The sequence below is a fragment of the Typopeltis vanoorti genome, chromosome 13, assembly GCF_054136105.1.
Source record: "Typopeltis vanoorti isolate ZY-2024b chromosome 13, IOZ_Tvanoo_1.0, whole genome shotgun sequence".
Classification (NCBI taxonomy): domain Eukaryota; kingdom Metazoa; phylum Arthropoda; class Arachnida; order Uropygi; family Thelyphonidae; genus Typopeltis; species Typopeltis vanoorti.
In genome coordinates this window covers 30,798,447-30,935,072 of record NC_143561.1, presented here as the reverse complement: position 1 = coordinate 30,935,072, position 136,626 = coordinate 30,798,447, and the positions used below count along the sequence as shown (strand labels likewise).

The following is a 136,626-nucleotide window of genomic DNA, read 5'->3' as shown; positions in this document are numbered from 1 at the left end:
TATTTTCCTGAGGATATTTACAATGCAAACAAAACAGGACTATTTTCGTGAAATGCCCGAGCATACTTATTTGTTTAAAAATGAAAGTATTAAAGGATTTAAATCTTCAAAAGAGCAATTGACAGTTCTTTGTTCTGCTAATATGAAAGGTGAGAAATGAGAGCTCCTAGTGATTGGAAAAAGTAAAAATCCTTGGTGTTTTAAAGATGTCAAAAGTTTGCCTGTTGACTACTGTTCTAGTGCAAATGCTTGGATGACTAATGACATTTTTAACAATTGGTTAAAAATGAAAGTATTAAAGGATTTAAATCTTTAAAAGAGAATTGACAGTTCTTTGTTCAGCTAATATGAAAGGTGAGAAACGAGAGCTCCTAGTGATTGGAAAAAGTAAAAATCCTCGGTGTTTTAACGGTGTCAAAAGTTTGCCTGTTGACTACTGTTCTGGTACAAATGCTTGGATGACTAATGACATTTTTAACAATTGGTTTAGTTAAGTAAGATCTTAAATTAAAGCAAAAAATTGTTTTGTTAGTAGACAACTGCACTACACACACAATTTATCGTTAAAGAACATCAAAGTAATTTTCTTGCCTTCGAACACCACATCATTAATTCAACCATGTGATCAAGGCTTTTAAAATTTATTTAGCTTTTAAAACTTATTATTGCAGGGAAATTTGTGCAAAAATTATAGCTGAACTTGATTATATACAAAACCAATCTGATGCAAGTGCAATTGCAAAAGAGATTTTCCCTTCGTGATGCATTGCATTTTGGTAGCAATGTCATGGAAGCAAGTCTTTGAGAAAACTATTGAAAACTGCTTCCAAAAAGGTGGATTTTTAAGACAAACTCTGAAACTTCTTCTGAAAGCTATAACGAATATTTCGCCGCGGTGCGCAGCATAGAGCAACAAACTTCAAAAGGCATTATGAGTATGAGCAATTTATTCATCACTACTATATTCAAAGACAGGACAGACAACATTAAGTAAGTTTTCAAAATAAATTATGTTCATAACAATAAATTGAAATAAATGCAATTTTTTATATTCTTTGCTTCATGTTATCAGCTGGTTATTGTTATCGAAAAGCAATTATCCCCAAGTGTATCACAATAATCGGCGTCTACTGTATTTGCATTCTGTTATTAACTTTGAAAATTTCCTAAATGAATGATAGCTTTTCAAATGCCACTGGATATATACACACTTGTGACACATACGTAGTTAAAATCGTATTTGAGAATTGTACATATCTAAAAGCTGTAACACATTTTCATTCAGCAAAGGAAATTAGGAGGCTTCTTTTAAGATTAATTATTTAGAAAGGATGGTAGCCATTCACTACCTTTCAGCATTTTTAGGGTTTCTATGCATTTTACAGTTGAATTTCCTGAGTTGCTAGATTAAAAACCAGAGTTTCTTCCAGACATGCTTGGGTAAAAAAAAAAAAAGGGGTCCTTTAGTCAGTGACTGAAATCAGATTATGGCCCAACTTTATGGAAGTTATCATGAGGCTACATAGGTCCTTTATATTAATCCCTTTAGACTTAAAAATTTATTATATTCACATTAATTTTCCTCATAGCCTATTAATACCATGTGAGGGGGGGGGGAATTAGGATTTTTTTAAAATCCTTAGAGAACACTATATGAAAGAACTGTTCTATAGATTGAGTGTAAGCAGATGCTCAGTAGAACAATGTCCATAAAATTATATTAGAAACAAAGACATGGGAAAGAATAAACTTGAAAGTTGGGGATTATGTAATAAATTAATTAAACAAGTCTTCTGGAGAGTATTGAGACATTTTAGGGTACTTTTTTTTTTTTTTTTTTTTTTTTTTTTTTTGGTACACCATTCAAAATATGAAAACAGTATTCTAAAGACTGATAGCTCTCTAGGTGGACAGATGTGTTTTTGAGTGGAAAAGGATGGCAAGTTTTTGGAAGACAAAAACACCAGGAAAGTCTAGCAAAGTATTCCAGGAAACTGCTAGACCATTTATGTTTTTTCTCTTCACCCAAAAAAGAGAAATCTGAACTTGTCTGGAGATATAGATAGTATTATTAAAGTAAGAGGGAGGTAAAGAGAGATTTCTTGTCAGAAATAAGATAGGACTGTATTTTAACATAGTCCACACAGTTAGCTGAGTGGCTATGTGCTTTGCAGCCATATGCCTGGTTCGATTCCCAGGATATTGCAGGACTTTGCTGACACGGGTTGCTTCCTAAGCTCCTCGTGTTTCATAAATTAAAAGTTTCATAAATTAAAGACATATAGTTTTTAAATTACAAAAAATAAATATAGCTAATATTTTATTACAGGCAATATCAGATATATACAAAGATAATGAAATAAAAATAAATGAAAAAAAGTCTAAAAACAATAAAGGTGTAAAACAAGGATGGTCTCTGTTTCTGACACTTTTTAATATCTATATTTATGAAATGCTAATACAGTGAAACACTTTAAATAAACCAGGTTTATAAATTTCCAGGAATAATAAACTAAATACATTATTTATTTGATTTATCAGGTAATATCAATAGAGCCTCCGTAGTTCAGTCGTTATAGATGAAGCCCTTTGGTTGGAAAGACCTGCTGGGTTAGAGTCCTGTCAGTGGTGTGAGGAATCTTTATTTGGTCTCTTTCAATGAAATGCGAGTTAGCCAGTCTCATACAGAAGTAAGATTTTACCCCCCCCCCCCCCCAGAACAGGCAAACCAGTCCATGAACACACCAGCAGGCATAGGGCCAACCTTATCCATGGGATGGTTGCAGTTACAAGAATAAGAAACCTCAACACCATAAAAGGTAGAAGAGGAGGATTAAGAAAGGAAAAGAATAATATCAATGCAGACAATTTACAAAGAGCAACACATAATTTAAACATTATAATAGAATAATTTGGAATTGAATCTATAAATAAAACAACAATGGCATTTTGCAAATAAACTCGAGTTAGAAATAAGATAGTTAATTATGACAAAATTAAAAACTTCAAAATGTTTACAGATTATAGGCCTGATAAATAGAATGCTGAATTCAAATAGTGTACAAAAAGGAACATGCTTAACAATATACAATGTAGCAGTACCTACATTATATGGCAGCAAAATCGGGAGAAATAAACAGGTGAAATGAGATTCATGAGAAGTGCAAAATATGTATTATTAGACTGAAAAAAAAAAAAAAAAGCAATGTAGATGTTTTAAAATAACTAAAAATCAACAGAAAAAAAAATAAACAAATATAAATAAAATCGGATAGAACATGTAAACTGAATGGTCAACACCAGTGTCCTAAACAATTAATATAAAAATATAAACCAACTGGGAAGAGAAGGCCTGTAGTACACCTTAAAAGAAGATATTAGTTTAAAAATGAGACAAACAGATAGGGTCTATATACATGTTTATCATTATGACGACTTCTTGCTTCCTTGGTCTTTTCTCTAGGTCTCTTTCTATCAACTAATACTTATTTTGCTAACCTTTCTTCTTTCATTCTGTTTAAGTGACCATCTTAGATTAGCCTGTGTACACATTCTTCTTGAATGCTAACATCAAGTTCCTTCATAATATTTTTGTTTTCACTCCCATAATTTTTCTCAAAATTCATGTATGTGGTTCTGTAGTCTTTTTCTATTCATCTCTCAGATCCATAACATGAAACTAGTTTGAATGCTCTCTTGTATACTGCAGTTTACTGTATTGGCTAATTTGTGTTATTCCATAGAAATTTATTCAACTGTCTCTCCACCATTACCAACTTTCCTTATTCTGTTATAGATTTTCATATTTAATTTGCTCACTAAAAATTGAGCCTGAATAGCCAAAATATTTTACATGTCCTATACGTTTCCAATGAGAATGCAGATAATGTTTCATGTTCCTGCCCATTTTTAGTTTTGTGTTTACACTGCTGATTTTTCATACCAAATATGTTACAGCAGTTATTCAGCTTAATTAAAGAGTCCCAAAGATTTTACTCAATTTATTTGGGAGATTAACATCTGAGTAAAGTGCTAAGTTGAATATTTCCAATTTTGTTATGTCACTTTCCTTCACAATGTGGTCACATATAGATAAGGCTGAACAAATACTCACCGATGGCAGGTAGATTTGCCAGCTGTCGAGTAGCTACAGAATGGACAAAACAGAATATTTTTTATTTAATAAAAAATAATCGTTTTAACTTTAAAAAGCATGGATGCAACACCACTGATCAGTTCATGGAAACTCACTGACTTACTGAGAGAGATTACAACAAACGTAATTTCATCATTTTTCAAGTCCTGCATGTAGATAATAAAGTGGAGATGGCATGCACTCTTGTGTTACATCTAATTTTACATCAAGCTATCTTCCTGTACTTCTTTCAATTCTTATTGCTGACTTAAATATATATTGCTCTGCATAATGTTGCATTTATCCCATAGAAGGTGTGATACCTTATCATATGCCTTTTCCAGATCTACAAAAATAAATATAGATTCTTGTTATATTCCAATGATTTCTCAACTATGTTTTAAGATCATATTTTCACTTTTAACATATGACTGAATCCAAATTGTTCTTCCACAATTTTTCTTAGCCTCTTCTCAAGGATGCTTGCATAAATCTTAGCATGGAAATTCAACATGTAGTCTTGTGGCAGCATTTCTGCTGCCACAAGACTATATAAACACATTCATATATAAAATGAACCATGAATCATAGAATTTGTGTTGGGTGCCATAGCTTTTGGGATTGATAAATACTGATAGACTACTGTAAATGTTAAGTATAGTTTCTGGAAAAATTCCCATGTTACTCCTCTTAAACACTATTAATATAATTACAGCTATTATAGCCTGTTTTTGTTTAGGAGTGTCACTTATTTTAATACATTGGTATTAAAATAAGTGACATTAAAATAAATATTAAAATAAGTGGTATTAAAATAAGCTTTTTTGAGTAATGCTAACATTACTCAAAAAAGGGGTATATATATATATTTTTAGGGCATTATGGGTGAGTATAAAAGGCAATTATGGCAGAATAAAAGAGGTGGAAAAATTTTGTACATACCTTTTGGTTCTATGATGCCTTCCAATCCAAGATCCTGCTGAAGGTTGTTTATAAACGGGGGGGAGAAGGAACATGGGGGTGTGTTTTGAAGTGGGAAATAAGTTTGGAAACCCGGGTTACTATTAATATATAAATATATATATATATATAATTTTGTTTAGGGCTGCATTTTTTTTGGGGGGGGGGGTATATATACCCCTTTTTTGAGTAATGTTAGCCAATGTATTAAAATAAGGGACACTCCTAAACAAAAACAGGCTATAATAGCCGAATTATATTAATACTGTAAATGTGATATGAAAGATTTTAGCTCAAACTACTTTTTCTCTATTCACTGGAAATAATCAGCACAGCTATTGTGATCTGCAATTTTGCAAACTATTTCTGTAAGTATTTTTTATAACCACAGAAAGGGAACAAAATCTACAAGAACAAACACTTATCGATTTGTGAGCAGAAGACAACATAGAAATGTACTGTTGCAATGTATTTCTATGTTGGGTGCCCCTGTAAATGTGTGGAAAGAAAAAGTCCTGCAGAAATTTATATAAAATAGGAAAAATAGTTCCAGCAGTAAATTTTTCCCCCTCCATAAATGTCATGTCTGGAAATACAAAATGCTGCTTTTATCACCTAATTGGTTCCTGGAAAGCTATCATAAAAATGAACCTTAATGTATCACACACTCAGTATCACCAAACTGAGATTTCATTCCTGGAAGAAGTTTGTACTATAAAATACCATAGTGGCTGCAAAACTAAAATACAACACTTTAAATAAATGTTATTGATTATGCAAAAGTGGAGATATTAAAAATGTTACAAGATTGACTATTTCAGAGCTTCTTAAAATAACAAAGAAAAAGTTAGTTTCTTCTGAACTCTTCAAAATTTGCATCTTCACTTGCCAAATTTCTTACACTGGGGCCAATTTTTTCAAAAGTCTTTATATAAACCCTATGGATAGGATCAAGTTCTTTATGTTGTATTTTGTATTCTCAAATTCACTTTTCCTCTTTCCCAACATTTCTAAGGCCATAAATATGCACTGGACTGTAAACAGTTGTAAATGAAAGTAATAAATTCCACTCCAATGCAGGCTGTAGTCTAATTTTCCTCTGAATGACAACTCATAGTATGTATGCAGTCAGGTGCAAACTTTGTTTGCTTACACTTCGATAAAGGATTAAACTAAATTTATTATAGTCTAACCAAGTGCAAAATAAACTTCCAACATCTTTCTCTAAATCCAGAGTAATTTAATAAGGTGGTGCACCGGTTGGCAACTCGTATAGGTAAATATGACCTCTCCATTGCTTCTGCCTTAGTATCACCACTCTGGGTCTGCCTCCCACTGACGAGACCTCAATAAAGGTCGAAACCCGGTCTGGGTAGTGGCCCTTCCCTTAATGCATAGCAGTACACATATCTGCAAGGAGATGTGCTTTGCATTATGGGAGATACTGAGACAAGGAGTGATGAGAGTTTGGTCCACCTTTGCTACGAGCTGCACCACCTTACCTCAGTCCTGAAGATATTTTCAGGAGCAAACTTTATTTGCTTACACTTGGATAAAGGATTAAACTAAATTTATTATAATGTATGCAGTAATATGTGACATAAAAATTAGTTACTGGATAAAAATGAAACCAAGTTGATTCAGTCATTAAAAAGAATTTACTAGTAATCTACTGTTTATCTGACCACATGAGGAAGGCGATTTGCCATTCTTTTAATTGAACAACAATTACATAGTTCTGTAACCAGAAGTCAGTTGACATACAAGGGGGGTCAGTTAATTGAAGTCATTGTTTTGAAGCTCGGATAAACAGTAAATTACTGTAGTTAAAAAAAGTTTTATTTTTAGTTGCATGCTCAGCCAATCAGCAACCTCCCACAGAAGATACACATCCCAATCACCTCAACTTCTGTGGCCTGACTTTCATAGTCATAATAGAATTTGTACTGGTCATACAAGGAAGCTCTATTATGTGTATGTATATATGGTTCTTACCATTAAAAATAGTGGGAAGTTTGCATACTAGCAAACTTCCCACTGCTAGGAACTCTCTTCTTTGCAAGAACAAAGAAAAAAAACTTTTTTTTTTTTCATTTTATTTTAAATGCATCTTTGTAGAATAATGACAACAGTAATTATATAAAGAAATATACTTTGTTTTTATAGTTACATGCCCCCCTCTTCTACAAAAATGCTTACAACTTGTCAGTTTGCAGTTTGGCTACAGAGGATCTATGATATAGACAATTTGGTATTACATAATTAAGTGCATGGAATACAAAATGTCTCACAGAAATTTTCTGTAGTTATTTTTAATCATAACAGCTGTTGGAACCGGTTATTGATATGACTAAGAAGTTGTTAGCATTGTTGTATGTTATAGATATTAATTACTACTCAGCTCAAAAACAGGAAAAAATTCTCTGTATTGATAAAATACTACATGCTGGCAAATAATTGTTAGCTGTTATTATTCAGAGGTTTTTGTCTAACAGAAACCTTTTTTTTTTTTCACATTTACTATAGCATTTATAAAAAAGAAAGAAAGAAAAAGAGTTTATCATGAAATGATTTTTATTTTCTTTGCACCTGATCACAAGTGTAGTAGTCAACATAAAATGTACAAAAATCATGCAATAGCAAAAAACTTTCTAAACATTCCAAAGCAATAATATCTATGTTAATGCCAACTACATAAAGTTCTTTCATTTATAATTCAGTTTTTATGACATACAAACATACAAAGCACCTGCTATTTAAATAGCACACATGAAAACAGATGAACTAGCAAGATGCTCATTCACTTGGTTTGTAGTACAATTTTACCACTCACTTGAAAAATATTTTGACTGTACAAAACATTGAGTATAAAATTTGTACATTTTAATAAAAGCAAGCAAAGAAATAATTTTAACAATCTTTCATTTCATATACATAATAAAATAACATCTGATCTAATTTTAAGCACCTCTTTAAATTGAACATATCACTATATGTGACATTAGCTTTATTAATGCTAAAGGAAAATAACCTAGTGTACACATTGTATGCAATCTCTGTCTGGAAAAAAGCGAGTTATTTTTGTATGAAATATATAAAAGGATACAAAATTAACATTTTGATCTTTAATAAATTAACACCAATCTCCAGATAACTGTTAGAGATTTATTTTTTGAAACACTGAATACATATATAGGGATGTACAGTTGACTCTATAACGTGTGAGAACCAAAGGAATAGTGTTAAAGTGGATGGTCTACTACAGTGAATTTAATTTATAATGAGATGGGTGCTAGGAGGCTTTGATTAGTAGTTTGTTATAATGAATTTGCTACAGTAAGAGTCAAATGTCCCAGGACTTTCTACTTCAATATGTAATTAAGAAATAATTAAATGAGGACATTTTTCTTTTTCCCCACAATTTAAAATCTTGATAGATTCAAACTGTATTAATATTTTAGTTGGTTATGCTACTGCTTTTTAAAAAAGCTCTTATACTTTGCTATTTGTGCCCAAAAGTGTGAAAATGTTTGGTGAACAATAAAATGATAATTTTAAAAGTATCAAAACAAAGGCTGTGCACTCCAGTTGAAATACAGATTACCTACCATCCATTATTTCCATAAATGACACCAAGTTAACTGTAATCAATATCTCAATCTGCCATCACAGGCTACAATTTCCAGTTATAATTTAGATCAAGAAAGAATTAGCTCTTGGTACCAGATTTTTTTTTTCCCAGGAATAACTGGTAGTTTTTGAACAATGTACTAATTAATATGATAATATTGATATCTTAGGAATATAAAAACATATCATTAATTCCATAAACAACTAACTTGCTGCTCTGTTCAGTCTTGTGAATGAACTGCGATGGCTTGTAGCCAGCAATGGAAATTTGACAAAGAGCAAGTGTGTTAGTTTGGCATCATACATATTATTGCTAAATAGGACTATTCTGAATAGATAATAATAGATGCTTGGATTTTGTGTGTGGGTCTTATATAAACAAGTACAACTGAATGTTAGCGCTGCCAATGGATATCTGTTATAATCACAGCATGGACCATATGGATGTCGGGCAGAGATTATGGAGATTTGTGCATCTTTTCACAAAGAATTATAGCTGGTAAAATAAATGAAAATAAAAAAAAAATACAAGCAGAGACTGAAAAATTAACTAAAGTGCACTTACATGATAAGTCAATATGTGATAGCCAATTCCATAACAAACAATAATAACAAAATTTCAAAATTTCCTATATCACCACACAGGGCAAACTACCTTAATGGAGCTTGTAACAGATTTTCAGATTATGTGGGGTCTAACAAAATGAAGTTTTAGACCCATTTTCCATAATGCATGAGATATAAATTAAGGATAGCATTATATGAGTTAAAGCAACAGTTTCAAAACCAGAGGATCTCGTTTAAATGAATGATAGTTTAATAGTTTTATTAACCTATTAAATAATAAACTTTTTTATTTATTTTTATTTTTTAACATATTTAAAATCAGCAATCTTTGTAAAATTGATTTCAGCAATATCAAGAACAGAGTGCACTTTTATCTAATTATGGCAATGCTTCTTTTCAGGGGAGTCCACTAAAGCCAAAAGCAGCAGCAGTTAACATGTGTGTGTACTAAATAAAATTTTAACACAATGATAAATTACAGTAACTTGAAATAAACTAGTCAATTACTAAAGTAATTAATATTTAACAATTGGTATATCCAGTACATCTTTGGAGTAACTATTTGAAAATAAGAGAAATTTATTCACTGATTAGGTGATAGTCTCTAAGCTGTGATAAGTACAAAGTGTGAGAACAATTAAGACATGGGTGACCCCCTTGAAGTTCTGGAAGAATTAGGCATTTAAACTAATTTTGTGTTTTTTTAAAGTTTTTTTTAATTTTAAGATCTCAATTCCACTCGAGAAAGGTTGTGAACTAAAAAGCCTACTCTAGTGAACAAATATAGAACCTTTTAATTCATATTTCCAGTAAGTGGGGTAGTAGTCTCACACCAAGCAAATTCCATTACAACCTAGATATTCAGAAATATCCATGGTTGGATTAGTATAAACAAATGACTGAAAGTCTACAGTTATATGGTGTCAATGTGGCATTATATCAAGCAATACTTAGTCTTTATTTGAGTTGTAAGTCAGCAGTTAGAATTGAAGGAAGTACAGGAAGATGGTTTAATGTTAAATCTGGTGTGAGACAAGGATGTACATTATCCCCTCTGTTATTCATTATCTATATGGATCACATTATGAAGGAAAGTGGTATTAAACATGATATCAAAATTGGAGATGTTAATGTCAGCTCTTTGCTTTAAACGGATGATGTATACTTCTAAATAAATCCGCTACAAGTCTGCAAGATTCTCTGACTAAATTGAATAGCTGTTGTAATAGATATGGTATGAAGGTCAGCAATAAAAAGACAAAGACAATGAAAATAGGCAGAATCATTGAAAATGTCAACTGTGTTGTGAATGGAGAACCTGTGGAACAAGTGAAACATTTCAGCTACTTAGGCACGATTTTTACTGAAGATGGTAAATTAAATATAGAAATAGACAACAGAATCAGCAAAGCTGGTATGGTGGGAAGTCAATTGAATAAATTCATATGGAATAAGAGAGAAATTAGTTGGAACTAATTTCTCTCTTATTACACTAAATTAGCTGTATACAAGACAGTGTTCAAACCAGTTTTAACTTATGGATCTGAGAGCTGGGTCAGAAGTAAAACACTTGACCAAAGACTAGAGACTGCAGATATGAGAGTCCTGAGAAAGATTATAGGCATGAACAGATGGCATCAATGGCAATATCATATTAAAAACGAGGATATTAGGAAAGAACTTGACATTGTCAACATCCAGGAATGCGTTAGCAGAGCTAATCTCAGGTGGTATGGTCACTTAAACAGAATGGGCGAAGAAAGATTAGCAAAACAAGTGTTCTCTGCAAAACGACGCAGATTGATACGGTACAAAGTGCCTTAGATGATAGAAATATAAGATCTGATAATGTTTGGAGTCTTGACAAGTAGCAGACTGATTTGGAGGAAAATTGTAGATAGGAAGTTAGTAATGATGTAATTTTTTTCATGTAGTACTATCATATCCTGTACACCTCTTGAGGGTACATGGCAGGAATTTGATGATGAAATGACTGAAAAGACAAAGCACAGTGTCAGTGGTTAGAACTGTAACAAAGATCATGAGGAAATGTGAATAATTAAGCTATTTCTGAGAATGAAAAGTAAAGGAAGAAAAAATTGATCCACAAGCAATTGGAGTAAATATCTTTCCCTATTCTTCCTTAATAGGGAAAGATATTTACTACATTTGAACTATTCATTTTTCATTTCAATCTTGGTGAAATAGCCAGTTTAGCCAAAATATCTGGCTATTTTTTTATCATCCTTTCTGCTATATAACAAAGGCAGTGGGCCCATTTTCTCTTTTCAGTTATCCCCCATCACATACACACACACACACACATCCTAACAAATCCTATACTTAACACCTAGTGCTAACTCTAGTAAACTGTCAGTGTCAGTCAATTAATGAGTTTCAGTTGCCTCTTGTTGCTTTTAAACCTAACAGTCACTCTGAAGATGTAATGGATACCAGTGTGAAATAGTAAATTATTTTATAATTAAACTAGTTCATTAATGCTGTTTCAATTATGACAGCCTTACAGGATTCTCTTAAAACCCAGTAATGTGTATACACTGTTGCGTTGAAAAGGGGGTGCATGTAACCCAGAAGGATGCTTATGAAGCTTAAATAATAAAAGGAAGTGATGGACAGTAACTGAAAAATAAAGAAAAAGAGAAAGCAGAGAGTGTAGGAGTTACACACAGCAATATGCATTTTGAGAACAAAGAAAGGATTTCACAGATTAGTTCTCAATCTAATAATCAGTTAAGATTACTATAGTATGTGTAATAAATGAAGAGTGTAAAAATGGTAGAATCAAGGTCCTTATATGCTCAACAGCAGCTAGTGTGGTAGAGAAACCTATCAAAGAAAAGAAGATATAACTAAATCTCCAGACTGAAACTGATGCCTGACATCTCAACTTCATCGTTTCTGATATGGACTGAGAAACACTGAAGAGGAATGCAAAAAGTGCTGATCATTTTCTTTGTAACATGAGGAAGAATATTATTAAGAAAAAGAAATGCAAAGGAAGAAAGTCACCATGGAAAAAGGACAGTTCTGCAATTCACGATTACAAATCTTTTCAAAAATAGTCAATGAATTAGGTTTCCAATAATCAATGACATCAACTCTTAAATATGATATATTTGAGAAATTACCAAATATTTACCACTGCTACTTAAAATGTCTTCTGGGTTAACAAAAATGGATACTCCACTAAATGGAATGCACAAAACTTTCAAGACTAAGAACAGCCTTGTTGACAACTAATAATTGAATAAAAAGTGTTTCACCATGTTAATCAATAAGCACATAAATGGCAATCTTCCCCTGCAGAGTATCAAAAAAGTTTATTAATTTCAGAACTGTACAATAAAAGAAAACTAAACTTGTCAACAGCTATTAATCAAAACCCTTTTGATTAATATTAATTCTCCCCCCCCTCCCAAAACAAACATAAATATAGAGAATAGAGAACTGCTTTTTATAAATGCAGACAGATCAGACTGTCCAAACTGAACATGAAGATTGTATTTTAATAAGGAATCCCGTCTGTGATAAAAGGAAATTAATCAGAACATTCCTGGTGAGCTGAGTTAACTGGTCTAAAAGAAACATTTTCTCAACTGGAAACCACCTTTCCCCACACCCCTTGCAAAGTATACAAGACAAGTTCACATGCTTTAAACAAATGTCTGTCTAAAAATTGAATAAATATTTTAGATATAACAGATAGTGCTGTTGCTGACAGCCAATAAGTAGGAAAATAACTTGCCAGATTAGCCTAAACAAGTGGAAAATGTCTTAAGAAAGAGGAAGTAAGTTTTCATAAAGATGCTCATAATGTATGAAGCAGTTTAAGAAATCAAAACCTTGAAGTGGACAGACGAGAGGTCAAGAGTATCCTGCTATTGAGTCACCTTTGCTGATAAAGAACACCAAAAAATAAGCCTTGATGTACCACTGCTATTCAAGAAACTACCCATTTAATGAAGCATCATTAACAAGGCATCTCCTCTCAATGCAACTGCTTTTTCAAGTGTTTAGAATTGCACCGAAAACAGGAGTAGTAATGGATTCTCCTTTTGTGACTTTCCACCATGCAAAAATTCAAAGTGGTAGTCTTAATACAATATCCTACAATTTGAAATATTGTTGTATGAGAGGTGTCTGGAATGTTCTGATAAAACCTAGAACAAAAATTATATTAATACGTTCGCTGCCACGCTCCTCAGGCATAGTTTGTTACCGCATGCCAAGCACTTTCCCTTCTTCAAGGTCACTATGAGTAATCAGTACAAGGTCAGTAATTGACATACAAGTATATTCGTAGTTGGCAGCGAACGTGTTAAAGCAACTGATATAACCACAAGAAAGAACATATCTTAAAACCCTTAACCCCCCCCCCCTCATGTTTCATCGAATTGTAATAATTTGTCCTTTTTCTTTTATGATATATAAAAAAAAAATACATTAAAAAAATTAATTTTTGTTCCAGATGTTTATCGGAACTTTCCAGATTCCCTTTGTATTTCAACTTAAGTTCAGATCTTGATGTTCCTTGACCCAGTTTCATAACACCTCTTAACTAGATGCTGCAAACAAAAAGAAATCCATTATTTATCCCAAAGAGGAAAAGATCTACAGAATCATTATTTTATTCTTCCAACCCTTAAATATTTGATCAAGGAATTTCAAAGTGATAAGGATAGAAACTCACTAATTTCATGAAGCTCAACATTCACCAAGGATCTCTTTCAGCTATTTATGATGGAAGAGAACAATTCAATGCCTTGCTTTTACATATTCATCAACCTGAAGAGAAATTTGGAGGACACAGATCTCAATCCCATAAAGGAAACATCTCTATGTAAATATATATTACCATTTCTCACAGAAAATGGAATTTTTCAAATTTCAGAGAAGATGGTATATCACAAAAAAATCCTTACTCAGAAAAAGAAAAACACGATCTATAAGCAAATGTATGCCAGGAAAATGCAGAAATGGCCTGCATTCGAATACCATTTGAAGCAGATTATAATAAGCTAGATTTCACAAAATTCAGCACGAAAATTACAAATCACCATGCAAGTAACCAAGTAACCAAAATTGCAAGTAAAGTAAATCACCAAATTACAAAATTCAAGCTGTATAAAGAACTTTGATGACAGTAATTTTTTTTTTTTAATTTTTCCTTGCATCCTATTAATCATGGTGTCTATTTTTATTAGACAGATCCACAGATTTTTTGCAATTTCAAAGGGTTTTAAAAATAATACCATTTTAATGCTCAATGTACTTTTAGATGTCTTATTTTCATTTTCAGACATTTTTTTTTTTTTTTTGAAGATGACCCCTTGTTTTAAGTGTTCTGAGTGCTCTTTTCTCCATTTTATACTTTACTCTGCTGGTCCTAGATTGAATCAATAAGTTTGATTTTTTTTTTTTTTTTTTTTTTGTGCGTTTCATTTATACGTGTAGTGGCACGTGTGTTCAAATTCACATTTATTGAAGCATTTTTTCTATGGACAAAATGGCCTCAAAGTTTGTACAAAAAATTAAAAACAGCTGACTTGAAATCCCTAAAATGTTATTTGGATGGGGGGATAAATAAAAATTTTTGAAATTTGTATTTCATATCACGAGTGGTGTACCATGTAACAGTAGAAGATGACAGAGTAAAAAAATCAATAAAGGATAAAAGTTTTTTGAAACAATTATGTACAGATGCATACATTGAACATAGGTGATATAAATTCTGGCAATATGTAAAAACTCTCAACATATAATTTGCTTACTTCCCACTGACCAGAAGGACCCAAAAAAATTATAGAAAAATGTACTAAATACAGACAGTCCTCACTTTGCATGGTTCCGATTTGTGCAAATTTCAGTTACCATGGTTTAATTAAATATCACAGTACCACAATAACACAGTTTGCATTTCAGTTACCATGGCATATTAACTGCATATTAACTTAATTGCATAAAGTACAAACTTTGCTGCTGGCTGTTCAGTCCACATACCACTAAATAACAGATGGGCATTATGATCAGTGACCAATCACATCATACATTATGCCCATCTGTTATTTAGTGGTCTGCTAGTGATTGGTCACGTATCTGTTATTCAGATACGTGACCAATATGCACAGGCAGTAAAGTGTGTCCTTGTCTCCCACTGATAAACCCACATTTCACAAAAATGAATAATCAAAAGAGAAAATCGGTCAACAAAGATGAAAGTGCAGCAAGAAATGAAAAATTACAAAACTGGAAGTGAAATTGGATGTGATTAAAAGATCTGAAAGTGGCAATAGCAAAGCAAACAAAGGACAAAGGCCTAGGCCTTCATGAAGCTACAGTATGAAAACCATATCGAAAAAGTACGATGAATATAAAAAAACAAGGTAAAATTGCTTAAACATCTTTTTAGTTTAAACTGCTCTAGGAACAAAAAGCTGCTTATGGTTGAAATGGTGTGTTTACTTCTACTTTGGACTGAAGATTTAATAAAAAATAAATAAATTTTAAAAATCCCAAACTTCATGTGCAAACTTTGTTTGCTTACACTTGAATAAAGGATTAAACCAAGTATAACCAAAGTGAAAAAATTTTGAACACTAATCAGTTTGGCTAACATTCAGGGCCAAAGTGTTGAAGTCAGTTGCAACACTGAAAGAAAATAGTAATTAATTACAATGAGACTGAAGAAGAACCTTTCACTGCCAGCAAAGGCTGGTGTCATCGTTTTAGAAGGCAGCATGAATTGATTAATGTCAAGCTATCTATAAAGATAGCTAGCACAGATAAGGATGCTGCTGCACCCAGATTCCAAGAATTAGGTGAGTCAGTTGGTTATGATGATAATCAAATATTTAATGTTGATGAGACAGGTCTTTTTTGGAAGGCAATCCCCATCAAGAACTTATATAACGAAAGATAGAGGATAGCAAAGTAGTTTTAAAAGAGTTAAAGATAAATTAATTCTTTTATTAGGAGGCAACACAGAGCACAACTTTAAATTAAAATCTATGCTTATCTATCAGTCTAAGAATCCCAGAGTATTAAAAATTCATCAAGTATCTACCAGTTATTTGGCATGCAAATAAATGGTCACTGGTTATAATAGCACTGTTTCGAGACTGGTTTCAATCATATTTTTATCCAGGAAGAGATACTGCAGACAAAACAATTTGAATTTTAAAGCACTATTACTGTTGGATAGTGCTCGTCTTGATTCTCTTGGGGACTTGAACAAAAATGCAGAAATTTGCTTTTTACCACCAAACACAACTTCATTAATCCAGCCAATGGATCAAAGAGTTATTTCAACTTTTAAAGTCTATTAGAGAGACTTTCGAACAGGCTATTAACGCTACAACAGGAGATCATACAAATTCTTTAGATGAACTTTGGAAGAAATATGACATAAAGCATGCAATTATAAACATTCAAGCATCATGGTAGAAAGTAACAGCAAGTAATATACATGCGGTATGGCACAAACTCTTACCACACTGTAAATAACTTTACAAGATTTGAATCGAACGTAAATAGAGTTACAGAAGGAATAGCTGACTGTGGGAATCTTGATACTGCTGCCATTCAAGATACTCTGGATATGCAACCGGAGGAACTCGGTGAAGGCAAACTTATCAACATAAATTAGGGAAGTGGTTACGACAAAAAAAATGAAGATGTCCCTGAGGATGTGACAATGGCAAAAAATGTCACCTTAAAGGAACTCTCGGAAATATTTCATGACACTGAAAGTGCAAAGGATAAAACATTGGAAGCCACTCTAAAGTTAGAAAGATGTATGTGTTCTCATCTTCACCAAGGAATAGAAAAGATACATGCTCCGTATCATAAGTTACGTGACAAAACAAAGAAGGCAAGCACTTTTCAAACAACTGTTGTTTTCACACCACTGTTAGTGTTCTAATTTATTTAGAACACTAATTTTAAATTAGGGTTCTAAATAAATATTAGTTTTACTTCTTTTTTTTTTCATTTCTCTATGCATTTATAACCAACAGTAAGAGAGTTTTTAATGTTTTAACAAAAAAAGTGTTTACAGGTCATAGTACAACTGTAATTTTTCCCAATTATTAATAAGATCACTTTGCATGGTTTTAGTGTTCAAAGTCCTTCTTATGGTGCAAAACAAGGACTGCATGTATGCTGAATATGTTACTAACGATATCACAGTAAATTGCAATTTTCCTCATCTTGAAAATGCTGTCTAGGCTGAAGGGATGAAAAACAACAGAATGAGAGCAATTTTGTTTTCATAGCCACCTATCAAAAATAAATCTCTCTCATTAAAATTTCAAATATTTATTTAGTGCCCCCCCCTGCAATTTTTTTTTTACAAGTCAGCTATTTTTAATTTTTTTATGGTTACATAGAACTTTTCAGTCTAGATGATTATGGACATACATATTCCACTACATGCACATATAAAACCTATAAAAAAAATGCAAACTTGTGGATTCAACCTATGACCTACCATAGGGTAAAAATACAAAATGGAGAAAAAACATTCCAAAACCTAATGAAACCAGCTGCCATCTGAGAAAAGTGAGTCTTTCTGAAAAGACAAGAAATCAAAAATTGGACACTCCAGAAATAAGCTGTGATTAATTTAAAATTCTCTGAAATTGTGAAAATTCTTTGGAGCAGTCGAATAAAAATGGCTGCCATAATTTAATAGGATGCCAGGATAAAATGTTAAAAATCTTCTTCTATCTAAAGAATAGGGCAACAAAATTAACTTGCTTTCATCAAAATCAAAAATTATGCAGCTTCAAACCACTGATGATTTCACTCGGAATATCCAAATAGGAAGAATAACAGAAAAGAGAAAGAGAAGAGAGAGGATATTGGAAGAGATGGAACAGATATGCTCAATGAGACAATTGCTAATACAAGACTATGATATGCAACTTCCACCCTTGCCAATTCTTAAGTGCTTTTCGGGTTGCGCTCAAGAGGTTGAGGATAAGTATCAGAAGCCCATTGCTATCAATCAAGAATCAATGAATGGATGGAGAGAACATGACAGAAAAACAGCTCAAAATTAAAGAAAAGGGGAGCGAAGACCCAGTGTCGAATTTGCAAGGGATAACTAAACCCTTGTTTTTAAGTTTCAATGCCAAGCTTTCCTCTTGCCTTGATATCCTAGAGAAGCAGGCTAAATTACTGAAACCGTGTGGAAACGAGGAAGTTAATATTGATGCGTCTACCACTTTGAGTAACAAGCCTGATTCACTAAGCCACAATTCCCACAGAATGCAAAACGTAGCAGTGGCAGAGGTGAAAGGAAGGCTACCCTCACTCATGCGGGGCCTAGTTCAAGAAATTCCGTGCGATATACTGTTAGATACTGGCGCTCACATATCAGTCATTCCCAACTCCCTGATAAATAAGTTTATTGATAATTTCTCTGATAACATCACCCTGGTTCAAAAACCCATGAAAATCACTGGAATCGCTAAGGTTGAGCTAATCACCACAAGAAAGATAACTGCTAATTGTTCCATACCTTGTTTTCCGGTGGAATTTTCGCATGAACTCATTATTCTTCCGGAAATCGCTGACACAAATGATCAGGTCATACTAGGACGTGATTTCCTGGAATAAATAAATTCATGTGCAATTTTGCCTCCAGAACCATTTCCCCGTGCGGTATAAGTTATCAACCGATATTCAACAACGGGAATGAGAAGGGAGAACGTAATATGATGGAATTGAAATCTTGAGCCCAGGGGACAGACTGAGTGAAAATAAAAGGAAGTTGTTGCACGAGGCCACCAGCTCAGTGGGGTCAGAGACCGACAGAATAGAAATCAAGGAATTCATTCAATCGATTTTCCAGAAGTATCCCCAAGCATTCACTGAAGATATTAGCTCCTTATCCAGTACAGACAAGGTAGAGCATTCCATCCAAATCACTGCAGAATCGCCCATATACATTAAGCAATATAAGACCCCCTTAAATATTTAGACAAACTTCAAACCCTCTTAAATGATTATGAAAAAGCAGGGATCATAGAAAAATCTAATTCTAGATGGAACAGCCCCTTTTTTATTAGTTGAAGGAGGCCTAGGATTTGTGTTAGATCTGCATGAGATTAATAAGGTCACCAGGCCCATTGACTTCCCTCTCTGCAACATAGAGGAGCTTCTGACAAGTCTAGAGGGAGCAAGGTACTTTTCAAAATTAGACCTGAATGCAGGCTATTTTCAGATCTTAGGAAAGAAGACAGACAGTTCTTTGCCTTCACCACTCGATGGCAGAAGTACCAGCTCTGTTGACTTCCTCAAGGGGCCAGAAACTCAGCCATGAGTTTTCAGTGTCTAATGAACACTGTTCTCTCGGACATGTTGGGGAAGGGAGTCATGTGCTTCCAAGATGACCTATTGGTCTACACTCCAGATCTAAGGTCTCATAAGGAATTAATAAATGGTGTGTTGGATAGACTGAACAAGTCACATCTATCATTAAAGTGCTCAAAGTGTAAGCTCTTCATGAGGAAAGTCGAATACCTAGGACATGTTGTGAGTGAGGCTGGGATAGTCCCCACTCAAGAAAACATCACTGCCATTCTAAAAGCAAAAATCCCCACCTCAGTGAGACAGGTTCGAAGGTATTTGGGAATGGTAAACTTCTACCGAAAGTTCACTCCCAATTGCTCTCGAATAATGGAGCCCATAGTCAAGCTAACCAAGAAAGGAACAAAATTCCTTTGGGGAGAGGAACAGCAACTAGACCACGAATCCCTCAATCTAGCATTAACCAGATCTCCTGTCCTCGCTTATCCCACTCTCGGGGAACCCTTCTATCATGCAATGGATGCCTCAAATGACACTATTGCTTCAGTGATAGAACAAAAAAAAAAAAAAGGGAAATTAGACCCATTGCATTCTTAAGTTGAAAACTCTCTGCATTGGAAAGAAATTATTCAGTTATTGAAAAGGAAACGTTAGCTATTGTGCATGCCTTGAGAAAACTCAGATATATGTTGCTGAGACAAACTTTTTTTGAGGTCCAACCATAAACCACTAACTTTCCTATCCTGAATGAAGGATAAAAACCAAAGCATAATTCGCTGGCCCTGGAATTGCAAGAATTCCGGGTGCTTGGAAAGCTTAATGTAGTTGCTGATTACCTATATGCCTTAGATGATGGAGCAGAGAACACCAATACAGAGGGAGAGATAATAAACTCGATAGTCAAGATTGATAGGGGGGAAGAAAACAGAAACAATCCCCCCACATCTACAGACTTGGAACAAATTTTTCATTATAGAAGCACAGAAACAAGATCCAACATGGGGGGAATATATCAACGGATCAAAGAAGGGGAGAAAATCTTAGAGGAACATTCCTTCCTGCACTCCCTATTCATGGACAGTGATGGCCTCCTTTAAGCAAAACAGGACGTTGGAAAGATAAAATAGTAGTTTCCTACAGTCATGATTCCGTGGATATTACATTCCTTTCATGATGCTGACCTGGCGGGCCATCAAGGTTTCTTAAGAACATGGGGCAGAATAAGAGACAGATATGTATGGAAGGGAATGAGGCGAGATGTCGAGAGTTATGCATCCTCATGCCAACTATGTCAAAGAAGGTCGAGTTATGGTGGAAAGGCCCCTCTCCAACCTTTCCCTATTCCCAGTCATCCATTTCAAGCTGTGGCCATGGACATCATAGGTCCACTCCCAACTAGCTCTAAGGGAAACATACTTCTTATAATTGACGTTTTCTAGGTTTCCCGAAGTCACAGCTATTAAGGACCAGACTACACAAACAGTGACAAACAAGTTATTTAAATTAATCATTTCAAGGTATGGAACCTCCAAACACTCCTCAAACTTCAGCTGTGAAGTTCAAGCCTTGATGTCATGCATCAATTGTGTAAATTGTTAAAAATGAAAAAGCTTTTCACTACTCCTTATCACCCCCAAGGAAATGGAATGTGTGAGAGGATGAACCGACCCCTGAAGCAAACTCTATCCAAACTTGCGAATGACCATTTATCAAACTGGGATAATTTCCTCTCACACACCCTCTTTGCCTGTAGGACAGCCCTACATGCTGCTATAAGGGAAGCCCCCGCAGTGGTTTTGTATGGTTTTGAGCCACTATTTCCCAGTGACTTCAAAGACTCACATGCAAGCTCTGGATTCCCAGACATCGACGACTGCCTTAACAATATGATTGCCAAGAACAAGATTGCACATGACCTAGTAGCAGAAGCCAGTCAAAACAGTTCACAAAAGGCTAGGGCATATGCAAATAAATTGAGAAACTACAAGGAGCTAAAACCTGGGCACTTAGTGCTCCTAAAACAACAGCCTAGTACAGTGGTTCTCAAAGGGTGTGCCCTAGAAGATTTCCGGGTGCGCCCTGTGGTATTCCAGAGAAATATGTGTCCAGATATAAAAATAAATATAGTTACTCTATTATACCTTTTCATTACGGATATACCGCTCTTTTTGTCAACACATCATTATTATGTTAATTAACAGCGGTTTTTCTTGCAAAGAGAACAAGAATATAGTTTATTCTTGTTGTGTATATTACTTATTTTAAAAGTGTTGGAAGTGGATGTTATGTGCATATTACTTAATTTCAGATAAATACACCCAAATAAAATGGATAGATTTCTCAAAAAGAAGCGTGATATTGAAGAATCAGATTCTGGAAATGAGCAAAAGTTAAGTGTAAGTAAGAAAGCAAAATCGCAGCCTACTCGCAAATATAATGAAAGTTATTTAAGCTTTGGTTTCACTTGGACTGGAAGTGAAGATCATCCTTTGCCGCTATGTTTAGTATGTGGATGTAAAATGGCAAATGAATCATTGCTTCCTAGTAAATTGAGTAAACATTTTAAAATTATACACTCTAATTTACAAGATAAATCTGTAAGTTTTTTCAAGAGATTGTCTGAACAGCAAACAAAAGTGGCAAATTCTTTTAAGTATAATGACTGTTTCTGATAAAGCTCAAATCACTTCTTATCAAGTCTCAGAACTGATAGCAAAAAATATGAAAGATCATACTTTAGGTGAGTCACTTATTTTGCCTACATGCAAAAAAATGGTCATGACAATGCTAGGAAATGAAGCAAAAATGAAAATAAGCAAGATTGCTCTGTCCAATGATACAGTTCACAGGCGTATTATAGAAATGTCTTCTGATATCGAGAAAAATGTATACAGTAATAAACTTCAGTATTCAAATTTTGCATTGCAAGTTGAGTCAACAGACATTACCAACAAGGCGTAACTCTTAGCATTCGTCTGTTTTATTAATGAAGATCAAATAGTAAATCAGTTTCTTTTTTGCAAAGAATAAGTGTGTCTACAAAAGGTGAGGACGTTTTTAACATTTTGAATCGCTATCTTGATAAATGGCAGTTAACATGGAAGTCGTGTGTAGGCATTTGTACAGATGGAGCCCCTTCCATGGTAGGCTGTGTTAAGGGCCTTACATCTTTTGTAAAAAAACAAAATGAGAATGTTATCGTAACTCACTGCTTTCTTCATAGGAAGGCCTTGATGGCAAAAACATTGGGAGAAAAATTAAGAGAAGTTTTAGATCAAGTTGTTCAGATGGTAAACTTTATTAAAACAAGACCTGTCAAATCGCGTTTATTCGAAAAGCTTTGTATCGATATGGATTCACAACTCAGATGGCTGCTTTTACACACCGAGGTGAGGTGGCTGTCAAAGGGGAAAGTACTTACCTGAGTACACGAGCTACGACAAGAACTTCTTGTGTTTTATGAAGAGATGAAACAATTACATTTTTGTAAACCGCCTTCGGTGCGAATTTTGGATTGCCAGGTTACAGTATTTGGCCGATATATTTCAGCAGCTCAATATTTTGAATACTAGCATGCAAGGGAAAGAAGAAAATATTCTCACATCCACTGACAAAATGAAAGCGTTTCAGAGAAAACTACAGATTTGGAAAAGAAAAGCTGTTGAAGGTAATTTGGAAATATTTCCATTGGTAAGTAACACTTGCATAAACGAAATACTTCCAATAATAGTTGAACAGTTAACAAGTTTAGAAGAAAATTGAGTTCTTATTTTCCATCACTTAACACTGAACAATACGATTGGATTAGAAACCCATTTATGGAAACTTCAAGTGATTTTGGTTTAACATTAACAGAAGAAGAAGAACTGGCAGCTATATCCACTGATCATGGATTGATGATTAAACATAAGTAATTGTCTCTTGAAGCCTTTTGAATTTCTATAAAAGAAGAATATGTGTCAATATCTAAAAAGCTTTGAACATTTTACTACAATTTTCAACATCATATTTATGTGAATTAGGATTTTCTACCCTCACCGCAATTAAGTGTAAAAAGAGAGGAACTCTTCAATGTATTAACGAGGAAATGAGAGTTTGCCTTTCAAATATATGCCCAAGCATTGAAGCAATCGCTAGGACACATCAGGCTCATGTTTCTCATAAACACAAGAATGAATAAACTTAAGGTATGTTTCATTTTATTTTATTTTTTTATCGCATTATTTTTTTTCTGTAATACCTGACTTAATTATTATAACATATTTCTCAGAAATTTGTATATAGTGCACGCACCTGCAATTATTTGTAGGATTTTAAATGTGCCCCAACTTTAAAAGTTTGAGAACCACTGGCCTAGTAACAAGAAAGGGGGAAGTTGGGAAAATGTGGAGAGGGACCCTATGAGATTATCGAAAGGACATCCCCAGTGAACTTCCGAATAAGGGCATCAACAGGACGTGAAAGGACACTAATTGTTCACTCTGACCGATTAAGATTATTCAAGAACAGGCCTGACCGATTGGTCTGCCTATGAGATTTGCTAGAGAGGGTATGGGGGAAAAAGAGGAATCACCGAAGAGTGAGTAATTTCAGAAGATACCAATGGAATGGAACTCCCAGTCACGAAACAACCAAGACGCAATTAGCGACCGAGAAGGAGATTTCTGCTCTGAAGAAACACTCCCATACTACAAATATAGGAAACAAACTGTCCCTGATAATAAGAGCAGTAGAGATCTGAATGAGAAAGTAGAGAAGGATAAATACACAAACCATGATGAGGAATTGGGTTTTGTTCAGATGAGATATAATCTGAGACCTCGAAAAAAAATAAGAAGTCTGGATACTCTACAGGAGTGACCTGTATGGAAAAATTTTTTTCAGTGGAAGAGTAAACCTTTGTTAAAATTTGTTGAAATATTCCTGTTTCATTCAGGATTTAACATAGTCTGCCATTCCCTGAGCCAAATTTGCTCATCAGACAAATAGTAAATTATTCACTTACTGATATATATTCCATAATTATAAAATAATTGTATGTTCTAATAGTTGTTAGTTATTTATCCTGTACGAATTCTTTGTGGAGTATATATATCCCATGTGAACTGTGCACGGAAACTCGGAACTTAGTCCGTTTATGTGGACCGTTGGACCAAGGACATAGCCAGTATAACAGAAATTAAGTGCTGTATGAAATTATGAAGTTATCTGCCAGCACACATTTTTGCACTAGTTACTATGTCGAGCTAACGGAGATCCACGAGGCAGATTTTGGTGCGAAGAAGGGAGGAGGAGACGTGCTGTTGAATAAGAGGAGAAACGAGGCACGAAGAATAGAACCGGGTTAAATAGACAAGGGAGCTCTCTGTTTTTCTCTTACTCTTTTGCAGGCTCTTGTTTGTATCCTGATTCTAATTCCCTCATCTTGTAATTGTGAAGGACGAGAGGCATGATAGGGATTGCCAAGGAATCCTGAAGGATAGTCATTTTAGAAGAAGCAGGCATGTATTCCCGAGCCAACAAGATCATTATGATGAATCTGGATCATATCAAACTAAAGTGACCTAAGAGAGAAAGCTATTGAGAAACAAGGAAGTGTTTTCCAGAACACGTGATAATAGGCAAAGTATATAAACCGTCCCGGTAAGGAAATCCTTTCTATGTCTTTTGTGGATGTAATTACAATAAAGAGGAAGTGTATTGCCTTAATGACAGTTCAAGTTTAAACGTGTGATATCTTGAAGCTTTTTCCAAGAGAACGTGATATAAGTTAGAAACTGACTTATTAAGAATTACTGTAATAAATTAATAGAACTTTTGAATTCCTTGGAGTGTATTTAGAGATATGTGCTTTGTATATACTGAATGGCTAAGCAGAGTCGACAATTGAAGTATATTGAATTGATAACCTTTGTCTAAAGATTGTGTGTAGAAACTCTAAGGGTAGAAATCTATATGTTAAGAATTTAACAGTGCTGAGTATACTCTACTGTGAAGTTGCTATTGTCTTAATAAGAACTTCTTTATTTCATGATCATTTTTGTCATGTTTAGATCTTCTTTGATTAATGTAAATTCATGAGTTAGTGTATTAAATGTTTTTATTTAATTTGAATCTTGTGCTTGCCTGAGTTCATTTCATTGCACTGCTCATTTTAACAGTTCGGATCTAAGCGGGAACTTTATTTAATGTGAAAGTAAGGAAGGATTAGAGAACCACGACTGCTATATAACTTAAAAGTAATTTCTCTAAGGAAAGTCCTGTCTTATTTAGATTACTGTAGCATTGTACTTGCTGATGACTGATTCCTTAACATTATTCTTACAACCATGGACACAGAGTGACGCAGTTAAATATAAATTTTCTTTGTGTTCGAAAGTGGAATCAATCAGAAGAAAGAACTAGGAAATTACTGACCTCATCGATAACCTCCTTATTGTTTTAGCTCTTGTACAGTATTACCCATATAGAGATTAGGCCTAGATTGTCTCGTGACTGAATAACAAAATTAAATTGAAAAACTGCATTCAGGCGAAACAGAACACACAATGAAGAAGAAAGACGTCAAAACAATAGGATGCCAGGACAAAATCTTAAAAATCTTCTTCTATCTAAAGAATAGGGCAACAAAATTAACTTGCTTTAATCAAAATCAAAAATTATGCAGCTTCAAACCACTGATGATTTCACTCGGAATATCCAAATAGGGAGAATAACAAGCCGCACATCATTCAGGGTGGAACAAAATGCTCAAGCAAAATAACAGTTCAAAATTCTTAAACAGGTCTATTCCAATGCTAATATCAATCTGTTTTTTTGTCAGCCAACTGCTCACAGAATATTTCTGGAATAATCTCAGAACTTCATTTTTATTTATTTAATTTTTGTCACACAGGATGTCTTTAGGTTAAGTTTTAATAACATTTGAGTTTTTTCAAATGAACAAGACATGTTTTAAGTTGAAATAGTGTAATGAATGTCATCACTCTACTTAAAAGTGATCAAATTCGTTTCCATCATTAAGCTGCCTAAAATGACAAAACAGAATTTCAATGGCACTTGAGTTTTTGCAAGTTAATAGTCGCAGAAACAAGCAAGGTATATTTCAATTAAGAGCACATTCACTCTTTCGTAACACACACACACGATACTGTATTGTAAGAAGCTTATGCAAGATTTTGTGTTTTTCTGAAGCTTTTTTTTCTTCTCCTCGCATATTTTTTTTTTTTAAAAAGGAAAACTTTACATAAAGAGATGAAATAAGATCAATCAATAATATTCCACATTGCCTATTCTATTCATAATAAACAATACTTTTTAATTTTTTTAAATATTTTAACACTTTTGATTGAATTCGTGTGTTCAGGTACAAGAATTTCTCATCTGAAAATTCATGTTTTCTAAGAAAACTCCTTAATGTCTGCAATATCACACTGTTATAACTGTATCCCCTCGCTTCCTATCACAAATATCAAAATTCAATTTGGGAAACCCATCCCTTTCATCATTTGAGAATACTTTATATCCTTAATTAAGGAAAATCAATTTAACCCTCCAAATGGCCATATTGATGAAATATACCAAATAATTTATGCTTTGTATTCATATGAGTTCAATTTGAGATATCCAAATGTTATTTCAATATCAATGGATACTTTGCTTCCATGTATTTAATGATGTGTAAACACATCATGGCCAAGTACAGTGATTAAATAACACAATTAAAACTAAATGGATATCCATTAATTATGTAAACGTGCAAGGGTCATTTCAAAAATTCTGAACACCACATACAAGGCCTGTGGGATGATGTGATAGTTTCAACCTTCATGCCAGTTTTTGCAAAATAGAGAAAAAAAAATCTGCTTTGTGTTGGATATCATGCAATGACCAGCGTATGTCATTCCATGACACATATTGATATGTGTGATCTTATGGGAAAAGCATGGACAGCAAGTGCACCTCCCCCCCCATATAGTCCTGGTATGGGTCCTTCAGAGTTTGATGAGATTTCTGCTGAAGTAACTCCAATTATCAAAATGATCAACAAAAAACGTTCCCTGACAGAAATACAAGATTTACCCAAATGTTGGGCAACAAGTAATAAGGCAGAATGTATATTATATTGAAGGCCTATTTGTTAACTACATGTTTGGTACAGCAAGGCCTTCAATATAATCTACACTGAAGAATTTCTGAAATGACCCTGGTATCTGTACCTCTATTTATATAAATATATATCGCTATATATAAAAATTATTAAATAATAATTGCTACAGATCACAAGATTAAAAGTATTTAAAGAAATCTAAATAATTACCAACACTTTCATATCAGCATTTAAAGATAATATTGCTGAGGTTCACTATAGTGAACCTGTGGAGACCACAGGTGTAATTTACTATAGTAAATTTCCTTTAGAATAGCCATGGGGATTTCGACAGTAGTAGTTTTTTTAGTAGTTTGTTACAGTGAGTGAGTTAGTCATAAAGGTGTTTGCTATAGTGAAAATGAACTGTATAGACAGTATCTATCAAACTAAGTTTAGTGACTGCTAAGAACAATATATTTCAAACTGATAATACCTTCATAATAGCCATTTTTATTCATCTCTCCTCATAATCCCCACTAAATATGTTTCAACATATACACGATACACATACTGAGAAATGTGCCAAAGGTCAAGCTTTACTGCCACTCTGTAATATAAAGATTTCAAAACGTTCAAAAGTGTTTTTTTTTTGTTTTTGTATAAAAATTATCAGGCTCCATTCGTTTTTATTAATTTTTCAAGACAGGAGAAAATCTCAGGAAATCTATATCCTCACATAAAACTCAAGGCCCTTACTTCATTTTAATTTCAAAAAACATAGTTCTGAAACTATTATAATTACCATATTAAAAACATAATCCAATTACACATGGATCCTAGTTACAGAAGTTATAAGATGTTCTTTTTATTTTGCAATTCTTACATGAATTTTCTCTTCCTACTATTACAACTACTACTGATGTATTTTTTAAATATGCTTTAATTTTGCTCTTCTATTACATATCAATTTACATATCAGAAATATATATCACTATAAAAAATGCAACATATATTCTTTAAGAAATTATACATAATTATGAAATAAAAGTTAAGCACAGTTACTGCCAATTCTTTGAACATTTTTGCAATGCATCAAATTGTCTACTTAATATACAAAACTATCAAAAAAAAAAAAAAAGGAAAGAAAGCATGGCTAGTTTGAATTGCCTATACAAGATGTGACAATTAAATTCCTGGAATGGCCTCGTACTATCACAGATGTGGCAAGTCAGGTAGAACACTGACTGTGTATGTTTGAACATGTCTATGCTACTGCTTTGATTCTTAATTTTATTTAGTTTTTATTCTTATTATTATTATTAGTGATTCTTAATTCTTAATTAGTAAATGAAATTTAGAACAGCACAATTAACATTAAGTTTTGTGCAAAGTTAGACAAAAGTGAAAATGAAACTCTAGACATGTTGAGTGGTTTATGTTGATGCCATGAAAAAAAAAAAAGTATAGTGTATGTGAGTGGCATAAGAGGTTTAAAGGAAGATGTGAGAGACGAAAAAAGAACTGGATGACCACAAACTCAATCTTTAGGACAAAGTTCATCTCAAATTCAATGCACAAGGTTAACCATTGAACCAAGGATATGTGAAGCTGTTCATAAGAAGAGACCTGAACTTTAGCTGACCAACTGAATCATTCATCATGATAATGCCTTTGCACACGATGCAATGTAATGTAAGCCATCTGCAAGTTTCCGGCTAAAAAATCAATCACAAAATTGGACCATATTCCATATTCACAAAACTTAGCCCCTTGCAACTTCTGGCTGTTCCAAAAACTGAAGAATACCTTGAAGGGAGGCAGATTTTCTAACATTTCAAGCATCATGTCATGACAGTAATAAAAAAGCATTCCAGAAATGTTTTGAACAATGGCAGCATCATGTAGCTAAGTGCATTGCTGTATACAAGGAAATTACTTCGAAGATAATAGTAGTCACTAGTCTACAGGTAAGCAAATATACTTTTTTACATGTGCATACCAGGAATTTGTCACACCTTGTATTTACCATTTACAATAATTAAGCTGACCACTCTTTTTTAAGTGTTCACTACCAGCCAGTGATTCACCAATTAAAAACGCTGTGATGATGATGATGCTTTTGAACTGAACAGATCTGATCTTATGAGAATTCTTTAAGAAAAAACATGAACAGGAATAATTTGTATACAGGTAAATAACTGAAGACCAATCACAGCTGCTACAGAGAACATCATGGAACAGAAACTTAACTGAGGCCAGGAAATTAGCTGCTAATTATATGGATTGCATAGGGATTACATACTGAAAATGTTTTCACATAAAAAACTGTGCTTCGTTAGTGTTATGAACATCAGAATTAGTGCTGCAAGTGAAAGTTTGAACTAGGGGTTTTTTTTTTTTTTGATGACTTCCTTTATCTTTTGCCAATTACTTTTTGAGATACAAGTTACTTCATATATATATAAAAAATACGGGATTTTTATTTTATCAATTTTTTTTTGTAAAAAAATTCAAATATCCTAAAATATCCAAGTAAAACAAAGCAATATAAAACTAAATATAAAGAAATTTAACTGTTTAAAAACATGTAAAAAACTCATCCAAATCTTACTGCAAAACATTTAACAATCAACTGTGTATATATTATATACACGTAAAAGATGGCTAACTTTATTTCTTACTACTGTCAAAATACTTCATCTAATGAACACTAAGGGATATAAACTTATTACCCTTGTATATTTCTTATCATGTGAAATGAACTCTTCAAAATATCGCACCTCTCAAAACTGTTAGTGACACAGCTTTTAGCATCCTAAAGCCTGTATTTCAAACATCAGGGCAGGTATACAGACACCAAGGAAGAAATTTTTCTGGATTGGAAAAAGAGCACAGTAGCCTACAGATCTGATGCAAAAACTGAGCAATACATGGAAAACACCAATGAGTACATTACTCTCATTTGCTCTTGACTGCTGAATAAGAATGTTCTTTGTAAGTGTAAAGAGAATGCAAGTCTTATTCATTGAAAGCATCCTTCTACAACTGCTATACACACATTGTTATCACTGTAAAGAAAAACTATATCATGAGTGCTGATCTGCTAAAGAATTATACATCGCCTATTCTTCTTCCACCATTCTCTCCGCCGTTGCTTATCTGCTGGGGGTGGCTGATTTCTAAAACAAAATAAATGAATTTTTTTTTAAAAAATTACAAACCTGCATTCATACATAATTTTTTAACATAGTATCTGACAAAGCTTTAACCACAGTACCGGATAGGTATAACATCCATAATTACATGGATGCAAAGTGCCCACTGAAGAGTCAATATAACCTTTGGATATTATAGAAAAATGATACGGATACAAAGCAGACATTTTTGATATATTTGATCTATTAAAACAAAGGATCTTTAAACTCAGAATCAGCATGCTACAACCACAATTTCTAACTTAAACTTCCTCAGAATATGCATTGTATATCATGAAGTTTATCCTGATGTGCAGGATACATTAGGATAAATTTCCACAAAGTAAATATTTTGTGAATAAAAATATAACTGTGTAGATAATACTTGGAGTTTATCATAATGAATCCAATGTATTATTCAGAATTATACAACTCAATAGTCTACATATTATGCACTCTGTTTTTTGAATTCAGTGTGTTACCAACCAACAATTTGGCTTCATGCCTGGTAGATCAACAACAGATGCTTTTGGGTTACAGCAGATGATGGAAAAGTTTCGAGAGAAACAACGGGAGCTACATCTGGCATTTATTGATCTGGAGAAAGCATACGATAGAGTGCAAAGGCAAGAATTCAGGAGGTGTCTGAGGAAGAAGAAGGTTCTGGAGAAATGTGTCAGGTTGGTGCGGGAGATGTACAGAAATGTGAAGACAAGTCTTCGGACCTGTCTAGAACAGACAGAAAGTTTTCAAGTAACAGTTGGCTTGCATCAAGGGTCAGCATTAAGTACGTTTCTGTTTAATATTGTGATGGAGGTGGTGAGAGAAGATGCGCCTTAGACAATGTTGTATGCAGATGACATCTTGCTGTGTGCAGATTCAAGAGAAGAAGCGGGACCTAAACTGGAAAGATGGAGAAAAGTACTGGAAGACAGAGGTATGACACTGAGCAGATGTAAGCCAGAGTATATGTGTTGCACAGTGCCGGCAGCCAGGAGACAGATCTGGAGTTGGAAAGAAGTGTCATCAGGAAGGTGAGGGACTTTAGATACTTAGATTCAACAGTGGAAAAAGATGGAGGAGCTGAGAAGGAAGTGGGATGAAGGATACAAGCCGGTTGGAGGAACTGGATGGAGATGGCTGGAGTGTTATGCGATAAGCAGGTGCCGATCAATCTGAAATGCAAAATCTATAGGACAGTAGTGAGGCCAGCTATGACGTATGCTATAGAAACTGTGGCCCTGAGGAAAAATAACATCAGCAGGATGGAAGTAGCAGAGATGAGAATGCTTAGGTGGATGTGCGGTGTAACCAGAAAGGATCGTCTGAGAAATGACTATGTGAGGGAAAAACAATGAAAGTTACGAACTTAGGAGCGAAGATACAGAAGGCAAGGTTGAGATGGTTTGGTCATGTGATGAGGAGGGAGGACAAATATGTGGGAAGAAGGGTCATGCAGATGGATGTGCAAGGAAGGAGGAAGCATGGGCAGCCAAAGAAGAGGACTTGAGGATGAAGACCTTGGATGTGGTGACAGCCCAAGACAGGAGGATGTGGAGGGGACTCATCATCAACAGTGACCCCACTTAAGTGGGAGAAGCTGCAGAAGAAGAAGAAATGTGTTACCAACCATAACAGCATATAAAGTGATTGTAAAACAACATATAAAATACTAGCACATAGATCACTGCAGAAAACTTTCAATAACAATCATTTACTGATGATTACTGGTACACTTAAGCTGAACTTACTGCTCACATGGAAACATAACACTACATGTTAAAGAGTCATGATAATTATATACTATAAATAGAGACTTATCAAACAAGTATACAACTTGTCAACTGTGGTACAAATTTCAATTTACAACAAAAGCTACTAATGGACTAGGCAAGTCAACCCTGCCTTCTTGAGGTGTAGTCCATTTTCATCAAAAGGGATCTAAGTACTAATGGCAACCATTCCCATTAATAGTGCCGAGTTGAAGGAAACATCAACTAAACCTATTAGGTGACAGATGACTTTCACTGCCCACTGAAACACTACCACCTTGCTTACTGGGGATCAAGTGGATGATACTATACAGGTCATCAGAGCCTCCTTCTGGACTGGGAAAGCATAGTATACAATGTGCTGGCAGTCAGCCTGCAGAAATTCTTTATTATCATAATATATGGAACTGAACCCAATAGCAACACATTTAGGAGACTCCCCAATAAGGTGACGAGAATCCCGCTGTCATCTCCACTGCCAGAATGTGCCTGGTAGGAGACTGTACTGGTATAGAGGGTACATGTTATAGTATGGTGACCAAATTCTCTCTCTCTCTCTCTCTCTCTCTCTATATATATATATATATATGGTCAGCATCTAAGAGTATCTCCCAAACTGCACGCTTCTCCCTGTTCTTTTTCTCATCATCCATAAAACATTTAACATGACAGTAAACTCTAAGAGGTATAGTGTTACTGTGGTTAAAAAAAAAAATCAATAAACCTTAAACAAAAAAATTTTTCCACATCCACTTCAACATCTGGGGCATAAATTTGTGGTTTTAAACCAAACAAAAAATTATTTCTATAACAACCACAGACCACCTCAACTGTTCTGCATTACACATGATTTCTTCCTTTTACAAAGGCAGCATACAGCTTTTGTGTATATTCCTTGTCAGAGGAGGCTGAATACTGAATCTCTTTCACAATTTATTTGACAGTATTAATTCAAAACAAAGAATAATCACAAAAATAATAATTATTTAACTTATTTGCTGATCTTCTGTGGTTATTACTGTATATCCAGTATCTTCAGATCACAAAAACAATTTGTCATCATCATCATCATCATCATCAAATTCCTGCCATGTACCCTCAAGGGGTGTACAGGATAGGACAGTACTACATAAAAAAATTACATCATTACTAACTTCCTATCTACAATTTTCCTCCAAATCAGTCTGTTACTTGTCAAGACTCCAACATTATCAGATCTTATATTTCTATCGTCTAAGGCACTTTGTACCGTATCAATCCACCTATATCTTGGTCTTCCTCTGGGTCGTTTTCCTGCCAACCAGGCAGAGAACACTTGTTTTGCTAATCTTTCCTCTCCCATTCTATTTAAGTGACCATACCATCTGAGATTAGCTCTGTTAACGCATTCCTGGATGCTGACAATGTCAAGTTCTTTCCTAATATCCTCATTTTTAATATGATATTGCCATTGATGCCATCTGTTCACGCCTCTAATCTTTCTCAGGACTCTCATATCTGCGGTCTCTAGTCTTTGGTCAAGTGTTTTACTTCTGACCCAGCTCTCAGATCCATAAGTTAAAATTGGTTTGAACACAGTCTTGTATACAGCTAATTTAGTGTTCCGACTAATTTCTTTCTTATTCCATATGAATTTATTCAATTGACTTCCCACGATACCAGCTTTGCTGATTCTGTTGTCTATTTCTATATTTAGTTTACCATCTTCAGTAAAAATTGTGCCTAAGTAGCTGAAATGTTTTACTTGTTCCACAGGTTCTCCATTCACAACACAGTTGACATTTTCAATGATTCTGCCTATTTTCATTGTCTTTGTCTTTTTATTGCTGACCTTCATACCATATCTATTACAACAGCTATTCAATTTAGTCAGAGAATCTTGCAGACTTGTAGCGGATTTATTTAGAAGTATAACATCATCCGCATAAAGCAAAGAGCTGACATTAACATCTCCAATTTTGATATCAGGTTTAATACCACATTCCTTCATAATGTGATCCATATAGATAATGAATAACAGAGGGGATAATGTACATCCTTGTCTCACACCAGATTTAACATTAAACCATCTTCCTGTACTTCCTTCAATTCTAACTGCTGACTCACAACTCAAATAAAGACTAAGTATTGCTTGATATAATGCCCCATTGACACCATATAACTGCAGCATATTGAATAGCTTCTCTCTTGGCACCTTGTCATATGCCTTTTCCAGATCGACAAAACTTAAATACAGATCTTTGTTATATTCCCATGCTTTCTCGACTATTTGTCGTAAATTGAAGAATTCATCCTGACAGCCTCTATTTGGCCTGAATCCAGCTTGTTTTTCACCAAGCTTTTCTTCCACAATTCTTCTCAACCGTTTCTCAAGTATACTTGCATAGATCTTGGCAGGAACACTCAGTAGGGAAATACCTCTGTAATTCTCACATTCAGTTTTATTTCCCTTTTTATATATGGGTACTATGAGAGCTCTACTCCAATCATCGGGAATTCGTCCCTCTGTCCAGGCTTTCTGAACTATGCAGTGCAGCCACTGTAAGACTCTTATACCACCATACTTCAGCATTTCTGGTCGAATATCATCTACTCCTGCTGCCTTTCCACATTTCAAACCTTTGATGGCTTTTTCTACTTCAAGTATGGATATGTATTCCAGACTGCATGCCTGGTCAGTGTTTTTTATCACTGTGCTGTCATCACTGCTTGTTTCATTTAGCAGTTTTTCAAAGTAATTACTCCATACTTCAAGGATATCTTTTTCTCCTGTTTTCATTTCACCTTTATCATCTCTAATTCCTTTTACAGCACTCTTTCCTCCATTCCTAAGCTTCTTCAACAACCTCCAGAATATTTTGCCACCTTCTTGATATTTATTTTCTATATTCTTGCCAAAGTCCTCCCATGACTTTTGTTTAGCTAGTTTTACACACTGTTTAGCTTTCTTACATTTGTCTCTGTATTCTGTAAGAGTAAAAGCTGACTTATTTGCCAGGAACTTTTGATATGCTTTCTTCTTTTCCTTCACTGCCTCTTTAACTTCCTGTGTCCACCAGGGAGTTCTGATTTTTTTATCTTTGCACACAACCTCACCACATGCCTCTCTGGCAGAATCAATCAATGTTTCCTTCAGAGTTTGCCACTGAATCTCCAAGGTTTGATTCCTGTTCTCAAACTCTTTCATTTTCTTTTCAATAATATTTCTGTATTTTAGTCTACAGTTTACATCTGAGAGCTGCTCAACTTTTATTCGCTTTAAAACTTTCTTACATGTTATTCTTTTCAATATGAAATTCAATTTTATCCTGCTCAAGACTAAATAGTGATCACTTCCAATTTCAAATCCTCTGTACACTCTGGTGTCCTGCACCAGGGAGAAAACATCACTATCAACAATAACATAGTCAATGAGACTTTTCTTATTCCTAGTAATAACATAGTCAATGAGACTTTTCTTATTCCTAGCCTCTTCTCTCCATGTGAATTTGTGCACATTTTTATGTTGGAACATGGTGTTAGTAATAACCAGTCCATGTCCTGAGCAGAAATCCAACAGATATTTGCCATTATTATTAGCTTTGCTCTTTTCTCCAAATTTTCCCAAAATATTTTTGTATGTCTCACAATCATTTCCTACTCTACTATTTAGATCCCCAACAAGGACCAACTTTTCCTTTTTCATTGTGTCAGTTGCTTTTTCTAAAGCCTCAAAAAATTCCTCCACTTCTACCTTAGTAGAACCTTCTGTGGGACCATAGGCACAAATAAGTCTCATTGTCCAGTTCCCCATTCTCATATTTGCCCACATTACTCTACTTGAGACTGACTGCCATTCAAGAAGCTTAGCCTCGTATTTTGTGTTGAATACTATGGCTAATCCTTTTCCTTGATTGTTATTGCCTGAATATAACATTTTGTATTTATTGCTCAGAAAGATCTCACCAGTTTTGGTCTTTTTTGTTTCAGTCACCCCTATTATGTCGATCTGGTACTTATCTAATTCCTCAGCTAGCTCCATTTCTTTTCCATTCAGGCTTCTTACGTTGATAGTACCGATCTTTAACTCTGGTGATGTTGAGTTGGGGTTTGTTTTCAGATTTGTTCCAGTAGCTGACTTTTCGCTGTTCGCCCTGGTTCCCTGGCGAAAACAACGGGGGCCTTGTTTAACCGGGCGACGCCCCAGCCGGCATGAAATTTTGTCATGTTGTACTCACAGTACACAAATAGCAACAATTTGGTTAACAGAGTTTAATAAAATTGTAACAGACCTAAAGTCCTAATTGGCATCATCTATCGTTGGATAAAGAGAAAGGAAGAAATAAGTATTAATTTGATCTTAAAATGACTGTCTCCTAGATATTTGGTAAATTGATACAGCCACACTTGGTGAGGTTTGGAGAATGTTTTAAGGCTGCTGATTCCAAAAACAATCTCTCTGACTTATGACTTCTGTGTAGTACTTTTGTCTTTTTCCATTTGATCCTGTATCAAAGGATATCCAAGGCATGGATGGTTTGTTAGCCCCGACTTGACATAATGATAGTGCTGAATGTATTATTTTATGTTCTCCAAGGTGGATGTCAGCAGTTCTTCCTGTCTATCCGTAGTAAGCCCGATCCCAAGTACAGGACACTTCATACACCCTTGGATGTAAAAAAGGAGAGAGTTTATCCTTAAGTGAATGGATGAGAGTTGCAAATTTGATATATGGTTTAAATATGGTGCAGAGCTGATATTTAATAAGTACTCTAGATATCTTTTCAGATGTGCCCTGAATGTATGGAATGGTAAATTTTGCTGTAGTCTTGAGTATGAGGCAATGAAGAGGATTTCCAGGATGCATTCAATATTTTGTCTATTCTCTGGGGATTATAGCCATTGGCTAAAAAAAAAGTGTGATGAAAGTCAGCAAGTTCAGTGGTAACAGCATTGTCATTGGAACAGATAGCTCTGGATATGTAAACTAGTTTTTTAACATACCATACTGCCGAGCTGGATGGTGTGATTGTATGTGCAAATATCTCCCTGTATATTCAGGTTTTCTACAAACAGAAAATGATAATGAACCATCAGGAAGGCATGTGACTAGTATATCTAAGAAGGGCAGACAGTCATTTGTCTGGACGAAGTGGCCAAATAGCAAACACAACATAACATAGACCGTTGGTTCCCAAATGTACCCCCAGGGGTATGTGCTGGGCCGTTCAGGGGTACACGAAAAATAATCAGTAATGGTGGAAAAACAAGTAAAGTAAACAAAATGCAAAATGTTAGTTATGGAACAATAAATGTTAAGTTTGAATCACCCTATTTTAAAAACAAGGGGTACAATTTATAGAAATGGGTTTAAAAGGGGTACACAAGTGGAAAAAGGTTGGGAACCACTGGCATATCATAGACCAGTGGTTTCAGAGTAGCTGTATTCATTGCTTGGTTTTCTTGGTTTATATGTAGAAATTTGCAAGGGGGGAGGGCATATCTGTCCCATCCAGTTGTTTGTGTGTATTCCCTTTCTATGCAAAATAACCAGCATGTACTGTAAATGTGAAAATTATTCAAATATATCTGAGGAGAAATATGACTTTAGCAAATCGGTTAAACAGTACACTGGTTAATAGTGAAATAATATTGAAACTAATCATTATCGAAATAACTGAAACCTGAACTTTTAAAATATGGTATTTGAACATACACTGCTTGGAAAGAAGTCAGTAAACACCATGGTCCATGGTGGGAGGAACAAATAGCCATGGCATTCACCTTAATAAGATGTAGGACCTCCTTTCACTGTGATGACTGCAGCATTCTTACAGGACATGCTTTCCACAGCCATATGATAGCAATTAAAAATTTGGACCATTCTTCCTGTAGGCATGTAATGAGATTCTAGACTGTTATGGGGGGGGGGGTCCATTGACCTCAAACCAATGCTCCAGTGCATCCCATAGATGTTCAAAAGATAGAGATCACAGCTCTGTGGAGTCCAGTCAAGTGTGTTGACAAACCACGCAGTTATAGCAGCAGCAGCCTCATGACGTGTTGCATTGTCTTGTTGAAAGAGACAATGGTAAGTTCCATAGAAACACCATAAAGTAGGATGCACTGCATATTGTCCAATGTTCACCTCTTGGAGTTCAATGTTTGTGGCACAAACAGAGGCCAAATGAGGAAAAACAAGAGCATACAATCGCAATGCCACCTCTGAATGTTATAGCTGGGATTATGCACTATGGTGAGAGACTTCACTAAGCATCCACCGCAACCTATACCCATTCATCTGCCCAGTAGAGACAAACAGTATTTGTACTCTGTAGTGTGATTCGTCATTCCATAACACAGCTTTCCAAGCTTCCACGTCCCACTGTACATGCTCTTTGCACCACTGAAGACAATACTGCATGTTGGTTCGTGGATAATGAAAGGCTTGCATATTGCAGTCTAATCATGGAAGCCCATGTTGTGAGCCTTGGTTCTGAATGTTTTTGGCACAGATTTGTGTTCCAGTCGATGGCCGGAACTCTAAATTCAACGTGTAGGGTGATAAATGACAGTTTTTATATATTATTCTTCGTAACCTCCTATTGTCACATTTGGTGAGTGCAATGGGTTGTCCACTGCAGGTAGCACTTGCAGCAGACTCCCTGCATGGGGGGTGGGGGGGGTATCTTGTTCGTGAATTTAAGGTATTCCATATATTCTGAGTGTTTTTACATGAAAAGGCTCGAGTTTTTTCACAGTTGTTTTTAGTCAGGAAGTAACTTTCTTCAGTAATTTATGAACTTCATTCTTTTGTGGGTTAGTAGGATCACAATCTATGATTTCATCATGTAGACCGATCTTGTGAAAGTTTGTGCATTTTGTTTTCATATTCTGTTAGACTCATAATCACAGATGCATTACCTCTGTCTGCTTTATTACAATATTGTTTTACTGTATAGTTCTTTTAAAGCACTGATTTTTATTTTGGGCATATTGTTTCCGGGAGGTATAGAATGGATTAAGATGTTGGCTACATCCAAATGAAAGTTATTGGCTATGGACAGAGGCAAGGTCATACATTCCATGTTCGAATGCCATTATTTTCTCCTTTGGAACTTGGCTAGTTGTAACAGCCAAGTTCTATCCTTGACTTAACATGCTGATATCTTCATTGGTTAGGGCTACCAATGATAAATTTACAATGACAGGATTTTGTAATTGTGGTCATCCCACAGCACTATGATGTTGGAGGATTTTGAATTTTTTCAGGTGCCAGCTTTTGACTTTTTTGAATTCTTTATCTGCCATAGCATCAGAGATGCTGACAAGGATTGCCCACAGTTCATGATTTAAAATATCACACAGTTTGACATGTAAAGCATTGATAACTGCATTTAATTTTAAACTGATCCCACTGTTAAACAAATTGATGCTGTTCATGTACTGTGACAAACAGTATTTGTACTCTGAAAATACCAGCAAATAAGCTAAATAAATATTATCCTTATTATTTTGTGCTGTGAATTAATACTCCCAAATAAATTAGCATGAACTGCTAGCACACAAACCTTTCTACTCTATAAATCTTGAGAATTTAAAGTCTACCAAAGATTCACAAACAAAACATACCACTCTGGCCGTTAGTCGAAGGTATAGACCAGAGGTGGGGAACCTTTTTAGTATCAAGGGCGAAAATTGCTAATTTAAAAACTTCCGTGGGCGACTGGAAAATAAAATATTTTTTATTTAAAAATAAATAAATTGAATAAAGTTGTCAACTGGTTAACTACAAGGCACTCGCAGGACTGCATGAGAAAAACAAAGTCAAAAGTCAATATGTTTTGACACGCGGGAAAATACCATGGTGGTAATTGGGAAGCAACCAATCAGAGAAAATCTGAACTTTGCCCGCGAGAAATGCTCCTGATTTCTTTTTATTTTAATGGCTGGTCTCGATTTGATGGTCGCCAGACATATGACGATCATATTTTATGTAATATAGTTATTTTTGATTTTGTATATTTAATTATTTAAATTTAAATAAATTTAATTATAATAAATTGAAATTATTATAAAATTTTATTTACATGTACATACGAGTACATCAGCAAAGGGGGAATTGAAATAGACTCACGGGCGAAATTTCGCCCGCAGGCGAGGGGTTTCCCACCTTTGGTATAGACAGTCCTAATTATCACCTAGCCAAGAAATTAGCGTCAACATTCAAGGAGTTGGGTAGGTCATTCCCCCTCCTATATCAGAAACACACAACACTTTATAAACATAATCAAAGACATTACATTAGAAAAAGATGATTTATTAGTCAGTTTTCACATCTTTGCCTTCACGAATGTCCCAATCAATGACACAATCCTTCTTTTAGAGGACAAATTCCCTCCCGGTATCATGGAGCTCTTCGTGCATGTATTATGTTCTGGTTATTTTGTGTGCAAAATGCTTTCTACCTACAAAAAGAAGGCACAACAACGGGCTCGCCATTATCCCGCCCCCGTCATTGCTAACTTTTACATGGAATATTTTGAGCAATGTGCTCTAGATTCCTCTCCTTTAAAACCCAAAATCTGGCTTAGATACGTTGACGATGTTCTCGCTATCTGGACCCATGGCTGCCAGACATTAGACACTTTCCTCGGCCACCTAAACAAACAACACAAATGCATACAGTTCACAATTGAGATTGAAAAGCAGAACACACTTCTGTTTCTAGATACACTTGTCCCATGTCTTCCTTCTGGCACTTTCCTTCACTGTTTACCAGAAACCAACACATATACACATAAACTCCTACCACTACCCAACATAAAAACTAGATGTCATTAATACGCTAAAAAACAGGGCTTTGAAGATTTGCTCCAATGAGCAAGCGCTTATAGATGAAGTTAAAGTTATCCACAATACTGTCCTAAAAAATGGTTACAGCCAAAATACTATCAACAAAATTCTCTACAAGACCTCACTAAAAAAACAAAGATAAACTAGACTACAATAAAACTATAACCATTCCATACATTAAAAGAACATCAGATAAAATAAATAGAATACTACAGAAATACAATCTTAAAGCCACCTTTAAACCTCGTGCAAAATTAAAGAGCTTACTCAACTCATCTAGAGACCCACTTCCTCTGTCGGCCCACCCCAGAGTATACCGTATTTATTGCACCTGTAATCTACCCTATATAGGGGAAACAGGATGCACAATTCCTATCAGACAAAAGGAACATAAACAACACATTAAATATAATAACTATGGTGAAGCTGGCCTTTCTGATCACTTGAATATCTGATGACCTGAACACTTTACATAGAATTACTAGAAAAGCACCAGTTGTTTACATCCCACTAAAACATGTTATGAACATAAATTCAAGGAAGCCTGTGAAATTCTTATCAACCACCCTAATCTTATGTCTAAAAATCCCAAGCATATGGAAGGTATATATTCTACCCACTTAACCTTTCTCCCTAAGAGTTGACTGTAAATACGACCATAAGTAATCCACAATCTTAAATCTAATATAACAATTGTCATGTTAAATTAGGACATCATAATTACTGTAAGAAAACTATCCACATGAAAGAATGTTTCTCTGAGGTTATCTTAAATAGAATATAGCTTTCATGTAGTTTTTAATTAAGTAATTAATTAATTTATTTTTTATTTGTATTTTTATTTATTTATTTAATTTTTTTTAATATTCTATTTTCACTAGAGGTCATATCAGTAGCATTGATCAAATCATTGTCTCTTTAGCATACTGTGTGAAATGTAATTCCGCTTGTCTTTGTATATATGTATATATTCCAGATGGTGACCTTAATATGAAGGTTGAAACGTCGGGAAATTAAAATAATTATTTATAACATGGTTGTAGAGTCCATAATTTATCTAAAACGAACTCTATAAATCTCCTTTTACTTGCCTCATTATGTCTGTTGTGTGTACTACTTCCCCATATCCGAAAATCACTGTGATCTCTGAATTCTTATTATTGAACCTTGATTTCCTGCCTTCTGACAGTGAAGTGATCATCATTGGTGACACAATACTGCATCTTTGCTTAATCAGTTATATTTCCAAGTTCACTTCTGAGGTGTCCTTAACAACATATCTATCATGATTTCAGATCATAATCTCATTCAGCTTTCATCTCTAATGGAGGGCATTCCATTAGAGATGAAACTTTTACTCCTTTTTGTCCATAGTCACATTACTGTTGTCCCTCTCTAGATCTAGATACTTGTAGTGATCATGTTAAAGAAATTATCCACATTGGAATGAGGACTTCACTCTCCACTTGTTTCAGAATTCCAGTCCAATATTCAAACCACATAAAGGAACATAAACATGGTTCTTTTGGAAAATGTATCAATCAGTCCAAGGGGAAAAAAAAAGTTGTAAGTGGCTTGAGATGCAGCCTACAATGAAGCCAGCAACAACTGCAAAACAATCAATAACAGGGTAAGTTGGAAATTTTTCCACTTGGTTATGCTATAAATTAAAGGTACCAAGTATATAATTTCTTGGTATCTTTATTTAACATGGTAAGTGATGTTAAAAAAAGGCAAATGTAGAAAGCTCATCTCATGTGCCAATGGTAGTCAATACCTTCTAGACTTACAAATGCCACTGGGCACAATTTCTGTTCATCTATGCTCCTGGTTATCTGTCTCTCTCTCTCATACCCAGATATTACTCTAACATCCTGGCATCATTCTTCTCATCCAACTCAAGCACAGATAACCAAGATAAATCACTTCCAACTATAACCAGAACAAAGTGCCACATCCTTCCTGAACTATTCTGTCAGAAAGACATCGATAGACTCCTGAACAATATGAATGCCAAAAAGACATCTGGTCTTTAGAGTATTTTACCTATTATGCTCAACAGATGTGCTTCTGAACTAATATCTTTATCATCTCAACACTATATTATACTCAGTTAGCATCCACCCCACAGTATGAAAGCAACCCATATACACTAATTTAAAAAAAAAAAATTAAAAAAAAAAAAAAGGAAATAAGTGTCATGCCATCAAACTATCAATTTACTCATTGTCTTAAGTAATAGAGAAAGTCAACAATAGCCAACTTCCACATATGAAGCATTGTCAACTAATTAGTGCCCACAGAATGTGGATTCTCTCAGAATCCACATCAGTCAAGCAAAATCTGCTAATCTTTTTCTTCGACTGCATCACCCACCTCTGGATAAGTACCATGGAAAGACTGAGAGAAACCTGCACTGTTGCACTCCACATTTAGGTATTTCATAGGATCTGGCATTATTAAAAGTTTCTCGGCAATCTGTCATCTTATGGTCTGCCAGCACCAGGGTTCTCTTAAGTTGTTCTCTCGCTCTCTTCACTACAGTTTATTTCTGAAAGATGCCTGCCTGATTCATTTTAGAATTTTCATACATATTCTTTTCAATATCTGAGAAATATCTGAATTTCTTAGTGATCATAAGAAATTCAGATATTTCTTAGGACTCTCTTACTTCACCCACACACCTCATATGCACAAATGACCTCAAACTCTATCCATAATTTTGCTTAATTCCGCACATTCCATTCTTCTCACTCATAAAACAAGTGCTTCCAAAACATAATTTTTGTTTCACCCCCCCGTCATAAAAAATGGATCTTAGTTCTTCTCCATTTACTTTAAGTAATGCTCAGCTCAACATTCAAGACCAGACCTCTCTTCTCAAACTGACAGTTATCCCGAGAATTTACTGGCATACATACCATACACTGCTTCTGAAAACTTCGATTCCCCCCCCCTCTTTCAAGATGTCACTTTTTATCTATCCAGCTTTTAACTAAGCAAATCCTCTTATCATCTGATTCCATTTACAGTATTCTTTCCTCCACTTCTGAGTCCCCCCCCCCAGGCATTCAAAACTTTATAGAACCTTTCTGATACTATCTTCTTACTTAAACACATTGAATTAGAAATTCCGGATATCAACTGGAACACAAATCTGCACAAAAGCATTCAGAACCAAGGCTCACAACTTGGTTTCCATGGTAGTACTGCAATATGCAAGCCCCACATTGCCCAAACCAATATGCAATGTCATCTTCAGTGGTGCGAAAAGCATTTACAGTCGGATGTGGAAGGTTGGAAAGCTATGTTATGGAGCAACAAATTATGCTATACCCTCTATCAAGCAGATGAATGGGTGTAGGTGTGGCAGATGCCCAGTGAATGTTTCTTACCAGAATGCATAACTCCAGCTGTGAAATTCAGAAGTGGCAGTGTGATGCTATGGTCCTGTTTTTCTTGCTTTGGCCTCAGGCCTCTGTATATTTTATGAGTACATAAAATATTTGAGGTAGAAAAAGCTATTAAATATCTGAAATATGGAATCACCTGGAAATAGATGATTTCTGATCAGAAATGCCTCAAATATGGAGGCATAAAATCTTTATAGTGGTTGTACTGAATATTTCAGAAGGCTTGATCAGTCAAATAAGTCAAATAATAGCTTAATGAAGGGTGTTAATGACTGGGGAAATATAAGATGAACCTTATGTGATCACGAGCATTCTACTGAGCATATACGAGCGATGTGCACATATCACAAAAGAAAATCAAGTTCTGTAAATAGTCGAATTGATTCTGAATTGATCAAACAAATACAATCTGAAGAAAATTATTGGAGAGAGGTTTTAAAAAGAATAATAGTTACCATTAAGTTACTGAGTAAACTAGGGCTAGCATTTAGAGGAAATACAAATGATTTTTTTCTGATTCTTGCGGAAATTATTTATCGTGTTTACATTATTTAAGTGAATTTGATGATTTTTTAAAACATCACATGAAAATGTATGCCAACTGTGGTTCTGGCAGATCAAATTATCTTTCTTACCATACTTGTGATGAATCCATAGCGTTAATAGCTAAAAAAACAAGAGAATATTAATATCAGAAATTAAGGAAGCTGCTTATTTTGCAATAATACTCGATTCAACGCCAGACATTGCCCATAATGACGAACTAGCTATGATATTTAAGTATGTTGCCACAAATTCTGACATTAGAGAAACATTTATCGGGTTCATCAGAATTACACAACATAATTCCTTATATTTAGAAGGGGTAGTATTAAAAAAAATCAGAAGAATTATCTTTGGATATAAAAATGTGCAGAGGGCAAAGCTACAATGCTGCCAATATGAAAAGTATCTATACAGGTTTACAAGCTAGGCTAATAAAACGTAGTCCCTCTGCACATTATATACCGTGCTCTAGTCATTCCTTACATTTAATTGGCAACTATGATGCGGAATCTTGTGTGGAAGCAGTGCAATATTTTTGTTTTATTCAAAATGTATATACCGGTAATTACTTTTCATCTTCAACAAGAAGATGGGGTATACTCCTTAAACATTTAGAAAAAAATCTTTAACAGTTAAAAGAGTAAGTGAAACGAGGTGGTCCGCAAGAGCTGACGGTATATTGGCTTTGAAACGTGGATATAAACAAATGAAAGACGCATTACTTGAACTATCCATTTCTCCTCATGAAAAACCTATTTCTAAATTAGAGAACTCAGCATTGGATGAACATTTTGCAAACCAGAAACAGCAATTTTAACAGTTATGTGGGACAAAATTTTACAACGAATAAATGCTAGTAGTAAATCTCTACAAGATAATGATATGGATTTGTTTTTAGCTAATAATTTGTTACACTCTTTAGTTGGTTTTATTTTAGATATAAGAAATAGTTTTGCTGCTGTAAACGAAGAAGCGAATTTATTAACAGATGAGACAAAATTTAAAGATGAAAAGGAAAGAGTTAAAAAATGAAAAAAAAAAAAAAGAGTGACGAAGTTTCACAATCTAACAATGAGATTATATTACATGGGAAAGAAAATTCTGCTGTGAACACTTTTAATGTCATTTGCCATAAGCTAATTTTGGAAATTAATGAAAGAACAAAAAGCTATTTCGACATATTAGATATGTTTGACATTTTTTTGAAGGAAGATATAGATCAAGACAAGTACAAGACTAGTATTGATAACATTTTACAAACTTAAGGGACTGATATTGATCCAGAAAAATTTACTGATGAAGTTAAGCAATTTTTAATAATGATAAAGGAAGAAAATTCTTCAATTAAAAATATGTACAAATTTATAAATGATGGGTTAAGGTCTACTTTCCCAAACGTAGAAACAATTTTAAAAATATTTTTGACGATGCCTATTTCAAATGCAAGTGCTGAATGCTCATTTTCAGTGTTGAAACGAATAAAAAATTATTTACGAAGCAACTTGCACCAAAATAAAACAAGTGACCTGTCGTTATTATGCATTGAATCAGATGTAATGGACTTGATCAATTATGATGACATTATAGATATGTTTGCTAAAACCAAAGCCAGAAAAAAAAAACTTTTAGTTATTAATTTTTTTATTTAAATCTGAACTGATTTATTTGTATACATTTTTTAAGATGCAAATATATGTATACCAATGTTGTATTATGTTATTAAAATGAGTTATTATGGAAATGTTAACTTTTATTTTCAATAAACTAAAAAAATGCTTATTTTTGAAGGCCTCATAATGATGTTGTGTCTCAGGCCTCCAAAAGTATAAATGCGGCCCTGCAGACACTATAAAACTGAGTGAATTCTTGTGAATCATTGTTCTCAGTGATGAACTTTGTTAAGTCTCATAATAGGAATAGCCTTACAGATGAAACTAGTAGTGCATACATGTCTCTAAAAGTTACAATATATAAACCTGATATAAATTATCTATCAGTAATGAAGGAGCAGAGGTCTCGCTGAAGCTAAATAAATAAAATGTCCACTATTTTTCTTTCTCTAGTTTTGATTTGATGTTTTCTGCTAAAAAATGGCAAAGATTAACTTCTGTTTAATATATTATGTAGGTAAAATCGCATTTTATTTTATCTGTAATTTTTATGTATTATTTGTAAGGGATTAAGAATTAATAAAAGAATATCTTTAATTTATTTTCTTTTATTGTGCTTTAGTCAAGTAACAATTATGAGATTGCACACTGCAATATATTGGAAAAGCTTGAAAAAACTTATGCCTGAATGATCTTTATGAAAAAAAAACAAAAAAAAACTTCAGAATTAGTGTTCACTCTTTTGCTGATATTAAAAATTGCGTCTTTAAATTGTGTGGCTATATAATGGCAGCTAGAATTACACTTAAAGGCAAATATATCCACACTATCAACAGGGTAGAAGAACTTTTCAGTAAAAATTCCGTCGCTAATTTTTACATTCATTCAATATTACAACTTACAATAATCACTCTTACAGCATTCTTTGATTTTACTGCTCTAGTGTGATTTTTGATTATTTGAAAAGGTTCTCCCAATACTTAAAAGACACTAAATAATATGTTCCCCAAAATTTCAGTTCGCACATGAGAAAATTTTGCATCAAAGATTTGGCGATTTTGGCATGCACATTTTAAAAGGTTGCCCATCCCTGCTCTAAGATAAAAAATTCAATGATGGCACTACTCACTGACAGGTAAAAATCCACCACCAAGCAGAACCACTCTACTCCTCAGGAAGCAAGCCACCTTCAGTGTGAGCCAGACGAGATGATACCATAATCGAGTTAATGCAGAAATCATATATTGCCCATATACCAGTAGAGAAAAGGTATATCACGTTATTATGAAAATACTCTACATCGGAGATAGGTGTAGAAAATGTTTTCACTTGGTGATAATTTAAATTAAACTTGCCAAGAAAATATATTCTTGTTTAATCCTTTCCAAGTGTGTGCCTGAAGTGGCTTCATAACTAGGCTACGCCTACTCGTGTATAGAGGATAATGACTTCACATCACATCCTCTAGGTATAGCTCCCACGAGAACTGAATAAAGGTTGAAAAACTGGTCTAGGTAATGATCCTTCCTATAATGTTCAAAAGGGTACACACCCTTTTGAACATTATACATGTTCAAAAGGGTGTGTACTTTGCATAATGTCATTCTAAGTCATTACCCTGGATATACAAGTAGCATAATAGTGAATATACTTCACGTGCAAATTGTTTGCTTACACTTGGACAAAGCATTAAACAAAAGATAATTTCTTGGTAAGTTTAATGCTTTGTCCAAGTTACATTATAACCAAGTGAAAAAAACTTTGTACAACAAGAAAGTATTAACCACCCTATCATGACAATCAATTTTAAATGATGCCAAGTTGCTTAAGTCTAGGCCATTTGAGTCTAATACATTGAGATGAAGTAGGATGAGGTGAAGCTAAGATATATTTGAAGAGATTATAATTTCATCTTACCTGATAATGCGAACTACCTCATGGAAGGCAGCATCAACATTAAGAGGAGGATCTTTGGCACTGGTTTCTATGTAGGGGATCTATGAGAGTATAAAAAAAGTAATCAGAAAATATCATTTAAATTTTAGAATGGTTGCAAAACAAGAGTCATAGATCAATGAAACAGATTCTATTGCACAAAAGCAAGTAAGAACAAATCTAGAAGCTATAAACAAAATCAAAATAAACAAAAACTAGCTTCATAAAATAGAAATATAATAATTTATTTATTTTTAAACTATGAGCAAAAATCAATAAAATTCAGTTACATAAAAGCCATTATAAGTTTGAAGTCGGCATTAGCAATGAACCCCCCCCACACACACACACGTCAAACCCCAACAAGTATAGTTCATTCAGTTAAAAAAAAAAAAAAAAAGTGTGAGAGAAAGAAGACAGAGAGAGAGAGAGTAGTCATTTATGTCCACCCTCAGATCAACAACTGTTAACTACATTACACTCATTCCAAGACAATGCCATAATAAGTTAGTAATTTTTGACTGTAACAAATCTGAATGTTTCCACAAAAGCAAAAAATGAAACAAAAACACTAACATCCAAGTCACAATCCACATAAAATCATCAAATTAAAACTTGAATTGAAGCTGCATAATTTTGTATTATAATGAAGGTAAGTTATTTAGTTACCCAATTTTTAAGATAAAAGAAACTTTTTTTTTTATTTCTGATAACCATTTATGGTAGCCATGTTTTGTTGCATTATTTAATAGAATTTTTACAATTTCAGACAGATTTACAATTAATCAACTTATTTCCACATTGTCCAATTTCAGTTTTTTCTTTTATTGGCATTTTAATGCTCAAGGTAATTTTCGACTTCTTGTTTGCATTTTCAGATTAATTATTTTTCAAGATAATGACTACCGCTTGTGGTGTTCTTAGTACTTTTCTACCCCCCCCCAACCCATTTTGTAGTCCCCTGCAGATACTAAGTTGAATCCACAAATTTGATTTTCTGTTTCAATTCATACATCTAATAATATGTATGCCTCAAATCACCTGATCTAAACATTTCTTCTATGTTAAAAAAAAAAAAAAGTTTGCACAAAATTAAAAATGGCTATTTTTTTTTTGTTGAAGTTCCAAAAAAAAAGGTTGTGTGGGAGGAGGGGGAGGTAAATGTGAAACCTTTGAGAGATACTACTCTCCATAAAGAGGCAAAACTGATCCCCATTGTGTTATTATATTCATCACTTCAGCCTAGATAGCCTTAAAAAAAACATCTTTTTTGTTGCATCTTTCAGCAACCTTTATTGAAGTCAAAACCAGTCTGGATAGTGTCTCTTCCCATAAATGCATAGTATTATACATGTCCATAAGGATATGTGTATTGCATTATGGGATACTAAGACGATGCATGTGAAATCATTAGCCTCTATATACAAGTAGCCCAGATGTGAAGTTACTTCACATGCGAACTTTGCTTGCTTACCCTTAGATAAAGGATGAAACCACGAATATCATTTCTTGGCATCTTCAATTTACAGCAAGCAAAGTATCCATTATGAAATTTATTCGTTTAACATAGCACACAAATGGAAAAAACAAACTATATATGTGAATACTTATAATCTTTGCTTTAGAAATTTAGAATAAACATCAATATTTCATAGCCACTAACAATAAATGTGAGAGTCTGCACTATAAAGCAGTAAATTAGTGAAAAGAAGAAAAAAATGCTAATATCATATAACTACGCAACTACAAAACACAGTTAGCACCATACAACTGTCATGTATAGGATACTATAACTCAGCTTTACAAAAATTAATGGGTTAAAATTGATTTATTATTAACTGACACATATTCAGAATTATATCTATCAGAATGTAGTTCCAAAAAAAAAAAAAAAAAAAAAAAAAGAGATACATTTTTTAAAGATTTTAATTTTCAATTATATTGCCTACTATACACTATATTGCAGCTTAACTCATTACACACACACATATATATATTATTTCCTTTAAAGAGAATATAACAACAGAACGTGCAAGGAGAGTCTATCATAAAGTTAAATTAGACCTACAGCCTGAAAGAATCTCCGATACAAAACATACTCTCTCTTTTCTGTTTACCAAAAAAAGAACTTTAGCTCAAATACTGGAATAAAAAACTCAAATACAAACAGCCCAAATACAATATAACAAAGTAAATCTTGAAAGTTTATTTTTCACTAGGTTAGACTATAATAAATTTAGTTTAATCCTTTATCCAAGTTTGAGCCTGAAAGTATCTTCAGGACTGGAATAAAGTGGTACAACACCGGGCAACGCGTTGCAAAGGTGGAGGAAGTTAACATCACTCCAATCTCAGTATCTCCAATAATGCAAATACAGTGGTATCTCGCTAATCCGAACCTCTTTTGTCCGAACCCTCCAGTAATCCGAACTGCGGTTTGAAAGAAAAAACGTTTTATTTAAATCATGTTATTATTTTGTGTACTATTATTTTTATTTAATAATTATTATTTTAATTATTTATTTTATTATTATTACAGTAGAATTTTTTCGTATTGTCGATTGTATGGTTATAGTGTAGGCCTATTTTGATTTATTGTGTGTTCACATTTGCATGGGAAGCTGTCGAACCTGAAGCAATTCGAGCATCATGGAAAAAACTGTGGCCTTCTACAATTTACCAAGATAACTAAGGTGATACACCAAAAAAAAAAAAAAAAAAAACAGCGGAATTTCAAAACGTGCACAATTTGGTTAAAAATATAAATCCTGATGTTGAAATTTCATAAACAGATATTGAATGGATTACAGGTAGAACCGAAAGTAAATTCGAAATCAAATCAGATGCTGAAATTATAGATATGACGATGTAGAATGAATTAGAGGAAGATGATGATGATAAAGAACTCGAAGAAAAAAAGTAAAACATGAAGAGGCAGTTGACAGTTTTAATATGTGAATGGGCCAAGCGGAATGATATTCCATTCCATAATATTTTATTGCTAATGCAGCTCCGAGAAGTATTCGAAAAAAGTTTAGCTTCCAAGAAGCAAAAGAAAATCAGTGACATTTTTTTACAAAGAAATAAAAAAACATTTTTTGTGTTATTTTGAGAAGCTTCTTTTTGTGTTGTGTGCAAGAAAGTGATTTTTTTAATGCAAATTAAGTTATGTACAGAACTATGCAAATTTATTAAATCAGAATCCTCAACAATACAGGTACATACAAACTAAATTTTTTACTAAAATAAACCTGCATTATAAGACTATTACACTTTTTTTATATATATAATCTTTGTCAAGTAGCTTTATTTTTGTCCTCCTACATGTTTCACCAATTTTTTCTATTGGCATCCTCAGGGAATACAAACTAGTAAGCTAAAATGAAGGTTACAAACTATAACTGATGGTTCTAATTCATACAAAAAATTGGTATTGTGCATGACAATGAGCGTGTCTCGTTAACGTGATTTATTCGTTATGGTTCATGACGTAATTGTTATGAAAGTTCATTTCTCATCATCATCATCATCAATTTCCTGCCATGTACCCTCAAGGGGTGTACAGGATATGACAGTACTACATGAAAAATTTACATCTTTACTAACTTCCTATCTACAATTTTCCTCCAAATCAGTCTGTTGCTTGTCAAGACTCCAACGTTATCAGATCTTATATTTCTATCGTCTAAGGCACTTTGTACCGTATCAATCCACCTATATCTTGGTCTTCCTCTGGGTCGTTTTCCTGCCAACCTGGCAGAGAACACTTGTTTTGCTAATCTTTCCTCTCCCATTCTATTTAAGTGACCATACCACCTGAGATTAGCTCTGCTAACGCATTTCTGGATGCTGACAATGTCAAGTTCTTTCCTAATATCCTCATTTTTAATATGATATTGCCATTGATGCCATCTGTTCAAGCCTCTAATCTTTCTCAGGACTCTCATATCTGCGGTCTCTAGTCTTTGGTCAAGTGTTTTACTTCTGACCCAACTCTCAGATCCATAAGTTAAAACTGGTTTGAACACTGTCTTGTATACAGCTAATTTAGTGTTCCGACTAATTTCTCTCTTATTCCATATGAATTTATTCAATTGACTTCCCACCATACCAGCTTTGCTGATTCTGTTGTCTATTTCTATATTTAATTTACCATCTTCACTAAAAATCGTGCCTAAATAGCTGAAATGTTTTACTTGTTCCACAGGTTCTCCATTCACAACAGTTGACAGTTTCAATGATTCTGCCAATTTTCATTGTCTTTGTCTTTTTATTGCTGACCTTCATACCATATCTATTACAACAGTTATTCAATTTAGTCAGAGAATCTTGCAGACTTGTAGTGGATTTATTTAGAAGTATAACATCATCATCCGCATAAAGCAAAGAGCTGACATTAACATCTCCAATTCTGATATCAGGTTTAATACCACTTTCCTTCATAATGTGATCCATATAAATAATGAATAACAGAGGGGATAATGTACATCCTTGTCTCACACCAGATTTAACATTAAACCATCTTCCTGTACTTCCTTCAATTCTAACTGCTGACTTCAAACTCAAATAAAGACTAAGTATTGCTTGATATAATGCCCCATTGACACCATATAACTGCAGCGTATTGAATAGCTTCTCTCTTGGCACCTTGTCATATGCCTTTTCCAAATCGACAAAACTTAAATACAGATCTTTGTTATATTCCCATGCTTTCTACTATTTGTCGTAAAGTGAAGATCTGATCCTGACAGCCTCTATTTGGCCTGAATCCAGCTTGTTCTTCACCAAGCTTTTCTTCCACAATTCTTCTCAACCGTTTCTCAAGTATACTCGCATAGATCTTGCCAGGAACACTCAGTAGGGAAATACCTCTGTAATTCTCACATTCAGTTTTATTTCCCTTTTTATATATGGGTACTATGAGAGCTCTACTCCAATCATCGGGAATTCGTCCCTCTGTCCAGGCTTTCTGAACTATGCAGTGCAGCCACTGTAAGACTTTTATACCACCATATTTCAGCATTTCTGGTCAAATATCATCTACTCCTGCTGCCTTTCCACATTTCAAGCCTTTGATGGCTTTTTCTACTTCAAGTATGGATATGTATTCCTGACTGCACGCCTGGTAAGTGTTTTTTATCACTGTGCTGTCATCACTGCTTGTTTCATTTAGCACTTTTTCAAAGTAATTACTCCATACTTCAAGGATTTCTTTTTCTCCTGTTTTCATGTCACCTTTATCATCTCTAACTCCTTTTACAGCACTCCTTCCTCCATTCCCAAGCTTCTTCAACAACCTCCAGAATATTTTGCCACCTTCTTCATATTTATTTTCTATATTCTTGCCAAAGTCCTCCCATGACTTTTGTTTAGCTAGTTTTGCACACTGTTTAGCTTTCTTACATTTGTCTCTGTATTCTGTAAGAGTAAAAGCTGACTTATTTGCCGGAAACTTTTGATATGCTTTCTTCTTTTCCTTCACTGCGTCTTTAACTTCCTGTGTCCACCAGGGAGTTCTGATTTTTTTATCCTTGCACACAACCTCACCACATGCCTCTCTGGTAGAATCAATCAATGTTTTCTTCAGAGTATGCCACTGAATCTCCAAGGTTTGATTCATGTTCTCAAACTCTTTCATTTTCTTTTCAATAATCTTTCTGTATTTTAGTCTACAGTTCACATCTGAGAGCTGCTCAACTTTTATTCGCTTTAAAACTTTCTTACATGTTATTCTTTTCAATATGAAATTCAATTTTATCCTGCTCAAGACTAAATAGTGATCACTTCCAATTTCAAATCCTCTGTACACTCTGGTGTCCTGCACCAGGGAGAAAACATCACTATCAACAATAACATAGTCAATGAGACTTTTCTTATTCCTAGCCTCTTCTCTCCATGTGAATTTGTGCACATTTTTATGTTGGAACATGGTGTTAGTAATAACCAGTCCATGTCCTGAGCAGAAATCCAACAGATATTTGCCATTATTATTAGCTTTGCTCTTTTCTCCAAATTTTCCCAAAATATTTTTGTATGTCTCACAATCATTTCCTACTCTGCTATTTAGATCCCCAACAAGGACCAACTTTTCCTTTTTCATTGTGTCAGTTGCTTTTTCTAAAGCGTCATAAAATTCCTCCACTTCTACCTTAGTAGAACCTTCTGTGGGACCATAGGCACAAATAAGTCTCATTGTCCAGTTCCCCATTCTCATATTTGTCCACATTACTTGAGACTGACTGCCATTCAAGAAGATTAGCCTCGTATTTAAGTTGTTTAATGATCTCATAAAAGTTTTCCAAATTTCTGGTAAAATTAGACCTTGATTCTTGTTTAGGTTTTCAGTTTTACTGGCGACTGTAGCTGCTTCTTTAAAGGTTCTTGAATGGTGGTTATCTTCTATGTATGACATAAGGCTCTTATCCCACTCACTGTGATGGTTAGTAGAGGCAAAGTGGCATGAAAGGCCTGAAATGTCTTGTCTGTTATTTCTGACATATCCTATGTGTTCTTTCTTTCTCGTTTCAAAGCTTCTAGAGGTCTGACCTACGTAACTAATACCACATGAGCAAGGTATATTATATACTCTAGAGTACTTATAGAATGGGTGAGGATCTTTTGGTGACCTTAAAAATTTCCGAATAGTGTTGATTGGTTTGAATGCCACTCTGATCTTATGTGGTTTTAAAAGGTTTGAATGCTTCCAAATTTGAATCATTGCAAAAGTGAAAATTTGGTACAGATATGTAGATGACATCTTTATCATTTGGGATCAAACGAAAGAAGAACTAATGAATTACCTCAACCAAATCAATAGTTTCCACAATACCATCAAATTCACATTAGAAATGGAAAAAGATAAAAAACTGCCATTCCTTGACATTTTAATAAAGAAACAAACCAATAATAGTATCAACCTATCTGTATACAGAAAACCTACAAATACTGGACGTTACCTCCATTTCAATTCAGCTCATCACATAGCTCAGAAGCTTAGCATTATCCATAGTCTCAAGAAAAGAGCTATACAGTATACGACAGACAAGGATGACCTACTAACGGAATTAACCACAATATCCAGAGAACTTTGTTTAAATGGTTACCCAAAAAGACTCTACAACAAGATTCTCTTTACTGATATACCACATCGACAACGTGATGACGTCCAATACATCAGTACAATTACGATTCCTTTTGTCAGCAACCTTTCCAAAAAATTAGCTAACCTTTTAAAACCACATAAGATCAGAGTGGCATTCAAAACCAATGAACTCCTGTCTGCACAGTTGCAAAACGAAAATGAACCCTCTCAGTGGAATAAACTACAAGCAGCTATCATAACATCTGCTAAAAACCACATCAATAAACAAGAAAGAAAGAAAAGACCATGGATAACTCAAGAGGTATTATTGATGAAAGAAGAACATGGAAAAGAGGAGCAAATGAAGAGGAAAGGTTAAGATATAAAACTTTGGATAAAAGAATCAAACAGTTATGTAAAAATTGAAAGAAAACTGGATAAATGGCAGTGTACTGAGATAGAAGAATTACAAAATAAGAACAAAACCAGAGAAGCATTCCTGAAAGTGAAAGAGCTTAATGGAAAAACAAAACATACACAGTCTAATAACATCAAGGACAAAGATGGAAACATACTCATTGATAAGGAAAAGATAAATGGAAGATGGGTGGAGTACTTTTCAGATCTCTATGATGATGATAATGGTAACATGTTAGATGATTCACGACACCTTAAGTTAAACGTAACAACAGATACCACTCTACCCACAAGAAAGGAGGTAGAACATATAATTAAGAATCTTCCTAATAATAAATCCTCTGGGTGTGATAATATTCTGGCTGAGCTGCTGAAAGCTTTGACTGGCAATAATAACTATTTAGTGGAATCCATTCAGGACATCTATAAAACAATACAAATGCCTGAAGTTTTTACAACATCTGTTTACCAATTCCAAAGAAAAATAATGCACAAAATTGTGAGGATTACAGAACTGTGAGCCTAATATCCAATGCATCTAAAATTATTTTAACCATCGTTAACAAACAAATTGAAAGAGCCATATGCGGTGAATTGAGTGAATAACAGAAAGACTTCAGAAGAGAAATGGGAACCATTAATGCTATCCTGGAACTAAAGATACTAATAGAAAGATCACTTAAAAGAAATAGGAACATTTACATATGCTTCATAGACTTTCAGAAGGCTTTCGACCGGATAAAACATAATAAAATGTTCAATATATTAGATAAATTAGACATAGAAGATCATACGTCAGATTATAAAAATGATTTACACCAAACAGAAAATGCAGCTGTTTAACTCTGAGACTTCTGAAGTGAAAAAAAAAAGGAGGAGTTAGACAAGGTTGTATCCTTTCACCAAATCTATTTAATATCTATAGTGAGACACTGATGAAAAATATTGAAAAACAAAAAACAAGAATTAGTATCAAGGGTATAAAATACAACAATCTTAGATATGCTGATGATACCATTCTAATAGCAGAAAGCAGAAACAAAATAATCAAATTACTGCAGCTACTAATTGAAGAAGGTAAAGAATCTGGATTAGATATTAATGCAAAAAAAAAATTTATGCAAATCTCAAAAGAAAGCAGATCCGAGCCAGAAATATTTATAAACAAAATGAAAATTGAACATACAACAGAATACAAATATTTAGGCACCTACTTTACTGCAGATGGAAAGCAAGATAAAGAAATAAAAATAAGTACAGCCATAGCTAAAGATGCATTCTGGAAAAATAAAGAACTGCTCAGAAGTTCTGTGAGTATCGAGACAAAGAAAAGAATGATAAGAACATTAGTGTGGCCAATTTTCACATATGGAAGTGAGACCTGGATATTCAAGAGAGAGTAAGGCAACAGATAATGGCCTTTGAAATGTGGTGCTAAGGAGAGCTCTGAAAATCCCATGGACAGAACATGTGACAAATACAGATGTCCTACAGAGAATGAGAACACAGAGATCTTTATTACAGGAAATGATCCAGAGAAAGATGAGATTGGCAGGACATGTACTGAGAGATTCAGCAGGACACAGGATACTGACAGTTTTAGAAGGAAAAATTATGGGAAAAGGATCAAGAGGCAAAAAACAAAGGACGTGGCTTGAAGATATAAGATCATGGACAGGATCACATGGCTATGCAGAAACAAAAAGGAAAGCCACCAACAGAGAGAACTGGAAGGATATGGTGCTGCACCCTCTCATTGAGGAAGCTACATGAAGAAGAAAGTGCAACAGCACAAGTTTCTCCAAAAGCAATTCAATTTGGCATCGAAAGTTTCTCAGCAAACTGTTATGGTCTGCAGCCCCCCCCCCCCTTTGTAACAGGATTGCTACTCTTCTCTTAGGTTGTTTACGTGGAAGATGTTCTTTCTTCAGATTTTCCTACAATGCAGGTGTTTCTTAGGGCTCTGTTATTTCATCCACCCTCTTCCTCATATATATATATATATATATATATATTCAACCTGTTTTGACTTCAAACCTATTCAATTTTGCTGATGACAGCACCTTCCACTCATCCCTACACATTTAAATCTTGAAGTACTTAAACATATCAAGCTTCAAAGATCATCAACAGAAAGTGCTCTTTGTTCTCCCTTATATTACCTCTGACAACCTGGTTAGCTGAGTGGTTAGTGTATCCACACTACAACCAGCAGACTGCAGGTTCGAATCCCACCATGAGCATGGATGTTTGTGATCGTCTTTAGGTGGGAGATGAAGTTCATCACTTAATGTGAGACTACTGTCCCACTTACTGGAGGCATGAAGTTGATTAAAAAGTTCCATGTTTGCCTCTAGACTATGCAAAAAACAAATTAAAAATATATCCTTAGCTTGCTCATGGTAAAAAACATACTCCAGGTTTGGCAAATAACCTTTTGCAGGTGGGATTAACATAAAAAAATAAAATAAATAAATAAAAAATACTCGATTTAGCAGTTAAGGACAGATCTCACTTTTCAGACTGATTCTACTCCAAGCCTTACCTCGCATAATCAATCATCACTTCTACAGCATCCTCAGCTTCCAAAAAAAGTTGGCAACTCTTTTTTTTGTTCAATTAAAAAAGGATACCAATCTGTACTTATACACATCCCAAGCCTGCTCATTTTCAGAATTACTACTTTCAACATCTGGGGTGGTGCACCTAAAACCCCTCTAAAATTCTTGCTGTTCAAAAGAGAACAATTTGATTGACTGATGACCCCTCTCACAGACTCTTCAGCAACTGTCTCTCTCAGATGGTTCATTTCTGCACTGCTTCTAAAGACATTTCCAATGATGATGTTCAGCAGAAATAGTAGAATCCATTATGCTTTCCATTTCTGTGAATCCTACATCAATATGAGCGACAGCCTGCTCAACATCTTTTTTATAGTTGAAATGTTAACTTACTGAATTCAATACTCCTAGTCATCATTCATTCCATTTATCTCAGTTCTGTAGAACAACCATCCGCCAAGAAGAATTCCCCAAGGACTACAACCACCAGTTCTTTATATCAACAGATTACTTTGCTCTTGACCTCAGCCCATACATGGCATATTTGCTATAAGCCTGCTGATCTCTCATGTGCAAAAGTTATGTGACCAAAAAGTGATTTTTGGTCATGTAACTTTATTACCAAATGACAACACTAGATGGCGTGATATGCCATGCCATTTGAAATTGGTGACTTTCGATGATGTAATGCGAGCACACTATGCATTTTTGGCTCAAGAAAATGAAGTCTGCAAGTTCAGACAACTTTCCGCACATAACATGGCAAAGAACCTCCTGGTAGGCACACGATCGTGGAAACAGGCTGTTCTGTGCATCATCCGAGGTCAACAGGAAGGCTGCCGATGCTGTTGTGGAAGAAGTTCGGGAAAGTTTCTAGAGAAGCCCTGGAAAGTCAACCAGACAGATGTCTTGTCAAATTAGAATTCCATGTGATTGTGTGGCATGTTTAACAACAGCATCTACATTTAAGGCCTTACAAATTTACCCTCATACAACATTTGAAGAAAGACGATAAGAAGATATGCCAGGATTTCTGTGCAGAAATTATCAGTAGGATAAAACAAAATGAGGACTTTTTGGACACAATAATTTTCAGTGACGAGTGCACTTTTCATGCAAGTAGGCAAGTAAATACAACTGCAGGATTTAGGGAAGCAAAAATTCACAAGCCAGCCATCACAGAACATGTTCGCAACACCGCAAAGGCCAACATTTTTTGCACCATAAGCAAGAAGAAAGTGTATGGACCCTTCTTTTATTTCAGAATCTACTGTTACTGGTGGTGTGTATTTGGACGTGCTACAAGGGTACCTAATACCATAATTAGACGATGATGACCATGACAGATGCTTACACTTCCAGCAAGATGGAGCACCTCCTCATTACCTGACAGATGTAAGGTTGTATCTCGACACCCATTTTCCAGGCAGATGGATTGGTAGAGGGGCACCTGTAGCATGGCCACTGCATTCCCCTATCTCACACTGTTAGATTTTTTTTTTTTGTGGAGCTTTGCAAAAGTTTATACTACCACTACCAGCCAATTTGGATGAGTTGCATTCCAGAATGACTGCTGCCATTGTTGAAGTTATACCAGTTATGCTCTGCTGCATGTGGCAGATGACCTTACGTCTGTCAGGTAATGAGGAGATGCTCCATCTTGTTGGTAGCTGTGTCGAAAGATCTCTTGCAAGATCATTCAACACAATCTCAGATAATTTTCACCCACATTATGCAACCACTTCATTCATACTGAATGAAGTAGTTGCATAATGTGGGTGAAAATCTCAATCTGGTTCACAAGAAAAATATGCACTTTCAGTTCATTGGTACAAATGTCTTTATCCATATTCTATAACCCATGTGGTTTATAAATTCATCAATGGCTTCATCTAAATGAGGAGTTGAAGTATGTGTCAGGTTGTGAGACAGTTATGGTTGAAGAAATCCAGAATGTGAGTGAAAATAGTGGCTTGATAGAGAATTGCGATGTACAAGATGGCAACGAGAGCAGTGATCAAAGAAAGAGTGAAAGCGGTTTAAATGATAAAAAAAATGAGGAATTATTTGTAGGAAGTGAGATCGCTAGGTTGCATGCAGTGATACAAAATGCGCAGCGGCAATTAGAGCACCTGCAAAACTCTTTCCAGAGTGATTCGGCTAACGTAAATAAACAAATGTTTGAAAGGAAAAATAAGCGTAAGAGTGGGAGAGTTTCTGAAATGAAGGAAAGAGTGTTGTATGGTGACTTGTTATTAAGAGGAGTGATAGATGGGAGTTTAACTAAATCGTACTTGCCGAGTGCGAAATTTAAGGATGTAAGTGGGAGTATTAGAGTGCAAAAACAGAGGGCGAAAGAATTGATAGTTGTGGTGGGTACGAATGAATTGAAAGGAGATAAATTTTTTATGAGAGAGGACTTGCAAGTATTGTTAAAGGTAGCGAAAGAAAAAAGTGACAGAGTTAGAATGGTGAGTCTGTTGCCGCGGTATGACAGAGAGGAGTTTAGAAGGAGGTCCATAATCACAAATGACATTATGCGCAGGTTATGCAAACGGTGTGGTGTGGAATTCGTGGATGTGTGGAATGGGTCTGATGGGTGAAAGGATTTATACAAGATGGACGTCCTGCATTTGAATGGATTTGGTGTGCGGAGACTGGAAAAAGTGTTGCTGAATGAAGTGAAAATGGATGTGCAGAACCAGGGAAACTAGAACTACCAAGGGGGGGGGGGGAGTGGATATGCGGCCATCAGTGAGACAGTTGAGTGTAAAAATGTATATAATGTACCAGAGCCAGTACTATGGACAAAAAATGGGAATGGGATATTTAGAATAACGCATCGAGATAGGGGTGGGACGAAGGGATCACTGCACTTCGTGTATATTAATGCCAGGAGTATTAGGAACAAGAAGGAAGAATTTTTGGCCTTGAGTGGCTCTTCCTGGCCACAGGTTATTGGCATTAGTGAAACATGGCTGACGGAAGATGATATAGTTAGTGGGATAGAATGTGTAGGTTATAGTGAGTTTAGGAGGGACAGAGAGAATAAAATGGGGGGGGGGGATTATTGATGATAGTTGAACTGCAGCCAAGGAGAATTGAAGTTGTATCACAGGATAGTGAAAAGAGCTCATTTGAGGCTATTTGGTGTGAGATTGAGACTGGTAGAATAAAATATACAGTTGGGTGCTGCTACAGACCAGGTGATGGAATAGATGGTGGAGATAGTATGCATAAACAAATTGATGAAATGAGTGGAAGGAGGGTAATTATTATGAGGGATTTCAACTATGGTAACATTGATTGGAAGGAGAAGAGGACACATGTGAGAAAGGAAATGGATTTTATTCAATTATTAAGGGATAACTATCCGAGACAGCATGTAATTGAAAATACTAGGGGTGTGAGAGTGCTTGACCTGGTAATAGCATCTCAGAATTTGACTGTAATGAATATGACCATGTTGCTGCCTACTGGTGAGAGTGATCATAAGGTCTTGACCTGGGAGGTGACTAAAGGTGTGGAATTTTCGGTTAAGACATGGTATATGTGGAATTACTGTGCTGGAAAGTATGACAAGCTTAGGAGATTGCTTGGATCAGTGCCATGGCATGTACAACTGCAAGGGCTGGATGTCGATAGAGTATGGTCAAGGAGCATTTACAGGAGGTTATGGCTGATTGTATACCTAGGGTCCGAATAGTAAACCAAGTAGGGGTTAAATGGATGAATAACACCATTAAGCTTGAGCTGCAAAAAAAGAAACAATTGTGGAGGGAATTTAAAGAAAGGGGTGACCTGCAGGCACACAAACGGTATAAAGTGCAGGCTAGAAGGGTAACGAGTGTGGTAAAAAAAGCAAAAGCGGATTATGAAAGGAAACTAGCTATGCAAGCTAAAGAGAATCCCAAACAGTTCTTTCAATATGCTGCAAGCAAGAAAAAAACTGTACATGGCAAAATGATTTTAAGGAATGATATAATCACGTAATCACAAGAAAGATATTTATTTAACCAAATATTTCGGTCTGGAAATAGCAGACCATCGTCGGTGGTATTACAAGAACAGTTTAAAAATATATATACAAGCTAGAATACTAACAATAGATCGTTGAAATTAGAACATGCCGCGTGATGTTATATCACTAAGTATGAAACGAAATATTTTGAAGTAGAAACATGATTGAATTTGCTATAAAAAAAAAAAAAAAAAAAAAAAAAAAAAAAAAAAAAAAAAAAAAATTAATGAGTAATCTTGATTAGGCTTTCCCAGATTTTTGATATAGATATGCAGTCATTACGATTCAGGTTGGGATGATGGAGCAAGGCCTCCACGCTTTCCTTGAACAAACGTTCGAACCTATAACGGGATCTATGTAAGAGGCGCGTTTTGGACCAAAGGATGCTGTGGTCAGTTTCAATCCCGTGTTGAGCCAAACCAGACTTTTCAGGTTTATTGTGAAGAATGGATGATTGATGTTCTTGGATTCTTTTTTCAAGAGAACGTCCAGTCTGTCCAAAGTAAGAGAGATCACAGTTGCAAGGAATTTGATAAACTCCAGGAAGAGATAAAGTTGAGCGTTTGTCTTTAGGAGAAGGAAAATGAGAAGACAATTTGTTAATAGGAGAATACGTAGCTGTTAAATCATATTTCTTCAAAATTCTTGCGATAGGTTCTGAAATACCGGAGATATAAGGAATAGGTACTCGACGTATTGAATCTTTGTTGTTTTGTGGAGGATTATAAGATGTAAGAAGACGTTGAATACTTTTTTCAGAAAAGCCATTGAGTTTCATGTGTTGCTGGATAGTAGAAAGTTCTTTCTGTAGATAATCAAAAGTAGAACAATTAGTTTTGGCTCTTTTGATGAGACATTTTATAATTCCTGTTTTTTGACATGGATGATGGGCTGATTCTTTCAGAATATAACGACCTGTGAATGTTGGTTTCCTGTATACTGTAGTTGTAAGAATATTTGAAGATGATCGGATGAGGAGAACGTCTAAAAAAGATAACTGGTTGTTTTCTTCTAATTCCATAGTAAACTTTGGAATTAGAAGAAAACAACCAGTTATCTTTTTTAGACGTTCTCCTCATCCGATCATCTTCAAATATTCTTACAACTACAGTATACAGGAAACCAACATTCACAGGTCGTTATATTCTGAAAGAATCAGCCCATCATCCATGTCAAAAAACAGGAATTATAAAATGTCTCATCAAAAGAGCCAAAACTAATTGTTCTACTTTTGATTATCTACAGAAAGAACTTTCTACTATCCAGCAACACATGAAACTCAATGGCTTTTCTGAAAAAAGTATTCAACGTCTTCTTACATCTTATAATCCTCCACAAAACAACAAAGATTCAATACGTCGAGTACCTATTCCTTATATCTCCGGTATTTCAGAACCTATCGCAAGAATTTTGAAGAAATATGATTTAACAGCTACGTATTCTCCTATTAACAAATTGTCTTCTCATTTTCCTTCTCCTAAAGACAAACGCTCAACTTTATCTCTTCCTGGAGTTTATCAAATTCCTTGCAACTGTGATCTCTCTTACTTTGGACAGACTGGACGTTCTCTTGAAAAAAGAATCCAAGAACATCAATCATCCATTCTTCACAATAAACCTGAAAAGTCTGGTTTGGCTCAACACGGGATTGAAACTGACCACAGCATCCTTTGGTCCAAAACGCGCCTCTTACATAGATCCCGTTATAGGTTCGAACGTTTGTTCAAGGAAAGCGTGGAGGCCTTGCTCCATCATCCCAACCTGAATCGTAATGACTGCATATCTATATCAAAAATCTGGGAAAGCCTAATCAAGATTACTCATTAATTTTTTTTTTTTTTTTTTTTTTTTTTTTTTTTTTTTTTTTTTTTTTTTTTTTTATAGCAAATTCAATCATGTTTCTACTTCAAAATATTTCGTTTCATACTTAGTGATATAACATCACGCGGCATGTTCTAATTTCAACGATCTATTGTTAGTATTCTAGCTTGTATATATATTTTTAAACTGTTCTTGTAATACCACCGACGATGGTCTGCTATTTCCAGACCGAAATATTTGGTTAAATAAATATCTTTCTTGTGATTACGTGATTATATCATTCAGTCTTATGTCGCAAGTATCCTTAAAACAACAGATTTTAAGGAATGACAATGGTAAGGAGGTCACTGAATCAGTCGATATAGTGGAGTTACTGAGCGAGCACTTTGTTCATCCAGTATATCATCCAGGTGGTAACATTGAAAAAATGAAGGAACCATTAGTTTATATGGGAATTGTGATGAATGAACTAGAGGTGAATAGTCTATTACAGAACCTTAATGTGAATACATCTGTGGGATTGAATGGTATACTGGCACGGTTCTTACGTGAAGCGGCTAAAGAATTATCAGTGCCCTTGACCATGTTGTTTAATCTGAGTCTCGGGCCTGGTTTAGTCCCGAAGGTGTGGAAAGAGGGGAAAATAGTTTCACTGCATAAAGGAGGATCCAAGACTACGGTTGCAAATTACCAACCGATCAGCACATCAGGAGTCGTTGTCAAGGTCTTGGAGAAAGTAGTCAAGGGAAAAATACAGGAATGGATTGATGAAAACGAGATACTGTATGGGGGATAGCATGGCTTTGTGAAGGGTAGATCATGCCTCAGTAACTTGCTCAAGTTTTATAAAAAGGCTGAATTGGATAAGGGTAATGGGTTTACAGTGATACTGCTGGACCTGGCAGAGGCGTCTGACAGGATACCACATGGAATTCTAATCTGTAAACTACAACATATGGGAATGGATATAGGGTTGGTGAGATGGATAGGTGGGTGGTTGATGGAGAGATATCAAAGAGTAGTTTATTCAGGAGTAGAGTCCAAAAGACGGCCTGTGACTAGTGGTGTGCTGCAGGGTTCTGTTCTTGGACCACTGCTGTTTAATCTGTTCATTAACGATATAGGGAATGATCTAAGAGGAACAGTTCATTTGTTCGCTGATGATGCCAAGTTGGGTAGGGCGATAGTGAATGCAGAAGATGTCAAAATCTTGCAGGATGACTTGGATAGATTGGAGTTCTGGGCTAAGGAGAATGGATGTCAGTTTAATGTGACAAAATGTAAGGTTATGCATTTTGGGGTGAAAAGATTAGCAGCAGTATACCACATTGGTGGAACTGTAGTCCAGGAGATTGATGATGCCAGGGACTTGGGCGTGTTAGTGGATAGGGAGATGAAGTTTAGGGTGCACAATGCAAAAGTACCTAAATCAGCTCTTACTCACTTGGTTGTTGAAAAATACCTTGACGACCAGAGACAAGCAAGTTAATGTACCTCTGTACCGAGCCTTGATAAGACCTCATCTCGACTACTGTGCCCAGATTTGGTCACCTAGGTTCCTTCTTGATGGGGAGGAGGTGGAGAGTATCCAGAGGCAAGTGACTAAGATGATAGTGGGTCTATGGAATGAACCATATGAGAACAGGTTGAAGATTTGTGGGTTGCAGAAATTAGTTGATAGGCGGAAAAGGGGAGATATGATTGAGACTTTCAAGTTTCTAAAGGGTTTCTATAGGATTAATTCAGAGGATATTTTTGAGATCAGGACTGGTGGTAGGAGAACTAGGGGACACCTATGGAAGCTAGGCAATAGTGTGGTTAGCAGGGGTGTTAGAGTTGGGTTCTTTACTTTTAGAGTGGTAAATGAGTGGAATAAGCTGCCAGAGTCTGTTGTGGGTGCTATGATGGTGAGTGAGCTCAAGGCAAGGTATGATAGATACTGTGAGAATGTCGTATAATTGTGTGGACATGATGTTTAGAGCCTCCCTCGATGAGTCTAAGGACTCCCTGGAGTCGCCCGTAATAATAATAATAATATATAATGGTACTGGTATCATAGATGATGGCAATTTGGGTATTTTATTACATTTCAACTTCAAAGAAAAGCCAGAGACATTAAATGGAAGCAGCAGTGGCTTACATGGTCTCTAGGTTCTGCCACAGCACTTGGATGAGTGTGTACCCTTTAACCATCCTCCCAAATATGGTGCATGCCTTCTAAAATGTGTACAGAGCATAGGTCAAGTCCTGAACTCTCAATTAATATCTCAAGTACAACTCATATACTTTCTTAATCAGATGCGTGAATACTTGTTTAATAGATTTTAATTTCACTTTGCCACAAAACAGCCAAAAGAGCCTGCACTGTTCATATGCTACAAGACATTCATGCAACTTCAGATGTTATCAAATCACTCAGTCTTCTCTTCATGCAACAGTATTAAATAGCACCACAAAGTTGCTTGATACAATAATGGTTAAGAGAAAGGAAATGCAAAATAAAACAGAAGCAAAACCATACGTGGAAATAAAATGGGAAAAGCAGCTGGAGTAAATGATATGATATTCAACCTGAAATATGATGGTATAAAACATACTTAAGTGGCTATACTGCACAATCCAGAAAGTTTGGTCACAAGATCAAATCTCAGATAACTGGAAATAGGATCTCATTATATCAATTGATAAAAAAGGGAAATAAAAATGAATGTGCAAATTACAGAAGAATTTCTGTATTACATTAATTTTGACATAATGAATGCTGATCACAATGTAAGAGTGAAGGAAAGTTTCCTGAAAGGAAAGGTTTATGCAAGCATATATTATATGCATACAAAGAAAAGGCTAGTAATAATTTCTGAAAGGAAAAGTGATAAAGAATAAGCTGGATTTGAAACAAATTAGTATTACCAAAGAAGACAGATTTTACTTTACAACACCTGAGAAATCACTGGAATATAAGTATCTCAGTTTAGGTTTGGCTGATTTGGAAAAACCATCATCATCATCAAATTCCTGCCATGTACCCTCAAGGGGTGTACAGGATATGATAGTACTACATGAAAAAATTACATCATTACTAACTTCCTACCTACAATTTTCTCTCCAAATCAGTCTGTTACTTGTCAAGACTCCAACATTATCAGATCTTATATTTCTATCATCTAAGGAACTTTGTGCCATATCAATCCACCTACATCTTGGTCTTCCTCTGGGTCATTTTCCTGCCAACCTGGCAGAGAACACTTGTTTTGCTAATCTTTCCTCTCCCATTCTATTTAAGTGACCATACCACCTGAGATTAGCTCTGCTAACGCATTCCTGGATGTTGACAATGTCAAGTTCTTTCCTAATATCCTCGTTTTTAATATGATATTGCCATTGATGCCATCTGTTCATGCCTATAATCTTTCTCAGGACTCTCATATCTGTGGTCTCTAGTCTTTGTTCAAGTGTTTTACTTCAGACCCAGCTCTCAGATCCATAAGTTAAAACTGGTTTGAACACTGTCTTGTATACAGCTAATTTAGTGTTCCGACTAATTTCTCTCTTATTCCATATGAATTCAATTGACTTCCCACCACACCAGCTTTGCTGATTCTATTGTTTATTTCTATATTTAATTTACCATCTTCAGTAAAAATCGTGCCTAAGTAGCTGAAATGTTTTACTTGTTCCACAGGTTCTCCATTCACAACACAGCTGACATTTTCAATGATTCTGCAAATTTTCATTGTCTTTGTCTTTTTATTGCTGACCTTCATACCATATCTATTACAACAGTTATTCAATTTAGTCAGAGAATCTTGCAGACTTGTAGCAGATTTATTTAGAAGTATAAAATCATCCACATAAAGCAAAGAGCTGACATTAACATTTCCAATTTTGATATCATGTTTAATACCACTTTCCTTCATAATGTGATCCATATAGATAATGAATAACAGAGGGGATAATGTACATCCTTGTCTCACACCAGAGTTAACATTAAACCATCTTCCTGTACTTCCTTCAATTCTAACTGCTGACTCACAACTCAAATAAAGACTAAGTATTGCTTGATATAATGCCCCATTGACATCATATAACTGTAGTGTATTGAATAGCTTCTCTCTTGGCACCTTGTCATATGCCTTTTCCAAATCGACAAAACTTAAATACAGATCTTTGTTATATTCCCATGCTTTCTCGACTATTTGTCCTAAAGTGAAAATCTGATCCTGACATCAAGGAGAAAATTGCATGAAACTGAAATCTGTATAGTATAAATGGAACTTTATAAAGAGCATATAGAGAGAATATAACCTTATCTCTATGAGATCCTTATATTCTTCATGTTGTTATCCCTATTTAAGATTATTAAACTTTCTTTTTCTCCTTTCAAGTGAATCTCTATATTTTCTTTAATCAAAACTTAACTATGCACGAGATATTACAAAATTGAAATATTTAAGCTTTTTCTCCCCTTAGTGTTCCTAATATTTATATTATACTGCGCCTTTCAGGACATTTAGTTTAAGATATATAATTCAAAAACAAGGAGCAAAATACAAAAATATGTCTGTGCGTGAAACTATTAAGCAGTCGTGACCCTTTATCTCGTAACTTAACACACTGATTTCCCGAGTGATTAGGCTCATACGTTTTTCAAGTGGTGCATTAGGAAGCAATTTCAGACAACTATATTATCAATGAAACAAAAGTTTATTTAAAATCTCAAACTTGGTACAATTTAATTTCTATTATATAAAACACAATTCAATACTAAGAATAAAATTACAAATTACACAAGCAAAACACAAGTATTAGGGCAAAATCCTATATGGGAATTTGCGATCATGCCGTCATAACGGACCCTATACATATAAATACACACATATAATCCTGGAACAAGTTAACACTTTACTTAACTTTATACTAGTCAGAATGTTCTGTATTTCCATAATACCATGGACATTAATGTTTATATTCAGTCTAACTTATCTAACTTATAAAATAAACAATATAGGTTAAACTATCCTATCGCTATGCCCATACATTTGACCTTTAAGACACTCTCATATGAAATACCATGTGCATACATAAATCTCTAATACATGAAAGCTTATCAAATAATATAAACTAGTTTACTCTCATTCTATTCTGATTTGTACTAAAGTCTTAGTATATCTTCGACTGTCCGGTAATTAACAATGATTGCATCTATATGCGATTTCAATTGATACAAGATTTTACACTACCTTTCTAGGATGAACCCTGGTTTTCACGATCTATACCTTTCGTGCTTGAATAAAGGACACATAAAGGATCTTCTATTCTATCACTACAGAACTCATCACATGGGCACGGACTTCTGTATGGATTTTCTTTCCCTCGATACGAGTACTGGATGATGAGATACATAGACAATTCCTTCCTTCTTGTAACTATAAGGCATTCCTCGTCTCTTGCAATAGGAATACGGGATCAAATTCCCACACACTTTGTTTCCTTGTTGCGTTGGATGGAGATGTTGTTTTAGTTGTTTTAGTTGGATGGAGATAACTCCTACGCCGTCACTCAGGAAAACCTGTGTTACCCCTATACGAAAAATTCTTGAAGAAACTCTGAGGAAAAAAGCCCCGTTGGGGGTGGGGGGGTTCCTAACCCTTTTATCTGATTGGCCCCTATCGGCACCTTCTTCAATTTCTTCCCCCCCTTTAATGGAGTCAATCTCATTCACCAATTAAAGTCGTTTTTTCAGCCCAAAACATGCTAGTCCCTTGCATGCGACTCTCTCACGTGACGAAGTCTCACTTCGGGAATTGACCTTGAGTGATCGTCATTTGTTTTAGCTAGCCTCTATATTAAATTAATTCCCTTTTTAGAATTTACTTCAATATTTTAATCTCCTCTTTTCGAGTGTTAAACTAGCCTCTCACATACAAATTCTTATCTCTAATCTTCTTTGTCTTACTTAACCTATTTTTTTCGTAATAAGAATCCCTTTTTCATTATTTAGTTAAACAATTTCTGCTGTAATTAATTTTCTTGGATGCAAGCATATTTTCTGTCTTTAAATATCTTGTATTAGCTACTTACATAGGATTTTTATATTTTTATTTTCTTGTTACACCAGGATAACTGAAATTTTTACATTCTTGGTTATCAGGGTGTAACAATGTACTGTCTGATGAGTTTATTGTAGTGAACTTACAGGGATTACAGGAATAATATGTTATAATGTAAAGCAAGTTATAATGAATTCCCTTTAGAAAACATGCTTTATGAGCCACTTGCCAACACTTTTCAGCAGCGGTTTCATAATAGTCTGCTATACTAAGAGTCAACTTATTGTGAACTTCGTGTAGTGAACTTATAGGGACCACAGGCATAATCTGTTATAATGTATAGTAAGCTATAATGAATTCCCTTTAGAAAGTTTCTGCTTTATGGGGCACTTGCCAAGAATTATTAGCAGTTTTATAATAGTTGCTTAAGGGTCAAAACTGTATAACTGAGAGGAGACCATCACATAGCCTTTAAAGAAATGCAAAGAACCGACAAGGGCTTCTGACCTAATGTCCAATCCTCACCTTCTCGTGGTGCACCCTGATGGGAATCTACCTGGATACTAAACGAAAGAGGATGGGCTGGCAATTTGTGATTTAGCAGACCAAATTGTATTCTTATTAGCTAAAACCAAAATACAAAATGATGGTACAACATGACAAAATTTCATGCTAGCTGGGGTGTCCCCCGGTTACACAAGGCCCCCGTTGTTTTCACCAGGGAACTCAGGGCGAACAACAAAAAGTCAGTTACTGGAACAAACTCTAAAACACACCCCAACTCAACATCACCAGAGTTATAGATCGGTACTATCAACATAAGAAGTCTGAATGGCAAAGAAATGGAGCTAGCTGAGGAATTAGATAAGTACCAGATCGACATAATAGGGGTGACTGAAACAAAAATAACAAAAACTGGTGAGATCTTTCTGAGCAATAAATACAAAATGTTATATTAAAGCAATAACAATCAAGGAAAAGAAGGAGTAACCATAGTATCATCATCATAATCAAATTCCTGCCATGTACCCTCAAGGGGTGTACAGGATATGATAGTACTACATGAAGAAAAAAAAATTACATCATTATTAATTTCCTATCTACAATTTTCCTCCAAATCAGCCTGTTACTTATCATCACTCCAACATTATCAGATCTTATATTTCTATTGTCTAAGGCACTTTGTACCGTATCAATCCACCTATATCTTGGTCTTCCTCTGGGTCATTTTGCTGCCAGCCTGTAGGAGAACACTTGTTTTGCTAATCTTTCCTCGCCCATTCTGTTTAAGTGACCATACCACCTGAGATTAGCTCAGCTAACGCATTCCCGGATGCTGACAATGCCAAGTTCTTTCCTAATATCCTCATTTTTAATATGATACTGCCATTGATGCCATCTGTTCACACCTATAATCTTTCTCAGGACTCTCATATCTGTGGTCTCTAGTCTTTGGTCAAGTGTTTTACTTCTGACCCAGCTCTCAGATCCATAAGTTAAAACTGGTTTGAACACTGTCTTGTATACAACTAATTTAGTGTTCCGACTAATTTCTCTCTTATTCCATATGAATTTATTCAGTTGACTTCCTACCATACCAGCTTTGTTGATTCTGTTGTCTATTTCCATATTTAATTTACCATCTTCACTAAAAATTGTGCCTAAGTAGCTGAAATGTTTTACTTGTTCCACAGGTTCTCCATTCACAACGCAGTTGATATTTTCAATGATTCTGCCTATTTTCATTGTCTTTGTCTTTTTATTGCTGACCTTCAATACCATATCTATAACAACAGTTATTAAATTTAGTCAGATAATCTTGTAAACTTGTAGCAGATTTAATAAGAAGTATAACATCTTTCTTCCGCATAAAGCAAAGAGCTCACATTAACATCTCCAATTCTGATATCATGTTTAATACCACTTTCCTTCATAATATGATCCATATAGATAATGAATAACAGAGGGAATAATGTATGTCCTTGTCTCACACCAGATTTAACATTAAACCATCTTCCTGTATTTCCTTCAATTCTAACTGCTGACTTACAACTCAAATAAAGACTAAGTATTGCTTGATATAATGCCCCATTAACACCATATAATTGTAGTGTATTGAATAGCTTCTCTCTTGGCACCTTATAGTATACCTTTTCCAGATCGACAAAACTTAAATAGAGATCTTTGTTATATTCCAATGTTTTCTCAACTATTTGTCGTAAAGTGAAGAATTCATCCTGACAGCCTCTATTTGGCCTGAATCCAGCTTGTTTTTCACCAAGCTTTTCTTCCACAATTCTTCTCAACCGTTTCTCAAGTATACTTGCATAGATCTTGGCAGGAACACTCAGTAGGGAAATACCTCTGTAATTCTCACATTCAGTTTTATTTCCCTTTTTATATATGGGTACTATGAGAGCTCTACTCCAATCATCGGGAATTCGTCCCTCTGTCCAGGCTTTCTGAACTATGCAGTGCAGCCACTGTAAGACTCTTATACCACCATACTTCAGCATTTCTGGTCGAATATCATCTACTCCTGCTGCCTTTCCACATTTCAAGCCTTTGATGGCTTTTTCTACTTCAAGTATGGATATGTATTCCTGACTGCATGCCTGGTCAATGTCTTTTACCACTGTGCTGACATCACTGCTTGTTTCATTTAGCAGTTTTTCAAAGTAATTACTCCATACTTCAAGGATATCTTTTTCTCCCGTTTTCATGTCACCTTTATCATCTCTAATTCCTTTTATAGCACTCTTTCCTCCATTCTTAAGCTTCTTCAACAACCTCCAGAATATTTTGCCATCTCCTTGATATTTATTTTCTATATTCTTGCCTAAGTCCTCCCATGACTTTTGTTTAGCTAGTTTTACACAGTGTTTAGCATTCTTGCATTTGTCTCTATATTCTCTAAGAGCACCAGCTGACTTATTTGACAGGAACTTTTGATATGCTTTCTTCTTTTCCTTCACTGCCTCTTTAACTTCCTGTGTCCACCAGGGAGTTCTGATTTTTTTATCCTTACAGACAACCTCACCACATGCCTCTCTGGCTGAATCAATCAATGTTTTCTTCAGAGTTTGCCACTGAATCTCCAAGGTTTGATTCCTGTTCTCAAACTCTCATTTTTTCTTCAATAATCTTTGTGTATTTTAGTCTACAGCTCACATCTGAGAGCTGCTCAACTTTTATTCGCTTGCAAGATTCCCTGACTAAACTGAATAACTGTTGTAATAGATATGGTATGAAGGTCAGCAATAAAAAGACAAAGACAATGAAAATTGGCAGAATCATTGAAAATGTCAGCTGTGTTGTGAATGGAGAACCTGTGGAACAAGTAAAACATTTCAGCTACTTAGGCACGATTTTTACTGAAGATGGTAAATTAAATATAGAAATAAACAACAGAATCAGCAAAGCTGGTGTAGTGGGAAGTCAATTGAATTCATATGGAATAAGAGAGAAATTAGTCGGAACACTAAATTAGCTGTATACAAGACAGTGTTCAAACCAGTTTTAACTTATGGATCTGAGAGCTGGGTCTGAAGTAAAACACTTGAACAAAGACTAGAGACCACAGATATGAGAGTCCTGAGAAAGATTAGAGGCATGAACAGATGGCATCAATGGCAATATCATATTAAAAACGAGGATATTAGGAAAGAACTTGACATTGTCAACATCCAGGAATGCGTTAGCAGAGCTAATCTCAGGTGGTATGGTCACTTAAATAGAATGGGAGAGGAAAGATTAGCAAAACAAGTGTTCTCTGCCAGGTTGGCAGGAAAATGACCCAGAGGAAGACCAAGATGTAGGTGGATTGATATGGCACAAAGTGCCTTAGATGATAGAAATATAAGATCTGATAATGTTGGAGTCTTGACAAGTAACAGACTGATTTGGAGAGAAAATTGAAGGTCAGCAATAAAAAGAGAAAGACAATGAAAATAGGTGGAATCGATGAAAATGTCAACTGCATTGTGAATGGAGAACCTGTGAAACAAGTAAAACATTTCAGCTACTTAGGCACGATTTTTAGTGAAGATGGTAAAATAAATATGAAAATAGACAACAGAATCAACAAAGCTGGTATGGTAGGAAGTCAATTGAATAAATTCATATGGAATAAGAGAGAAATTAATTGGAACACTAAATTAGTTGTATACAAGACAGTGTTCAAACTAGTTTTAACTTATGGATCTGAGAGCTGGATCAGAAGTAAAACACTTTACCAAAGACTAGAGATTGCAGATATGAGAGTCCTGAGAAAGATTAGAGGCGTGAACAGATGGCATCAATGGCAATATCATATTAAAAAACGATTTTATTAGGAAAGAACTTGATATTGTCAGCATCCAGGAATGGGTTAGCAGAGCTAATCTCAGGTGGTATGGTCACTTAAACAGAATGGGCGAGGAAAGATTAGCAAAACAAGTGTTCTCTGCCAGGTTGGCAGGAAAACAACCCTGAGGAAGACCAACATATAGGTAGGTTGATACGGTACAAAGTGCCTTAGATGATAGAAATATAAGATCTGATAATGTTGGAGTCTTGACAAGTAACAGATTGATTTGGAGGAATGTAGATAGAAAGTTGTAATGATGTAAATTTTTCATGTAGTACTATCATATCCTGTACACTCCTTGAGGGTACATGTCAGGAATTTGATGATGATGATAATAGTCTGCTATACTGAGAGTGAACTCCATAAGTGCACTTTAACTATCACTGCAGTTCAAGTGTATTAGAAAATTATAATATAAAATTTAATCATATCAAAGATATAACCAATTGGGAGGGGGAGATGGCTGGAATGCTCTCCTGAAACAGTGTATTAAAATATTATGGCCATCTCTGATAATATTTCATGACTTGTTTCCAATCAATTATTTTTTAATTGGTCTATTTGTTAGAACTTTGATATAGTGTAACCACAATCACTGTTAGAAGTGCTTTAGGGAGTCCACACATGTATCAGAAAATGATTGTTCTGAAGGGGGGGAGGATAATAATACGATATAGTTCTAAAAAAAAAAAAGAAATGGCATCTGGGTGCTTAAGGATCAAGGCTGGATAACTGGGAAGAGACCGTCACGTGGCCTTTTGGGTAATGCAGAGAATCAAACAGGGCTTCTAACCTGATGTCCAACCATCACCTTCTCATGGCGAACCCTGTGGGGTATCTACCTGAATACTGAATGAACAAGGATGGACTGGCAATTTGGTATTTAGCCAACCAAATTGTATTCTTAATGGCATAACCCATAACTCAAAATGATGGTACATGATTAAATTTCATGCTGGATGAGGGCATCGCCCAGTTAAATTGTTTTTGTCATGGAACCTGGACAAACAGCAAAAAGTCAGCTACTGGAACAAATCCAACTCAATATCAGCAGAGATCAAGACTGGCAGCATCAACATAAGAAGCATCAATGGAAAAGAAATGGAACTAGCAGAACTGGATAAGTGCCAGATAGACAGAATAAGTGTTATCGAAACAAAGAAGACAAAAACAAGTGAGATCTTTCTAAGTAACAAATACAAGATGTTATATTCAGAAAATAACAATCAGGGAAAAGAAGGAGTAGCTATAGTATTCAACACTAAATATGAGGCTTCTTGAGTGGTAGGCAATATCCAGTAGTGATGTGGGCTAATATCAGAATGGGGAAATGGACTATAGAATTATTTGTGCTTATGGTCCCACAGAAGGTTCTAATAAGGAAGCTGAACAGAACAAAAAGGGAAAGAACAGGAATGATTACCCAATATATGAGAATGTTTTGAGAAAATTTGGGGAAAACAAAGAGCAAAGCTAATAATATGTTTCTGCTGGATTTCTGCTCAGCATATGGACTAGTTATTACTAACAGCATTTTCCAACATAAAAATGTGCACAAATTCACATGGAGAGAAGATGGAAGGAAGAAGAGTCTCACTGACTTTCTTATAGTTGACAGTGATGTTTCCCCATTGGTTCAGGACACAAGGATATACAGAGGATTTGAAACAGGAAGTAATAACCATTTAGTGTTGAGCAGGATAAAATTGATCTTCATATTAAAAATGGTGTGTAAGAAAATTTTGAAACGAATCTAAGTTGAACAGCTATCGTATGTGAAGTGTAGACTCAAATACACAAGCATTATTCAAGAAAAACTGAAAGAGATTGAATCAAGAACCAAACCTTGGAGATTCAGTGGCAAACCCTACAGAAAACTTTAATTGATTCAGCCAAAGAGGGCACATGGTGAGGTAATATGCAAGAATAAAAAAATCAGAACTCCATGGTGGACAGGAAATGAAAGAGCCAGTCAAGGAAAAGAAAGCATATTGAAAATTGCTGGCAAGTAAGTCACTTTGTGCTCTTAGGTAATATAGAGAAAAATGTAAGAAAGCAAAGCAATGTGTAAAATTAGCTAAACAAAAGTCAATGAAAGACTTTGGTAAGAACATTGAAAATAAATATCAGGAAGGTGATTAAATATTCTGGAGGCCACTGAAAATAATCAGAAATGGAGGAACGGGTACTATAAAATTAGAGATAATAAAGAATAAATAATAAAGAGGACATGAGACTGAGGCTAAAGATGCTCTTGATGTATGGAGCAATTACTTTATAAGATCGCTAAATGAAACAAGTAGTGACAGCATGGCATATCAAGATCTGTATGATCAATTAGAAACAATGGAAGGACAGAGAACAATTTACCAACTAGCAAAATGTAGAAATAAAGCAGCAAAGGGCATATTACATGTGAGGCAGATCAAAGATGCTGAAGGAAGAGTATTATGGAGGAATGTGGACATAAGAAACAGATGGAGAATATACTTTGAGGGACTTTTGAATGAGGAAAATGCTAGGACTCACAGAGAAGATGGGCAGCCTTCTGAGGGGATGGTGCAGAACATCAGTAGAGTGGAAGTGAAGGAGGCCAATTAAGGGAATGAAGAATGGAAAATCGGTGGGCCCAGACAGGATTACAGTGGAGGCATGGAAGACACTAGGAGAAGAGGGAATTGACCTGCTATGGGACCTGTTCATGAAAGTTTGCCAACAGGAAAATATACCCAAGGAATGGAGGGAAAGTGCTCTTGTCCCCATCTACAAGTGTAAAGGGGATGCACAAGACTGTAAGAATTACAGAGGAATAAAGTTGATGTCCCACACAATGAAAATCCTAGAAAGGGTTCTTGATGGAAGATTGAGGAAGGAGGTGGAGATTGCAAAGGAACAATTTGGCTTCGTGCCTGGGAGACAGACGCTATCTTTGGGTTATGGCAGATGATGGAAAAGTTTTGAGAGAAACAAAGGGAGCTACATTTGGTGTTTATTGATCTGGAGAAAGCATATGATAGAGTGCCAAGGCAAGAAGTCTGGAGGTGTCTGAGGGAGAAGAAGAAGGTACCGGAGAAATATGTCAGGTTGGTGCAGGAGATGTACAAAAATGTGAAGACAAGAGTTCGGACCTGTCTGGGACAGACAGAAAGTTTTCAAGTAACAGTTGGCTTGCATCAAGGGTCAGCATTAAGTCTGTTTCTGTTTAATATTGTGATGGAGGTGGTGACGGAGGAGGTGAGAGAAGACGCGCCTTGGACAATGTTGTATGCAGATGACATCTTGCTGTGTGCAGATTCAAGAGAAGAAGTGGCAGCTAAACTGGAAAGATGGAGAAAAGTACTGGAAGAGAGAGGTATGACACTGAGCAGAAGTCAGACAGCGTATATGTGTTGCAAAGTGGACGGTGGCCAGGAGACAGATCTGGAGCTGGAAGGAAATGTCATCAGGAAGGTGAGGGACTTTAGATACTTAGGTTCAACAGCGGAAGAAGATGGAGGAGCTGAGAAGGAAGTGGGATGCAAGATACAAACAGGTTGGAGGAATTGGAGAGAGATGGCTGGAGTGCTATGCGATAAGAGGATGCCGATCAATCTGAAAGGCAAAATCTATAGGACAGTAGTGAGGCCAACTACGACGTAAGCTATGGAAACTGTGGCCCTGAGGAAAAATAACATCAGCAGGATGGAGGTAGCAGAAATGAGAATGCTTAGGTGGATGTGCAATGTGACCAGAAAGGATCGTCTGAGAAATGACTATGTGAGGAGAACAGTGAAAGTTACGAACTTAGGAGTGAAGATACAGGAGGCAAGGTTGAGATGGTTTTGGTCATGTGATGAGGAGAGAGAGGATGAATATGTGGGAAGAAAGGTCATGCAGATGGATGTGCAAGGAAGGAGGAAGCATGGGCAGCCAAAGAAGAGATGGATGGAGCTGGTAGAAGAGAACTTAAGGATGAAGAACTTGGATGTGGTGACAGTCCAAGACAGGAGGATGTGGAGGAGACTCATCATTAATAGCAACCCCACTTAAGTGGGACAAGCTGCAGAAGAAGAAGTGACAGCATGGCAGAACACTCAACAGGAATACCATCTGGAATGTATATCTGTACTTGAAGTAGAAAAAGCTATCACAAACCTTTAAATGTGGAAAGGCAGATGCAGTATATGATATTCAACCAGAAACGTTCAAATATGGAGGTATAAAAATTTTACAGTGGCTACACTGCATAATTCAGAAGGCCTGGTAAGAGGTTCGAATTCCAGATGATTGGGGTAGAGCAATCATAGTACCCACCTATAAAAAAAGAAAATAAAGTTGAATGTGAGAATTACAGAGAAATTTCTCTACTGAATGTTCCTGGTAAGATTTATGTAAGTATTCTTCAGAAACGACCAAGAAACATTGTGGAGGAGAAGCTTGACAAAGAACAAGCTGGGTTCGGGCCAAACAGAGGTGGTCAGGATCAGATTTTCACTTTAAGAAAAATAGTTGAGAAAATTTGAGAATATAACAAGGATCTGCATTTAAGTTTTGTAGATCTGGATTTGGCAAGGTGCCAAAAGGAACACTGTTCAAAATGTTCCAGTTATATGGTGTCAATGGGATATTATATCAAGCAATACATAGTCTCTATCTGAGCTGTAAATCAGCAGTTACAATTGAAGGAGGTACAGGAAGATGATTTGAGGTAAAATCAGGTGTGCAACAAGGGTGCATATTATCACCAGTGTTATTCATTATCTATATGGATCATTGATGTCAAAATTAGTCATGTTAATCTTAGCTCTTTACTTTATGCAGATGATGCTATATTTTTGAATAAATCCACTAGAAGTTTGCAAGATTTCCTGACTAAATTGAATAACTGCTCTAATAACTTTGGTACGAAAACTGACAATAAAAAGACAAAGACGATGAAAATAGGAAGAAGCATTGAAAATATCAACTGTACCTGAATGGGAAAAAACTACAGAACATGTAACATATTTCAGCTATTCAGCCACAATTTTTAGTGAAGATAGCAAATTAAATTTGGAAATAGACATCAGAATGGTAGGAAGTCATGAATCTGGCAGTATGCAAGACAGTGGTCAAACCAATTTTAACTTATGGATCTGAGAGCTAGGTTAGAAATAAAACTCTTCATCAAAGACTGGGACCACAAATATAGCATCCTGAGAAAGATTAGCAGACTCAACAGATGGCATCAATGGCAGTATCATGTTAAAAATGAGGCTATTAGGAAAGAACTTGATATTGTTAGCATTCAGGAATGTGTTAGCAGAGCTAATCTCAAGTGGTATGGCCACTTAAACAGAATATGAGAGGAAAAAGACAGAGGAAGACCAAGATGTAGGTGGACTGATACAGTAAAAAGTGCCTTAGAAGACAGAAATATAAGATATAATATTGGAGTGTTGACAGATAACAGGTTAATATGGAGGAAAATTGTTGATAGGAAGTTAGTAATGATGTAACTTTTCATGTAGTACTATTATAAGATCCAGATCCCCACCCCCATGAGGGTATGTCAAGAATATGATGATGAGGAGGAAATGGCATCTCCAATGGCTGAACAGTGTAACTAAATAATACTTGCCTGGTAAAGATTGTTTACAGTCTGGATCAAATGGGAATAGCAATATTATGTTCTTTTTAGATATGTCTTGATTAGATTACCCAGACTTCATTCTATCTAGTCTTCCTGCAAACCAACTTATGAATATACACATCATACAGACACTGAACTGACCAGTCTCATCCATCAAAGATGAAGTCAAGTATCAACAAATTCTTCAAAATCAATACTAAGAATATGAATTATGAAAAAAAAAGTAATACTGATTTTTGTCAGAAGTCACTCTGCTCTATCAAGTATAAACAATATATACTTGATACTACAATTCCCATGAATTAAAATGTTATTTACATACCTGCATAAAATGTTACATAGTGCAGGTCCTTATTTGTAAATCTCACTGTTCCTAACATGCAATATTTATTTGTTTTTTAAGCTGCAATGCACAGTCAAACATAAAGAACACTACTGCTTGGTTCAAAAGTACTAACCAAAACTTGGTTCAAAACTGCTAACCACTCGGCCAACCAGGCCGAGTGGTTAGCATATCTGCTCTCCAGCCAAAAGGCTGCAGCAGGTTAATCATGCTGTGGGCATGGATGTTTGTGAGTGTGAAAACACTAGTGGTGGTGGTGGTGGTAGGCAGTAGATGGCATTGGTGTAGATGATGCAGTTCAAAAGTACTGCTGGCCTGGTTGGCCGAGTGGTTAGCATATCTGCTCTCCAGCCAAAAGGCTGCATGTTAATCATGCTGTGGGCATGGATGTTTGTGAGTGTGAAAATACTAGTGGTGGTGGTGGTAGGCAGTAGATGGCATTGGTGTAGATGATGCAGTTCAAAAGTACTGCTGGCCTGGTTGGCCGAGTGGTTAGCATATCTGCTCTCCAGCTAAAAGGCTGCAGGTTTGAATCATGCTGTGGGCATGGATGTTTTTGATTGCGAAAACACTAGTGGTGGTGGTGGTAGGCAGTAGATGGCATTGGTGTAGATCAGTGGTCACCAAAGTGGTCGACAGAAAAATATAAGACATCATTGTATGGATAATAGTTAATTTGGTTAACATGGATTACCTCCATCCTGAATGACAACGCAATTAAGAGCGAATTGTGGGAACAGTGACATGAATAGGACCTGTAAGTTGGAGCAAGGTCATGAAAATAGTTACGGAGGCCAAAATTACGTATTTGCCAATAAACGGATGTCGGTGGTTCCCGCCCAGCTGGCACGGTGGGAGCAAGATTGCAACACGTGCTCGGTTGCTTATTTACTTATACTTACACGTATTCGATCCCAGTCTCATTTTTGCACATCGACATACAAGTGAGTGTTAATGTTCTAAAATTCATCAACATACATATTATAATTCAATCGTTATTCATTCACAAACTAAACTTCTCTATGTTGAAGAGTTGAGCAGGGCTGGTAGTTTTGTACATCCTGTAGAAATACGTGAGTAGGTATATTATTTAGACTTATTACTTTTGCTTACTGACTTCAATTTTAATTATTTTGTTACAACCCCTGTAATCACAATGGCAGCTTCAAATTCTAAAAAAAAATGCAGACAATATTCGTTAAAATATTTGAAACTTGGGTTTACTGCTTCATTAAGAAACCCAACATTGCTAACTCTTCACATTGATAACGTTAGTAAATTGTATACTAAGTTAATAAAAGTCTTATTTTCATATATATAAGGAAGAGTGTATTATTGTTAATTTGTTATCTAAATTAAATTTTATATTTTATATATTATTTATCCCTCCTATCAAATATGTAATGTTAAGAAACACGTCAAAAATGTATCCCTTTGACGTTAAGCCAATATAATAATATATACTATATTATACATACAATAAACACTGTAACTATAAAATAAACAACCTAAAGACTCACATAAGCATCTTTTTACTTGTCCTATTATAATTACGTAATAGTAAAATAGAGGGGTCGATAAAAAAGTCAAGAAACTCTTGAAGGGGTCGACGGTCAAAGAAGTTTGGCGACCCCTGGTGTAGATGATGCGGTGGAGAAGGAGAGTTGTAGAGCAGGTGCCCTCCCTCAATGACCTGGAGGTGTCACAATAATAATAATAATAATAAAAGCTTTCTTATCATTATATTCAAACTTACCTTTAATTGAACTGCCAATTCTCTACCTTGCTCTTCAGTAACTTTTCTTAAATGTACCAAATCTACTTTATTGGCTACATTATACATGCCCTCCCTCAATGACCTGGAGGTGTCACAATAATAATAATAATAATAAAAGCTTTCTTATCATTATATTCAAACTTACCTTTAATTGAACTGCCAATTCTCTACCTTGCTCTTCAGTAACTTTTCTTAAATGTACCAAATCTACTTTATTGGCTACAAGTAACATGGGATACGTATCTCTGAAAGAACATAAATATTTTAAATATTAATACATGATACATATATGAAACAATAAAACATAAATGTTATGCAATGTAACTTAACAAGGGTAACAAAAATTTCTGAAACTTCTCTTTATACCATATTTTCATTTTATATTATTTAGGGTAGTTTTCATTCAAAATAACTATAATGGTCTGCTAGTCCCGATGTGCTGTACAGATTATCCCAAATGCAGTTTTTGTGTTCTTAAAAGCAGATCTATCAGTCTGTCTAATGCAAGCTGCAGGTACAAGAGCTTGATACACTCCTCTATGTGCAGGACAATAAAACAGATACTTAGGAGAACAAATGAAGGTAGCTAGCTGAATGTGATTTGAAAACAGCATGGAGATTATATCTGCAGAGAAGTTTGGGTATCTTTTTGGATGTATGCTGAATATAAGAGATGGGAATAGTTTTATTGTAATCTTGTGTGTTAGTTGCAAGAGAAATGGGAGAGGGGCATGCAGTATTTTGTCTATTTTGTAGTCATTGACTAAAAAATTGTTGCAAAGGTAACTGGAGTTCAGTTTCAAGGGCTGTGAACAAATAGCTCTGGCTGTGTGTGTGCAAGTGTTTTGAGGATGCCATATTGCTGAGATATGTGACTGCTTATGTAAGTACTTCCCTATGTGTGCATGCAGGTTTTCTAAACAGAAAACAAAAAAAAAGGGACAGAGATGGATAATGTGCCAACTAGTACTTGTGTCACTAGTGTATATAGGAAGTAGAGATATATCATTTTCTTCTTCTACATTGAAGTGTATTTCTGGATGTTGCTGTTTAAATATACTAAAAATGTATCTAACGTATCTAAGCTATGATGCCAAATAGCAGACATATCATCTGCTAAGCATAGCTAAATTGGTTTATGTGCAGCAATTTAAGTGCTTGATTTCCTATAATTTCAATAAAGAAATTGGCTGGTGGGGAAAAGAGGAGGGAAGGAACCCACTATAGTCCAATCTAGCTAATCATATAATTTTCTGTTCTGGAAAAATAACTTGAATAAATGGTGAATCTGAATAATTAAAAAATGTTAGAGGGGGAAATGTGGTTCAAATTGTTGTGCATTGTTTACCAATGCACCAACTGTTTAACCATGCCAATTTTAGCAAGTAAACAATGTTTCCCATATTGTCAAACACCTCTGCAGATTCCGGCTGTATCAATGTAGTTATTCCTTTTATCCAACTCAGCTTTCACTCTATTAGAAAAAGTCAGTAAATTACTAAGACATGACTGACCCTTCACAAAATCATACTGCTCCCATAAGAGTATCATATTCTTATCCACAAATTCCTTGATTCTCTTTTTATACAACTCTTCTAGTACTTTTACCACCACTCCTAATATTCCAACTAGTCTATAATTCACTACCACAGACTTAGATTCTAGATCCTCCTTGCCAGTTCCCTTGCACATTCTTGTAAATCTCAAGTTGATATCTCATATAACCCCACAGCTGTATTTGTATTGAGATTCTGCAATATCTTAAATACCTCCAAATCACAAACCTGTGTTCTCACATCAGTCTCCGTTACCTCTGCCACTGCAATATCCTAAACTTGGATGATATACCCTTGCAAAGTGGTCTCTCAGTACCTCAACTATATTATCTGCCTCTGTCACCTCTCTACCATCAACACTCATTAAATTTGTTCTTCCTCCTACTCACCACATAACAAAAGAACTCTTTGAGATTTCTTTCCTTTGGCCGGTTTGGCTAATTTCTTCTCATAATCTGATTTTGCCTTCCTTACCATGCTGGTCATAATAAATAGTAACGAAGAGATAGATTAGTAAACAATATGTCACGTGCAAAATAAAAATAAAAAATAAAGTTAAGGAATGCAGTATCTAAAAATAAATAGAATTTACAATCAAACATGTTGGTATAAATTAATTCTTTGTAAAAAAGTTAAGAACATCATGCAATTTGTCAGAGTCTGATGAGATCTGTCTAAGTTTACATGGATCAACTATATAAGAGATAAGTAAACATTTCATCCTTCTATTGTTGTGAAGTGCCAGCACTCCACCAGAATATGAGAAATGGTGAGATGCGTGTTGCATTTTTTACACATAAGTGGGTCAGTCATTGGCCATTCAGTAAATAAGAATGTGTAAGATAACTGTGACCTATGCAGAGCCTAGCAAGAACAACTTCCTTTCTTCTGTTTCTAAGCAGACAAGACTATTCATGCTTAATCTTATGCAATCTGCTTATCAGAGTGTTCTGCCATAGTGACTGCCATTGGGTGATTAGCTATGATTTTATAAACTGTCTATAGTCTGTATATGGGACTGTCAAACACTAAGTGGAAAAGATATGAGTTGATCTAGCAGCTGCAGTCTCATTTTCCTTAAGTCCAATGTAGTTGTGAATCCAGCACAACCAAACATCAAGATTAAGGGGCTTCATTTTATACAACAGTTGTAAAACCTCATATATCACTGAGTGTGGATTATACAAAGGAAAGATAATTTGTAAAGAACTCACTGAATCTTTATAAATCATACATTTTTAATAGCAGTTTTCTTTTATATGCACTAGTGCAAGCTGAATGGCAAATCTGCTCTGATGTATAATTACTGCACCTGAGTGGGATGTGAATGATATAATAAGATCAAGAAACACAGCAGCACAACAGAGGACTCAGAAGATATGAGACTTCTGTAATTGATTCAGGGAGAGGTTGCCAGACGGAATGCAAACTTGTTTGGTGCCAGTAACAATGTCAACTTTTATGTCAATAGCCTGTGTAATCTCTTTGACAAATTGGCCATAAGCCAATTGTCAGTGCTATCCCAAAACCAGGAAAGAATCCAATACAAGCAAACCATTCTCGAACTATCGCTCTGAACAGTCATCTTTGTAACACATTAGAGAAACAGTAAATACCAGGCTCCTCTTACTGACTGCTTCAGCATTAAATTTTTCAAGATGGGATAAAGTGTTCCAGTCAGCTTTGTCCATTTTCCATTTGGGCATTTGTTGAAAATGAGAACATAGTACAAATAACAGGTAAATAATCACTTCCATATATGTTCTCTTTGACGTCCCACATGAGCACGGAAAATGGTATAGGAGAAGATTGAAAGATTTACTGAGAACGAGTGGGTGGGCATATAGAAGGTACTGAGTCTATTATTCAGAAGGGAGAGGTCATTATTGTCAAGCATTTGCTCAATGATATGACCTCATCCATTTGTGTTGGCACTGCTCAACAGAGTTTTGTGGCCATTAATGTTACCCATGAGAAGTATTGGCTCAGGCAGTTGCAAGGTTATTAAGAATGATTTCATTTAACTTAAAACACTATGGTAAATAAAATGAATATACTGTAGTAAGAAATCCCAAGACAGATGAATCACTACAGTGTCCAGAACAGTATTAAACTGGACTTGTTGGAATGGAGTATGGTTGCCCATTAGGGTAGCTACTCCACCATGAGCAGAACAGTGAGATTCCTTAAGGTGGGATTCTCACTGGGTTTTAAATATGTTTCCTACAGACAGAAACAGAATGGCATGTGTTTATGAGCAGAATCTTGATATCATCAATATTTGTTGTGGCAAAATTCATGACAATTCTACTATAAAAATTTTCCTATTGTTTTGGCTTTGTAGACTTGTCCAATTTCTGAGAGATTGAATGCTTACCTTTATCAGGTTACATCATCTGATGTGTTAGGATCATTTGGTAAATTTAATTCACTTTCAGTGGATACTGAAGTATCCATTTTTTTTGTGGAATGCAGATTTATTTCTCAGTTGATATCCTTGTCATAAGAGAGTGGTGGTGGACAGAATAATTCCTTTGCATGGAGGGAGTAGAGAATTTAAGTTTGTGGTGGCAGATTATAGACTGATCAGTGTCTCAGAGATGGGGGGGGACTGGAAAAATTGGTCAACAAGAGAATTTGTAAGTGGGTAGATAATATGATACTCCATAGGGGAATAGCACAGTTTTGTGAGGGGTCGGTCATGCCTTGGTGGTCTACTGGCTTTTTGAAGTGGAGTGACAGCTGGGTTGGATAGGAGGAGTGGCTGTGAGATGATATTGCTGGATTTTGCAAAGGTGTTTGATGGAATATCATATGAAACTATTTCACAAACTGCAACAAATGGGGATGGATGTGGAACTCGATAGCCGATGGACAGATACCAAGGGATAGTATATAGAGGAGCCGAAGGCAGGTGGCTGGTGGTGTGCTGCAGGGCTCTATGCTTGGACCACTGCTGTTTAATTTGTACATGGATGATATGGTGGTACATCTCCCTTTATTAACAAATATCAAATATTAGATATTTGCTACTGATGCAAGATTGGGTAGAGAATGGTTAATCAAGATGATGTAGAGAACTTGCAGGATGATTTAAATGGGCTGACAGTATGGGCAAAACATAATCAATGACAATTTATGAAAAAATAAAAAAGTGCAAAGCTATGCATTTTCAGATACAAAGATTGCAAGCTGTGTACCACATTGAGGAAACTGTACACCAGGAAACTGATGAAGCCGGGGGTGGTAGAAGTAGTAGATAGAGAGTTGAATTTTAGAGGGCATATTACTAAAGTAGCCAGGATAGCACACAGGATTACTTGGTTATTAAAGAATGCACTAACAAGCAGAGAAAAGGGGAGTTATCATTCCTCTTTAAAAAAGCCTTGATAAGACCATATCTGGATTACTGTGCTGATGTCTGGTTAGCAGAGTTTCTTTGGGATGAGAAAGTGGTGGAGAGGATCCAGAGGTGAGTAACCAAAATGGTGAGTGGTCTGTGGAATGTTCCCTTGAGGATAAATTAAGGGTTTGTAGGTTGCAAAAGTTGGTTGATAGGTGAAAAAAGGGGAGATGTGATAGAGTTTAAGTTACTTAAAAGATTTTATAGGATTACTTAGCAAGGACATTAAGACTATTTTTTCACTTGGAGAGTGGTGAATTAATGGAATGTGTTGCTTGAGTCAGCTGCGAGTGCACTGTCTGTTAATGGTTTCAAGGAGACGTGTGATAGATATTGTGCTGATAGTTTGGGTTTCCCACAATGAGCCTTAGGATTGCATGGAAGTGCCCATGTAATAATAATTTTTTAACAAATGGGTTCTCATTGAAAGAGACCATTTTTGGAGTTGTATTAGGAATGAGCCCATAGGTTGTACCAATGATGTACTCCACAGAGAAAACATGATTGCAATCATTATTAAAAAATTATGGACCCAACTACAATATTATAGTAAAACTTCAGTTAAATACAAACCAAAATAATCACTTGAAGTTCTGACTTTCATATCAAAGTTATCATCTAAAGCAGCGATGAGCAACCTTTGTTCTTCAGTGGGCCACAATTGAAAATCTAATATTCCACATGGGCAGCAACGAACACAATATTAAATACATTAATATATTAATCAAAAAATTTTAATTTATGGGGTAGAATTTGTTATTTTCGACATAGATTTACAATGAAATTTTTTTTTAACTTGATTTACTTTTTATCAGTAATACTTTCAATATATACACAGGTATACATACATAATTTTTTAATCAAAAGAAATTAAATAGCTGCTGAAATTTAATTAATGAGATGTTGGTCGATTGGTAGGGCCTCTGCTACTAATGGCTCAGTTAAGTAAGTTTGAGCGCAGTTAGTAGTTGGAAGTGGACCAATCATTCGATGCTGTTGGCACACCCTCCCTCGATGAGTCTTTGGACTCCCTGGAGGTGTCAAATAATTTTTTTTTTTTTAAAGTTTCAGAAAGAGTGATTATTCATACAAATTTCTGCATTTACTTATAAGGATTACTTGTAAATGAGTGAGGCAAATTAATCCCACCTACTTCGAAGCTTGGGCTAGCTTTTATGAAGTTAGTGGGATTTAGCCTTCATTATTTGTGTTGTTGCTACTGTTTATGTATGGGATGTAGGCATTGGATGCTAGTGATATCTGATGTGTATATTAGTGTTAATGGTTTCTTAACTTTGTTGGTATATTTTCTGGAGTTCGTTTTTTTAATGTTCTGTAGTTATCTACGTGTTTTAACTTTCTTGGTAGGTTGTTGAGTTGCGTGGGTATCTCATGTGATCTCACAAAAGAAACGTATGAGTTGTTGAAGGGTGTGGGGATGTAGAGAGTTGTTGTAGTTCGTGTTATACGATATGTGTCTCTGTTGTTTCGATAGGTGATGTTGAAGTAATTCCTTGTTAATGTCATGTAGTGTTTCAGGTTTTTAATGCTCAGAATTGTGTATTGCCATGTGCTTGTCGGATATTGGTTGTTACGTGTAAGGTGTCCAGATCACTGTTGACACGATTTTCCTGTGTAGTGTTTCTAATTTTGTTAGGTGGCTGTTTGATGTATTTGCATAGACTGTTATTCCATATCTGAGTAGGGATTCGCAGATACCGTGATATAGGAGTTTTTTTTATGTTGGGTGGAATAATGTCTTTAACTTGGAAGACTTTTGCTCCGATGATCCGGAGTTTGGTGTGTAGGTATTCTATATGTTTTGTCCATTTAAGGTGGGAATCTATATAGAGACCGAGGTATTTTGCGTGTGTTACAGGTTTGATTTCGGAACATTGACAGGTATTTTTGTTGTTAATGCAGCGGTATGTGTGACAATGTATCGATAGTGATGCAGGGCATATGATTCTTGGGTTGTGTATTATCAACATCTGTGTTTTGGTGCCGTTGATTAGAATTGCGTTTTGGTGAAAGTATGTTGTGATTTCATTTAGGTCTTGTTGCGCTTTGCAGAGAGTTGTGTTAATGTCTGTGTGGATTACTAGTAGTGCAGTGTCATCTGCATATTGAAATATTTGACTTCTTATGGATATGTTATGAATATCGTTAATGTATATGTTGAATAGAGTGGGTGATAATATGGCACCTTGAGGTACACCGTGTTTTACTTGTATACTCCGACTGTGACATGTACCTATTTTTGTTACTTGTGATCTGTTTGAGAGGTAGTTCTTGAACCATGTATGCAGTGTTCCCCTTATACCTATTGAGTATAGTTTGGTGAGTAGTATGTCATGTTCAAGTGTGTCAAATGCTTTGGTTAGGTCCAGCAGTATAAGGATGGTGTACTTGTTTTTGTCGAGAGCTTTGTTTATTGTGTCGGTGATGTCTTCTAATAAAGTAATGGTGCTTTTTGTTTTCTGAAAGCCATATTGGTTTTGTGAGATGATGTTGTACTTCTGTAAATAGTTCTGTAGTCTGGTGTGTGTTATTCTTTCTAGAATTTTTGAGATGACTGGTAGTATAGCTTTTGGTCTGTAGTTCTCAGTATCGTTTCTTTTGCTGTGTTTGTATATTGGCATAATTACTGCAGTTTTTATTTGTTGTGGAATAATGCCTGTGTCGAATATTATGTTCACGAGTTTCAAAAGTATTGGATTTATTTGTTCAAAGTGTGTTATAAGGTCTGTGAGTCTTATTTTGTCTATTCCTGGAGTGGTCTTTGGTTTTAGTTTAGGATTGCTTCTTTCAGTTCCTGTTTTGTTATGGGTGGAAAATACATCATTTGTTGTTGACTTTGTGTCGGTAGTTTTTTGTTGATTGTTGGCAGTGTGTCTTTTTTGAGTTGTGCGATGTTGTTTGCGAAAGCATGGTTGAAAGAGTCTGCTAGTTTCTCTTGGTTTGTGTCCTGACTGAAGCCTTTTGCAATAAAATCTTGTGCTGAAGTTTTCTTTTTTCGGATTGCTAATTCGTTGAGTGTAGCCCATGTTTGCTTAATGTTGTCATTATATTCCATGAATTTTTGGAAGCAGTAGTAGCGTCTTTTTTATCCTACGAATTTTTGTTGTTAGTTTATTTCTTGTGCTTTTGTATAAGGTTTGTAAATGGGTGTTACTGGGTGACTTTTTAAGTTTTTTCCATAGATTTTCTTTTACAGTAATAGTATTTAGTATGTCGTCATTTATCCAGGGATTGTTGTCTGTTTGTCGCCTCGTTTGTGTAGGTTTTGTTGCTTTTTTGTATATTTCTGTGAACTTTAGTTGAAAATTCTCATATAATGTTACAGGATCGTTTATTTTAAGTAGGGAATTCCAGTCTATATTTTTTACTTGGTTGTCGATAATTCTCTTTAGTATGATCGAGTTTTGTCGACTTTTGTGGTGGTGGGAGGGGGGGTAGGAAACTGGAATTTATGTTGTACTGACTTAGTATATCAAGATATGTGTTAGTGGTTAAAGAAGCGTGGTGAAGAGTATTTATGTTAAAGTCTCCTATTAGGATGAGCCTGTGTGTTGTACGCGGTTTGATGCCGCTTAGCCGTGTTTCTAACTCGTGAAGAAAACTGAGTGGATTATCTGGGGGTCTGTATATTGTGTATTTGATACTATTGCGGCTATTTGTGAGTTCCAAAATTAGTGTTTCCGCATGTCCAAAGTGAGTTTGTTTTTCTGTCACATTGTATTTTTCTTTGATAAATGCCACAATGCCACCTCCTCTTTTGTTTGGTCTACATAAGTTGTAGGTTTGATAATTATTTATGTTGTATGCGTAAATTTCTGTGTCGTTTATTGCAACTTCGGTCAGTATTAGCGCATCTATGTTTATCAATGTATAATTGAGCTGTGTTATCAATGTAAGCCAGTGTTTTTTAATACTTCTTATGTTTGTGTGTATGATAGTGAAGTTGGTGTTGGTGGAAATGTTGTCTGACCAGTTTTCAAAGAGTCAAAGACCTTGAAGTTTATGTTGTCTGACTGGATATGTTCGCGTATGTTTGAGATCTCCATTATATAGTTTTTAAATAGTTCTAATCTTATTCTTAAGGATGTGAAAAGTTAGTGTTTTATATTGGTAGGCTGTGTAATTCGGATTCACTTGTAATTATGTATATTCGAGTGATTTCATTCTTTCTCAAAAATATCTGGGAATTCTTTGCCCACAGGAACTTGTAGTTTTTCTCTGTTTTTGTCATCCTTGCTTGGTATAGAAGATTTTTGAAGTATGGAGTCCAGTGTTCCATTATATAGATTGGTGTTGGGAGTTTTTCATCAGTTAGGATCGTTGTTGTCGGCCTTGTTCTCTTGCTTGCTGTAAGAATGGAGTCTCTCAGATTTCTGTTGGTAAAACGAGCAATGATTGTGGGCCTCGGTTGATATAGGTGATATCTGTGGTTGTGATTTGAATTCCAATTTTGCTGTCGATCAGTTGCATTATGTTGCTTAAGTCTTCTGTATTTTCTTTTGTTATTCCCTCAATTTGAAGTTCTTTTTTTCTTTCTTTTTGTAGCAATTGTTCCATTTGACACTTGAGTGTGTTTACTTCTTTCCGCAATTCTTGATTTTCGCGTTGGAGCGTTTCTATCGCTACCGTTAATTTTGTCTTTATTTCTCGCATGGTTCCTAACATTTTTCAGAGGTCTCGTTATTGAACTGTATGTAATGCTCATATGCCTCAAATTTTTTATTAATTTGTTCCATGTGTGCATTTAATAAGTCTTTCACCATGAGTTTAAATGAATCAAAGTTATCTGTAATTTTAGGATCTGGAAGTGGCTTACCTTGATGTGCGTCGTTACTTTTCTTTGGTGTCTGGTCTTTGTTCTTCATTTTCTCACGGATGAAAGTTGTGATGTTAGTGATACAGTATAACTTGCTGTCTTTTTGAGAGGATCAGATTCTAGTTTTAACATCACCGAAGAATTTCCATGTTTAGTTCCATTCAAAGGAACTACTACTGGAAGAGATATATTCAGGGAACTAAAACTGTTCTTAATCAATTAAATATCCCAATAGAAAAGATCGTCAGTATAACAACAGATGGAGCTTGAGCCATGTCTAGTATGAATGTTGGTCTGTTGGGATTATTATCCAGAGACATAAAAAAGATTAATAGGATGCAAAATAATTATTTCTCGCTGCATTTTACACCAATAATAATAATAATAATATTTGGCTCTGTTTCTCATCAACAAGCTTTTCAATATATGGAGGTATGTTGTTAATTGTGACTCTAACACAATTTTTTAGTCGTTCGTCATCAAGGCGATTTCAACAATCATTTTTTACAATTTTCATTTTCGAAGAGAGTTGTTCACACAGATAAGTACTACCAAATAAACTTATTATTTGCCTGGAATGAGTAGCCAGCAATGGAAATTTATCAGTTGGAAAGTAACTCATATAAAAGTCAATAATACTAACATGTTGAAACTTATTTCTTAGTTCAGTGTTGCTTTTCAAATTGATTATTTCCATTTGAAATTCTTCAGGAACCCTTTAAACATCTATATTAAAGGGCGATGAGAAAATATCAAAATTAGTATCATTTTTGTATAAGTTTTTGAACCGCAAACTGAATTCTTCTTGTAGTCTCTGCATTTCTCCTCAATTTTTTTTTCTCAAAATTAGAAAATGAGCCATATTATTAGATTCCAGTTGCCAATTCCAAATTTTTAGTTTATTTTCAAAGGCTTTTATTTTATCAAACATTTCATTAATAAGTTTGTTCTGTCCTTGAAGATTTACATTTAATTTGTTCAAATGCTGAGTAATGTCAATGCAAAGTCATACATCCAGTTCTTGTCATTAAATTCTTGAAAAGGATTGTCTTTCATCTCCAAGAATAACTGAATTTCGCTCTTCAAATCATACACATGCTTAAGCATTGTGCCACGATTTAACCATTGAACCTAGGTGTTAAAAAGGATATCGTATATTCGCTTTACTTATCTCTCAAAAATTCCTTAAATTCACGATGATTCAGTTCTCGAGATCTAATAAATTTTACAATTTTAATGATTGGTGAAACAACACTGGTCATTTTTAAAACTTTTGCACTCAAATTTTCTTGGTGAAAAATGCAGCAAGAAATAATTATTTTGCATCCTGTTAATCTTTTTTATGTCTCTGGATAAAAATCCCGACAGACCAACATTCATACTAGACATGGCTCAAGCTCCATCTGTTGTTATACTGGCGATCTTTTCTATTGGGATATTTAATTGATTAAGAACAGTTTTAGTTCCCTGAATATATCTTTTCTGGTAGTAGTTCCTTTCAATGGAACTAAAGATGCAAATTCTTTGGTGATGTTAAAACTAGAATCTGATCCTCTCAAAAAGACAGCAAGTTATACCACATCACTAACATCACAACTTTCATCCAAAGCCAGAGAAATCCATTCTAACTTAGAAACATGTTCCTGCAAAATTTTCTCAATACTTTATGAAAGATCATCAATCCTTCTTGCGATTGTAAATCACAACAAGCTGATTTTCGAAATTATATCTTTTTTTTATCAGGGAAAGTGACATCTGCTACCACTAGTAAGCATTCTTTTACTATTTCTCCATCAGAGAATGATTTCATTCTTTTTGTCAAAATTTGACTAACAATGCAGCTCTAAATACATTTAGTCATTGTTTAAGATTTTTTTTGCAGGTGATTTACTTTGTCTTTGTGCAACTGTCCTTGCAAATTGTCAAATTTTGAAGAATGTTTAGTTTTAGAATGCCTCTTGATGTTATATTACTTGAGAGCAGATATTTTTCACGTGACCTCTTAATGCGTGCTTCATATTGATAACACATTGTGCCTTTTGCTGAAATTTTTACACTTCAGCTAAATGAGGTGTAATGTTTTGGCGGGCTGCATATGGTCTACAGGTTGCTCATCACTGATCTAGAAAGAAAGGAATAACTATGTTACAATCTACACAGTATTCCAAAGTCACAGTAATTTGGCCAACTGTTAAAACTTGCCTGGCCTGACCTCTGATGAGGAGGTGGGGGGGGGGGGGGGGAGGACCATACTATATCAAAGCTAGAATCTCTAATTATTATAATTCCAGATGATTGGAGTAGAGCTCTCATAGTATCCATATATCAAAAGGAAAATAAAACTGAATGTGAGAATTACAGAGGTATTTCTCTACTGAGTGTTCCTGGTAAGATTTATGCAAGTATACTTGAGAAATGGTTGAGAAGGATTGTGGAAGAAAAGCTTGGTGAAGAACAAGCTGGATTCAGGCCATATATAGGCTGTCAGGATCAGATTTTCACTTTATGACAAACTGTTAGGAAGTCATGGGAATATAACAAAGATCTGTATTTAAGTTTTGTAGATCTGGAAAAGGCATATGACAAGGTGCCAAGAGAGAAGCTATTCAAAATGTTACAGTTGTATGGTGTCAGTGGGGCATTATATCAAAAATGCTTAGTCTTTATTTGAGTTATAAGTCAGCAGTTAGAATTGAAGGAAGTACAGGAAGATGGTCTTATGTTAAATCTTGGGTCAGACAAGGATGTACATTGTCCCCTCTCTTATTCATAATCTATATGGATCACATTATGAAGGAAAGTAGTATTAAGCCTAATATCAAAATTGGAGATGTTAATCTCAGCGCTTTGATTTATGCAGACGATGTTATACTTCTAAATAAATCTGCTACAAGTCGGCAAGATTTCCTGGCTAAATTGAATAACTGTTGTAATAGATTTGGTATGAGTGTCGGCAATAATAAGACAAAGACAATGAAAATAGACAGAAGCACTGAAAATATCAACTGCATTGTGAATGGAGAATCTATAGAGCAAGTAAACCATTTCAGCTACTTAGGCACAATTTTTAGTGAAAATGGTGAATTAAATATGGAAATAGATAACAGAATCAATAAAGATATGGTATGAAGTCAAATCAACAAATTTATGTAGAATAAGAAAAATTAGTCAAAACATTAAAGTAGATGTATACAAGACAGTGTTCAAACCAATTTTAACTTGTGGATTTGAGAGCTGGCTTAGAAATAAAACACTTGACCAAAGACTAGAGACCACATATATGAGAGTTGTGAGATAGATTATAGCAATATCATATTAAAAACGAGGATATTAAGAAAGAACTTAACATTGTTAGCATCCAGGAATGTGTTAGCAGAGCTCATCTCAGGTGGTATGATCACTTAATCAGAATGAGAAAGGAAAGATTAGCTAAACAAGTGTTCTCTGCCAGGTTGGCAAGAAAAAGACCCAGAGGAAGACCAAGATATAGGTGGATTGATACAGTAAAAAGTGCCTTAGAAGATAGCAATATAAAATCTGATAATGTTGGATCTCGACAAGTAACAGAATGATTTTGATGAAAATTGTAGATAGGAACTTAGTAATGATATAAGTTTTTTCATGTAGTACTATCATATCCTATACACCCCTTGAGGGTAGATACATATCAGGAATTTGATGATGATGAGATGGTTTAAGAGTAGCATTAAGATTGTAATGGTGTAGAATCCTATTTATTTTATCTGTATGTATATCTTTATCTATAATATATGGGATAGCTATGGTTTTGCTGTAATCTATATTATATGCATTTTTGATGATGTTTTATGAAGAACGTTTTGCTATAGCCATTATTTATAAATGTATGGTGATAGTATTTCTGAAATCCTTCTAAAGAGAATAGTAGGGATTGGGGAGGATTGATTATTTTTTTTAATTCTGTAAGAACTGTAGCCACTAGATAAAGGTGTGTATATAGTTTGAATTCTGCTAAAAGAGAGGCTCCACTGGAACCAAGATTGTAGGCTCTACTGGTTCAAATTTTAATGATGCTGCATTGTTGAGAGAGAGAGGTGGTGGTAGGAAAGTGTGTTGATGTATCTACCTGTGGAAGTGGATTTTCTATATACAGTGAAGGAGAAATTACTCTTAGGAAGGTGTGTCACTAAGGTATCTAGAAAAGTTGAACTATTTTTAGTTTCCTTTTCCATTGTAAACTACATTCTTAGATGAAGACTATTGAGGTGACAGAGAAAGGAGTCTTATGTGTGTCTGGGACATAAGGTCAAATAGAAAGCACAACATCTAGATATCGTAGCCAGACAGAAGGTTTGAGGGGGAAACGAGTCTATAGCAGTTGAAAGAGCCTCCCTGGCTCAGTCAGTTGAAGACGAAGCTCTTTGTTTGAAAGGACCTGGGTTCGAATCCCATTTTGGATGCAAAGAACTTGTCTTTCTTTCAGGACTCTGAAAGTTTTTCCTCCTGGGAAACTTCAGTTTTATATTTGTAAACTAGGTAAATTGGTCAGTTGAACAAACATAATTTACAGTAAAAGAATGCTGATAGTCACAGGGCTAACCACATCCTCGAATTATGGTTACAAAATCTAAGGATGTTTGGAAGGTCATAGGTCACTTAAATGCCTGTTAGAACCACTGATGATGATGAGTCTATGGCTTGTTTTTCAAACTTTTCTGTGTAAAAATTGGAAAGTGGAGGTGAGAGGGAGGAACCCATAACAGTCCCTCTATCTGTGTGTAAATATTTCTTCCAACTCAAATATCCAGAATTGATGGCAAAGGAAAAGAGATCTAAGATATCAGAAGGAAAAAAAAATTTTAAGAGTGTTAAGGGGGCATGAAAAGGAATATTGATAAACAGCAAAGAGATGTCAAAGATAACCAATATATCCATATTTTTTAAAGTTAGCTTTTCAACAGAGGTTTATGGAGAACAAATGGCAACAAACAGCCAGTGACTGAGCATTGTCACTGGGTCTTACCACTGAACTCACTTTCATCACACTTTCTTAGCCAATGGTTATAATCTCCATAGAATAGAAAAAATACTAAATTCTCCAGAAATCCCCTCCATTGCTTATTACAGAAAACTGCAGCAAAACTGTTACCATCGCATACATTCAATGCACATCTCAAAAGATATCTGGAGTGCTTGATAAATCAGCAATGCACCATATTTAAACCATATGTCAAATTGGTAACCCTCATCCAATTTAAAGCTGCTGCTGCTGCTGCTGATTCCAAAAATAATATCTCTCTCTCGAACTTATGACTCCTGTGTAGCACTTTTTTTTTTTTAAATCACATCCAGGAGTATATGAAGTGCTCTGTTCTTGTGACCAGGATGGACATACAGGAAATCTGTTGACCTCTGCCTTGGAGAACATAAAAAATATATCTGCCACTAATGTTATGGCAAGTTGGATCTAGCAGACCATGCCTTGAATACCCCCCTTCACGCAGGATCAAATGGAAGAAAACAAAAGTGCTACGCAGGAGTCAAGTTAGATATTGTTAGAGATATTGTTTCTGGAATCAGCAGCAGCTTTAAAACATACTCCAAAACCTCAATAAAAGTATGGCTGTATCAATTTACAAAAATCTGGGAGATAGTCATTTTAAGATCTAATTAATACTTGTTTTTTCTCTCTTTATCCAACAATAGATAGCACCAATTAGGACTTTGGTTCCTAATGTTGGCCATTACAATTTTTTTTTAAACTACTAGTCCCACAGTTATACCAAATTGTTGTTGTTTCGTGTATTGTGACAAACTGTTCTTGTGTTCTGAAGATGCTGGATATAATACTAGCGAAATATCAGCTAATCAGTTAATAAATATTTATTTACTTATCATTCTATGTTGTGAATCACTACTGTTAAATAAACTAGCATGTACTTCCAACACTTAAGCCTTTCTACCTTGTTTGAGAACTATTACATACAGAATACCAACCTGAACTGATAGAAATCTTTCAGGAGAGCAACATGGAGTTTGTTGGGGGGGGGTCTTGATAAATTTAGTAACTTACATTTTACAATATGATGAATGGTGTATTAAACAGAAGAGATGCATATGCAGTGATTTTATGTCGACTTTGCTAAAGCATTTGATAAAATATAGCACATGATAATTTTATGGAGTATATAAATGATGTTAAATGAGGAAGAGCAATGTCAGGATGTAATGTTGTTGCAAGAGGATTTGAATAAGTTGGTGCTTTGGGATGAAGAATAGGGATGTCATTTCAAATGTTGCTAAGTGCAAAGTTATGCACTCTGGCCAGGAAGCAAGTGATGCTTTGCTTTAGAAGAACTGGTGGATAGGAAACTGAAGTTCAGGGAACACATTGCAAAAGTTTTAAGTTACTCAGAAACTGCTGCTATAATGCAAAGAATGCTAACATGTATGGATAAGGTGGTGATAGTTCCACTGCATAAGGCACTAATCAGGACACATTTGGATTTCTAGGCACAGATCTGATCACTTGGCTATATTGGTGTTAAGGAAACAATGCAGAAAGTATAGAGGCAAATAAGACTATCTCAGGACTCTGGGATGTTGACTATGAGACAGAATGAAGAAATGTGGGATTCAGAGCTTTGTGGAGAGGAGGAGAGGGGAAATATGATTGAGACATATAAGTTGGTAAGAAGAGCCTATCAGACAAATATTGTGAAGTTATTGCATAGGGTAATTGGTCATTGATCATTATTTACTATTTCACATTCATAATTTTTCGATTGTAAAAAAATGGTAATTTCGTCCAGCAATTCGAAGAATCGCTTTAAATCGTTATGACTGGAAAGCCATCTAATTTCTGTATAATAAGGTAGATCGCTATATTCACTTTCTATATCTTCTAGAAAGTTACTAAATTAGTGATGATTAAGTCCACGTGCACGAATTTACAATTTTACTGATTTTAGGACATGTCCAATATTTAAAACTTTGGAGCATAGTGTTTGTTGATGAATAGTGCAATCAAAATGTTGAAAATTATTATTACCATGTTCTTTGATTTTTCTTTTAAATTTGTAACAACTCCTTTAACAATAGTCACGGCAGGAGCACCATCAGTTGCAAGACACACTAGCTTTTTTTAAATGGTAAATTGTATTCATTCAAAACTTCCATAAGGGCATCAAAAATATCAACTCCAGTGGTTGTATCGGTGCATAGGAATAATTTCTAGAAGTTCTTCACTTACTTTTAAGTTCATATCACATCCACGAATAAAAACAGCCAGGCTGGGCGATAACCCATACAGCTGTACTTTCGTCAATTACAAGGGAATAGGTCTGAAATGTTGGAATTATTGATTTTAGTTGATTCCTTAAGTTCCTGGCTATATCATCAATTCTGCTAGCAATGGTATTTCGAGATAAACTTATATTTTTAAATTTCTTTAACTGATCAGGACAACACTTCAACTGCTTTAATAATACATTCGCGAATAAATTCCCCTTCAGTGAATGATTTCGACTTCTTGCAATTAAATGTGATAACAAATAACTTGTTTTTGCCATAGCTCTATTATCTTCAGTAGGTGTGGTAAATACACTTTGTTGATTTTGAAGTGTCAACTTTAATTCTGACAATTTATCTTCATGAAGTTTCACAACATATTTGTCATAGCTTTCTTTATGATTTGTATCATAATGCCTTTTAATATTATATTCTTTGCAAACTGCAATAGAGTTTCTACATATCAGGCATAATTTTTTTTCGCTTGAATACAAAAATATTGTAACTCCCATTCTACCAATCGACCAACCTTTGCCAGCAAAGGTTGGTCGATTGGTAGAGTCATTAGTAGCCTCTGCTACTAATGGCTCAGCAAACAGTTAAGGAAGTTTGAGCACAGTTAGTAGGTGGAAGGGAATCAATTGTTCAGTGCTGTTGGTACACTCTCCCTCGATGAGTCTTTGGACTCCCTGGAGGTGTCACATAATAATAATAATAATAATAATAATTTTTCTTGAAAACTACGATGTTTTTCTTGAATTAATTAGTTTTTATTCATACTGGTTGAAGGTTTTAACATTATTTTTATAAATTCTTTATTAATTATAAAGAAAACACTACACTTTCTTACAACTTGAAAATTGCTAACGGCTAGTCTCCGACTGCTGTGGTCAGCAGATGTAGCTGCGTATGTAGACTTGCTCGTTAAAATTTGGTAAAATTCAATATTTATGCAGTGGTGTAACAAGATTTTTTTGAAATGACAAATAGAACATTATTTCCTTTAGAAATTGCAGGGTAGTTTGGCATATAAAATAATGTTAAGTGTAAATGTTAATTTTTTAAATATGTTTATTTAATTCGGTGTTGTTAAAAGTTAAATAACTATATTGGTTACAAAGTTTGGCAGGCTGCACGTTACTTGTCAACAGGCTTCATACAGCCCGTGGGCCACATGTTTGACATGCCTGCTCTAGAGCAGTGCTTCCCAAACTTCTGGATGTCAGGGCCCCCTTTGCAAAAATTAAAATATTTCACGGCTCCCCTCGAAAAAAAATCGTAATAGAGAGATATATTATTATAATATTTATTGTATTTATATTCAATACAAAACATACACAGCGAATATTGCAAAAATCAAATGCATATATTACATTTTTTGCCTCTTACCATTTGGTTCTGAAGACGATGCGGGCTGTTCTGGTAAAATATGAAATACTGTCCTTTTTTTTTTTTTTTTTTTTTTTTGAGTCTGTTTCTGCTTCTTCTGATTGTTCGCTTGAATTTTTTTTTATCAGCCACTTATCCATCTCAGGGTTAGAGATGATATCAAGGTGATATTATTTGATCTGGAATAGATCAAATAATATCACCACTTACCGATACTGGCACATCACAGACTGATAATATGAAATTAGTGAATATCACCTGAATAAGGGAATCCCTGGACCAGGAACATTTTTCTCTTTTGTGACTTTTCTCCCTTTACGGAAATTAAGCCTAACGCAAAACAGACAGCAAAGGCAGGTTATTAAAATGTGCATATGATTGGTGCGGTATTAACAAAAGATTGCGCAACCGAAAGATAAAAGCATAGCTAACAATTGAGTTGAAATGCTAACTCTCTTCAACCGAATTCCATATGTGAAACTGCCATAACATTCATTATTTATATATATTACTTAGTTTTAACACTTTTACGAATTTTAACAAGTTCGGTTGAATTTTATTGCTGCCTTCGGAAATCGAACTCACACATCTAATTAATAACAATAGTTTTTAGTTAGATACTGTGTTTGCCCATGCAACATATGGTTTTGTTTCAGTCTATACAGCATAGTTTCTGTATGAGGGGACATGTGATTCATTAATTAGTGTGTTTTTATCCCAGTTGTCTCTAATTGCACTATTTGTTGAGAAATATATTACACAGACTCCTCATACCTTATTCACTGGCATAATAAAAGTACTTGTTTTTATTGCCTCTGCAGTATAGTGGCTGTTAGGGAGGGGTGCTGTTTACCACTGCAACCGAGTTACTATCTCCCCACATGAACTTGTTAAGCTTTTAACACATTCGGTTGAATTTTATTGCTGCCTTGGGAAATTGAACTCACACACATCTAATTAATAACAATAGTGTTTAGTTAGATACTGTGTTTACCCATGCAACATACTCTCAGTCTATACAGCATAGTTTCTGTACAAGGGGACATGTGATTATTAATTAGTGTGTTTTTATCCCAGTTGTCTCTAATTGCACTATTTGTTGAGAAATATATTACACTGACTCCTCATACCTTATTCACTGGCATAATAAAAGTACTTGTTTTTATTACCTCTGCAGTATAGTGGCTGTTAGGGAGGGGTGTTGTTTACCACTGCAAGCGAGTTACTATCTCCCCACATGAACTTGTTTAAGCTTTTTTTCATGTGTGAAGTATATGCGAAACTTTTATTGGTAACAGAAAACTAGCTCGGATGACAGTGATAATATAAAACGAATTTTGATATGTATATAAAGTCAATATCAACAGTCCCTGATTATGAACGCATGATGAAAGGGACAGGAAGATTTGGAGCTTCCCTGGAGAGCATTCGAAGTAAATACAATTAACCACTGCTTTGAAATGAAACATATGAATAAGCAATATTTAATAATATTCATTAAGCGTCGAAATACTCAGGAAGCAAAGTTTGTGAACCAACACCAATGTGAATTTTCCCACTGAAATATGAAAAATAACAAAAAAGAAATAATAAATAATAAAAGTTAAATACGTTTCTTTTAAAATAAAAAAAAATCTACTTAGTCTTAAAACATTTTAAATTTGTTTTCATTATTTCATGGCCCCCCTCAACAAAACTTACGGCCCCCAAGGGGACCACGGCCCACAGTTTGGGAAGCGCTGCTCTAGAGGATCACAGTGGAATGTTTAATAAATAAGTGTGAAGGAATGGATTGGCACTATTCTGTGAGCCTTCAGGTTTTTGCCTTCACACACTAGTCTCATGTAAAAGAGCTTCACTAGAAAGTAACTGATCAAAAACAATTAAGATACTGATTTGGCAACTGTTTTGTTTTAAACAAATTTGCTGAGTTTCCATCTTTTATAAAGTAATTAAAATTGTTCACAAGGTTTAAAACCAAAAATGATAGAAATCATTTTTATTCGCCAGAAATCATAAGATCAAACCTACATCATAAAATATTCTACTAATAGAAATCACCACAAATGCAAATCAAAGAATACATGACATTAACAAATGCACCACCTATTTTATATCAATTTTTATTCCTATTTTATCATACTGTTTTAACTGAATCTTTTGACATTTTAATTAGTTTGGGCCAAACAATATGCTAATGTACACTGTTTTGGACAAAGTTTATATTAGCAGATTTCAGGTCACAGTTTCAGTGTCAGTAAAACTTTATTGATACCTTTTGTTTTATATTTACTTTCATTGTTGCTGTATTTTTATTTAATATTTCACTGTTATGTTAATTTCTTTCTCGTTCACAATAATGGGTTCAAAATTTACTGAAGTGGTGAGATCAGTAAAAAAAAAAAAAAAAAAAAAACTTCACTAACAATTTGAAGAAGACTAATTTCAAAATCACAATGAAATGAAATGAAGAACTAATTTTATATTTACCTATCTTTAACCCTTAATATTTGTGTATGGAAATGTCTGATATTTTCAAAACTTTGTTTATCAGTAACTGAATAAACCAATAAGAATCCATCGCCTTTGCGCATATACTGTTCTCTCATGGCACTGAATTCTTCTTGTCCTGCAGTATCTAATACTGGAAAAAATAAAACCAAATATGAATAATGAAAAACTTTCTATTCAATCCTAAAAGAAAACTATGTTATGATTAAATTATTAATTTGCTTATGTCACGCCCATGTGAATAAAATTTTATATGCTTAAAATTAGAACATTCTCAACAATAAAGTTGGCTAAAATGCAATGAACATAGGAGGTCCAACATTAAAGCAGCAAAACTAATTCTATTATAGGTGAAAATATTGGATCAACAAGGGTAGGGATATGTTTCCATAGGTTAAACTCCTGAACTCTAGTATAATGTGTATTGTATGTTTCTACTAAAAAGGCAAGAAACCTATTATTGTTGTTCAAGGTGGTGAGTCACCCTGTATGTTGAGCAGTGTCAAAAACTCCATATGAAGTTACATTTTTGATTTATTTTATTTTATTTTATTTTTTTTTAATAAAATGCAATTATGTTGTGCATGCTCAAAATCCTTACTTTATTCTTATTAATAATATCTTTCAATCATAAAGTTTACTTTCTACAGTAAACTGTTCCTCACGAATACCCACTCCATATCTGTTATTCTAACAGAAATAAATTAACAGGAGAACCACAAGACCCTATCAATTTTATCAATCAAATCTATTCGAGTATTGGCTGTTCAAATCTGCCTATTCAACTGTGACACTGTCAAAAGAGAAAGAACTGCTAGGTGATGAGAAATTACACTGTCCAACACAATTTTTGCTGACTTTTATATGAGACTTGTTTTTTACTAATTTGGGTGCGCTGATTTCAAATATCAAACCCATTTTTCTCTATCACGTCAGGTTTTTCCTCTATGGCGTTTTCTTTTTGCTAATTTGTAAGTTTTTGATATTTTTAAGAAGGCAGTACTATTTAGAGGATCAAAAAAATCGATTTTTGAATATTATTTTCTGAAAGTATGTACTTTTAAAAATCTGTTCCTAATTTTTTATCAAGAAATTCGAAAAATTCCCAAAGATTATTCAAAGCGGTGCGCAGATCAGAATCGGAGCGCTCACCGCTCTCGCTTGTTAGTAAAAGAATAAATGCATAAGAACCTGCAACGGCACATACTGGCGCTTTGAATGCGAGAGAGGCCGATAATTAGATATATAACTACTTAACAATATTCATTAAAAATTACAAGAATATTTATAAAAAAATAACAATTTTAAGATCCGCAAGCGTGCAATTACAAAGATCTAGTGGAAACAATGCTTGAAAATTTCCAGTGCCTAGGTTGCAACATGAGCATAAAGCTTCATTTCCTATACAGTCATCTTGATAGATTTCCCGAGAATTTAGGTGCTGTAAGCGATGAACAAGGTGAAAGATTTCATCAAGACTAAAACTATGGAAGATCAGTACCAAGGAAGATGGGATTCTCACATGATGGCCGACTACTGTTGGAGCCAGCTTTCGAGTAGTAGACATGATGTATTTTCTTCACTGCCAACTAACATGCAATTAACAAGACAAAAAAAACCAGAGACTTTATTGAAATGTTATAAGCACCCATCATACTTTCACGATCGATTAACGATTGACTGATTTCGATCGTTCTTTGTCCGCTATGACGCATATTGCATTCATTTGTTTTAGGCAGTTGTCATCGCCTACTTTTCATCACCTAAATGTATTAGGTTGGTTATCGGCCTCTCTCGCATTCAAAGCACCAGTACATGCCATTGCAGGTTCTTACGCATTTATTCGTTTACTAACAAGCGAGAGCGGTGAGCGCTCCGATTCTGATCTGCGCACCGCGTTGAATAATAGGCTATATCTTCAGGAATTTTTCGAATTTCTTGATAAAAAGTTAGGAACAGATTTTTAAAAGTACATACTTTCAGAAAATAATATTCAAAAATCGATTTTTTTGATTCTCTAAATAGTACTGCCTCCTTAAAACTATCAAAAACTTACAAATTAGCAAAAAGAAAATGCCATAGAGGAAAAACCTGACGTGATAGAGAAAAATGGGTTTGATATTTGAAATCAGCACACCGAAATTAGTAAAAAACAAGTGTCAGATCATAATCAGCAGAAAAATTTTTTTTTTGTTGGCCAGTGTTATTATTGGCTTAAATGCCAATAATAATTTCTCACTATCACTCATATCTATCACTACCATTCACTCATATCAATAATTTCTCAACTATAATCTCCATAGTCCCTATAGTGGGTCCATACTTTACTTTAGATCACGGGATTCAGATACCACTACTACATTTTGAAGATGTACCCGGAGAAACTTCAGACATCTTGTGTGATTATCATTTGAAAAATGTCAAGAAATACTCTCTTGATAAAAAGGTGATATGTTACTGTGCCAATAATACCAATACAAATTTTGGAGGAATAAATAGGAGGATTGAGAAAAATGCATTCAGAAAAATTGAAAGAAGTTTGTCTCGTCCTGTTCTAGGCATTGACCTGTTCAGCATATATAGTGAATAATTGTGTTCAGACTGCTACAGACACACTACCTGTGGATACTGAAGTGATAGTAATTAAAATATAAAAATATTTTCATGTCTACATCCAACTTAAAGAATTCTGCAAATTTGTAGATATCAAATATAAAACAATTTTGACTCGCAGTAGTTCAAGTTTTTTGAGTTTATTGCCTGCAATACAAACAATTTTTATGAATATATTTGAGGGTCTAAATCATATTTTCTTTCAAGAGAACAAATCCCCAAAGATGTTACAAGATTTTTTTGAAAATTCAGTAAATGAAGTATATCTTTTGTTTTTGCATGGAACTTTACAATTATTTCAAACTGTAATCAAGCAAGAGAGTCCAATTCCATAACTGCAACAGAGGTTATTCATGACTTATTTTTTCACGGTATTAACAACACCACAAACACTTTTATTAACAAGGATGTTTTATTAACGCTAATATTTCGCTGATTTTCAAATCAGCATCATCAGAGCACAACACACGTGTAAACGCGACAGTGAGTGAAACAATATAATTGCAGAAAGACAAAAGATCTAAAGTCCTATTTTTGACGCCCTCTAACGGAAAAAAAAAAACAGCAGTTATCCAGGAGTTTTTCTTAGGATAACCGTCTCCCAAATTTTTGGCAAATTAATGCAACCATATTTGTTAAGGTTGGGAGAATTCTTCAAAGCCATTGCTGACTCAAAAAATAGTCTTTCAGATCTATAACGACTCCTAAATAGCACATTCGTTTTTCTCCATCTAATCCTGTGTGAAGGAGTGTCCAAAGCGTGGTCTGCCAGTCCCGACTTGCCATAGTAATAGTAGCGAATGTATCTTTCATGTTCTTCCAGGCGGATGTTCACTGATCTTCCTGTTTGCCCATAATAGGCTAAGTCACAGTCACATGGAACTTCATACACTCCTTGGTGTGCTAAAGGGTGAAGTTTATCCTTTGGTGAGCGGATCAGAGTTGCCAGCTTGACATGAGGCTCGAAGGTGGTGCGAAGGCCATGTTTCACCAATACTTTGGCTATCTTTTCCGATGTACCTCTGATATAGGGAATAGAAATGGTCATGTTGTATTCTTGTGTATTAGGGGGGGGGGGGGGCAAAGTAATGGGCCTATGTAGTATTTTTTCTATTTTGTAGGGATTGTAGCCGTTGGCTAAGAACGTATGGCGCAGGTACTGGAGTTCAGTGGTCAGAGCTGTATCGTTAGAACAAATGGCTCTGGCTCTGTGTGTCAGTGTTTTTAAAATGCCGTACTGTTGGACTGGATGATGATGTGATTGTTTATGTAGGTATCTTCCTGTGTGTGTAGGCTTCCTGTAAATAGAAAAAGATAGTGATCCATCTGAAAGGCGGGTGATTAATGTGTCAAGAAATGGTAAACAGTTATTTGATTCTTTTTCTACTGTGAAGTGAATTTTGGGGTGTTGGCTGTTTAGGTAGGTGACAAAAGCATCCAAAGTGTCTTGTCCATGGGGCCAGATGGCAAACACATCATCTACATAGCGCAACCACACTAGTGGCTTGTATGTAGCTGTGGTAAGTACTTTGTTTTCAAAGTGTTCCATGTAAAAATTTGCTATGGTTAGTTTCGATGTCACCTCCCTATTTACCAATGTACCACTTATAGACACTCTTGAATTAATCAAGTCTAAATTTCCCCCAGATATTTTCGAATTATTTCAATTTACCATGAATGCAGGTTACTTTACATGGGGGGGGGGGAAATTCTACAAACAGATTAATGGTACTGCTATGGGTTCCCCCCTCTCCCCCCCCCATTAGCAAATTTTTACATGGAACACTTTGAAAACAAAGTACTTACCACAGCTACATACAAGCCACTAGTGTGGTTGCGCTATGTAGATGATGTGTTTGCCATCTGGCTCCATGGACAAGACACTTTGGATGCTTTTGTCACCTACCTAAACAGCCAACACCCCAAAATTCACTTCACAGTAGAAAAAGAATCAAATAACTGTTTACCATTTCTTGACACATTAGTCACCCGCCTTTCAGATGGATCACTATCTTTTTCTATTTACAGGAAGCCTACACACACAGGAAGATACCTACATAAACAATCACATCATCATCCAGTCCAACAGTACGGCATTTTAAAAACACTGACACACAGAGCCAGAGCCATTTGTTCTAACGATACAGCTCTGACCACTGAACTCCAGTACCTGCGCCATATGTTCTTAGCCAACGGCTACAATCCCTACAAAATAGAAAAAATACTACATAGGCCCATTACTTTGCCCCCCCCCTAATACACAAGAATACAACATGACCATTTCTATTCCCTATATCAGAGGTACATCGGAAAAGATAGCCAAAGTATTGGTGAAACATGGCCTTCGCACCACCTTCGAGCCTCATGTCAAGCTGGCAACTCTGATCCGCTCACCAAAGGATAAACTTCACCCTTTAGCACACCCAGGAGTGTATGACGTTCCATGTGACTGTGACTTAGCCTATTATGGGCAAACAGGAAGATCAGTGAACATCCGCCTGGAAGAACATGAAAGATACATTCGCTACTATTACTATGGCAAGTCGGGACTGGCAGACCACGCTTTGGACACTCCTTCACACAGGATTAGATGGAGAAAAACGAATGTGCTATTTAGGAGTCGTTATAGATCTGAAAGACTATTTTTTGAGTCAGCAATGGCTAATTTGCCAAAAATTTGGGAGACGGTTATCCTAAGAAAAACTCCTGGATAACTGCTGTTTTTTTTTTTTTTTTTCCGTTAGAGGGCGCCAAAAATAGGACTTTAGATATTTTGTCTTTCTGCAATTATATTGTTTCACTCACTGTCGTGTTTACATGTGTGTTGTGCTCTGATGATGCTGATTTGAAAATCAGCGAAATATTAGCGTTAATAAAACATCCTTGTTAATAAAAGTGTTTGTGGTGTTGTTAATACCGTGAAAAAATAAGTCATGAATAACCAGCAACGCCTAAGCTTATCAGTTAGACTGCAACAGAGGTGTTAATGAAATATTCTGAATTGGAAATTAACTTAAAAGAAAGATTTCAACATAAATTTGTGCCATTTTTGGCAAACCAGCAGTTAAGTAAGCTAGTATCAAATGGTGAAATGAATCAGGAAGATTTCTATGAGAACACCAGCAAGTTTTATGAAGTCAGTATAAACTATTTATAATCTTGGAAGAAGAGTACTGAACAGGCAGAAAAATTTATTGGATATTTTTAACTTCTGATGTGAATTTAGAACAGAGTGCAAATTTTGTCAACAACACAATAGTACATAATTCAGTAAACACAGATGAATTACTTGATGAAAGGTCAATGCTAAACAAAGTTCATAATAACAAAAACAAGAATGGGACTGAAAAAACTTCAACCAGAAGTAGCGATAGCGAATAGGAGATTGTTAAATCATACCCATTTTCTTTTTTTTTTTTAAATCATGGTGATCTTATGATTCTGAAATAATAAAAGGACAAGCAATAATGAAACTGTTTGTTTTAATTTAATTACAAAAGCATTGTAGCTAAAGATTCAAATATATCATCTGATGAAGATAAGTGGTCGAATGTATAAATAACACTGATAATTAGAATATAAATGCATTCATTTTATAAATAATGTGAGCAATAAGGATAATGAATACTGAGGATTTAATTATAAATGTCAATTTAGTTTTTCCCTAAACAAAATAGGAAATGAGAAGGAAGAGGCGTGATGCTAATATTATTGGATGAGTTCAGTCCAGTTAAGGTGGAAAACTATGATTTCAGTACTCCATGCAGCAGTGAATTTGAAGGAGACAGAGCCTAACAAGATCGAATAGATGGTGGACTATGGATACAGACATAGTGGATCAGCTGCTAATGTCAATAAACTGCATTGCCTAATGAGTTCTAAACCAGTGCTTCCCAAACTTCTGGATGTCAGGGCCCCCTTTGCAAAATTAAAATATTTCACGCCCCCCCCCTCGAAAAAAAATCGTAATAGAGAGATATATTATTATAATATTTATTGTATTTATAATTCAATACAAAACATACGCAGCGAATATTGCAAAAATCAAATGCATATATTACTATATTACATTTTTTGCCTCTTACCGTTTGGTTCTGAAGAAGATGCAGGCTGTTCTGGTAAAATATGAAATACTGTCCTTTTTTTTGAGTCTGTTTCTGCTTCTGATTGTTTGCGGGATTTTTTTTTAATTTTTTTATCAGCCACTTATCCATCTCAGGGTTAAATTTTTTAATGTAGAACACATCAAATAATATCACCACTTACCGATACTAGCACACCACAGAATGATAACATGAAATTAGTGAATATTCCCAGGAACATTTTTCTCTTTTGTGACTTTTCTCCCTTTACGGTAATTAAGCCTAACGTGAAACAGACAGCAAAGGCAGGTTATTAAAACGTGCATATGATTGGTGCGGTATTAACAAAAGATCACGCAACCGAAAGATAAAAGCATAGCTGACAATTGAATTGAAATGCTAACTCTCTTCAACCGAATTCCATATGTGAAACTGCCATAACATTCATTATATATATGTTACCGCTAAAGTGCAAAAACCGTTAATGTACAAATTACCTAGCTAATCTGCAGATTAACTGATTTGCTCCGTTAGCGTGCGGAATCAAGAGTTTTCCGCATTTTACTTAGGTAATGTGCACATTAACGGCTTCCGTATCGTTAAAGTTCAAAAGTTTGTTTCTCTCATTTCCTTTCCCTACTCCTTCCCCCCTCTCCCTCCACTTTTAGTTTGGTTATTTAATAAGTAAACATAATTTTATCATGTTTTTTTTCTTAATTGTAATAATATTTTAAACCGTTTGATTCCTTGTATTATATTAATTGATTGATGATTGATTCTATCAACTAATTTGTTGATTGTTTGATTGTATTAACTTGATTCTTTAGATATCGAAAAATAAATAAATAACATTATCTTAATGTAAGCGTACAGAAACGTTGCTGTTGTTCCAGCAAAGATCTTATTTTCACTTTAACGAGTGCCTAGTAGGTAATGTGCAGATTACCTAGGTAATTTGAGAAATGAAACAATTTTCGGCACATTAACGGATCATCCTAGTTAATCTGCACAATACCTAGATAATCTCCAGAATAACTGATTTCCGCACTTTAGCGGTAACATATATATTACTTAGTTTTAACACTTTTACGAATTTCAACACGTTCGGTTGAATTTTATTGCTGCCTTGGAAAAAAGAACTCACACACATCTAATTAATAACAATAGTTTTTAGTTAGATACTGTGTTTGCCCATGCAACATATGGTTTTGTTTCTGTCTATATATATATATATATACACAGCATAGTTTCTATATGAGGAGACATGTGATTCATTAATTAGTGTGTTTTTATCCCAGTTGTCTCTAATCGCACTATTTGTGGAGAAATATTACACAGACTCCTCATACCTTATTCACTAGCATAATAAAAGTACTTGTTTTTATTGCCTCTGCAGTATAGTGGCTTTAGAGAGGGGTGTTGTTTACCACTGCAAGGGACTTACTATCTCCCCACATGAATTTGTTTAAGCTTTTTTTCATGTGTGAAGTATATGCGAAACTTTTATTGGTGACAGAAAACTAGCTCGGATGACAGTGATAATATAAAACAAGTTTTGATATGTATATAAAGTCAATATCAACAGTCCCTGATTACGAACGTGTGATGAAAGGGACAGGAAGATTTAGAGCTTCCCCGGAGAGCATTCGAAGTAAATATAATTAACCACTGATTTGAAATGAAACATATCAATAAGCAATATTTATAATATTCATTAAGTGCCAAAATACGAAGGAAGCAAAGTTTGTGAACCAACACCAATGTGTGAATTTTTCCATTAAAATATAAAAAATAACAAAATAGAAATAATAAATAATAAAAGTTAAATACGTTTCTTTTAAAATAAAAAAAAATCTACTTAGTCTTAAAACATTTTAAATTTGTTTTCATTATTTCACGGCCCCCAAGGGGGCCGCGGCCCACAGTTTGGGAAGCGCTGTTCTAAACAATTAATCATCATGGGTAACTATTTGAATATTGACCAGCTAGAAAGGAATGAAAATTCATGAGAACAAAGCCAAATTTATTAAGCTGTTCTGAGATGACTTCTTTAAGCATAAATTAAGAGATGGAACTCAAGGTCAGTGATTATGCTGTACTGACCTGGGAAGTGGCTAAGTAACCTTTTTTCAATGGATATTTCCTTTAGATAAGGTTATATGCTGAATTACGAAGCAAAAAATGACTGACTGAGAATGTTAGGTTTGATTCCTTGGTATTCACTTCCAGATGGGAAGGATATCAGCAGTGGATGAAAAGTATTTAAAAAAAAAAAAAAAAAGAAAAGAAAAAGAAAAAACATCAATGATACGATATCAGAATTTTATTCTTGGAGTTTGAAGAATAAATAGGATGGGAGTGAAGTAGATGTGCAATCTTATTAAGCAAGAGACTAAGATTATGGGGAAGGAATACCATATGCATAAGAATAATGTCAGTTATGAAAATAAGCAACAGGCAAGAAGTTACAAATGTTATACAGAAAGAAAAGTGCAAGTATGAAAAGAAACTGCTAAAGACAACTCCAAAGAATTCTATTGTTATGTTGCAATAAAAAGAAGAAATGAATATGAAAGAATAACTCTCCTGAATGTTGATTTTATGTATGTAACTTAAGAGTTCAATGCCACCTCTACACAAGATAAAAAAAAAAAAAAAAAAAAAAAAAAAAAAAAAAAAAAAAAAAATCAGGTGTTGGAGGAGGAGGAGGAACTAGAGCCTTTTGATATACGTGGGCTGTTCAATAAGTAATAAGACTAATTTTACTGTGGCGAAACCACTCATCACAATATTAATTTCTGTGGAATAAAGAAATGTTGCTGTCTGTATTAACAAAAGAGGTTGATAAATGGCGTATACGGGCTGATGTGCCAGAGTGTCACATGACTAAACGCAAGTGCTCACCGGCGCGCCTACGAGGTGCGACCAGTCTTCGAAATGGAAGCGTCCTTGGAACAGCATTATGGGATTAAATTTTGTGTGTGTTTGCAAAAATCGGCATCGGACACTTTTAACATGATACACAAAGCTTTCCACAATGAAGCAATGTTGAGGGCAAGTATTTTTCGCTGGCATAAAACTTTTAAGGAAGGAAGGCAAAATGTGGAAGATCTTGAACGTGAGGGAAGACCTTCAACGTCCATCACAGAGACAATGATCAACACAGCAGCGATTATCATCAAGCACGTCAAAAGGAAGCGTCCATTGCTGAAGAATGGCTTCTTATTGCACCACGATAATGCAAGGCCACATGTTGCTGGTTGTGTAGCGGGCGTTTTGCAGAAGAATAACACAGATATCCTACCACACCCTCCATACAGTCCTGATCTCGTACCGTGCGATTTCTGGCTGTTTCCTCAGCTCAAGAAACCACTAAGAGGCCGCCATTTCGAAAGCAACAAAGCATGTGTAAAAGCTGCGGAGGCGGTTTTGAAAGAGCTCTCAAAAAACGGAATCTCACATGTGTTTAAGAAGTGGACGCAACACTGGGGCAAATGCATCGAGTCTCACGGTAGTTACTTTGAAAAAGACCATGTAAATGATGACGATTAAAGGTAATCTGTTTTCTGTATAAATATAGTCTTATTACTTATTGAACAGCCTACGTATATAATACATTATTTTAAACCTATAATAAATTATAGGTTTAAAAAAAAAAAAAAGCCTTTCAAAGATTTCCAGAAACAGTTCCTGGAACACCCCTGCATTATATGTCTAAAGCCAGGAAACTGTTTATAACAACATGTAAAAGAGAAGGAAACTGACCACCCAATTACAAACAGTTAGCAAAGAAAGGATGTGGTTAACATCAATAAACTCATACTAATGTTCAGCAACTTTTTTTTCTTCATGTAAAGAAGTCTCCTATTTTTCGAGTTTACCTCATCCTCACTTGATTTTTCAAATGAACAGTATTATGTTTACAAAGATAATAAGCTGAAAGGCTATTTTACCGGCGAATTTGTTAATTAAGAGAGAGAGATGTTAAATCCCGTTTTATTTTATAGCCGGGTACGAAACTCGGGTCGAAATCCATCGACATCCATAGAGTTTCAATGCCGAAAAAACTATCGGCGGAACCAAGTGTAAATGATCACTTGGGTAGTACAACCCCAGGGCAACTCCATGCAAAGGTGGAGCAAGCTCCGTCACTAACTTTAATATTCTCTCATAATGTAAAACCCAGCTCCTAAGAGATGTATAAATACTGTTTTACATTATGAGAAGAGGTCACTACCCAGACCGGTTTCAACCTTTTTTGAGGTCTCATCAGTAAGTAGGTAGACCTGGAATATCAAGGTTTTAAGTGAACAGAAACTTACATACCTCTACTATCGAATTGCCTTACCCGGCTATAAAATAAAATGGGATTTAACATCTCCCTCTTAATTAACAAATTCACTGGTAAAATAGCCTTTCGGCTTATTATCTTTGTAATTAACAATATTTAACAATATATAGTACACCACTTTGGCAATTCGATAGTAGAGGTATGCAAGTTTCTGTTCACTTAAAACCTTGATATTCCAGGTCTATCCCTGGAATATCAAGAAAGAAAGAGTGCAAAGAAGAGTTACAAAGTTGATATCAGAGAACTGCACACTGATAAACAGGAGAAAGAGGGGGTTATAGAGGCCTATAAACTTTTGAGAGAGTGTTATAGGATATGTTGGTTGATGAAATTTTTCGTTATATGGAAGATAGAGAGAATCCATAGAAGTTAAGTTTGTGTACAGTTAAGAATAGACTGAGATTTAGATTTTTCCCTGAGAGAAAAGCAGCTATTACTATGGCAAGTCGGGACTGGCAGACCACGCTTTCTACACTCCTTCACACAGGATTAGATGGAGGAAAACAAATGTGTTATTTAGGAGTCGTTATAGATCTAAAAGATTATTTTTTGAATCAGCAATGGCTCTGAAGAATTCTCCCAACCTTAACAAATATGGTTGCATTAATTTGCCAAAAATTTGGGAGACTGTTATCCTAAGGAAAACTCCTGCATAGCTTTTTTATTCCTCATTAGAGGGCACCAAAAATAGGACTTTAGATCTTTTGTCTTTTCTGTCATGTTTACAAGTGTTGTGCTCTGATGATGCTCAGTTGAAAATCAGTGAAATATAAGTTAATAAAGCATCTCTTTGATAAAATTCTGTGGTGTTGTTAATACTGTGAAAAATAAGTCATGAATAACTATCAACACCTAAGCTTATCTGATAGACATTATGAGAAAGACGCTTAACAGACACGATAGCAGTTTCTTAGTTGGTGGCAAAAAATAATCTTGGGTATGAGGATGATACTGTTCTTGCTAGCAGCAAAAAAGAACTGGAGTCCCTCATTAAAAGAGCTGAATGGGAAAGTCTCAAATATGGTTCAAGAATTAATCATGATAAAACAAAATGCATGGCCATAGATGAAAATGACAATTTCACCCACAACACTGACTTTGAGAAGGTGAATGAATTCATTTACCTTGGAATGCTAATAAGCACCAAGATACTAGATGTCAACCACAAATTAAAAGAAAAATTCCCATGGCAAGGTCAGCAATGGTGCAAATGCAGAAAATATGGAAAGACAGAAGCATTTCTATCAGCCCTAAATCAAGACTGGTCAAATAGTTTGGTGTTTTCGATTTTCATTTATGGTGCTGAATCTTGGACACTCAGCAAGAAAGATATGGACAAGATAAACAGCTTTGAGATGTGGTGCTGGAGAAGGATGCTAAGTCTCCTGGATGAACAAAAGGGCTAATGAAAGTATAATAAGTAACTAAAAATCAAGAGGTGGTTATGTGACATTGTCAATGAAAGAATTCTCAAAAATTTCGTTTGGAGTTGGCTGCTGCTGCAACAAAAGACAGAAAGAAATGGAGAGACATTGTGGCTAAGGACACAAGTCCTCAGACAAGAAGATATTGAATTTATATAAATCAGCCAATAGCAGCTGAATTGATTTCTTTTTATACGGTGTGGTTGGGAAAGAAGTTAACTGACTTTTTTTTTTTTCAAAGGGTTGTAGTTGTTGGGGAACACTTCCTGAGGAAGACTATTCCAGAGGACAGAAGTAGATAGCAGCTGCTGCTCTTGTTTAAATAGGCACAACAGAAAGTGCAAAAGTAATGATTGAAAGTTCAGTGGAGCAGTATCAATGAAAGTACTAAAAATGACAGAGCTGAAACAGTGCATTCATGAGACAAAAGGTAAAGTGAGTCAGTAAGAAGAGGATCATCTGCGGCAAATTGCTCTCCTCTAAAAGTTGAGTGGGTGAAAAATAGCATCTTGAGTGGAAAAAAATACTTAATTTTTCAGAGAATGAGGAAGCTATTGATGCGATGGGTTTATGGAGAGAGATCTTATCCTGTCTGGTAAGAGAAGGTGAGATAATGTCACTTTTGCAAGAGAAAGGTCCAAACTGCATTTTGACAGCACTGCAGCTGATCATTAAGCTATCCTCACTAAAGGATGGCAATCAGTGTTTAAGGTATTTGTCATAAATGATCTTGAAGCTTGGAATGACAAAGAATTGCATGGTTTGTTAATGGAGTAGGATGAATAAATTACTTTAACAAGTAAAAAGTTTCTACAACTCAGATGCTTCAACTGAAAAATTCATCAGACAGAAACAATGGACTATGACCAAGAAAGGATAAAGATAAAGAATTAGTAATCTTGGACATTTTATACATGTGGAATGTATGAAACATAACAACAAAAGAATTAGAATTAGTAAAACAACTAAAAACATTAATATAGCCATGATAACAGAAACAAAAAAGAAATTAAAGGGGACAAAAGATATAAATTGTTTTATTGTTATATAGTGAAGTGGACCAACATATTAGAGCTTCCACTGGAGTGGCCATTTTAATCGATAATAAATGGAAAAATAATATACAAAATGATTGAATTATAATATGTCAGTTCCTCTTCCAAGTCAAAACCACATGGTCACTCTCTCCAACTGGTGGGAGAGATGTCATCTCACTTATCAGCTCTTCTGATGCTATGACCAAATCCAAAACTCTTGAACCTCTTGTTCCCTCTATTACATGCTGCCGAAAACGAAATCTTCAAAAAATCTTCAAATGAAATCAGCTTATTAAAATATGGAAAACAGTAAAAAAGCTATCCAGTTAACCAGAACAGTTAATACAATACCGTATACAGAAGATCAATTATATTACAAGACAATGAAGATGACCTTCAAAAATTAGTTTATGAATTAAACAAAATAAGCCAACAATACTATTGAAAAATTTCACAAAAGAAAACAAAAGTCATGGCATTTAAAGGTCGAGATTGTGTTAGATCAAAAATAGTCATAGAAAATAATAGAATAGGTGATACAGTTTAATTATTTATCCTGAATAATAATATCTAAAAGATAAAGATATGAAAAAATAAAGAAATTCAGAAAATCTGTGGAATAATTAAAAAGACAAGAAACTCAACTAAAATTTTATAAAGTGATGCCACTCCCACCCTATTATATGGTTCAGACATATGGACTGTTAAAAAGAAAAATAACAGTAAACTATAAGCTGCAGAAATGATTTTTAAGAACAGTTAAAGAACACACAAAACTGGACCACATACGAAAAATAAAGACATCAGAAGAGAGCTAGAGATATATAACGTAAATGAAAATTTCATAGGAAAGTAGAGAGAAAGAGAAAGATATCAACTACCAAAAGAGGTGGATAAATATAGACCAAAGGAAAGAGAGAGAGAGAGAGAGAGAGAGAGAGAGAGAGAGAGAGAGAGAGAGAAACCAGTTGCAAGATGGAAAGCCCAGTGAAGCCAGAACAGGCAAATGCCTAATCCTTGAAAAGAATTACCATATTTTTCGATAGATAATCCGCACGTCATCTATACAAAAAAGTCTAAATTCGTTAAAAATGAACATGCATAGTATACATTTGAAAGGTATGAGAGGTAAATGAAATGTAATAACGAAACTAAGGTAGAAGTATTACTTAATATTTATTAAACATTACACTATTCAAATCCAAAAAATTCTTCACCAGACTCAATATTGAAAGAATCAATTGTGTTAAAAATTTCGTTTGGTATTTCTTCGGCTTCATAATCATTGTCACCGGACACCACTGCATTCCCTTGTGCTTTAATGAAACCATTTCTAACACAGTTTTCACTTACAGCAGCCCAACTTTCTACAATCCACATAGCTTTATATGACATTCTTTTCTTCTGCCCTGTTTTGTTATATTCATAGATGCCATTCATCATCCAGTCTTCCCACTTAGCCCGCAAATTGTCTTCGAATGGTTTATTTACTGCAAGATCAAGGGGTTGGAGTTTTTTTTTGTTAAACCACCTCAATTTGGAATACTTACTTAAAATTGTTTTAACTTCTGCTGTCGTGTGTGCCCTACACGAATCCAACACTAACAAAGATTTTGGGTTGAAAAATGCCATTTTTCTCTTTCACCACATTCTCCAACCAAAATTTCATAACCTCGGAATTTATCCAACCTTTTATCTTTAGCAGTAACAATAATATCTTTGGAATCACAACCTTTTGGAACAGTCTTTCTTTTGAAAATCTCCATCAGTGGCAGTTTGGAACCATGCAGTTACGCAGAGAACCACAGTAAAGTTAGACCTTTCGTGCTTGTTGTAGCAACTGAAACCTCTTTTGCTCCTTTCAGAAACAAACAAAATTTAGCTACTTTCGCTTCCCAGTTGCACGGCAAATTTTGTTCAACACTAGTGGAGGGGTGCACACTTAAATTGTTTCTCTTCAAGAGAACGATGCAACAAACACAAGTTATCTTTCGGGTTACACAAAAAAAAAAAAGTCGTAGTAATGTCACAGTGCTCCCCAATAATGTGAAACTTGTAAAATTTTGAATTAAAAAAACGACCACTTCTACTAGCAATGCACATGCTTTTAAAGAATTCCTCTGTCTGTACTTCCTAACTCTACCGTTAGTTGGCGCATGAGCGTTATCTATACATCAAAAGGAGTGATAAAAATGTTGGGGGTGCGCGTTATCTATCAAAAAATATGGTATTATCATTATTAAAATCTGACCTCTGTGAAGTCAGAGACTCATCATGGGAGGTATACACTATGGCACACAATGCTCATCCAACCATGCCTTAAAATGATTCAACATGTCTACATTCACAACAAACTCAGGCAATAAATTGCAATCTACATTCTCTCAATCTGTTCTCGTACTCCACATTCTAAAGACCACCTTGGTTAATAGGTTATTATCATCAGTAAAGCTGTGAGAGGATTAGTGGCAATTGAGAGAAGGTCATTTATGTGTAGGAAAAAAAGAGTAGGTGCTATAACAAAGTCTTGAGATTCTCTCCTGTATTATTGTTAAAGCTTGAAGAAAGGGAGCCATTCCAACTTTGACATGCAGTGAGAACAACCACAGAGAAAACTAGCCTACTAATTTAAGTTAAGGGGATAAAAACTAGCCTACTAATTATTAAAGATGGCAGATAGAAGGATAGTGATTTACTGAGCAGGCCTTGAACCAGCCATGACCAAAAAGCTCAGGAAATTTCAAGAGTGATAGTATGTTTCTCCAAACCTTTCCATGGCAAATGTCCACTTGTAGGTGTTTTAAACTAAGAAAGATTTCAGGTGTGGATCTAGATCCATACTGGTGGTCACTGATCTGGCAGTTCTCTAGATAGTGGAAAGTTGAATACTGATGTCTTTCTCCTTGATTCTGGAGAGGATTGAGATGGCAATTGGTCAGTAGTCAGTTTGACAAAGAATTATCTTTAATTTTTGGAAAAAGGTTAATATATGCTTACTTACAACAGAATGGGCTAGGTGCCAGCTGAGTGCAGAAGATTGCTGAGACAATATAGAACAAATGTTAGCTTTGAAGAATATTTTCGTGCAACTGAAGAGATGCCAGTTGTTTTCATTATAAGCTTTAATGGAATAAAAACAGCAGCCAAAATATATAATTAAGCACATGTTTCATCATTCCTATATTTAATCTCAGGCACTGAGACATTGTCAGGGAAACAATATTGAAATTGTGAAAACACACACAAAAATGCACAAAATAATAACTGTAAAAGATTAGAATGCCTAAAAGTCCTACAAGAATGCTGTTGGGTAGGAAGCATAAAAATTAAAATTTCCTAAACCTGGAAACTAATACACCCATATTTATTAAGATCAGGTTATTAGGCTGTTTTTTTTAAAAAAATCTGCTGCTAATTCTAAAAAGTCTTTCAAATGTGCATTTGTTGTGGTGAAGCATAGTAGTTTTCTTTCATTTGATTCTGTGCAAAAGTATAAAGGCATGGTCAGTTAGACCTGACTGACCATACTTATGGCAGCAGATGTATTTTTTATGTTCTTCTAGGTCAGGGATTGGCAAAGTGGTCGATATCAACCCCTCAGGGTTGATGTGGCTATCCAAGAGGTCAATAAATGTCTAGGGGTCAAAAGGGGAATCAATAAACACCTAAAATGGTTTTGAGTGACACCTAGTAAACATGCAATGCCAACTGGTTGATTGGCTGAGCCAACAAGGGAGAAGTGCACGCTCTCCCTGATGAAGACATCTAGAACAGAGACAATCAGGGGGCTAGTGCGCATTTATCGCCCACAGCTATCAGAGTAGTGTTAGGTGATCTGATAACTTTGAATTTGCTGTGTAATTTTTTAAAGTTATAGTGCCCATAATGGTGGCCCCTGATAGTAAGAAGTGCTGACAGTATTCGCAAGAATATTTAATATTTGGTTAAGTTAAGGGATATTACATCCCATATCGTTTCTTTGAATTGAAGCCTTTGGCTCTTCATATATCTAATAATTTAATATTTGGATTTATACCATCATTTACTAATGAAACAATGAAAGGGGTGAAGGAATTATTATTTTTAAATTGAGAAATTTGTTATTGATAACATTTATTCATTTCTTTAACATGATGGGGGTCGATGAGGGATCAAGGATTCTATAAAGGGGTCGATGGTTTAAAAAGTTTGCCAACCCCTGTTCTAGGTAGATGTTTGCAGATCACCCAGTTTGATTATAATATAAGTTGCAAGAACAACAAACCCTTTAAACATCTGGAATAAAGAGAGAGAGAGAAGGTAGAGGATGCTTGGGAGAGGAGATGAGAGCAGCCAGCTTCATATGATGTTTGAATGCAATGCAGAAAAATTGTACTTTTTTGTAGTTCTAGCTATTTTTTCTAAGGTGCCCCAGATATAAGGAACAATGATGCCATTATTATATTCAGCATGCTGAGAGGGAAGTGAAAAAATGGGTGGAACAATTAATATGTTGATCTTTTTGGTCTTGTAACCAATGAAGCCCAAAAAGATCAACATATTTTTCCTCCAATCTCTTCACTTCTCTCTCAGCATACTGAGTATAGTAATGGCATCATTGTTCCTTATATCTGGGGCACCTTAGAAAAAGAATCTCTGATTAAGATGCACCTGGCATTTTAATCAGAGCATTCGTAGCTCGGTCAGTATAGACGAAATCCTTTGGTCGGAAAGACCTGGGTTCAATTTCCTGTCGGTGATGCGAGGAACCTTTATCTGGTCTCTTTCAACTAAAGGTGAGTTAGCTGGTCTCATACGAGGTAGGGGTTTTTTTTTTCACCCGGAGACTCGGGTTTTTCATTCCCCAGAACAGGCAAACTGACCCTGTGAACACACATGGATTACAGTCATGAATACATTCCAGCAATATGTCAGTCCCAATCCTGGATAAAATTGGGGGGCTGGGGAAAGCAATGGTGAACTACCCCACCAAGAATACTTTGTCGACAATGCCTACAAAGTCACCTACGGTCGGAAACGAGTCGGAAAGTGAAAATCAGATGAGATCAACCATTGAAGAGGATCTGACAAGTAAAGGAGTTCAGCAGTAAGCTGAGCCTGGGTAGCACAGAGATTGGAGACTATTAATAAGGATTTTGATATTGGGGGGGGGGGAATGATGGGAAGGCTTGCATATGCATCTGCCTCTGTGTGTAGGTTTTCTGTAAACAGAAAGAAAGGATACCATTGGGAAGATGTGATTAAAGTATCTAGAAAGGTCAGGATATTATTATTTTCTTTTTCTAAGTGAACTATGATTCTTGCAGATAAACATATACATTGGTGATACTTGTTATATTAATTAAAAAAGCTTTAATTAATACTTCCTATATTTCGGTAATGCTACATTACCATCTTCAGGGAACATAAAATTAATGATATGTGCACACAGGCACTAACACTGAACAAATATGGCTGAAGACCAGTGGCGGCCCGTGAAGCTTTAAGTGGGGGTGCGGCCTACACAAAATAATTTTTAAAAAAATTCTTTTTTTCCTAATTAGTAACCAATTTATTAATAAATTGGTTACTGATTAGGAAAAAAATAATTTTTTTTAAATTATTTTGTATAGACAGCACCCCCACTTAAAATTTCAGGGACCACCACTGCTGAAGACAACAACTGAAGTCTATATTGTGTAGGTCCTAGAGTCCTAAAAGATGCCACCTAATGGGCTAAATTGGGTAGTAGTCTTGGTTATTGGGCTGATGTTCTAAGAATGCAAGCTTCTCATATTTGGGACAGTCTCATGCATCCAAATTTGTTGAGGTTTAGGAAGGTTTTTAGAGCTGAGGCTAATTTCAGGAATAATCTCTCATATTTATACTTACTGTGGTGTAGTAATTTAGCTTTCTTCCAGCGTATTTTGTGGCTGGTGTCCAAAGCATAATCAGCAAGTCCTGAGTGGCTGTATTGGTGGAAATGGATATAATCCTTATGTTCAGATATCCTGATATTAGCTGTCCTGCCTGTTTGGCCGTAGTAAAACAGTTTGCAACTACAAGGGACCTGGTATACTCCAGGTAGGTCTAGGGGAAGTGGCTGGTCCTTGGGGGAGTGGATAAGAGATGCCAATTTTTTTATATGGTTTATGACAAGTTGGAGGGGGTTTGAGGTTAATTGGTTAATATTTTTTGGATTTTATGGGGGTTGTAGCTATTGGTTACAAAGGTGTTAAGAATATGGTTAAGTTCAGTAGTAAGGGCATTGTTATCTGAACTGATTAATTTTGCCCTGTTATATAGTTTTTATAATCCCATATTGTTGTTGGGGGGGGGGGGTGAATGCTGGTGAATGTATCTGTATGTGCCTGTATGTGTAGGTTTTCTGTAAACAGAGATACCATGTTTGTGGTATCCACAACCATATTGCCAACAATATCAGATTAAATGTAGCCGGTGTTCTTACCCAAGCTAAACCTCCAAAAAGCAATCTATCTAAAGAAGAATTCAAAGCCCTACAGGAAATAAAAAATAACAGTAAAATAATAATTACTAAAGTGGATAAGGGAAATGCCACTGTAGTTCTAAACAAAACTGACTACACAAGTAAACTTTCCTCCTTACTATTAGATCAGTCTACTTACCTCCCTATTGAATATGATCCCACCAGCTCCCAAATCAGAACACTCCATAGGCATAGATATGGACTTCCAAAAATCCATAAACAGAATGTGCCATTACGTCCCATTGCAGATGGCATTGATTCCCCTACATACAAATTAGCCAAACATTTAGCCAGAGTGCTCACACAACGTACTGGCAACACACCTTCACAGAAAAAATTCAGCCCACTTTAAAGCCAGTGTAGAAAACCTCTCACTCCAACACAGTGACATAATGCTCAGTTCTGATGTCTCCTCCTTATTCACCAATGTCCCACTCAAAGATAATTTAGACCTCATCCAAGCCAAATTTACTCCCAATATCTAAGCCCTATTTCAGTTTACCATGAACTCAGGCTATTTCGTTAGGCAGGGAAAATTCTATAAACAAATAGAGGGGACAGCTATAGGTTCTCCACTCTCTTCTCCACCTCTGGCCAACTTCTTTATGGAGACCTTTGAAGAAAAAGCCTTAAACTCGGCTCCACTTAAACCCACTGTTTGGTTATGCTATGTAGATGATGTGTTCGCTATTTGGCTGCATGGCTTGGACACACCCTACAACTTCTTATCACACTTAAACAACCAACACCCCAGGATCCAGTTTACCTTGGAAAAAGAAAACAATAACAATCTCCCTTTCCTAGACACGCTGATTACATGCCAGACTGATGAATCTCTGGCTATGTCTGTTTACATTACAGAAAACCTACTTACAGGTAGATACATTAATCAGCAATCACTCCCACCCCACAACAATACGGGATTATAAAAACCCTATATAACAGGGCAAAATCAATCAGTTCAGATAACAATGCCCTTATCACTGAACTTCACCATATTCTTAACACCTTTGTAGCCAATGACTGCAACCCCCCTAAAATCCAAAAAATATTAAAACCAATTAACCTCAACCTCCCCCCCTCCATAACAGGAACTACTCTAAATCTATCACCATTCCTCATATTCGGGATACTTCTGAAAAGCTAACAAAAATCCTAAAAAAATATGACTTGACAACTTGTTATAAACCATATAAAAAAATTGGCATCTCTTATCTGCTCCCCCAAGGACCTAACTGGAGTACACCAGGTCCCTTGTTATTATAAACTGTCTTACTATGGCCAAACAGGCAGGACAGCTAATATCAGGATATCTGAACTTAAGGATTATATCCATTTCCACCAATACAGCCACTCAGGACTTGCTGATCATGCTTTGGACACCCACCACAAAATACGCTGGAAGAAAACTACCTTATTACACCGCAGTAAGTATAAATATGAGAGATTATTCCTGGAATCAGCCTCAGCTCTAAAAAAACTCCCCAAAGCTCAACAAATTTGGATGCATGAGACTGCCCCAAATATGGGATGCTTGCATTCTTAGAACATCAGCCCACAGCCGAGACTACTACTACCCAATTTAGCCCACTAGATGGCACCCTTTAGGACTCTAGGACTGACTTCAGTTTGTTGTCTTCAGCCATATTTGTTCAGTGTTAGTGCCTGCGTGCACATATCATTAATTTTATGTTCCCTAAGGATGGTAATGTAACATTACCGAAATATAGGAAGTATTAATTAAAGTTTTTTTAATTAATATAATGGCATACGTTGTCTTTCCCTAAAAATTGACAGTTATGAACTATTATTGTTCCTCACATCTCCTCACTTCCCTCTCAACATGCTAACTACAGTAATGCCATCATTATTCCTTATATCGAGGACACCTTGGAAAAAATAGCTAGAACCCTAAAAAAGTAAAATCTCTGCAGTGTATTCAAACCTTACAGAAACTGGTACCCTCATTTGCTCTCCTCTCCCAAGCATCCTCTACCTCCTCTCTCTATTCCATATGTTTATAGGGAGGGTTCCTTGTTCTTGCAACTTATCATATTATGGTCAAACTGGGAGACTGGTAAATATCTGCCTAGAAAAACATAAAAAATACATCTGCTGCCAGCGGATACACCTAGTTGGTGTATCCACTCTCCAGCCAAAAGGCTGCGGGTTTGAATTCCGCCGTGGTCATGGATGTTTGTGGATGTCTATGAAAATACTAGTGGTGGTGAGTCTTGGACTTCCTAGAGGTATCAAATAATAATAAGTATAATCAGTCAGATTTGCTTGACCATGCCTTGAATACCTTGCATAGAATCAGGAAGAAAACTAAGTACTGCACTTCACCACAATAAATACAAATTTGAAAAACTTTTTTTAAGAATCAGAATTTAAAAAAAACAATCTAATCTTAATAAATATGGCTGTGTTAAACTTCCCAAGATTGGGAAAACTTTAAATTCTTAGGCCTCCTACAAACAGCACCCATAGAGGCACTCCTCATACGACTTGAGGCTTTCAGTCTAATCTTTTCACTTATCGTTTTGTGTATTTCCATGTGTGTGTTTTTACAATTTTTAATATTGTTTCCCTGACAATGTCACACTGACTGAGACAAAATATAGGATTGATGAAACGTGTTTTTAATTATTTACTTGTGGCTGCCAATCCTTATGAATTCAGATTTGGATTTTCTGATACATGCATTAAAATGACTGATAAATGCAATAAATAAGAGCTTGGGTTCTTATTGCAAGCCACATGCAATAAGCTGAGTTTTTCTTCAGCTGCTTTGGTACACCTTATAGAATTGTTAAACTAAGGCTTGAAAAGTTGCTGAGATTTCTGGGTAATAATTGTGGCAGCATGTGTAAGCTGGTTTAATGTATTTTTCTTTTAAATTGAAAAATGTTATTTTATAGAATGTGATACCCAGTTACATAATTCTTTAAAGTTATGTGTGTAATTTTTTTTTTTTTTTTTTCGGATTGTTTATTGCTTTGTATTTGGTATAGTATCAGATTATAAGTATTGGGTAGTTATTGAAGCCTAACTTGCTATCTCTCTCTCTCTCTCTCATTTTGCACTTAATGGATATGCACAGTAGTTGAATTACATTATTAATTAGGTTTTATGAGGAGGTATGAAAATGGAGACAAATTTACTTTTGAAATGGAATAATCATGAAGCCAATATATTCAATGTATATAAGTGCTTGTTTTCTAGTGAATCGTTTGTTGATGTAACTTTAGCATGTGAAGGATTAAGTTTAAAAACTCATAAAATAGTGCTTGCAGTGTCCTTTGTTTTAAACTTTGTGAAAAATCAATGTGAGCATCCTACTGTAACTATGAAAGATATAAGATATGCAGATATGAAAAGGGGTTGTAGATTTTATGTATAGTGGTGAAGTTAGTATATCTCATGATCATTTACCTGCACTTCTGAAAATTGCTGAAACGCTTAAGGCCATACACAAGTCATTGGCATTAATTGGCAAAGCTGTATGGACGATCAAATTTCATCACAGGTAAATGAATTGGACTCACCACATGCTGAAGAAGATGCTAGCGATGCGACTTCTGCTGCTTTCCTGGGATTGTGGAGGAGTCTCTGTTTCGTAGTGGAGAATTTCAGGTGGGGTCCTTGGAGATGGAAGATGTTATCTAGGCCTTCTTGCCTAAGGATCCTAAGGGATCTGATTATGCAGAGGTAGACGAAAAATTATCAATACATGACCATCCATGGATTCTGATATCTATTCCTTTAACGGATCTGCAGTGATGGATTACACTGAGGGAGTACACTGCTTCCAGTCCAACATTATCGGGCCCTCCCTTGGTGCCTTGTGAGGGAAACTTACACGAGAACAAGTGTGGTTCTACCAGGAAGGGAAGAAAGGTAATGGAAAAGAGCAACTTTAGAAAGCAGAAGAGGACCTCCAAATCGAATGATTCTATTTTATATGGTGGTAGCATCAAAGATACTGTCCACTGTCTTAAATACACAAAACTCAAATGTATTAGCAACATCTAATAAGAGAAAAAAATCAGTTTGGTCATGCAAGGATTACTGAGACAACACAGGGCAATTCAAAGAATTTTAGTGGACATGCACAAAGTTTGATTAATGGAGTAAGTGACAGTACATTTCTTTTTTTTTCCATCCACCAGTACTTAAGGATATGGTGTTCAAAAATAATGTTAAATGTCGTGTTTGTTTGATGTATGCCTCAGGCTTTAAAAAAAAGAAAAAAAAAAACATCGTATGAGATTAAGGAAGATTTGTATATATGTGAGAAATGCAAACTTATTGGAGAGATGATACATGAAAACATAACGCGAAATGTGGCATTCTGGGATGAGTGAAGCGTGGAACCGAGAATTTTAAGGTGTTCGGGATGCTGCAGAATTTACTGCAGACAGTGCAGAATGAGATTTAGGGTTTGGATAAGAGATCTTTGGGAATTAAAATGGTGGGTAGAGATGGACAGACAGGAGAGAGAAAAATGGGGGGGAGGGAGTAAAGAAAATAATGTTAGGAGATTCGATGATTTGTAGAGTAAAAAGCAGAAATGTCTTGAAAGAAAGTCTGCCGAGAGGTACTTTAGAGAATAAAGAGAGGTGGGAATGTAGATGAAATTATTGTAAGGGTGGGATGATTTAAGAAGCAATTTAAATCGTGTAGCAAGGGATTTGAGGAAGATGTTGGGCACTGATAGATTTAAGAGTAAGAGTAATAGGACAGTCATTGAGAAGAAGGGCAATGATGATGATGAATGAAATGGTAGCCAGAATGTGTAAGAAGTGAGGGCTTGAGTATGTGGGTGTATGGGATCAGTTTAATGGGAGAAAGGAATTATATGCTGATGATGGTCTAAATAAGTATGGAAGTAAACATTTACAGAAGTTAATGTTTAATGAAAATGTGTGGGTATTGGATCAGGGAAACGAGAGTTATTAGGATGGAAGGGAATGAGGATGGCTGTTAGAAATAACATTGATAGGGAGGTGGGAAAAAAAATGGAAAATCAAGGATAAAGCTTAAAAAGACCCTCCTCTGTTTACATACCAATGCAAGAAGTACAAGGAATAAGTCAGAAGAGTTTATAAATTGGTTAGTACAGTCCAGCCTAAGACAATGGGTATATCAGAAACGTGGTTAACTGGAATTGAAGTTAATAGGTATAGAATTTTTAGAGAAGGCAGAAATTATAAAAAATGAGGGGGATGTATTACTGATGATAGCAAATGAGTAAAATTAGATAAAAATGAGACGAAATAAAATGAGGTAAAAATCAGATGATTTCGAAAGTGTCTGGTGTGAAATAAGTGTTAATAGAGAAGATAATTAGTTTGGGTGTGCTACAGACCTGGGAATAATGAACAAGATGAAAAAGAAATGTATAGGCAAATTATTTTAGCTAGTGAAAAAGAATTATAATAATGGGGGATTTCAACTTTTGAAATATAAATTGGAAAGAAGAAATAGCTTATGGGAGAAAGGAAAGAGAATTTGAGTTCTTAAGGGATTACTATTTCATACAGTTGGTGATGGAAAGAACTTGTGGGCAAAATGTATTAGATGTAGTAATAATGTCAGCTAATGTAATTGACAACAGCACATCAACACTGCCACCAGCTGGTGACAGTAATCATATAGTCTGACCTAGGAAGTGCAAAAGCATGCAGAGGCATCCAGAATAAAATGACACATGTGCAACTATAGGGCAGGAGTTATGAAAAACAGTTTGAAGGAGTTCTATGGAGAAAAAAAAAAAGAACTTGAAGGAAAAGAGATTAATATGGTGTGAGTCACAGTTAGTAAGTATTTGATGATGGCAATAACAGACTGTGTGCCTAAATCAAAAAGGATGAACAAAGTACGTGTTAAATGGATAAATAGGAAAATTAAACAGGAACTGCAGGAAAAAAAAAAATTATGGAGGAAATATAAACTTGGATGATGAAATCTTATCAGAGGAGACTAGCGAAACAGGCTAAGAAAAATCACCGGGAGTTTTTCTGTTATGCAGCTAGCAAGAGAAAGAATGATTATGGGAAGATAACTCTGCTGGAAAGAGATGGCACAAGAGTGACCAAAGAAGAAATTATTGTGGAGTTGTTCAGTGATCATTTTGCTAATGTTTTTCATACTGATGGTAATGATACTATTCTAAGGAAACAGGAAGTTAAGGAATCGATACTTCAACCTAGTTCCTTGAAGGTGAAATGGTATAAGTCTATGATCGTTTAAGTCATCTTGATGTGAATAACGCTATTGAACTGGATGGAATTTCACGTGTTATGAAAGAATGCACTAAGGAACTGACACTTCCATTGACTCAGTTGTTTAATGAGTGTCTAGTGTCCTCAACAATTCCTAATGAGTGGAAAGAGGGCAAGATTGTTTTATTGCATAAAGGCTGAAGCAAACCAGATGTCTCAAATTATGGACTAGTTTGCATTTCTAGAGTAGTTGTTAAGATCTTGGAGAGACTGGTTAGGAATAGAATACAGGATTAGGTAGATAAAGAAAAGATTCTGCAGAGGACAACATAGGTTTGTTAAAGGAATGTCTTTTTTTTTTTACGAATTTACATTTTATAATAAGGTGACTACAGTTGTGGATAGGGTTGAATCATATACAGTATTACTTCTGGGTTTTGCAAAGGCATTTGGCTACCACATAATAAACTAGTGTACAAGGCTCAGGCAAGAAAAGTGACCAGCATGGCAAGGAAGGCAAAAATCAGATTATGAGAAAATCTAGACAAACAGGCCAAAGGAAATCCCAAAGAGTTCTTTCATTATGTGGAAGGTAAGAGGAAGAATGACTATGGAAGATTAACCTTAATGAGTGATGTCATGAGGAGACAGAAGCAAATAAATAGTCGAATTACTGAGTGACCACATTGCAAGAATACATCATCCTAGTGAAATTACTGCTTTAGCCTATATGACAAGTGTGGGAACAGAGGTGGATGAATTGGAGGTTCTTAGGATATTGCAGAATCACATTTAAATACAGCAGTGGGATTAGATGGGATATCAGCTAGGGTTCTGCAAAAATATACAAGGGAACTGGCAATGCCTTTGGCTTCACTGTTTAAGTCTGAACTCTGGTAGAATCCCAAAGGAGTGGAAAGAAGGCAAAATACTTCATTTGCATAAGGTAGGTTCTAAAACTACAGTAGCAAATTATAGACTAATCAGTATCTCAGGCATGGCGGTAAAAATACTAGAAAAATTGGTAAAAAAGAGAATTAAGAATGGTTAGATAAAAATATGATACTGTATGAGAGTCAACATGGCTTTGTGAAGGTAGGTCATGCCTAAGTAATTTACTAACTTTTTATAAAAGAGTAACAGCTGAGTTGGATAAAGGAAATGGCCATACGATGATTTTGCAAAGGCATTTGACAGAATACCACATGGAACTCTGTTATGCAAATTAGAACAAACGGAGATGGATATGACACTGGTTAAGTGGATAAGAGGGTGGCTGCTGGACAGATATCAAAAAGTGGTATGTGGTGGGACAGAAACTAGGCGAAAAGAGGCGACTAGTGTTATGCCGCAAGTTTCAAATAGCAATGCTGGTACAATTGCTGTATAATTTGTACATAAAGATATAGAAAATAACCTGAAAGAAAACATTCAGTTGTTTGCTGATGATGTAAAATTAGGTAAAATAATAGTTAATCAAGGTGATGTAGTGAGCTTGCGGGACAATTTAAATGGGCTGTCAGTATGGGCAAAAGTTAATGGGTGGCAGTTTTTAATGTCGAGAAATGGAAAGTTATGCACTTTGGGATAAATAGATTATAAGCTGTGTATCACATTGATGGCGCTGTACTCCAGGAAATAGATGAAGCTAGAGATTTAGGGGGTAGCAGTATACAGAGAGTTAAAGTTTATTGCTAAGGTTGCCCATAAGATTACTCGGCTGTTGAAGAACACATTAATAAGTAGAGATAAGGAAGTTATCATTACTCTTTATAAGGCCTTGATATGCCTGCATCTGGATTACTGTGCTCGAGTCTGGTCCCCAGTTTCTTGGGGGGATGAGGGAGCAGTAGAGAGGATTCAGAGGTGAGTGACCAAGATGGTGAGTGGTCTCTGGAATATTCCCTATGAGGATAGATTGAAGGTGTGTGGATTGCAGAAGTTGGTTGATAGGAGAAAAAGAGGAAATATGATAAAAACATTTAAGTTGCTTAAAATGTTTTATAGGACAGATGCAGGGGAAATATTTCAGCACTTAGCTAGAGGGACCAGAACCAGAGAGTCATTCCTGGAAATTGAGTAAAAGTGTGGTTAGTAAAGGTTTGAGGATTAGATTTTTTGCTTGGAGAGTGGTGAATGAGTGGAATGGGTTGCCAGTCAGTTGTGAGTGTTGTGTCTGTTAATGGGTTCAAGGAGAGGCATGATAGATTGTGTTGACAGATTGGGTCTCTGGCGATGAGTCTGTGGACTTCATGGAGGTTCCCATATAATAATAAGTTTACAAATAGGATTGGAAAATCAGTTGGTTAAATGGTTAGCAAACTGCCTTTCTAATCAATATCAAACAGTAGTGTATAGAGGTACCATGTCTGTCAGGAGCAGAGTTACCAGTGGAGTCTAACAGGGTTCTATTTTAAGACCACTGCTGTTTAATTTGTTTGTTTGTTAAGGATATTGTGAACAGCTTGCAAGCTGATGTTCAGCTGTTTGCAGATGATGCTAAGCTGGGAAAAGTTATTAAGAATGATGCAGATGTACTGGTCCTTCAGAGCGATTTGAATAAAGTGGCTGTGGGCTAACAAGTGGGGATGTCAATTTAACACCAGAATATACAAGATTTTGCACTCTGGATCTCAAAAAAAGTAAAGCTGTGTATTATATTGGAGACATTGTATTACAGGAGGTGGAGGAAACGTGGGTTCTTGGAGTAATTGTAGATAAAGAATTGAAGCTCAAGGTGGATATTGCAAAAGTGATAAAAACAGTACAAAGAAATGCTAGCATACTAAGAAGAACACTTATAAGTAGAGATAAGGATGTGGTCATTTTGTTGTAGAAGGCTTTGATTAGAACACATCTGGACTACTGCACATCGATTTGGTCACTTGCATTCCTACGTGAGAGGCAAGCTCTGGAAAAAGTTCAGAGACGAATAACAAAAACAATATCAGGATTGTGGAATACTGACAATGAAGACAGGTTGAGAGAATGTAAATTACACTCTAGTCAATAGGCAGAAGAGGGACGATATGATTGAGACATATAAATTGTTAAGGGGGTGCTTATCAAATAGATACCCAGGATATTTTTCAAAGGGTTGAAGGAGGGAAGGAGATAGAGTCAAGATGTCATTCTTGGAAGTTGCATAAAGGTGTGGTGCATAAGAGAGTGGTTGTTGAGTGGAATTTATTACTGAATGAGGTGGTGAGTGTGCAAACATTGAACCAATTTAAGATGAGGTATGATAAACATTATCTCGGTTAGAATGCATCTTACTATTGCCTGCCTTGATGAGTTTTCACTCCAAGAGGTGTTTGTATAATAATAACAATAATAATGGGGAATGAAGGCTTTCATGCTGGTGAGGATGAGCTAAAACTTAGTGATGGAAAAACTCATTTTCGAGGCTAAATGGAGTGAAACAGCACTGAGAAAGGATTAAAAATAACATTTAATTCTTCCAATATTTTGTCTCAGTCAGTGAGACATTGTAAGAAAGCACAATATGAAGACTTATAACACGTACAAAGGCAAAACAAAACTAAGTGAAACACGTGGATGAAAGACTAGCATCCTAACGTGGTTGGGCACCCTCTGTGGGCACCTGTTGGCAGCCTAGGATGTAAACTGGGATCTTGAAATATTAGGGTTTCCCATATTTTTGGAAGTGTAATGCAACCCACCACATGGGGCACCCCACCTAGTTAGGACTCTAATCTTTCATCCGTGTGCTTTGCATTTAGTACATTTATACTGTAGGTGAGCTGATTTTTTTAAAAAGTTTTTATAAATTTTTTACAAAGTCTGGAAACCCTGCTTTACAGACCGAATATGGAACTTTTCAAGCCACTTGAGCTTCCACTATGAGAGGTGGTAGTCTCACACCAGGCAATGAAATTCATCTCCCACCTAAGTGTGTGTGTGTGTGCGCGTGCTACAAGTCTCATATTGTACTCCTTGACAATGCCTCAGTGACAGATGAAATATTGGAAAAATTAAATATTTTTAAAATTCTTTCTCAGTGCTGTTTCATGCCATTAATCCTCTAACATGACGATAATTTCTATGACTTGCTCATAGGAATGTCATAAGTGTGAGAGCAGTAATATGACCATGGAGAGAAAAACTTTCACATCATTTTCCCCTTGGTTACCTTTATAATGCCAAACAACACAAGGTCGGAAATGTTCAGAGGGAAGGCATTCTGTGCAAAAAAGAAACCTGTGCAAGATTGTGATCTGAGTTATTGAGAGTGATCTCGATGGTATATCTGGAAGGATATTCTGGCATGTTTTGTATATTGTACTTCGTCTTGACTTTTTTTTTTTTTAATATTTTTTTGATGGAGATTTATTTCAATCACAGTGCGTTTGAGCACGGTTGGTAGTTGGAAGGGAACAAATCGTTCGATGCTGCTGACACACTCTCCCTCGATGAGTCTTTGGACTCCCTGGAGGTGTCAAATAATGATAATAATAATGTTACTGTTTGCTATACATAACATTTTTGATTCAGTTAAATGAAGAAACAGAGTTGGAATATGCAGTGAGGAGATACTCCTGGACCATAGAGAAGGATTGCCACAGTGTGGCCTCAACAACAAGATGACTTTTTGCTTCTATTCAGTATATTTTTTTAAATTTACTTTTAACTTTTTATCATTTCTAGTTTTTCTAAAACCTTCCTCTCTCATTAACATTATTCCCTTTCCAACTCCATTTTTGTCTCTCCTATACTCCTGGAAAATATACTCTACATATTCCATCTTCATAAGTACAGCTTTCCCCTTTTGTCATCTATGTCAATATAAAGTACAGAGTAATGCAAGATTTGTTTAATTTCATTCATTCATATTTAGGGCAAACAAAAAGTGAAGCAATGTTAACAAAAGTTATGCAATGAATGTACCTTTAAATAACTTTTCAACGGTTAGTATGAATGTATTCCTGAAATATTTATTCCTTCAAAAGGTTGAAAGAATTTTCAGGCTTTGAAAAATCTATCCAGTTTACGTTATCCATAATATTAAAAAAGCTCTCTCTCTCTCTCTCTCTGCTCAGAATACAACAGTTTTTATTCCAATAGCCTTGTAATAAATAAAAATATATAAATATAAACAAAATGAAAACATTCACGTCCGAAATTAAATCATTAAATAAGGTCCAACGTTTCTGAATTGTACATAATTCCTTGTATTCATCAAATGAATATAACACTTTCTTTAAATCTGACAAAATTTGAACTTACCATCAAGAATGCACCATTGACCATCAACCTCGGTATGCTGAATATACGAGTCTTCTATTGTAGGATCATAATCAGTCACAAAAAGTTTCTGGAAGAATTGAATTGTCAGAGCGGACTTCCCTACACCACCATCTCCAACCACTACTAGTTTGTAAGTTATTAAGTTTTCATTTGGAGGCTTAGACATGATTCATTAAATCTGTTTCGCAAATGTGTGTCATAAACACATCCTTCGGTTTTGAGATGAAAAGTACGTAATGAATTTTGGATCTGATGTTATCTTTAATTCTGCACTTTAACTCATCGCATATGATTATGGTATTCCATGCGCTTTCTGAAAATTTTGATATAGACTTCAGCTGACAACTTTATTTCACTGTATTTAACAAATTATTTGTATCCATTACTTTGACAGGTTTATTTAACCATCTTTAAAAAAAAAAAAAAAAACTGTAATTCATTAAGGCATTTAAATAATTCCAATTGGCAGAAAGGTAATGATAACAATCCCATGCAAACTACCATTCAGTGGAAAGATGTAATGTATTACATTATCATTGGCAAATGGAAGTTCCTCCCAGGAGACGGCATATGTCACAAAACGGTGCAAAATTTACCTACAAATTTTTGTTGCATTATGAAAATATGTCAGGGACAACGATCAGATAAATCCAATGGCTACACCAATACGGAATAAGCGCAACACTTAAGCAAATTGATGCCTTAAGAACCGATTATACTATTGATTATCATCACAAATGTAAAGATTTGATATTGACAGTATAAGACATCATTGATATTCCGCATGCTGTGCATTTCAAACATTTTAATGTAAGCCTGACACACTTGATAAACTTACACGCTTCCTAATCTAACTTATCGGAACACTGTACAAAAAAAATTAATTAATTAAATTAAATTTTCACCGCACACCACATAATGCTAAATCTACCAAACAACCTTAAACAACATGTAGGAGAACCTCACAAAAAATGGCAGCAAACCTTCTGCAGAAAACATCACTAAGCCCCTATTGGAAGAAAGAAGAATCACAAAGTATTTCAGTAATTATATAGAAATCCAATATTTTTTTCAAGAATTTCAACAATTTCTAATATACACAGCTTTGTGGAGTAACA

The 136,626-nt window shown here is 35.2% G+C and overlaps 1 protein-coding gene across 1 annotated transcript; it reads right to left on the bottom strand.

Annotated features, from left to right (window-relative positions):
* Nucleotides 1-28,786: 28,786 nt before the first annotated feature.
* Nucleotides 28,787-136,419, bottom strand: LOC150100026 (ras-related protein M-Ras-like). The gene is made up of 5 exons (XM_090402583.1): nt 135,488-136,419; nt 103,999-104,152; nt 83,200-83,299; nt 49,007-49,086; nt 28,787-30,898 (listed from the first exon to the last, which is right to left on the bottom strand). The coding sequence occupies exons 1-5, from the start codon at nt 135,672-135,674 to the stop codon at nt 30,823-30,825; spliced, it is 597 nt and encodes a 198-aa protein (XP_090258709.1). The 5' UTR covers nt 135,675-136,419; the 3' UTR covers nt 28,787-30,822.
* Nucleotides 136,420-136,626: the final 207 nt, after the last annotated feature.

Coding starts and splice junctions, on each gene's coding strand:
- LOC150100026 (XM_090402583.1), bottom strand. CDS start 135,674: ATGTCTAAGCCTCCAAATGAAAACTTAATAACTTACAAACTAGTAGTG. Junction 83,300..103,998: donor ATATTAAGGGTTAAAGATAG/GTAAATATAAAA, acceptor ATGTTCTTTCAG/AGATACGTATCCCATGTTAC. Junction 49,087..83,199: donor AATTGGCAGTTCAATTAAAG/GTAAGTTTGAAT, acceptor ATACTCTCATAG/ATCCCCTACATAGAAACCAG.